At 42.8% G+C, this 107075-nt stretch overlaps 2 protein-coding genes across 4 annotated transcripts; one reads left to right on the forward strand and one right to left on the reverse strand.

The window, feature by feature from the left end:
• Positions 1 to 5589: 5589 nt before the first annotated feature.
• LOC122404742 lies at positions 5590 to 27099 on the forward strand. Its single transcript, XM_043408963.1, has 11 exons — positions 5590 to 5692; positions 7088 to 7159; positions 7217 to 7288; positions 7346 to 7417; positions 7475 to 7546; positions 7604 to 7658; positions 19413 to 19515; positions 20141 to 20371; positions 22092 to 22361; positions 24736 to 24829; positions 25766 to 27099. The coding sequence occupies exons 1-11, from the start codon at positions 5590 to 5592 to the stop codon at positions 27097 to 27099; spliced, it is 2478 nt and encodes an 825-aa protein (XP_043264898.1).
• A 1063-nt stretch (positions 27100 to 28162) lies between these two features.
• Positions 28163 to 95330, reverse strand: LOC122404704 (RB1-inducible coiled-coil protein 1). Of its 3 annotated transcripts, none has more exons than XM_043408902.1 (10): positions 94605 to 95330; positions 81373 to 81581; positions 59627 to 59650; positions 41667 to 41955; positions 39846 to 40788; positions 39553 to 39770; positions 38389 to 38506; positions 35972 to 36712; positions 34803 to 35819; positions 28163 to 34580 (listed from the first exon to the last, which is right to left on the reverse strand). In XM_043408902.1, the coding sequence occupies exons 1-10, from the start codon at positions 94670 to 94672 to the stop codon at positions 34467 to 34469; spliced, it is 3741 nt and encodes a 1246-aa protein (XP_043264837.1). In that variant the 5' UTR covers positions 94673 to 95330; the 3' UTR covers positions 28163 to 34466. The 3 variants fall into 3 exon arrangements, with proteins under 3 accessions (XP_043264837.1, XP_043264835.1, XP_043264836.1); XM_043408900.1 differs by having other exon boundaries at positions 37891 to 38506; XM_043408901.1 differs by lacking the exon at positions 59627 to 59650 and having other exon boundaries at positions 37891 to 38506.
• Between the last annotated feature and the right edge of the window lie 11745 nt (positions 95331 to 107075).

Below are 107075 nucleotides of genomic sequence, written 5' to 3' on the forward strand. Positions count from 1 at the left end.
AATTTTTAGGGGGTTGTTCTTCTTGAAGAAATAATTTCCCGCTGGAAAAGCGTGTCGCGTGAATTAAGAAGTCATTTTCGAATCGATTCTCAACGGTCATAAGCGCATCAGAAGGATCCCCCGTGCTGAAAGGATTACAGGGTTGATTATTGACACAGGGGGTAGGTCTTGGGGACCCTCTCGCGTCTGGTGACACCCTATATGTTTGAACACATTTGTTGATAACCCCTTTACCCGGTGTATCGAGTTACGGGGATTCATGGAGCACAAACAGAAGATGCGTCGAAACGTTTAGGACTTAACATTGATTCCCATACCGCGAGTTCGGGCAATTTTCAGGGGAAAAAATCATAGGCCACCCCATCGAAAGAAGATCCGTGCTCGAATGGATCTAATGGCAGAAATTTACATTTTACAAATGAATTTTTATACTCCTGAGGACTTCCAAATGTTCATTTCTTGAAGATCCGTCATTTGATCCAAAATCTAAGTGGAAGATTTCACACATAGCCGATTCGAAACGTTTTAATTTAAAAAAAGAAAGACAACTGAGAGAGTGGAGATCGATAACGATGTTATAAAGAGTGTCAATAAAGAGTGACCATCATTTTCACTCAATATTTACTTATTTATTTATTAGTAACCGTATCGATGCGTCCGAAATAAAGTTAATGGACCAAAGTATGATATATTTATTAATTCCTACCATCGTACGTGCTCGAATCCGAACGATGCACGCGAATGGCTCCGTTTGGACAGTTCCAGGACGTTGGGGGTGAGTTTTTAAAAATCGCAAAATTTATATCGTCCACGCGTGCCAGGCGTAAACGTCGGAGGATCTTCTCGACGGGACGCCGGCCATTTCGAACGAAATGTGCAGCCGCGTACGCGTTTTAATTTATGCAGGAACCGTCCTAAACGGCCAGCAACCCCTTCGCACGGCCAAAAAACTGGTCGCGTGTGCGCGAACAATCAACGGAAGCAAGGAGACTTTAACGAAGAGAAATATAAATGGCACATAAATAACAACAGTGGTTTTCTTTGGTGAAACTTAAATTCAAATTTAAATATTTTGATATGTAGTTGCTAAAATTATAAATATTCATCTCGATATCTCGAAATGTTTTTCTTGTTAAATAGTCCATTAACTGGGAAGTTCTACGTTAGAGAATCGAAAGAATTTGAGAAGCTGTCGGTGGATGCAGCAAAGGGATTAATCAAGAGGTCGTAAATTGTTGTTAATCTCGAAACGGGCGCGACGAAATTAATTTAAAAATACGATATAAAGATATTTTAAATTTTGTCTATCCCTATCAAACCCAAATTGAAACAAATTGATTCCGTGTCACGAGCAACGCGGCGATCAGGATAGAAAACCTCGAACATCAGCTTCCAGGAATTCGTTCGAAGAATACAAATTCCAGCTCCTCGACAATCACTTCCTCCTATGGTGTGGCTAATAAGTCAACAAGAAACCGTTCGATCACGTGGCAACGACGTGAAACGTGGAAAAAAGCGGGAATAAAGGAGGATGCATAAGAAAAAAAAACGTATGAAAAGGATTCGACTGGAAATGTGGTCGATCTCGGGACGCGATAAGTCCGTAAATGGACGTATAGGTGCAACAACTTGTGCACGCCTATGTTGTGAATTCGCTGGTTAGAGCATACGGGTGCCCTAATGGGGTACCACCGAAATTCATCGAAAAAATTTATAATGGTGACCCGTGAGGATGAAAACGAAGTCAGGTAAGGAGCGTATAAATGCTCCCGTATCGTGGAAAGATTCCAAACGGCGATAGGAGAAACACTTTTTTCCTTCTGGCTTCCGTCTCCCTCTTTTTTCTTCGACCGAGTCCGCGACCGGGCCAATTTAAATCAATTTAACCGCCGCCCCCCCGCTTAAACGAGCCTCAATTGGCGCACAATGAGAGTTTCGGGGGCTCCCGAGGGGGGACCAAGGAGGACGTGGAGCTGTTAAATCTTGCGGCGACGCGCAAGGATCGTTTTTAAGGGACCCTCCAGTGCTAGGATATCGGTTTGGATTTTTATATTGGTCTCTCAGGTTCAAATTCGTGACGATATTAGAAAATTATTAGCGACCCCCTTTCGAGTAGAAACGATTATAATTTAAGGGAAAATATAAGTTCACTCACGATAAATAAAATAAATTCCTACGTCACAAGATTCACAATCGTGAAGGTACTCGACATCAAGTAATTTGTTTGTGGCCAAGAAATTTAAAAAAAATGAGATAGTGTACATGTGAAAAATTATTTGGAATTAAGGGGTTGAAAGCAGATTGCAACGAATATTTTCATAATTAAATATTTACCATTTGAACGAGTATTGTGTTCGGATCTGGATGGAATCCCTCGTGAAAATGATTCGACACGCGATCAAGGGAGGCGATGTTAATCGACCGTCATCGATTGCTCCCCGGTTTCCTTGATGGGATGCGAGAGTCATGTTGCTATCGATAAGAGATAAGATCCTGGGTGCGATTTAATGAATGTGAGAGAATAGGGAAGAATCGCAGGTACAAACCGTGTGAACCAAGAGAAATCGTAATTACTTGATTGAAACGTGCAATCGACAGTCCGGGCAATTTCGATAGGAAGCCTTCAGAGAGGCTCGTATGATAAATTATGTTCTACAAGTGATCACAATTTTCACGAATTTGTGAATACTTAATCTCGTAAAACAGGGTTAGGTTACTATTAAAATCACTATTAGAATCAGAATTCCCCCCTCCCACAAAAATAATTCATATTCAAAGAGGTTAAAATACTAAAATACAACTATCGAAACAATGGAAATACGATTGTAAATATGAATGAAAGTATATTCGGTATTCAGTGTCTCAAATTTTTTTCAAAGGGGTTGCTTTCTCCATCGTACGATAACATAATCGTTCCCCCGATTCTTTCGTTATACACGACCAGTCGCGATGAAAGGCGGTGGCTCTCCACTCAGAAAATCCCATCGTTATAAGCTGCGCCGAAGCATATGTCACAACACCCCAGGGACGCGTCTCGAAGGGTGGTTTTTTTTCTGCGAACAAACCCTTGATTTGGAGGGCGTGTTTTCCGGGGTAAATTCGGTTAAACGCAACGCACAATGGCCCCCGAGACGCACGAAAACAACCTGACCCGACACAAACACAGAAAGAATTACGAAACGATTAGCCCGATAAATAAAAAATATATTTCGATCTGTTATTTTTATCGACGCGTTCGAACGGAGCGTTGCACGAAGTTCGCGACGCGCTATTTTTGTTTGGAAACGGTTTTCGAATTCTGTAGATGGTGGCTTCGATAGGGAACAGTAATCCTTTGTACGCGATAATCTGTAAAGACGACGCGACTCTCGTTGAGTGAATTACAAAGTTCACGTCAGATCGGATCTCCGGGGGCTCAGAAGGCAAGCTCCTCTTTGAAAAACCGGAAGCAGCCGGCACGAGCCGAGAGATGCGAGTGGGTTACCAATGGTAGGAGCTCTTTTGCCTCATCTGCCTTCTGTCCAGGTAAGGGTCCTCGAAACAGAATACACTGCATTCACGTAACAAACATCGTTCGCCAGTTCTGAGCTCTATAGCACTCTGCACTGTTGCTCGCAGGCTTTTCAACTCTTCGTTCCACGAGAATTTCACGATAATTAGTGGGTAAATCCAATTGTTCGCGCACAGTGATCTTGTGACTATCAGTATCTTTCAATGGGAATTATTATCTGTGCATATAAAAATTTACTTTTCAGTTTTTGTAAACGCTACCTTACAAGACCCTAATGGCCTCAAAGGAATCTGTCAACCATGAGGTATTAACTGTGCTGGAACAACGTGCTAGGCACGTGATGGTTTCTACGTGTCGAATCTGGAAACAACGTGCCCTGCACACGGGGCCCACCATTTTGGGTTCGTTAACATATTCGGAGCAATTTTCTACTGGGTTTGGATCACCTTTTTATTTTCATTGCAACGATATGACTGTACAATTGTAAAATAAAATGTTATTGGTATCTATATTTTTTTATCTTTTAATATCTTTGTATAAATGGCGATCGTTTAGATTTCTACACATATTTAACAATTTCAAGAAATAATTACCATTTGAAATTTAGATGTAGCTACGAAATGTGTCTGTAAATGTAAATTTAGAAAACTGTAACATCTATGAAATAATCTGAGTTTTGTGATATACAATAGGCCTAAAGAGTCGTTGAAATCGAGTGCATCGTAGGGTAATGCGTTTGCCGTGGTAGAACTATGAAACGACAGCCACGAGGATCGGAAAGATCATTATTCAGAGCTGAATGAACACTTGGAGCAGGGCGTCTTCGTCGGTTTCGAGGAAGCTCCGCACGTGGGTGACAGGTGATGGAATATTTAAGTGTCATGAACCACCTCCTACGTGCGACTGTTAAAGGCACGCGACGTGCATTCTATGCAAATGGCGGGCAGATGCACGGATAACGCCCGAAAATTTCCTCCCGAACGATACACTTTTCCGATTAGCGAAAAATTCCGAGAAATTGTGTTCCATACAAGTAAAACTTGCGAATATATGATACCAATTAAATTTGTACATTAAGGAAACATAAAGAGGACTCACAATAATGTAAAAACCACCAAGTCAGAAAAATAAAAAATTGAAAGAAAGTAATGAAACGTTTAAATAATTTTCCACCCCTAATAACATCGAATAACTATCGCGACTTTTTTCTTCTTAAGGAAATATGAGGACTAACAATAATGCAAAAACTACGAAGTCAGAAAATAAAGAATTACAAGAAAGTAATGAAACCAAATAATTTTCCACCCCTAATAACATCGAACAAATATCGAGGCTGTTTTCTTCTTAAAGAAATATAAAGAGGACTAACAATAATGTAAAAACCACCAAGTCAGAAAAATAAAAAATTGCAAGAAAATAATGAAACGTTTAAATAATTTTCCACCCCTAATAACATCGAAAAAATATCGAAGCTGTTTTATTCTTAAGGAAATATGAGGACTAACAATAATGTAAAAACCACCAAGTCAGAAAAATAAAAAATTGCAAGAAAATAATGAAACGTTTAAATAATTTTCCACCCCTAATAACATCGAACAAATATCGAGGCTGTTTTCTTCTTAAGGAACCATAAAGAGGACTCACAATAATGTAAACACCACCCAGTGAGAAAAATAAAGAATTACAAGAAAGTAACAAACATTCGAATAATTTTCCACCCCGAACTGCCTCGAATATCGAAGCTGTTTTCTTGGAAAACAGATCGACCCCTTCCACGAAGCCAGTGGAACAGAGATAAGTCCCCGTGTCAATTAATCGAACGCGTGGTGTAAAAACCAGCATGGCGTTCCACACCGTGGAATCCGGAAAGAATCGCAATCGGGGACCGTTCGCACGGAAATCATAAAAATCCATCGACGACAAAGTATCCGCGTCGGGGACAATAGAGGGCCGGAAAAAAAACAAGCAAAGGGAGGGTTGGAAATATGGCGGAACCGTGGATATCGCAATTTTTTCGCGCAGAGCTCCGCAATAATTGTCGTTTTCCGCGGTATCGAGGGCCGCCCCTCGGGAACGGAATGGCGGCCGGCAAAGAGATAGTGTCACGTACAGAAGCGTTAGTTCCAGCAATGTCCTCGGTACCTGTGTGCAAGTACCAAGCCTGTACCGACACGGGGACAAGTACAATAGGCCAGTTTCGGGGACAATAGCCGCGGCCAACAATCAAATCAGAGCGCTATCAGCCGGCCACCCACCCCATCCGCGTTTATCCTTTGATCCGCTCGCTCGCTCGCTCGCTCGTGGCCCAGCAAACACTCCTGATTGCACACCCTCTGTGTTTAAACAGACCCCGAACTCTGCCTTCTCCACCCCTTCGAGCATCCCTCCTTCTCTTGCTCCCGCTGTCTCTCTACGTTCTCCTTCGGCTTCTCTTTTTGTCGCTTCCGTACCCTTGCTCCGACTGTTTCTCGTTTTTCTTCTCGCTGTTTTCCAGGCGACGGCCATTTCCCGGCGCCAAATTAACTCGAATTTCGGATAGAATCGATACTCGTTCCGCGAATATTCTATTTCGTCCTTCGGTTATTTAGATCGTCGAATTCGAACAGTTTCAAACACTCAAACGTTTAAGACTAAGTTTACGGACACTCTTTGCTCATATTTTCACTAGTTACATTAAAATGCAGTCTCTGTTTTAATTAGGGTATATATTCGTACCGTTGTATCAATTAAATTCAATGTAAATTGCTAACAAATAATATTTATGAGTTCTGTAACGTTAGGTTTAGAATCTGAATGCTCCAATTGATTGAAATATTATTTAAGCAAACAACTTGAACGAACGTTTGAAAGTTTCGATTCCACGATAAACCAAGCTTTCTTCGTGAAATTGAATAATAATTTCGAGAAAGTTACACACGGCAGAAGAGAAAATATATAATAATAAACGTTTCAATTCCGTCTGCATCGAATTTTCTGATCCCCGTCGATTGAACGTAACTCTCATCGCAGGGTAGTCTCATTGCCTGTTTCCAAGTGCGCGACCCCTCTCCGGTTCAACCCCTTGACGCCATCGACGCCTCCCCTGCGGCGGAATTTAAAGGACTCTGGGAGAAGAGTAGGGGTGAGAGAGACATCAGCCGGTGTGTCTGGTCTTTGAGGAGTATTTCCTCCGGCTTTTTCCTTTCCCCGACACAATTTCCCGGCTCGAGTACATCGATTTCCAGCCCGAGGAAGTCGCTCCAAGAGCGTCCAGTGCCTAATTAACGGTGTGTCGCACACCTGCGGACACGTGGTAGGAAGTGACGGTAGAGTTATCGGTCGCACACGTGCCGGCCACGGAAAAATCGCACGTGCGGTTAACCTGCGGAAACGCGTCGTTGCGTGGAGGCGTCGCTGCGATAAGAATGCGCCCCGAATCGAGGAACAAGCTCCTCCGTAGATCTTATCGCCACCAACGGACTCCTCCAACTCGAAATTTCTACTTAAACACGATGTTCGGGTAAACTTGTCCTGAAGAGGGTACGTTATGTTGATGGGTTTCAAAAAAAATTCTCTGCACTTTATCAATATTTCTAGGTGCACCAAATAGGTTTACTAAAACCTCTGACATCAACAGCAGCCATATTAGAACGCACTGTCCTAAAGAGGGTACGCTATGTTGATGGGTTTCAAAAAAAATTCTCTGCACTTTATCAATATTTCTAGGTGCACCTAATATGTTTACTAAAACCTCTGACATCAACAGCAGCCATATTAGAGCGCACTGTCCTGAAGAGGGTACGCTATGTTGCTGGGTTTCAAAAAAAATTCTCTGCACTTTATCAATATTTCTAGGTGCACCTAATATGTTTACTAAAACCTCTGACATCAACAGCAGCCATATTAGAACGCACTGTCCTAAAGAGGGTACGCTATGTTGATGGGTTTCAAAAAAAATTCTCTGCACTTTATCAATATTTCTAGGTGCACCTAATATGTTTACTAAAACCTCTGACATCAACAGCAGCCATATTAGAGCGCACTGTCCTGAAGAGGGTACGCTATGTTGCTGGGTTTCAAAAACAATTCTCTGTACTTTATCAATATTTCTAGGGGCACCTAATATGTTTACTAAAACCTCTGACATCAACAGCAGCCATATTAGAACGTACTGGATTATAATCATGAAACTATCAACATACGTATCTATTGTCCAGTATAATCTGTTACTCAGGGCATCAATTGTGTCCTGTTCTAACTAGAATCGTGAAGCAAAGTTGTACGCGTCTTCCTCAATTTAGGTGGAAATCAGAGGAGCTCCTCAATTTCGAAGGGCGCACTCACCTCGGCAGATATGTTTGCGACGTGGGTTCAGGTTCGATCGAAGCGTAACGGGCCGTTGTCTTGGATGCGGGTACCTGGGATCGGCGGCAAAGGGATGGAGAACGTAGAAAGTAGGAGGATCCTACGAGGGACACCCCCTTACAGCGGTACCAGCTGATTGCGAGTTTCAGACCATCGTACGATACTCCGCAATCCTCTTTCTCGGATTGATAACTCTCGTTCTCTCCCTTTCGCCTCCATCGAAAAGGAAACTGTCGCGTTAAGAACCCATAACCAACCTCTGTCTGGGGTATTCCAGAGTCTTTGGACTTCCATTTCGAGGAATAAACACCCTCCCTAACACCTAATTTTTGAGCAACTCAAAATCGCGATACTTAAATTAATTTCTAAGAGGTCTATAAATGGAGGACCCAAAAATTTCATCTACCTCGCCCACACTGTGTACGCATTTACAATGGCTACCAAAGTCTAGAGTCCTCGATAAAATATCTTCACCGTCTCCTTCGCTTCGATAGAGCCCAAACCAGCGACAGCAACGTACACCCGTTTCATCTCTTTGGCGATCACGTAAAGGTCCGTTAGCCGTCCACGCAACGCCGAGTCCGTTGGAAGGACATCAATAACCGGAAATCGAGAACCAATAGGGCTCCCAATACCGTAACGACGAGCAACAAACCCCCGTTGTCGCGTAGAAGTGGTGGAGGCCCGGTGATCGATCCTTCGGTAGGTCGAGAGGGGTTGCTGCCGACAATTAGGCACCCTCCGGCCTCACGGAGTCGCGGGACCCGATTGGTCGGGAATGGCCACTCCTCTAGGCGTTCCCTGACGCAGCCCAGGACTAACCACGACGGCCACACAATCCGGCAGCCGCAACGTGCTGGCTCCAGCTAGTACGCGTCAGAGTGGAGGCGCCTCAGTTCACGCAGCGACTCCGTGTCGCACGCATCGACACACTGTATATCACGGGGACCTCAAAAAAACGAACGACACTGCGAGTACGGACTTCTGCGGACGCGATCCTCGTCACGGCCGCGAGGTGTGGCCGTAGGGGGCCACAGTGAACGAATTCGACCGCGAAGTGCACGCGATTCCGACGATGAGGGGACGAAGTTAAGTTACGGAAATATCGGTACGGGGGTACTTCTGGTTGGCCGGTCAGTGAAGTGTCGATCTCTCGAGCTACCCGAGTGTTTGGGCGACTGTGATCCGTTGGCTGCCGTGACGTTCGAGAAGCTGCGACTATGGTGGTACTGTAAGTATCTCGCGCGGTACTTGTTTACCAAACATTGCGTTTCACGGAGTTACGTTCGTCGACTCGTTATCTTTTAACGCCAGAATTTTTCGCCGTGTATTTGAATTTCACGTCGAACTCGATGGCGCCAAGGTTCTCGGGGGGCGGCGACAAGCCTCGAATTAAAATTCGAAAACTCCGGAGCAGGTGGCGACCATTTCGGCATCGATTTCTCTTCCTGGACGCGCGGCGAGATTTCCCTAGTTCTAATCAGTGGGCGTTCTGCGGGTTTCTTATTGGTGTGTGGGCGTTATCACGAGGCCCGATTGGTCGATGGATGTTCTAGAGCTCTGTTGCGCACACATGCGCGCCACGGACCGCTGTAAACCGCCTGAGTGCGTGAGAATCTAACGGTCGCGACTCGCGAATTTTACGTCCGACTCTGTCGCGCGGTTTCGATATTCTTTGATCGTTTGCTCGGAAGAGACTTCGATGGAACGATTGCAAGCAAAACACATACGTGGATCTTAGGTAGACAAACTGACTTGGATACGTTGTTTCGATGTTTGTAACACTCGTTAAATTTCTCTTTTCTAAGTCGGAGACGAGGGTAAAGGGTGATTATTATTTCCTGTACAATCTATTCTCCAGTTAATATATAAATGTTAAATTTACCAAATTTCAAGAGCAACGAAACGATCTTACTGAGTCAGACACTTGATATAACAAACTTACTCCGAATTCAGTCGAGGGTAAAGGGTGTTTATTATTTTCTGCACAATCTATTCCCCGGTTAAGGGAAGTATACTATCGCCATTTTAAACTGATTAACCGAGTACGATGGTTTTTAAGCCCAAACTCCCATTTTATCGCTTTTTGCGTACGATGGATCGTTAAGGGTGGTTCGATCGCGAAGGTCACGCGTCGCGATTTTCTTTTGGCGCCCGAGAGAAAAATGAACGTTCCGAGGACGAAGAATGGGAACGGATGCATCAATCGTCCCCCGAAACCCTCTGGCCCGTGTCCGTAAAGGATAATCGAGCGGCGAGACGCCGAAAAGATCGTCGTCGCCTATTCGTGAAAACCCGATTACGGATGTACCCGTGCCTCGCCATTGATCACGACCCAACACCTCGAAGACAGATTAAACGAATGTCCGCGGGTAAAACGATCTCCCTTTATCTCGAATCTCGAGAACGTTCTCTCCCTGTCCGCGGCGGTGAGGAACTCTTTGAACCCTGTCCTCTCTGCTCTCCTCTCGACTCTGCCACGATCCTTTTATACAGGGGCGAACGAATGGAAGCTGACAGTTTACCGGGTATTAATAATGTCCGGGATTAGAGGGCGACACTCTTCTTTTCGCGGCCCCCCGAGTCCCCGTGGGGTTCGCTTCTCCGTTGGTTCGTGTTTGTTTAGGCTTTATAAACGGTGTTCGAAGTTAGGTAACTTTAGCCTCTATCCGAAGACTCGATTATTAAATTGAGAGATTCAAGACTACAAAGAACTTTGAATTTACAGAAGATTCACTTAACGAGAAGTTTGGAGTCGCTGATTGCGAGAATAATTGGAATTGTATTTTTGTAGAGAAAGGGATTATTATTAATTTCTACGGGATGAGCTTTGCGTGTCTTCGTATAGATTATACCTGCCTTGTTTACGCTATTTTGGAGCTGAGATTCAGAACAAGATTGATTAATCTCGAGTCTATCAATTTTTTGGTTGATAGACTCTCGATTTATAAATTTAGCTACATTTTCCCTCGTTTCCCCCCATTTTTGTCGACACCGATCGACGAGGCAAAGAATGAAATAGCTGTCGACAATGAGAGATAAAAAAAACCGTTCGATAAAACGCGATGAACCTCAATGAAACGCGATAGAATCAAACAAAACCGGTCCAGCTGGATTTTTGTAAATCAGGTTTTTCGCCGATTCCCCGCGACCTCTTCGGGAGTAAATCGAGAGGCAGAAGATGAAATAAGAGAGGAACGAATGAACGGAGACGTATGAGGACGGAAGAGGAGGGAAAATCCGAAAGGTGTCGTTTAAACGCTCCAAATTTAGCGAGAGCACGTGGGTTCGATTTTATGACCGAGAAAATTTACACGTCGGCGTTTATCGTCGCATAATTAATCCTTTCCTATTGATCGACGAGCTCGTCGACTCGGGAATTCCTTCGAGACGTTCCATAAAATTCGCATTCGTTTCAAATCCTGAATTATACGGGACTCTGTACAGATAAAATATAATTAGTACGAGAGTGTGTGGAGCAGAGTGGTCCAGATGAAAATACCGTTACGAAACCTAACCGACGATTTAGTACTATCGCGTTCTTGTTCCAATATTATTCTCCTCCGATCAGAGTCCTATAATAAACAACTGGAAATACCAATCGTTTTTCTTAATATACCAAGGGTGCCATATCTATCGAAGGAACAGTTATCACCGACTAGAAAACACAGTACGCGTCTCGCGTCGCAATTTGCTGGATTAAAGAAACTATCGTTCGCCGGCGATTCGCAAGGACGTAAAATTTATGAAAATATTAATGTCAGATACGTCACGCGATTAAGAAAATAAAAATGTTCCCGTTACCGGGGTATAACGGAATTCTTCTTACAAGCGTAATAATCCAAGAAAATATTCCGCGCTCCACCCACGCGACGTCTTCATGAGCGTAATCACAGGGCATGACCAAAGATTGAGGATCTTTATGTAGCTGGGTCAACATTTATCGTGGAAACTAAATAAGGAATCGTCAAGGAATCGCGTGAAGAGAGATATAGGTTTCTAGTTTTAGAAAATCTTGTCTACCTAGCATAAATATTCACGATTTAGCGATGAGTAGACAGGGGATGTTTGTGCATTCATGGGAAATTTTAATTCTCTTCAGAAGACTATAAAACGTACTTAATACGTACAAATATAAGGGATATTTCAAGTTAGATTATTTAGGGGTTGAGACAACCCTTAACTGGGGGGGGGTTGGCGACGAATTGTAAGAAAGACAATGCTTTTTTTTTATTGTTCACTCTCATTCATAGTTCTTTTCATCGTCGACTACGGCCGTCGGCAAAAGATAAAGGCGACTACGGGGCTCAACGATATCGCTGTGCATCGTTATTATGATTGTATAATACAATTTAACAATGTTCTTTTTTACAAACTTGCACAGCTAGAACAGACACGTAAATAACAAATCAATCGATCGTAAGACTTGTTGCAGACCTCTTTCGAGGGTGGCTGGCGATATATTAAAAAGATCTATTTCATCCAAACGTGTAAAACAATTTACAGGCTCGTATAATCTCGATGTATATGTGGAAAGTCTACTTTTTAACTTTCTGGATTTACAGATACGAATAATGGTGAACAATCTGTGCAATTCGGTTTTTAATTTCTCCAGCAAGGGTACACAATTATGATTATCGTATCGTCTGTATAAATATCTATCAACATCAAATTTCGCCTCTGCTCCAGGAAAGATGAACACGCCAACCCCGATTGACGTTCATTTCACCCCCTCGACGTACGATTTAATTGCAAATAATTTTTCAAACGTATGATATTTAATTTTGTTTAAGTTGGTATCGAAAAAGAGTAGATTCATTTCACGAATATCTTGTCGATTTTAATATTACATAGGTCGTCCCATGAGTTCATATCATTCGATATTGTGGGGATAAAATGTGTAATTTAATAAAAGACAATTCAGGAGATTTCCGAAATTTTAAGCAGACTAACACCAGCAATTCATAGAAATTTGAAACAAATATAATAGATGTGTCAAAGTTCATTGCACGAATATTTTTGTTAGCATATAATGAAACTGAGCCTTATAAGAAATAGAGATTTTAGAGGGCAAAATAAGACGAAAATCAAGAATACCAATTTGATGATCGAGGCTTCGTTAAAAAGTTATTAACGTTTAAAGTAATAATGTGCACACTATCGCGCGTACGCAGCTGTTTGCAGATTGCCGTTCTAGAGACAGCAACTTAAAACATTAATAACTTTTTAACGAAGCCTCAGCCAAGAAAGTAATATTCTTGATTTTCGTCTTATATTGACCTCTAGAATCTCCCATTAAAATTTCCCCCCGAGGTGGTCAAATACTCTGCACAAGACTCGACGACAAGTAGCCCTACGATAGTGAAACTCGTGACTCGTGACCGTACAGCTAAGGGGTTAATAATCGGTACTCCGGGGTCCCTCGATCGGTCGAGAGGGTCGTCAGTCAGCGAGGTGCCCGAGCGAGGGAAACTCGAATCGAAGGCCAGCCGCGAGAATTAACTCGTTTAGACTTAATCTCGATGGAGGATCCTGAGCAGGGGGCCGCGCGCCTAGGCGCGGGCCATCGAGTCGTCGCGAGGGGGAGGACACGGGGCTCGAGGGGGGGTTAAAGTCGAGAAATCCTCGGCGGGTCTCGTGATATTTTAGTGAGCTCGCGGTATCAGCCTTAATATCTGAAATTCTGAAGGCACCCATACCGACCGGAACGAGGATATAGTCCCTCTCTACCGTTTTTTCTTCCCTGGCCGTTGGCGAGCCGGGGCCCACACGCTGGTGTGCGGAGTCCGTTCGCTCGGCGTCTGCCTCGAACCGCGTGGACAATCTCCGCGCAGCATCGTCCGCCGATGTATCATCTTACGCCGGTGCTAAAGGCGATGACTTTATCACCGATCCGGGCAATCATTCACCTAGGCCGACTCTTTTTCTCTCCCTCGCGGCTCTCGCCTCCCTTTTCCCTTTCCGCTTTCTACCCGCCGCGGATCGGCGCGTTCCCTACCGAGGTGTCGACGTAACAACGTATAAGCAAACGCTTTGCGTGCCAGCCTCTCTCCCGGCGGACCTCTCTTTTCTCTTTTCCCTTCAGCATAACGGATCGGACCGATGCCAGCCGTGTGGAATTATCGCCTCGAACTCACGGCCGACCGGGACCAGCCAGAGGTAGCCGCGGAATCCCTCGCGGATATCGAATCGTCCCTGCTCCCCGACAGATTCTTTCCAACCGCCTCGATCGCTGATCGATACGTGACTTCACGGTTCGACGCGTGTCCCCCACCGACCTACGTGACTGTTTTTGTTTCACGACGATCGGACGACTTTGTAGCCATCGAGGGGGTGAAAAACAGGCAACGGTTGCCACTGCGCGACGTGCAACAGCATCTCCTGACGGAAGAGAATCCTGCAACGCGTTTGAAGGGGTTTGATGGATGTTACCCATTACGAAGTTGCTGAGATCGACACTGTACCCGTTTGAAACGAGTTGCTGCAATTCGATTCGATCTATCCTAACGGGAAGAGAATCTTGCAACGCGTTTAACAGGGTTTGATGGATGTTAGTTATTAGGAAGTTGCTGAGATGGACCCTGTACCCGTTTGAAACGAGTTGTTGCAGTCTGATTCGTTCTACCTCGTCCGGAAGAGAATGTTGATACCCGTTTGATGGGATCTGAAGGATGTTAATTATTACAAAGTTGCTGCTATTGACACTGTAGCCGTTCGAAACAAGTTGTTGAAGTTCGATTCGTTCTACCTCGCCCGGAAGAGAATATTACCACTCGTTTCACGAGGTTTGAAGGATGTTAGTTACTGCAATCACCATGAAACACTCAAAATCGACACTTCGAAACAAGTTCGAGCAGCTTTATTGGGACGTTCTACCTCATCCTCAATAGTACTGTTTGTCTGTATCATTACTCGTTTCCTTCGTCCATTTATACAAAGATAATTTACCACAACCGGTACACTTAAATCAATCACATAATTTGACGATGATTGACCACGAGTTTATCTCAAACAGCTGACATAAACTCGACCAGACTAGGCTCTGTACAGGTACAAGTTAATTACTCGTCCCAAATGCTGACGATCAACGTTTCCAAGTGCCAATTAACCCTCCCAGGCTCGTGTTACTTAATTCTCAAAATCTTCTGTAACCGTATTACCAATTTCTGGAGACAACCCGGGTAGAAGGCTAAATTTTAGGATTCTCGTTGCGTTGTTTTAAATAATTGCGTACGACGTGTTAATTCGGGACGTCGAGTTACCAGGGGCAGGATAAAATCGACGATTCCTGACGGCCGCAACACGACCAACCGCGCGCAACCGTTTGAAAGTGTATCTGGCCGCGGCGCTGTATCTTTACTGCCATCTAAAATCGACGCCCGATCGAAATCCATCGAGCTTTCACGATGCGGCGCGTTGAAGTCGAGACCTACGCGAGACGATGAGGTTTGCTCGAGTAGGTGTTCGAGGATCGTAAACGTCCGCGGCCGACTCGATAAAACCCACGGAAACGACGTGTGCACGCACCTAACGCGTAACCTGTACAAACACTCTTGGAAGGTGTGCGAGAGAACCTCCTCGAGACGCTTCTTGTACCCGATTACACTTTTAGATTCCGAAGCACCGCGCGAACGAACGGATCCACCGAGTCCTGGAGGACATTTTCGTTGGTCGCGCGACTCATTCGCGAGTGGGTAATCGCTGGCAATTAACATCGATAACAGTTTATTGCATCGACACGATAGAGAACGCGAAAATAAATTTATAAGAATTGCAAATAGTTTATAATTTGGTTGGTGAATCTTTTCTTTTATAAGTGGTTATTGGAATTTGCATTCAGCGACTTAATAATAAGCATCTTGGAATATTAGATGCGTTCTGATCGATTTGAAGCTAATTTATAAATAAAAAAACAGTGGTTGATACTGTAATAATTTTAGAAATAACTTGTGGTTGCTAACTATTTGTTTGGTTTTCGAGATTTTGTTCACGCTCGAGCACAAAGTGTTACAACAGTTTCGAATCGTCGAATATCGCGAATAAAGCTTGGAGATCGTTTCTAGATTTTGAATTTGTCGATTTTCCATCCGAGTAAAGTAGAATCTAGCCTCGAGCGTTTCATCGGGTCCCGATAGAGCATTTTATATTCTTCATCCACGGTTCCATTTGTAACTTTAGATAGCAGGTTGACTCGAAGGGACGTAGGCGAGCCGAACCGTCTTCCACGATTCTCTTCATGGTCAATGACACCTGGTCGCTGTTATTTATAACGTTCTTCTACGACCGACGCTTATTTTGCATCAAATCCAAATTTCGATAATTTACATCCGAGCGTTTTCAAATAAATTGATCGCGTCCAACGAACATTACCTAGGCAACCTTGCATCATCGACACCGTACAAATGGAACAATGAAGGAACGTGTTGCTTTTAGGACGTTGTTACATCCTCCAAAGAAACGATAAAAAAAATTCTCGAATACTTATCAAATTTCTTATCACCATCGTCACGTTTATATTCAGGATGTTCGTGTTTGAATATTTCTAGAACCGTTTCACTGTGTGACTTTAATTGACACTGGAACTATCGACAATTATGGTGCATTTATTAGAAATAAAGTGAATTTTCGAAAATCCCAATCGAGCAAATTTTTCACAATTTTTGCTAGAAATTAGAAAATTTTGACCACCTCTAGTGTCAATTTCCTTCTCTCTTATGTTGATAAATTTTTCATCGACTTTATATAAGGACTCTTGGTCGCAATGTGTATTAACTGGAATAGTTTGTGCTTGTTTTGGAAACTGTGTTCTATTTCGTGGAAGAAAAATCGGTTCTGCTCGGAAACTGAATACGCTGATCGTTTTCAGGGCGCCTCGACGCAGCCGCAGATCATAACCGCGGATTTTAATGTCGACGAGAGAAAGGCAGTAGCTTCTGCATGACCTGACAGGAGCAGACACTTACTTTGGAATTTATGTGAAATCGTTAACCGCGAAATCTCAAAACTAGCGACCATTGGAAAAATCCTATTCGATTGGAAGTCGCTGGTTTTAAATCTTCTTTGAAAAGTGATTGCATACTAACTAAAAAGTGTCTTGATTTTAAATTCTACCAATATCTGTTACTCGAAAACAGATATTCGAAACGATCGGAGACAGTATATATAATAATTAACTATTACGCGTGGAGAAAGTGTGTTGAAATTTTCTGCCATGAGTTTCTTGTGATTTTCACCAATGTTTTCCCGAGACTAAGATAAATAATAACGATAGAACGGTAGGTATTGTAACTCAAACCTATTTTTGAAGTTATTTTACTTGTTTAAAAAATGTCACGTGTTTTTCTGCCACACAGACGAAGAAAATGGGACACCGGGACAGTCGACGGAAACTGAATGGCCTAAGAGGCTACATTCGACGTAGACAATGTCGTAATTGGGCCTACAACTTGGGAAGACAACGAGATTCCTCAAGAATACAAGTTTTAGATCTCTGTATTAGAAATAAGAACGAAAATAAAAAGAATAATTCACGTTGAACACTCTGACCACAGCCTATTTAATTTTCCCTATTTTATATAAATGGTACCTCTGTATAAATATTTTACAGAACGATCTTCTTCGTTAAAAGATAGTCAAGCAGAAATTATTTCTGTATACTTAAAAATTTATGGTACGAAAATGTTTAATTTGAATTCGTTTCTGTAAAATGTAATATTAAATAGACTCACTGCTTCTAAATATTACAACAACGTTGTAAGATCGTTGCGTCGATCGCGAAAAATCGAGGAATGGCCCGGAAACACAGCGAATGACGAATTTCATCGTCCCCGATCAGCGGGCATCGATCTTTTTCGCCGCGATCGGGAATCGTTCGCGGCGAATATAAGGATTCCGGAAAGTCGCTGAACGTGCCCCTTGTCAGGCCACCCACGGGCTCCCATAAGTATGGCGCGAGGTACGGCCAGGTACGCACCATAAATCGGGATTTTATCTCGAAGCTGCCGGCCCCTTGGCACGCCGGCGATTGCGTAATCCTAAATTGGTCCCCGGTTTCGATGCAGCGAGATTCGGATTTCAGGACCCCAAGGTCGAAGACACACGACTCAAAACTACCATAAAACGTCGATTCTTCCAACTAATAGAGACAAATACATTCCATGATCGTCGACTTTAAAGTTATTCGCAAAAAGAAACAACGCAAAACGATGTAGAAAACGATCTAGAAAATAAAAAGTAACCAAGGCCCTTAAGTTAAAGGAAAACTATATGATAGGCAAAGTAATTAATTGTTCCAAGTAATAGAAACAAATATATTCCAGGATCGTCGACTTTAAAGTTATTCACAGAAAGAAACAACGCAAAACGATGTAGAAAACGATCTAGAAAATAAAAAGTAACCAAGGTCCTTGAGTTAAAATAAAACATTACATAATAGGCAAAATAATTAATTGTTTCAACTAATAGAAACAAATATATTCCATGCTCGTCGACTTTAAAGTTATTCACAGAAAGAAACAACGTAAAACGATGTATTTAAAAAATAAAAAGTAACCCTTAAAAAGGCCCTCAAGTTAAAGGAAAATATTACATGATAAGCAAAGTAATTAATTGATCCAACTAATAGAAACAAATATATTCCATACTCGTCGACTTTAAAGTTATTCACAGAAGGAAACAACGTAAAACGATGTATTTAAAAAATAAAAAGTAACCCTTAAAAAGACCCTCAAGTTAAAGGAAAATATTACATGATAAGCAAAGTAATTAATTGATCCAACTAATAGAAACAAATATATTCCATACTCGTCGACTTTAAAGTTATTCACAGAAGGAAACAACGTAAAACGATGTATTTAAAAAATAAAAAGTAACCCTTAAAAAGACCCTCAAGTTAAAGGAAAATATTACATGATAAGCAAAGTAATTAATTGATCCAACTAATAGAAACAAATATATTCCATGCTCGTCGACTTTTAAATTATTCACAGAAAGAAACAACGTAAAACGATGTATCTAAAAAATAAAAAGTAACCCTTAAAAAGGCCCTTAAGTTAAAGGAAAACATTACATAATAGGCAAAATAATTAATTGTTCCAACTAATAGAAACAAATATATTCCATGGCTCGTCGACTTTTAAATTATTCACAGAAAGAAACAACGTAAAACGATGTATCTAAAAAATAAAAAGTAACCCTTCAAAAGGCCCTTAAGTTAAAGGAAAACATTACATAATAGGCAAAATAATTAATTGTTCCAACTAATAGAAACAAATATATTCCATGGCTCGTCGACTTTAAAATTATTCACAGAAAGAAACAACGTAAAATGATGCATCCAAAAAATAAAAAAAAATCAAGACCCTTGAGTTAAAGGAATAGATTATACGTTAGGCAAAATAATTTTCTGAACTTGTCATCAAAGTTTTCTAAAGTGGAAACCGACAAATATTTGTATATTTCTATTTTTTTGCGATAATCGTTTCTACTCGATCGATAAAATAGGGTAGTTTTGTTATTTCGATAGTTGTTTAAATTCCGCCATTGTTTTCTGTTTCAGGAGTCGCGTTGGGTCGCCGACGATGTCAGCGACCGTTGCCGGTAACCAGCAACAGCAACACCCTCATCAAGAATGGGACATCAACGACTCGAACGTTCCAAGGGTAATTATTCTCGATAGCACCTTTCCGCCGTTTCACGAATGCAATTAAGCAGGGCTAGGGAACAGTATTGTTCGCCACGGTATTCCCACCGTTAGGGAATATCCAGACCCTTGGAAATTACCAGCTCCGACCACTTTTGATTTTCCCTAATTTCATTACGAACGCGCGGCCAGGTACACACGTCGTAAAGAAAGCGACGTGGTCGAAACGATTTGATTAAAAAATACGAATAACCACGGTATTTCAATTATTTGAGCAAGAGAGTACTTCCATAAACGTATCAATTAAAATACTTGGTCTAGAAAATTTTTAAAAAATTACGACCGAACAATGGATAGTGAAATAAGGGTAAGTTAAGTGCTATTTTCATTTTTTTTTTTTTTGATGCACGGATTGCTATCATTTTTTCAAAATGTAAAATCAGTAGATGTTGGAAGGTATGGTTTTTCATGAAAAATAATTTTATCGTCTGATATTGATGTTAATGTATTGGAAAATTAAAAACGACAATTCGCGGGGAAACGAAGAAAGCGTCGCGTTGATGTTATTTTCTAGCTACGTTCTGATGCATTTAAAAAATCATTCCTTATTGTGACATCAAAATTAGAGGGTTGTTTGTTTTCAGGTAGTGGAGTATGATCCCTGGTGCGAATGGGCGGATGGCCATGTAAGAAGGGTCTACGGGCCAGATTGCGAAGAGGCAAGGAGGCACGCCTCAGGTTGGGCGATGAGGAACACGAACAACCATAACGTTAGCATCCTGAAGAAGTCATGCCTCGGTGTTCTAGTCTGCTCTCAAGAGTGCGTGTTACCTGGAGGCGGAAGGGTTCATCTTCGACCGGCCATTTGCGACAAGGTAAACGCACCGAAACAATATACCACGTGGATAACTTCGTTTCAATCCATTCAAACAGAAACCCCTAAATATTTCGATTTATGGAAAAATGGACTTGTACCAGTTTCGAAAATAATTCACAAGAAACAAACTTTTTTCTATTTATAGTTACCATTATGGAAAAAATTTTAATGGGAGATTCCAGAGGCCAAAATAAGACGAAAATCAAGAATACCAATTTGTTGATTGACGCTTCGTTAAAAAGTTATTAACAAAAATGCTAACAAAATTTGTCCACCTAGATGAATTTTTTTTTCGAAAGTGCGTAGGATTTCGGGGGTATACCTATTCACCAAAAATGATTGTAATTGACTCCTACAATCAAAAATAATTTTTCCAGAATGATTTGAAACTATTCAATATCGCCGAAAAATTTCTCCACCTACTTGAATTTTTTTCTCCAAAATGGTTATGATTTCGGGGGTATACCTATTCACCATAAATGATTGTAATTGACTTCTACAATCAAAAATAATTTTTCCAGAATGATTTGAAACTATTCAATTTTATCGAAAAATTTCTCTACCTACTTGAATTTTTTTCTCGAAAATGGTTAGGATTACGGGGGTATGTCTAATCATCAAAAATGATTGTAATTGACCCCTGCAAACGAAAATAATTTTTCCAGAATGATTTGAAACTATTCAATTTCACCGAAAAATTTCCCCACCTACTTGAATTTTTTTCTCGAAAATGGTTAGAATTTCGGGGGTATACGTATTCACCATAAATGATTGTAATTGACCCCCGCAACGGAAAATAATTTTTCCAGAATGATTTGAAACTATTCAATTTCGCCGAAAAATTTCTCTACCTACTTGAATTTTTTTTTCGAAAATGGTTAGGATTTCGAGGGTATGTCTAATCACCAAAAATGATTGTAATTGGCCCCCACAATCAAAAATAATTTTTCCAGAATGATTTGAAACTATTCAATTTCGCCGAAAAATTTCTCTACCTACTTGAATTTTTTTCTCGAAAATGGTTAGGATTACGGGGGTATGTCTATTCACCGTAAATGATTGTAATTGACCCCTACAACTAGAAATAATTTTTTTAGAACGATTTAAAATTTTTTAATTTCGTCGAAAAATTTTCCGGTCAGTATGGAACTTTAAACATTAATAACTTTTTAACGAAGCCTCAATCGACAAATTGGTATTCTTGATTTTCGTCTTATTTTGGCCTCTAGAATCTTCCATTAAAATTTTTCCCGGAGTTATTCTAAATGTTGACCTTGAGAAAGTATTTTAAAGTCGCGCAAATCCAATAATTATCATCTCGTCTAACAAGGATCACAAAAGTAGTGTACAAAGCATTTAAAAGACAATTTCAAAATAGTAAACACGGCATTTCGAAATACTAATTTTCCAAAAAAATTGCTTTAAAATGTTGACCCTGAGAAAATATTTTAAAGTCCTGAAAGTCTGCCATTCCCATTAATTACCATTGTCTCATCAAACAAAAATCACAAGAATAGAGTTCGAAACGTTTAAAATAAATTTCAAATCAATGGACGGAGCATTTGGAAATACTAATATTCCCAAGAAGTTGGTTAAAACGTTGACCTTGAGAAAATATTTTAAAGCCGTGAAAATCTGCTATTTCCAACAATTAAAATAGTTAAAGTTTTCTAAATGATGAACCATCGAATCGTTAAAACGGTATGGTTGGTTTTCAGGCGAGAAAGAAGCAACAAGGAAAGCCGTGCCCGAACAGACAGTGCACGGGCCGTCTGGAAATACTTTCGTGCCGCGGCCATTGCGGTTACCCCGTGACGCATTTCTGGCGACACACAGAGCACGCGATATTCTTCCAAGCGAAAGGGCAACACGATCATCCGCGACCGGAAGCGAAGTCCACGTCCGAGGCGAGGAGGAGCGTGGGCGCCGGCAGAAGGGTACGAGGATTGGCGGTCCTTTTGGCCAGCGAGGCCGCTCTGGGATCGAAAGTACGTTTTTACATCAAATATCGCCAAAGAACCACGCACAGATCTTATCAAAAATGGTCCCGATTAAATTAGCTGAATTTTTTATGTAGTATGATGTTTGATGTAGTTCATAATGTCTTGATGAAAAGTTCCAATGGACCCAAAGCTCGTAAATTGAACAGTTTCCGAGATACGGGGGATCAAAAGTCAATAATAGTGTAAGAAGCACTGTTGTGACCCTTTAATGGAGGAGTTACGTTCAAGGGTTGCTTCGTTTAAAATTTCAAGTGTTGTTCAAAGCAATGTTTTCAAAAACTTGACGCTTACGTTTAGAAAGGAGCTAAATTAGCTGAATGATAAGTTCCAATGGGCCCAAAGCTCGTAAATTGAACAGTTTCCGAGATACTGGGGATCGAAAGTCAATAATGGTGGGCCTTATTATTCTAGACTACCACGTTTGAGAATATTTGAGTGCAAGAAGCACCGTTGTACACTGTCCATTTATTCGACCCCTGAAAACTCAGTAGTTGTACTGTGGGCCCTTAAATATTACCCCTTGACCCCCTGACCCTCTGACTCTTATTCAAGAATCAAAATAAAAAAACGCCAGAAAGGTAAAAAATGGTCCTCTTTTGCATTGTACAAACATGAAGCACCGTCGACATTAGCATTACCTAGTGTGCACCACGAGGAGGTTGTTCGATTGAATTTTGCACACCATGTGACCCTGAAGAGGGCCATTTTTATAGCCATAAGAATCTTAACATTCATACTGTCTTGATAGTCTCTGTTAGCGGCATCTCTGGTCGTATTTAGAAGATTGTCATCCGAATATTTGACAAATCCTAAAAACCTTAAAACACTTGCAATATGTGCGCATGTACCAAATGTTTTGGCACCGAATTGATAGATCCAGTAGTAACCATTTATTACTTCTTCTAGTTCCAGTTCATTTTTGGGAATGTGAGAAATAAGAACTAACAATCGTGAATAAATTTTTAGTCTTCTAAGGCTGTTATCTACCAACGAAGTATCAATCTGCGCTAATAGAGGGCATCGAGACAGTATGAATGTTGAGATTGTTATGGACAAATAGAGAGAACTATAAAAACGGCCCTCTTCAGGGCCACATATGGTGTGCAACATCCGATCGAGCAACCTCCATTTGCAACCTCCAATGCACACTAATGCTAATGTCGACGTTGCTTCATGTCTGTACAATGAAAAAAAGAGCCAGTTTTTACCTTTTTGGGCGTTTTTTTATTTTAACTCCCGAAGAGGAGTCAGAGGGTCAAGGGGTAATATTTAAGGTCCCACAGGGTCACAACAGTGCTTCTTACACTCAAATATGCCTAATCGTGGTAGTCTAGACTTAGTCTAGACTGGTAGTCTAGACTTTTGGTCCCCCGTATCTCGAAAACTGTTCAATTCATGAGCTCGGTCCCATTGGAACTTTTCATCAAGACATCATGAACTACATCACATCAAAAGTTCAGCTAATTTAACCAGCCGCCATTTTCCATAATATCTATGCGGGGTTCTTTATCTATTCGCGTACAGGATCGTGAAATAACAATTAAGTACGAGCAACGCCTACGTATCGGAATATTTTCGCTAATAATAACTAAAAAACGCCAATTTTATCGCGCTTTATTATTTATACCCGATGCTGATATATTAGAGTGGATCGATGACTCGTACCCGTACGCCAGAACCTTTGGAAAAGTCTGATTTTATCGCGTAAACCTTTTGCGTTTCAAAATGACAAGAACGCACGACATCTTGTACGCAATTATGTTCTACGTCTGAATGTCGGTATCTGCGTCCGTTTCGAGAGTATTCAAATTGTTTCGAAACATCGAAGCGTATTCGGAATGCGCATATTTATCGATATAGATACACGACGCTATATACGATTATAGCTTTTCCACAACTTTCCATGGAATCTAATCTCTCATCGTATCTCTCACGGATGGAAAAGAATATTTCCCTCTCGAAAACGAGGAATGAATTTGTGTGAGTAGAATTTGCAATTTACGTTGTTAAATATTAGTAATGTAAATTTCGCAGACACAAAAACAGATTTAATTGAACAATCATTAGAAAGTCTAAAACTATCCTTGCAACGTATTGTAAATTAATTTATTCTTGTTACGTTCACTAAGCGATAATGTTTTGACTATGTAAAATCCACATCTGTAGTTCCTTAGATATTACATCGTTGTACTAAAGGGTTTAATTACCCGTTAATAAATGAATAATAATAATATGGCGACTTACCCGGTGACGCGCCACCTCGATGCAGAACACGATCGACGATTTCGATCGATGCGGACGATGATCCTTCTCCTTCGAACGTTTCGACCCGTTTGACGAATTGTTTGTATTTTTACAGTTAATGTCACTGCGAGGAACGAAACGACCGAGTTCTGAGACGATCGAGCAACCACCGCGGACTACTCAACCACCACCACTGATTTCGGACAAAGGTTAATATGCTTCTTACTTTATCCACACACGTTACGCGGTATACACTAAAGAGTACATCGACGCGATTAGAGACAAATGACAGCACGTTTTCAGAGAAAATCTGCTTTTTATCCGGATTTTCTCGCACCGTGTCGAACGCTTGCCGCGACAGATTACCCGCTAATGATACTTTTCTTGGCCGCTTGGCGGCGCCACCTCCCGCGACTGTTGCCGCGCAGCCACGCGACGCGCGAATTTCAACAAAACTCTGTAGACATCGATGCAGAATCTCTTAAATTAAAAAAGATCCATCGATCTCTTCGCGAAGCTGAAGTCTCCTACTTTGTCGAAGATAATACAAAAACTGTGAACTTAACCTTCCGTTGGCATAACAGGTTGTTCAAGCCCTGGCGAAAATTTCTACGTTTATTTTCTCCGAAACGAGTCCGTAAAAACTTAAAAGTAAAAAACTTAAATATGATTTGTGTATCGGAATAGAAACTCTAATAAGTGTCTTGGAATTTTTGTAGATTTTTGTAATGCCTAAAACGATAAAAAAACAGACCTGGATTTAAAGAACTCGTTATATCGCCCGCGCTAATGAAAATAGTTATGCCAACAGTTATAGTTATTTAAAGATTGTTTACTAACTGAAAGTGATCGATGCAATGGAAACTGCCGCGGTAGGTGGCGCCGCCCAACGGCCGAGAAAAATAACACCAATACGAAAACGGTCGCGGCAAGTAGGTGTTTGAAAATTGATTCGATTTCATTCTTTCCTCGATTATGTGTATAAAAATTACTAATTCTACATCGTTGCTTGCAATCTATTTTAAACACGATCTATTTACAATTCTAAATCCCCGATTAATATATTATTAAATTTGTACTTTTTCATATACTAGTTTACCTCCAGAAATACTTTCGATTAAAATTCTACTTTTTCCAAATTCCAGGATATTCATGCTCCTGCCCACCGTTCGAGTGCATGTGTGCTCTGCAAACCAACGTTCCGCCTTACCAGCAGTCCCACCACCACCAAACCACAATGTACCCCCAACAAACGCCTTCGAACGACACATCCTATTGGCTACAAGACACCGTGCAACCTCAAGAGAACCCCCTGGGCTACAGCCTACCGAATCAAGTTCCCCAGGAAGCCTCGTATCCGGACTTCCCTCCGTTCACCGGTGAACTGTTCCAACCGGAGGAGATCTTCCAGTTGGATCAGCCCCTGCGACCGGACTTCCCCATGAACTCCCAGGACGTGGCCAGGTCGCCCCCGACGTTGCTCGACCTGGGCAGCGGCACCATCAAGTACGAAATGAAGCAACACCAAGATCAGGCCTACTGGAACCAATTCCTCAGCGAAGACTCCAGCAGCAGCCATCTGAGCATGCCCCAGGACGAGAGGCTTCAGTTCCCCGGTTTCGAGACGGACAAAGACTCGAACGGATTCTGCGCGAAAAGACCCGTGAACCATTTCGTTCCCGACAAGGAAGCCAATCAGACTCATCCCCTGAACAACGCGCTCAACTTCCAGGACTACCAACGGAACCCCAACCACAAGAACTTTGTTGACGGAACGATGAAGAACGATCAACAGTCCAACTACTGGGCCCAGAATCACCAGGACGACCGTTTGAACTTCCCCGGTTTCGATCCTCAAAAGGACGACCTGTTGGCTTCCAGGAGGGACGTGAACTGTTTCCCCAAAGAGAACTGTCAGCCGGGTCTGATGGAGTCCGGAAACTACAACGTCTACCCGAAAAAGGAAAACGGAATGCACGAACCGGTCCGTTCTAGTCGCAGCCCCGTGCAGAACAAATACGCTTACGACGGCTACAGCCCGATGTTCGACCATTCGGACTCCAAGAGCCACATGGCCAATCGATCGCACCAGAACTCCAACCGAATGGTCCTGGACGAGAGACTCCAGAACAATTACGGGAACCACGAGGCTCCCGACACCACCGAGAGGCTGTTCCCCGAGTCGAACGGCATGGACGCGTCCATGCAGTCGCAGAACAGCTCGGAACCGTTCTTCTACCCCAGCAACGACCGCTGCCATTACACCTGCGAGGTGCTGGACACTCGACTGCCTCAAATGATGAACCCTGGAACCGGCCAGACAGGGATCAGCAACTACGGAGACGTCAGCGAACTCGATCTGCCACCTTTCGTCGATTACACCCTCGTAGGGATGCTGTGCAGCTCCGCGGAGGAGGACACGTCGAATCTGTTACCTGGTTGCCCTCAGAACGCGCAGACCTACGTTCCTCATCATTAGACTACCATTTTTGTATTATAAATGTCGAATGCACGACGGGACGCGTCGTGGAGATTCGTTTCATCCTTGGGGTCCTGTGGGTGTTGCGTGGTAGAGGAAAGAATCGACTTGGGAGACAGAGGGTAGTTACCCATGTGAATTTTGTTTCGTTCGATAGCTCGACAAAGAGTGATTTTTTAATTTCCCCAATTATCTGTCAACCAAATCTGTCCCCCAAATCGATTTTCTCTTCGAATTAACGTGGTTGCTGTTTGACCACAAGAGAGACTGAAACAAACAGCTTCAAAGAAGTATTATAATTTTGTGAGTGAAACGAACGATCTCCGTTTCGACTTACCATCGTGGGAATTTCGTCGGTGCGAAGGACGACAGAGTCGAATTAAATATTCGTTCGCCATTTTGACATGTTTCGGGTCAAAGAGAATGAAACTGCTTTATGTTATCTAAAACAGAAATAAATGTCCTGTACGAGAGGCGTTCTTAGACATCAAAGAACAGGGAATGATTGTTCTTCTCTTCCTATTTTAAACTAATATCTTTCTCTTCGTTTCTCCATTGAAATCTCGACGTCTAGACTGACGTTAATTAGGGCTAGGACTGTCCGAATGCTACGAGCAAACTTTATAAAATAGAGTTTTTTAAGCACAATGAAATTAAAGAACATGATTTCTATTTCACATTCGAATTGTATTCAAACACAGAAAAATATAATTATCCTCCTCCAGTCCTAGCGTTGACTATAATTTTGATCTTTGTAAAAGCTCGGCGAGTCGAATCATGTAAATAACAAAATTTTTTCAAACGCTGTCAAGATCCTTACGAATTAAATGAGAAATCGAAGAGCCCGCGACGCAGTTGTAAGACGAGACCGGAAACCGTGTCTTACATGCGCGTCCGGTGAAGATCCTTTTTTGTTGAAATCGAACTCCGGATTGTTACTAGAATTAAGTAAATAAACGATCTTTTGTTAAACGAACCGTCGTACGTTCATTGAGTTGCTGCGAAGAGGGGTTGGAGTCAAAAGTACTCGAGTCGAAAGTTAGCTTGGAAAAAAGTCACGTGGTTTATTCGTAATTTATTTATTCGTAACAGATACACTCACGATCACAATTGTATGTACGTTAATGTAATATTATCATACACCTATTTGCGTTACACTTTCTCGGGTTACATGCGCGATATTCTTTTTCTTCATTTTTTCATTAGTTTTTTTTTTTTTTATTTATTAGGTATTTCATTTCGTTTTTTTGCGATTCTGCCATCGAGTCTTGGTTTCCCTCGAGCGGCGGACTCGAAGGTAGACGAGAAACGAAAACGGTTGCGAATCCGCTCGCGCGCGATCGCTGGACGATCAAACGAGTCGTGCACGCGCCTATAAAACGCTTTCGTACCGTTCGCGTGAACAGCTGCCAAGAAAAAAGAGAGCGCGGGAGCAACTTCTACGAGTGCCCTTCGAAGGGGTTACTATTGGGCCAGCTAGTCGAATTCGATGAGCAACGTCTAATCGGATGGCTCGTTGAACCGTCCCGTGCAGCGAATCCCGCGTTCGCGGATCACGTTTGCCAGCGAATTCCTGCGTTCGTGCGAACCTGCCACACAACTCGGAGCTACAAGCGACTCGCTGCATGTGCATTTTGCATTTTGTTCCCCAGGAGAATTGTTTATCCATCGAACGAATTTCTAACACCGTCGCGAGATTCAATTGTCCTAAGGTAGAGGGTTATGTCGGATCGATCGTATAACAGTAATCGTTATCCAACGAAACGGCTGTGTAATGTTCCTCGTGCGAGTGAAAAAATAAACGGTACGCCGTTGCGGGCCCGTCTCGAGAAGCCTAAAAGTAAACGACATCCGAAAGACTCTCTTTCCGCGCGCAAACAACGATTTACGGTAGAAACCTTCCTAAGCGTATTAATTTTGGTCGATAAAAAAAAAAAAGAAGAGTATTCTACTACAATCGAATTACACTTCTCCTATACGAGTCACGCTTAAAACAAATCACTATCGTCGCTACGTTACAATTTCATACGTTTTTTTTTTCTCGTTTTAGGCGTCTAGGTAAAAAAGGGGGACATCAAATCGCGGTTCGATCGACGTCGCGAGAATCGCTAGGAATATAAAAACGCGGCTCCTATCCTCTTCCGGTTCTCTTTCTTCAGCGTTCGCGTCGTCGGTGTTCCTCTGTCCGTTCGAATCCGACTGCTCGTTTCGCGAATGTCCGCTCTTCGTTTTCTGAGGTGGCGGCTCCGACGCGCTCCGTCGCGGCCATCTTGCAACGCGGCGGGGTATGGTACGTCCACGGGAATCGTTTTCGTTTCGTTTCGCGCGCCGTTCCGTTCGTCGAACGCTCCGCGAGATCCCTGAAACGGGCGTTACGCGGATCGATGTGATCTCTCGATCGGACGCGCGACTCGTTGTTTCTCGGCCTACGGAAGCCATTCTCGATAAGTAACGCAGCTATTACGTTGCAGGCACGTTGCTTTGATATTCGGATTCGTAAGTGTACATCACCCAAAACCGGACGAACGGGGGAAACTAGGAATTCGTTTACCGGGCCGACGGATCGAACGGAATTCACGATCGCGTTTCATCCGTAAGCAGTCCGTCGGTTTTGATTCTACTTGCCAACCAACCAGGCGCACAAGCTCCTCGGCCACGACGAGAGCGTGGATCCCGAGTACTCTTGGAGTGAAGATGGGAAAAGAAACGCTGTCGCTCGCTGCGGGGATTCCAAGGGGAACCGGAAGGACATCGATATACATCGTGTCCATCGCGTTTGTTCTTTCGACGCTCGTGTTTCGCGCATCACGCAGCCTCACCGAGTGCAAAATGTTGGAGACGATAAGTATAAACAAACCATTGGATAACCAAGTACCAGCAATAAACGTTCTTACTCGTTAAATACTTATTATATTTTTTTAAAACTCTTACTATAATTATTCAAGATCAAAATTGTACTCCAAGTTCGGAAAGTGTTCGTTTAAATCGTGTCGTGAGCTTAAAATGGTCGAAGACTGGTGGTTTAACCTCTTCAGGGAGGAATTATCTAAAATAAAATAAAATAAGTAATCTTGTTTTTATATTGAAAATAAACTGAAAACTAAATGTGTACTTTTCCAGTGTCTTAGAAAAAATTAAACTTAGATCGTCTAGTATTTTAGCTGCTCGAGACTATCTTTTTTTTTCTGTTTCGTCGCTATCGGTATGAATTCTTCATTTTTGTTGCCGGTAGATCAATTCAGAAGTTCCTTCAACGCGATAACGCAAGATTTGTTATGCATCTCATTGTTAATACGTTTTCAAAAATCATTGGGCTATAACGATACGAGCCTCGAATAACCTTTGCACTCGTTATATTCTAAAAAGACACTATTGAAACTATTGGTATTCATTCAGAACCTTACACGTTCGTCGATGTAAATTTTCGTACTTGATGTTATTCGAGGATCGTTTCGTTGTAGCTCGTTGATTTCGTCATAATGCCCGGTAAATGATATGCAAACAGGGTTCTATACACAAAATGCAGCTAATGTTATCACCTTGGTGAACATTCCGAGTCATGATGTTCACGATACGTTTTCATCGATTCGCCAACAACAAAAATGATAGTGTCTACTATGTCTTCTCTTTTAATCTTTACTTCGTTAATCGACTATTAATTTTTTCTTCCATTAATTTGATATCTCAGTATTTAAAAATTCTTAACTGCATTCGTAGTTAGAGATAATAGTGCTCTGTTCTTTCTTTTCCCTCTCTAATTTAAATACAATTTTCCATTCATGGATCCCAAAGTGAACGTAGATAGTTTCTCATCGCGTTTACGTGGTACAATTAGTAGAACTCGAGAATGTAAAAGATAACCGAGTATAAGCATGTGCTTTGTCACTTATCGTTTTCAATATTTTGCACACACACCGTACAAAAATCATTCATTCTCATCGTCGACTCTCCTTACGGGAGAAAAATGACGCGATCGTTCGTCGTATTTGCTCGATGCCTCGAGAAGACTCGACCCCAAGGATGAAATTGCTTCGAGACCAAGATTTCTATAGAGATTAGTATAAAAACTATAGCTTGTATAAAATCCGCCTTCCAATGGAATGTAAGTCAACTTTACAACCATCAAATGGATAGCAAAAATTAAGAAAAGATCATGGTTGCAAAGTCTTTTATAAACATTGAATAGCAAAGTTTAAATCGTAATGGTCCACAGAGTCCCAATCATCCGTCGATGCTCTTCACCATTTTTCTTCTTTTTTTTCCTCATCACGTTCGGACACATTAGCGATACATCGAAACATCAACAGATAATGCTCGTTATTGATCAAATAATCGGTTTTACAATGCTCTACTGTTAGAGTGTTCTGTACATTTTGATCTGATCCCTCAAACTTACGAACCTCGATATTTAAAGTTTACTAAAAGTACGTACATTACTCCTTCTTACAGCGATATATCACATCTCTTAGGAAAAAGATCGCTCCAACATCCTCGTTACTAATTAAACATCCGACGATAATCACACGTCGAAGCGTTCGGTATATTATATACTGTTTCTATACTCTTACGAGTATCGACGTTTACAATTCACGAAGTACACGCGTCATCATCTTAATCGCGATACATCGGTAAACGTCTATCGACCGATCGCTCCAACGTTCACGTTATACCGATTACACAATTATCAGACCATTGGAGTGCTCTTTAAATATTTCACCACCGTTTACATCTCCGATTATCCCCGTTTAGAATTTACACAATATATATATAACTATATATATATATATATACTGTAAGTACTTGTATAGTAATATATTAAATCATTACTTTTCTTCGTAATGCTAACGCTCGTTCCAACAGATCACTCCAACACTCTCAGAAACATATTAAATAAACATTTCTAACAGACGGATACGATCACCAGCCTTGTCTGCGAACTTCCAAACGATCTCGGTAAACAATTTCATCCCCAAAGTGTCTCTCGTCGCTCGATACCGCGCTCGCGTCGTTTCCCTAGCTGTAAGAGAACCTCGAGGCACCGTGCTCGAGCATAAGCTGCTGCGTCGAGTGACCGTCTAACGACGTTGCAGTTAAATGCTCGTTCGACGTGCCTCGAGGGTCCAAGTACCGATCGCGAAACAACCCCTGAAACGCGGAAACGTGGACGGTGGTTTCTTCGTCCATCGAACGTCGGCTTCGGGACCCTTGGAACCGCCAAGAAAAATTTTACTAATAGGAACCGTGGGTCGCGTGCGTGTGAATTCGTGCTAAATCCGTGCGCGAGTGCGTGTGTACGCGGGTGCCATCGTTCGAACTGTAGAAGAAAGAGGAATCGTTAAAACGAGCTACTTTTGCGCTATGTCAGAAGCGGGTGCGTCGTTTTCTCGACAAGCTCGAGCTACAATCTACCAAAACGATATTTGCTTCGTCTTTATCTTACTTATCAGCATCTTTCGGCGAGAACCGCCTTGAACGACGGCGGTTTCGCTCGAACTCGAAATCGGGTCCGACGTAACCGATACTCGCGATCCGCTCGACGATCGTCTCGTCTCTGACCCTTCTCTGGTCGTAAACGAAACGATGCACGGGGGATTCGTTTCGAGCGGACCTCGAGCAGCCGGCTCGCCACACCCAGGAATTAAGATTAACTAACGACTACGTAGAAGTGAAAACGTCGAGCCTAACGATCACAGCTATTGTACGATACTATGAGTGCTTAACTGTCGCGCAGAAACGAATAATTCAGTGATGTGTACGTAAACGGTACAGAATCGATTATCAAAAAGACCTTACGAGCAAATTTGTCGCGAGGAAGCTAATCGGTGCGTGTCTCTCGGTTACGCTCATCTCGCTGAACGCGATTATTTTTTTCGACACAGATGGAAAATAATGTGTTAGGTGATGTGTGTGTGATGTATGTGTGTACGCATATACTTATAAAATTCATCCTACGAAGATTCTGCCTCGCACCGGTTCGTCGACGGGGCTCGAAAGATCGCGAAATCTTTCGTCGGTAAGCTTTCTCGTCGCGCTTCGAGGCGAACACGTCTAACGAGCGGCCACGCGATCCTGCGATTCGCGTCCGCCATCTTGGAGCGAAGTTTCAGCGCGCAGGACAACGGGGGTTCGAGGACGATCTGCGTCGACTACGAGGCCCCCGAAACGAAATCGTCAGAAAAGAAATAAATGGTCGACCGAGAGACGGGGCTCTCGTTTCTTTTTTTTTTAAATAAAAAGACTCCCCCTAACGTGTTCGAAGATATGTGTCTCGAGGATTGCACAACACGGTTACGAGATACTTCGTTTTACAAAATCTTAGCTGCACCTTAGGACCTATGTATGATATCCTTTTTGTTTCGTACGTGAATATTGAACGCCTTTCGTACAACGGTATACACGCGTATATGTATATAATTATATATATTATATATCACATATATAATATATACTCTGCATACACAAAGCATCCGTGGTTCTTGTTACCGCCATTACTTTTACTTTTTCTATATATGTTTGCTGGTTTCTTTTGTAAAACTTACTCTACTATATGATTTTTTTCATCTTCTTCGTTATCTTTTTTTCACACAGTGCAAATATAATAATAATAATAATATTTAATAATAATTAATAATTAATAATCGATAGCTTCGAATCACGGAACATGGAAGTTCCGCTCCCGTGTCCGAAATTAAAGTGAAAAAACACCTGTCTCCCTCTCTTTGTCGTTCATGTACGCGGTCTGTCGAATTAACACGAAGAAATAGTCATCCGACGATGTTGTTAATAATTATATTCGGGGATCGCGCGTTTCTCTTTCGCTGCCGCTCTTTCTCTCTTTACCTTTCTCTCTCTCACTTTCTCTCACTTCTCGCACTCTCGCATGCTCTCGCGTGGACCAAAAAAAAAAGAAAAAAAAAATATATATATATATATATGAAGAAGGAATACAAATGTCGTTACACGTCACAGCTAACCACAGCATTCGGCAATTATGTTTCACTCGTTATTTTTTTTCCTTTTTCTTTTGTTAAAAATTATTTATATCACAATGAAACGCCAGCGCATCCTTCTGATCGTCTGATCGCTTGTTTTGTGTCGCCCGAAACCGAGCGCGCCATTACCTTGGACCTTCGTTCTCCTGCTCGCCGACATTAAGGATGCGTCTACAGGCTCCGGCAGGTTTTGGCCTTGATCCGAGGGTTTCCGGATGGTCGCGACGACGTCGTTAATAAGCTGGGGATCCGCATCGCTCGAACGAGCCGCGCACCGCAAAGGCAGAGCGCGGCTCGTCCTTTGGACGCGGATCCCTGGATTTACAGGGCTTCTAATCAGGCAAGAATCAAAGGGTTCTCCTTCTGACCGCAGGATTACTGTTGCTGCTGCTGCTGACTGCTCGCAAACAGATCCGCGCTATTGCTCACCGCCTTCACGCGCACCTGATAGAACTTGGTGCCGCGTGGCACGTTGTACCGGTTCTCCGACTGAAAAGATAAACGATCGATCACAAATATGTCGCTATGAATATGAGGAACCTCCATTTGTAGACTGTATCCTTTTGGAAAACACTCGATTGCATCATCGATCGGCTGATCGGTTAGAGATACTCTGGAATATCTTTGGTAATTATTATATTTAAAAAAAGGACACAGTCTGCGTGGAGAAGCTTTCGACAACATGGACTCGAAACCTGACGCGAATCTTACCCTCCTAGCATGACAGAACTCCTTGTCGACAACCTTCGCGATGGTCTGAATACTTTTCGGTGTCCCGTCGGGATTCAAGCCCAGGTCCAGTTCAGCAAAGCAGTCCGAGGTGAGGAAATAGAAGGTCGACGACTCCTGATACAGCGTGTAGTTGCCGTGTATCGGATCCCAGAACACGAACACGATGTCGCCCGGGTTGCAGCTGACCGCCGTGATGCGACCCTCCGCCGCCAGCTTCGACGCTAGTTTCTTCATCTTCTTTTGGCCGCGCGAGAAGAAGCAAGTCTTGCAGCTACAGGGCCGATTGGGCTCCGGGCTGAGCGACTCGTCCCTCCACGGGACCACGGCGACGGAAGCGTTCATTTCTTTCTCGCGACTGACCGAGGAGATCAACGACTTGGGAGCAGCGAAATTCTTCCTGGGCCTTTCCGTGAACAGCTCGATCTCCGAACGGAGTTTCTCCGATTTCAGAGCCTCCACCTTCGCCTCCGACGACTCCTTGCTCTCACGAAGCAACTGCAACTCTGCGTTCAACCTCTTGTTGTCATTCTCGAGGATCTCGAGCTTCTTGAACAGGCTACTAGCATCGTTGCTCTTCTCCAGCCGAACTTTCTTCGACTCCGACACCTCGATCTCCTCCTTCTTAGGCTCCAGATTCTTCAACCCTTCGTCCTGGCTGCTCTGACTGATTTCTAATCCCTCGTCGCTGGACTCCTGGTACAATCCAGGCTCGGTCGAGATGTTCTTCATGTTCTCGAATCCGGTCAACCGCCTCACCATGTTCTTGTAACGTTTGCATTCTTCGGCGAGCGCGACCTCTCTCATTTTGTACATCTCCACCTCGCGGTCCTTCTCGACGACCACCTGTCTGGCCAACTGCAACTCGAGATCCAGCTTCACGACGCAATCTGATCTTTCTTTGTCCATGGTCGAATGCATCGCGACGGGATGCTCCAGTTTGAGGTCCTCGTTCGTCTGGGACAGCAACTGGCTGGCCAGCTCGATGGCATTCTGTCTCTGAAAAACAGGAACAACGTCAGTCTGAGCCTGTCCCTCTTTTTCAAAAGGATGAAACAACACAATTTTTTCATCATCGAATTTAACAATTTTCATTCCATCCTTCGGAAAAAGAAGACTGACGCCCCCCCAGTATAAACTAATATGCTTACTTCGATCTTCTCGAGTCTGGAGTCGGTGGAGCTGGTCTCCATGGTGGACGCAGCCATCGGCTTCAACCGGTTCTTGAGGGTCTCCAGCTCAGCCTTGTATTCCATCTCCAGCTTGTTGGTGACCTCCTTGACGATTCTGTCCTGGTCGCTGCGAGCCGTGTCCAAACTCTCCTCGAGCTCTTCGATCCGTTTCTGGCACTGAATGACGGACTTGTTCAGAGACACGATCTCCACGAAATTCTCGTCGTTCGCCTTGTCGACCGCGGCCTGTTTCTCGCCACGCGCCTCTTCCAGCACGTCCTCCAGCTGACGATGCAAACGCGTCTGGAAGTTCCTCATCTCTGCTTGCTCCGCCTCCAGTTTCTGACGCATGGTGGCGATCAGACGCTCGTGGTCAGCCAGCTCTGTCTCCTTCTCCAGCAGGCTACGCTTCAACGTGCAGATCTCCTCCTCCCGGCCCTGTATCAGTTTCTTCATGTCGGACATCTCGAGCTCGTGGTCCACCGTGAGCTCCTGTTCGCGTTCACGAAGACGACGATCGCACTCGCGCGAGTACAACGACAAGGCCTCGTGTACGCGTTGGGTCATCTCCGACAGATCGTTCTTGTCCTCGCCGGATCGATCTCTCAGAACAGCGAGTTCCTGGCGGATCGAGGTCAGCGCCTCGCAGACGACAGCTTTCATCGTCTTCAGAATGGAACGGAGCCTCTCGACTTCCTCGCAAGTGTTGTCAAGATTCTCCTGAAACGCCGATCGTCACAGAGATCGTGATAAGTACTGGTGAACGAAACCACCCCCCCCCTCATCTGAGCTATATGTCTACTATTTATGATCGGTGATAAGTTGTTTCGGGTCTGACGAGAAAGAATCTGATATTAGGAGCGTGGGAGAAATCTGATCAAGGTACCCAAAAAAATGTCCAATGTTAATGATATAATGTCGTGTTTGTGGTTTGCATCGACACGTGAACAGTCAAGTCCGGGTGGTGAACAATCTCATTCGATAGTCGGTATATATATATATATATATTCTGAAAAAGCGTACACGTCAACGAGTGTCACGAGAGATATACTTTGTCGGGTTCGAGGGGAATTCAGGAAACGAGTGCGACGGCAGCTATCCTGTAAACAAAAATTAAAACGGACGCACTCACAGACGGCGTACGAGCGGGTAAAATGCGGCTACAAATAAACAGACACCCAAGCACTATTTGAAAAAACACAGCAGGCACAACGGGACAACGACCGTAGACGGCAGGCAAGAGATACATACCGGGCGTCTCGGGATTTACTTGCATTGTGTCAGCGCTAATAGCTTTTGGGTAGCGAATGTAAAGACAATGACAACGAAAGTACCTAGAAATCACAGAGAAGGGAGAGATAAACGGAGATAAATCGCGGCAAGCGACGCGTAAACGTTGGGCAACCGTAGAGGGACGACTCGATGGCTAGCTATAAGGGTAGGTCTAGCGTAGGTCTAATTAGGACCAGAGAACTCTTGTGTTCGTAGCAGTCAGGCTATTTAATACTGTGCGTCCGCGAGAAGATGGAAAGTGAAACGAATGTTGGATCCCCCACTCTAGCTACCGAATCACTCCCCTTGTCCCCTGTACCACCCCGTTAGCCAACTTCTCGCGGTTGCATAGTAGTATTCTACTCTGTTTCAGTTTTGTTGGTGTCCTTTGGAATCGAGTCGAGCCATCGAGTCGTCTCTCCGTGGTACGAGGGATGCAGGAGAATGAAAGTGTGATACCGCAGGTAACCGATAGGCGATAGAATACGAATCAACGTAGGGGTGGGGGGAAGTAGATCGAGAAGGTAAGCAAACAGTGTGTAGACCATCGAGAGGACATCAACGGTAGTGGAACGTTTACGGCTACGACTACGAGGTCTGTTAGCGAGCTGTAAGTCGTCCAGTACCTGGAGAAGGGAAACGATAGCCTGATGTTGGCCGTCGACGGGATGCTCGCTGAGACTGCTCGGCAGAGACTCGTCCATGTAATACTCAGTACCCATGAAGTCGGTAGCGCCTACTCCGACGGAGGGGCTGCTACCGCCACTGCTGGACTGGTGGCGTTGTTGCTGCTGGCCGTCGCACATCACAGGTCGTGTCAAGGAGGAAGGATTCGGACTTAGGGATATCGGTTCCTCGGGCATCGAGGTGGATGGCAGGTCGCAATATTTGGGAAGACCGTTCGTGCCGCGGTGAAGCAAACAGCTCGACTCGCCGTTCTCGGCGCACTCGGTGAGCGGACTCAGCTGAGCCGGACGCTCGCTGATGGACAAACTGGGGAAATGGAAGGATCCGGGCTCGCTAGAGGAGGATGACCGGTTCGTCAGGTCCGCGACTTTCGAATTTAGCGAGGACACGTTAGTTGAGGTCGAGGAAGCAGGGGACACGCTTCGCGAGGCACCAACCTCCATTTGCTTCTGGCGCATTTCTTTCGTGCCGTCGAACGACTCTGGTTTCGAGTCCGTGGCGGCCTGGCCGATCTTCTCGAACTCTTCCGTGTCCGTCTCCGACTCGAAACCACCCCTAAAGTCACAGAGCACGCGTTTAATCGCCGAGACAACTATTCGCGTATTGGCTCAAAAGGAATATAATAAGATGCTCTCGTGGCAAGCCCTTGGAAGAATTAATTTTTAATGCATAATCAAATTTTAAAATAAAAGCCTCCCCTTTGGTGACGACAAGCTACTGATATAATGATTCATCGCCTTTCCAAATTCGCGACATAGTTAATAGTAATGGCTAGACTAGGGATCTTTATGCAAATACAATAGAATTAATGAAATGGGAGCTTTGTATTAGGTTCACTCAACCCCTAAATATAATAATTCGTATCTTATTTATTTCTTATATTTTCACATATTAAATGCATTTTCTAGCTCCCTGAGAATTAAAATTTCCCATAAATGTTAATGGCAAATCAATGACATGACTTTACTAGCATGCCAAAAATGTCACGTTGCTTAAGACAATTTCAAAGATTGTGTTTATAATACGAACGACTCTATTTCTAAAGAACACCTGCTGAGAATATTTTGGCAACACGCGATCGATTTAGAAACAGATTCAGACCCTAGAAGTTGTTTCACTGTCACGTAACTCCTACGTTTCTGTTCGTCACGTGCAAATGTTACAGTCTTGCTGCCATTTACCCCCAACAGATGTTCTGAACGGAGTTAAAATTACCTCGCCAAGGCAAGAGATCAAATTTGTATTGAGAATGATTGGGGTGCTTCTAAACCGTCCTAATAAACCTTGGGGTGCTTCTAAAACTTACCACTCTTAACACGTTGATTGTTAGACCAAACCCCTTAAATTGACCACGAAAACGAAACTTTGTCTTTGGAGACTTGGAAACTACCCACAATATGTCATAGATCTTTTTTTTAACATCTAATCTTGAGAATGAATTTCTTTAACGAGAAGAAAAGTTCTGAATCTATGCTTTAATGAGTAACGAGCTATTCCACTCAAAGAGTATCGCAGTATATTCCTTCCACGCATTACACCAGATAAAAACATAGAAACGTCTCGTAGAAGCGAGACTACGTTTCCACTAAGCTTGATAGTACCTGTCGGACGACATTGGACCTCTTGTTCGTCCCTGTTCCTTGGCAGCTGCGTCAACGCGCATGGAAGTACTATCTTTCTCCTTGTTTCCATCTGTGCTGGCCTCGGTGAGGCTCTTGGACAAAAAGAACTGCGTGATGCTGTTCAAATCCGGAGACGAGACGGTGAGCGCCAAATCGGGCAGCTGGGATTTCAGGGACTCCATGTCGTCCGTCGTCAACTGGAACAGAGAAACACAAATCGCGTGAACGGGTTTCCCGAGGGACTCTCTGTTCTCCGACAGAACCGAGCGTACCTTTGGCAATCCACCGTCGAAAACGGACGGTGCTTGGGTCGCGAAAGGTGGCGGCGTGTCCTCGAGGCCGGGGAACAGCGAGTTCAAGAAGTGTCCGTCGAATTTGCTCTGGAACTCCCTTCGACGGGCGAGCTCCTCGCTGTGAACGGTGAGCAGTTGGCAGGCCAGGTTGCTCGCCCAAACGAGGAAAGCCTGGGAGAAGGTGCGCCTTCGCACGACCTCCGCCACCGCGTTCATGTACATCTGCGGCGCGAGATGGATCTGCTGGAGCACCTCGAGGTGCCTTCTCAGACGCTTCAGACTTTCGTGGTACATGACGAGCTTCCCGTTTATCTCCATCATCTTGTTCTCCACGTACATTATCCACTTCAGCCGATGGTAGATGTTCACGGATAGCTCCTCCTTCGCCTTGGTGCACCTGCGACGTATGTCGCGCAGCTGATTGTGATTCTGCAGCATCACGATCAGCTGGTGTCTGTGGGACGTGCAGAGATCGGGCAGCACGCTCGCGTCCCCCAAGTTGTTCGCTCGACTTTGATTCTTGTGGAAACTCTGGGCCAACTCCCCCTGCTCGTGAACGAGCTTCTTGGTCTGCACCATCAGTTGCTCCAGCGCGAACAACCGTTCACCGAGGCCCTTGATCTCCTTCATGTCCTGCTTGTTCGCGTGATCTATCGTCGCGTTCACCTCGACCTTCAGTGCCTCCATCATCTTCTCGTCGAACTGCTCCAGACCCCGTGAACACTGCTCCGCCACCTGCTCCAGGCTGCTCTGATTGTCCTTCGCCGAGATCCATCGAAGCAAGCTCAGAACCTCCTCCCTGCCCTCCGAATCCTTCTCGGATTGACTCGGTTGGTCGTCCGGGCTCAAGAGGCCCTCCGCTTGAGCGCGTAACGCTGGCAGGATCGGAATCTTCGCGAGCATGCCCAGATCAGCGTTGAAACTTGAACGAAAGGACACGCGAATGTTAAAATGGCACAGTTTCACGAGGATAATCAAACTATTTTGTGGGGTCCTGTTAGACGCTGAGATATTGGGAGTTGGTCGATCGTCCCTCTGGTGGCAAGTACCGGAGGCGATGGGACCCCACAATTCTAAGTTAATCGCTAGGTTACTGTGTTATTACATACAATTTGTAAAAGCTTTGTTCCACTATTACCATAATTGTACTGGCTTCCTTAGAAATTATATTCAACGTCGAGTTATACGTATGATCTATAGAATTCATTGGAAAAGCGACAATGTACGGAATGAGTAATCGACCGAAACGCTATTTAATTGCATTCTTTATTCGAACGTTAAACAGATCGTACTTTGTATAAAGTACCGCCGAGGCTGAACCTCGATACCAACCAGCAATTATGCAAATAGTACGATATCGTTAACTCTAATTAGACCTGGCGACTAATTTTACTTTCAATTGTACTTCGACGGATAGTAAATTTTCGCCTTCGTTACGAATTCGAATCTATTTACTATAATAAATTTGCAACAAAAATATATGTAAATCCAAAATCGCGACTAGGCTTATTTATTATCGCGAATTTTGTGTAGAAGAAACCGATGTAAATAAAATTCTACGAACGACGAGGCGTTGAACTGGTAAATTAAATTTTGTTTAATCGTAAGAGCGCCAGTCGACGACCACGTAAAATGGCGCCTGAAGGCACGCGACCCTCCTTGCCTCTGTTGTCTTCGCGCGGCGTCGGTGGGCGGAATTGCCCCCAACCGACTCCATAAAATATTCCGTCGTCTGGGAAAGCGGGAGTGGATCGAAGAGACCGACGATCAGGGAAGATTGATGGGAACTCGAGTACGTACTTCTCGAGCAGCTCCAGGTGCTGCTGTCTCTCCGAAAGGTAGGCGGCGAAGCTCTGTTGGAGAAGATCGGCCCGCGACTGGAACATCTGCGTGATGTCCTCCAGATTCGCCACCACGGCGGCCCAGCCCTGTTGCTGGAGGTGTTGATCGTGCACCAGCCTCTCGCAGATCCTGGTTTGCTCCCGTGCCAACGCGCAACACTGCTGGGCCAATTGAGCTCGGGCAACGAGGGTCTGGTAAGTGGCTGGCATCGCCAGCGACGCATCGATTTGACTCTGCAGATCGACGTCTGTCGAGCAAAATTTCAACAGTAATACTAACGGTGATAAGGCCAACCATATCCATTATATCCTATTACGCTGATCATTACTTTGATCAAGTTGGATGATTCAACCGGATTATCGATAATACTAATATTAATAGGACATTTGCATATTTCGAATTCTTTGAAACAATGTTTTTATGTCCCCCCCAAAGTGACCGCGAGTGGCGAACCTCGACCTCGTTGGGTTGGCGAACCTATGAATCTTCGTTTCTGCTCTCGATCCGAATAGAAAAATCTATGCGACTCCATCATCGATCGAATGGTCTCGGCAGTTCGCGACAGGTACGTATATAATTGATCGACGAGAGGTTCGCCAACGTAATCTTGGCACGCGATGAAAAGCCAAGGTCGCGTCGTGGCTCGCGCGCCGTTTCAGTGCCCTTACGTCAGAGTCTGGATCCGAGGATCGTCCGCGGTGCGCGTTACGCCGTCCAGGCTTCCTGGTTGGGCGACAATTGCCTCCGGCGAATGAAACCAGCGCGAAACGCGTTCTTCGCGAAACGCGACCGGTGCTCGGTGTCGCTTTAAGCCGCGTTCTCGCGCGTGCGGCACGCAATTATCAACCGTTTCGACAAATTGGAGCAGACACGTTGCAGGGAAACGAACTTTCAGAAGAAACTTCAATATTTTCGATTCGATACAGTTATTTCTAGGAGGAGGAATCTCGAGAAGTTGGAGCAGGGGTTGTCGAAACAAAATGGCGGAACCACTCGATCCCTTGAATTTTGTATTCCTTGACAAACGTAGAATTGCAACTTAATATCTTCTGTTTTAAATAATTTCTAAGAGGAGGATGGGATTCTCAAGTACTCGAAGTCTTGAGAAATTGGAGCAGGGGTTGTCGAAACAAAACAACAGGACGACACGATTCCTTGACTTTTGTATTCTTTGACAAACGTAGAATTGCAACTTTAATATCTTCTCTTCTAAATAATTTCTAAGGAGAGGGTGGGATTCTGAAATACTCGAAGTCTTGAGAAATTGGAGCAGGGGTTGTCGAAACAAAATGGCGGAACCACTCGATCCCTTAAATGTTGTATTCTTTGATAAACGTAGAATTGTAACTTTAATATCTTCTGTTTTAAATAATTTCTAAGGGGAAGGGTGGGATTCTCAAATACTCGAAATCTTGAATAATTGGAGCAGGGGTTGTCGAAACAAAATGGGGACCGACTCAACGTCTTAAATTGTGTACACTTTGACAAATTTTGAGTCGCAGCTTTAATATTTTTTCTAAACGTAGTAATAGTTAAATTCTATTTTGGAGTAATTCGTAAAAGAAGATGGAGGATAGACAAAGTGTACGAAAATGCAGCAGTGGATAATTCAAAAGGTCAGGCTGGAAACCTCAAAAGATTGCAAGTCTATGCCCCCATCCCTGGGCTAGGATTATTGACTTTGCTCGGATACCTGAAGAACGAAAATTTCATGGGTAGGGTAGCCGAGATAGCCGAGTACACGATATCCCTGATATATGATACGAGCCTAGTAGACCGGCTAATGCTCAGCTCTTTTTCCCTGTTCGCTCGAGGCTGGGCTTAACTCCCACGCTTTGCTTCAACATTTAAAAATGTTATTCAAATTTTATAAACGATAATATCTACTGTGGGATCGGGAAGATAATGACTCCGCTCTGTTCCGTTCCGCACAATTTTATTGTTGCTGTCGTACAACGACGTGACTCGTGGTGCGGGTTACGCTCGACTCTCTGGTACGATCATCGCCACCGTACCAAGAGGCCTTCAAAAACAAAAGACGGTCAGAGACGACGACAACGGCTTTTCGGCTCACGCGGCTCTGGTCGTCTCGTGTGCAACCATCGTCTCGTGTGCAACCATACATTGTAGCGGCTTCGAACGGCTAAGGCGTATGTGGTGCCTTGGCCGCCACACTACCCCCCTGCCAGTAATTGGCACAATTACGAAAAATTGACCGACTACATTACCACTACCATTTACTCTATTATATAAAATACGTTATCCTAACTAAGATTTACATTACAGTATTTGAACAGAGTTGAAAAAAAAAGGAATTTACATGGAGTTTAATATATAATACGTAATGCCTAAAAATACATGAAAGTACATAAAAGTGATGGATACAAATAAATGGTATATGATACTTATTATAATAATGCGCAAGCCTTAAGTACTACCGCGTAATTTGATATCGCTCGGGAAAACGTACGCGTCTACCTGAACGCGTAACACGTTGCTGTATAACCGGCGCATTGTCAGGTACGTTTGTTTGTGTGACCGGCTGATTTTCTATGCTCACGGGATCCGGTCTGTTTTCTGCTAGCATATAAGCAGGCTTTAGCCTTTCAATTGATATATTTATTTCCTTACCTCTAATGTTTATTGTAAATGTTTTTTCGCCTCGGCGCACTACGGCGTATGGACCTTCATAAGCGGGTTGTAAAATAGTTTTGGCTGAATCTGTTCGGATGAAAACATGTGTTGAACTGCTAAGATCTTTGAAAACGAATGTACGATTAACGGAATGGCGTGATGCATTAGAGGGACTCAATTTAGAAAAATGGTTGCGTAGTCTATTAGTAAAATCGGAAGCATTTTCTGTGCCTTCCGCTGAATGCGAAGACAAGAACTCTCCCGGTAATCTTAATGGCTCGCCATAAACTAATTCCGCTGAGGTAGCGCCGAGGTCTTCTTTCCAGGCGGAACGAATACCGAGTAGAACCGTCGGAAGTATTTCTGTCCACCTGTCGGATCCGTGGCACCTTATAGCCGACTTGAGCTGTCGGTGAAAACGCTCTACCATCCCATTGGCCGCTGGGTGATACGCCGTTGTGCGAAGGCGTGTGGATCCAATTAAATTGTTCAGCGCAAAAAATAATTTGGATTCGAACTGCCTACCCTGGTCGGTGGTAATCCGTACGGGAGCACCAAACCGCGCTACCCAACCGTCATAAAAGGTTCGAGCTACGGTTTGGGCCTCCTGATCGACCATGGGGAAGGCTTCCGGCCACCGCGTATATCTGTCTACACAGGTCAGACAATACCTGAAACCTTCGGACACCGGTAAAATTACTATGTCTAAATGAATGTGTTCGAATCGCGCAGAAGGTTTAACAAATGTAGCCAATGGTGCAGTCACATGACGGGAAATTTTTGATCTTTGGCACGGTATACAGCAACGTGTCCACGTGCGAACATCTCTTTTAATCGACGGCCAAACATAACGTTGCGTTATGAGCTTGATCGTCGCGTTAATACCTGGATGTGATAATACATGTAACATATTAAAAACTGCACGTCGGAAAGGAGGGGTGACATAAGGTCTTACATTCTTAGTCGAAATATCGCAAAAAATTTCGGAAGACGTGCCAGGCAACGAGACTTTGCGTAATTGCAGGCTAGATTCGCTATTCAACAACCGCTGCAACTCCTCATCCTGGGCTTGCGATTTTGCCAATTCTTCGAAATTAATCGAGTGGTTAACCGTTTCCACTCTGGACAGTGCATCGGCAACGACGTTGTCTTTACCGGAAATATGTTGAATATCTGTAGAGAATTGCGCAATGTAATCTAGGTATCGGAATTGTCGAGGAGAGCATTTATCTAATTTCTGTTTGAAAGCGAAAGTTATGGGTTTATGGTCTGTAAAAATCGTGAAATGTCTGCCTTCGAGCATATGTTTGAAATGTTTTATTGCTAAATAGATAGAAAGTAGTTCCCGGTCGTAAGCTGAATACTTCTTTTCGGCAGATCCTAATTTCTTAGAAAAGAATGCTAATGGTTGTCGTTCGTTGCCGACGCACTGATGTAAAACAGCTCCTACGGTGTAATCAGAAGCATCGCAGGTAACCGACAATGGAGCGTTGACCGCAGGATGAGAAAGCAGGGTTGCGTTTGCTAAACTATTTTTGGTATTTTCAAAAGCCTGACGCGCTTCCGAAGTCCAGGCTATCGAGGTCTTGCCCTTTAAATTGCCGGCTAGAAGGTCGTTCAAGGGTGCTTGAAAGCGAGCGGCATCTGGGATAAAACGGCGGTAAAAATTAAGCATTCCCAAGTACTGCCTCAAATCCTTCGCGTTTTTCGGAAGGGGAAATGACTTTATGGCTTGTACCTTGCCGGGCAAAGGTTGAGTGCCGCTTTCATTTACCCGATAGCCTAGAAATTTAACTTCTTCCTGTCCGAACGTGCATTTATTCGGATTAACAACAATGCCATAATCTTTTAATCGTTTAAATAATAATTCTAAATGGCGCAGGTGATCGGCTTGGGATTCTGAGGCGACCAAAATGTCGTCTATATACGCGTAACAAAAATCGAAACCGCGTAAAATTTCGTCGATAAAGCGCTGAAATGTTTGCGCGGCATTTCGTAACCCGAACGACATGTACGGGAATTCAAAAAGCCCGAACGGCGTTGTAATGGCCGTTTTTCCGACGTCTTCCGACGCAACCGGAATCTGATTATAAGCTCGGACGAGATCTATTGTGGAAAATACCTTTTTGCCACTCAGTTGTTGCGCAAAATCCTCAATGTGACGCACGGGGTATCGGTCGGGAATTGTCCGTGCGTTTAACGCTCTATAGTCACCGCAAGGCCTCCAAGCTTCTTCGCCCTTCTTCGGAACCATATGAAGGGGTGCTGACCACGCGCTCTTCGAAGGACAAGCGATGCCCATCTTCACCATCGCGTCGAACTCCTTCTGGGCAGCCCTGAGCCGGTCCGGTGCAAGCCGCCGCGGCTTGCTGGAAACGGGTGGTCCAGGGGTTGTCTCGATGTAATGCACCGTTTGGTGCGTAGTCCTCATCGGGGTGCCGCTAGGCCGTGTAAGTTCCGGCATCTGCATCAGGAGCTGGTGGTAAACGGTAGTCCCTGCTACTGTCTTCACCGACGGCGTCTCATCCTCGGCTCGTGTTCCGCGGACCGTTAACGACGTTGTCCGATCGACGAGGCGACGATTGCGGATGTCCACCATAAGATCGAAGTGATCGAGAAAGTCTACCCCGATTATGGGTTTTGTAACATCCGCAACCACGAATCGCCACACGAAATCCCGTCGTAGGCCGAGGTGCAGGTTTAACGACACTGTCCCGTAGGTGTTAATTACACTCCCATTCGCCGCCGCCAGCTGGTACTCCGATCTTTCTCGCAATCCGCCTAGCAGGCGGCGCGGAAAAACGCACAAATCGGCCCCGGTATCCACTAAAAATTCCGTCTTCGAGCTGTTGTCTAAGATGAAGAGGCGGCGTGATGCTGGATTTGTGTCGCTGGCCGCCATCAACGACTCCCCAGGTCGTTTCCCTGATCCGTGGCGTTCCAATTGCACGGTGCAACGCACCTCTGCGCGGCCGGACCGAACCGCCAATGGTACCAGCATTTCCCTTGATGGTCCATTTGTCCTCCCGCGGGCCGCTCTCGCGATCGCGATAGAGATCGTCTGCGGTAGCGCGAGTTTGGATGATTTCGGTGGGTCCACCTGCGACGGGAAGATTGCCCCTGGTCCACCAAGGATTCACGGATGGCAGAAATTTCCTGCCTCAAGGAAAGAGCCAATTGTGACATCTTAATGTTTAACATGGCCTCGATGCTCGGGCCTGGCGGGGGTATTTGGCAGGATGCAGACACGCCCGTAATCGCGGCCTCCGTGACGTGTACCCGCGGTGTCATCGTATCCGCAACAGCGTCTGCCAACTCTGCCACCTTATCCAGCGGGGTGTCCCGCTGCGTGGCTAAAATCACCTGCATATTAGCAGGTAGTCGGCCCATCCAAAGCGTCCGCAATACACCGTCCGAAAAAGCCGTACCGGCCAATCCGCGCAGGTGACGAAGAAATTGAGACGGTTTTCTGTCCCCGATTTCCTCGTGTTCCAATAACCGCCGCGTTTTCTGTTCCTGCGACGCACTAAGCCGGCGAATGAACTCATTTTTTAGCGTCGTGTACGGATCCGCGGCCGGGGGATTCATGATAATGTCTCTTACTTCCGCGGCGTGTCGCGCACTTAACGCGCCGAGAATGTACCCGAATTTCGTGGTCTCCGACGTTACATTGGATACCTCAAAACTTCTCTCTACCATTGAAAACCACATCTCCGGGTCTCCCGGACAAAACTCGGGTATCCGTACAGCGACGCGATCAACTGCCAACGGCACACCCGCGGATGTCCCTGCGTTAACGTTAGGGTCAGTCATTTTACCAGTCTTAGTCACAAAAAAAAAATAGTTTCACCGCACACACACACCGCGCTTACTATTTGTCAGACCGTGTCCTTTTCTTATGTCCTTAACACTATACACTTATTTCTCTACACTAACTAATATTGTCCGTATACAAAAAATGTCCAAATTTTCTTAAAAAAAACTTTACTTGCGCGGCGAGATCACGTCGGGGTCACCAATGTGGGATCGGGAAGATAATGACTCCGCTCTGTTCCGTTCCGCACAATTTTATTGTTGCTGTCGTACAACGACGTGACTCGTGGTGCGGGTTACGCTCGACTCTCTGGTACGATCATCGCCACCGTACCAAGAGGCCTTCAAAAACAAAAGACGGTCAGAGACGACGACAACGGCTTTTCGGCTCACGCGGCTCTGGTCGTCTCGTGTGCAACCATCGTCTCGTGTGCAACCATACATTGTAGCGGCTTCGAACGGCTAAGGCGTATGTGGTGCCTTGGCCGCCACACTACTAAAAGTTTTGTCTTCCCGTTGATAAATGAATAATAATGATACGGTGATTGCTTTCTCGATGAAAAATCTATGTACATATACGAAAAGTGTGTTTTTCTCGATTTACTTAACACGAGATTCACGGAAGTCGTCAATTTGACGGATGTCTGATTCCAGAACGCGTAAATATTATTTTTTAACAACTTACGTTGAATTTGATTGATGCAATGGCAAGAATACATATTCCAATTAAAAGAAAAATCGTATTTTAAGGTAATTGTCAACATGAAACGTATCAATAAATATACGTGTGACCAATACCCGTAAATCTAGCGTTAAAATATAACTGTAATCGAGCGAATGTGAACCGACTAACTGGAAAAGGTCCACTTCTCACCGTGTCTCGCGATATTTAATAAATTTAATCTGTCAATTTATTAGTGCTGTCACGTAGAAACGAAAACGTCGAAACCGGATGATATACATTCGTGATACATCAGAATATATTAACATTCTTTAATAGATAAGCTAGATACTCCGAAAATAAACCACAACTTTTTCTCCTTCTTTTTTTTAATAGCATTTAAAGTCACATCGAGTGCAAGGTTATTAGTGACTATGCGATAAAATAAGAAACAGTACGCGACAAATTACAGTATTTAACATCGTTTTCATGTACCGTTAACCGTTCCGGAAGCTTTCACAAGCTGATGTAATCAGTTTACCAATATTATCTTTGATATTGTCTACTTTTTGGGAACCACGGTACAACCTCGATTATTGCAGATACATTTAGCCCCGATTTCATGCAACGTAGCCCGACGCAATTTATATCACCACATCCAGCTTCTTGCTTAACGCATAGATAAATCATAAACTAATTACAGTAAATTCATTTACTCATAAATTTCATTATGAGAAAATCGACTAAATTTCTATTAATCGAAACCAGAGGTGAAAATTTTATTCACGGTGAAATATGCATTTCATAATTCAAAGAGTAACGGATAAACGAGTGTTTATTTTTAATTAGTCAGGCGAAATTGTTATTTAAGAATCATGAAATATATGTGTAAGCGGCCTAAATAGTTAAAAACGACTATAATACGAGTATCAAGGAGTTAATAAAAAATATCATAGACGATTTAATTCATCTTCCTGGACTGACGAGTTAAGTGTATTCCACGACTCTCGTTGCACGCGTGGGGACGTGGCTTTACGAGTAGAACGAAGTAGTATCGTGTTCGACGGATAACTACATCATCGCGACGCTCTGCGTCTCTTGGTGTCGCCTTACTTGGGGCTTGCTGATGCGCATCATTACGATCCGAGAAGATTGCTGGTTTCAAAATGGTCTCGTGGAAAATATCTTTGCACCACCGTGGTCTAAAACTAAAAATATTTGTGCTTTTCCAAATTAAGATCACCGTTTGCAGTGGAAATAATAGTTAACACGTTTTCTGAACACTGTATATTCGTAATATCCCCTAATATAATGTGGTAGCAAACATATAAAATTATAAAATATAGGTAATAAAAATATGGTAGCAGTGGGACTTTGTTGCATAGAATTACTCATGGAATCAAACGGGGGTAGTTTCTGCAATAATCGAGGTTCTATTGTACGTTATTAAACAAAGATTGAATCGAGTCTTTAAATTCCAATGAATTCAAAGAAAGCAAAAACTACTATCTGGGTAGGGTAAAAGGAATATTTTTAAAATTACATTAAACTAATTCATCGTTCCGGTTCGAAGATAAGAAATGGTAATATGCTGGTTTCTGAGCCTCCAAAAAATAGTCGATGATACTTTTCTAAGTTGTGATTACGATTTCTGAATATTTAATGCCACGATGAGGGATGTATTTGGAGAAATCGGTGACTATGCTCGGAATAGAATCGATTATCCGTTCAAGGACACCTTTACCCACTCTGAATCGTACTGGATATGACTCTCACTTTTACGCCATGCCAGTTTTCCCTCTCCATTTCAAAGTCTATTGGCTCTCGCTGGGCCGAGAGACGAGGCGAAGGGAGGAAATTAGTCAAACATAAGGGGGATGATGGCCTCCGGTGGCCTTGAACGCTCAATTAATTTTGTCTCGAAGAGTGTTATAATTGCTAGGGATCGATGAAATTTCTTTTTACGAAAAATACTTAAACATTTATTTAAATTGTCTAAATAATAAAAATAATTTTTAATGAAATATTGACTCCACGACGTCCACCATTGCCGAATATTTAAAGTTGGAAAGGATCCGCGTATGTCCCGGATAGAGTTGTTCGACAAACGCAAGATCGAACGATCCGATTTACAGAGATTGAGTCTTCGAATTCAACGAATTCAAAGTGCCATTCGCGATCGAGTCCCCGGCTGAATCGCATTACCGGCGAGGAATAAGATTACCCTAAAACGGGAAAAATTAATGAAAGATTCAGGCGCTCGTTCGAGAGGGCCAATCGTCGTTCGCGTTTCGAGCCCCGGACTCGACCGAAATTCGACGGAGAAAAGTACCCCGAACGGTGAACGAAAAGGGTGGCGAAAGACAACGGATGGAAAGGGTAAATCGAGGCTAAAGTGTAGGTTGCACAACTGTTGGACGATGTATCGATTTTGTGCGACGCTGGTCCGAACGATGTTTCCTTTTTCTCGCGCGGAAGTCGTTCGTTCCGGCATTCGTCGCGTCGGAAAACGGCGAAAGAAAATCCATTCGCGCGCTAACGAGGGAAAGACCCGACTTGCTCGATTTTAATCTACTTTCGCAGCCAGATTGGGTGCCATAACTCGATAATTTTTATTGCAGGGACAGAGCTACCCGTAAATAAAACTGCGACTTTCTGGTCGATTTACAGGCACTCGACTCAGAATCTATGTATTCGTAATCAAGTAACTATTTACTAAAACATTCATACGATTTTAAAATTAGTACAGAAATCGTGGACGAAGAGAATCGCAAGAAATTTTAATTACGTGGCGGTGATAGTTCCCGCGCTCGCCATCAGAGGGACGCTCAAGCTTTATTTCTCTCACAAGTGCTCGACACACCACTCCTTTCTTCCTTACAACAACTACATATACTTCTTAATTTGGAGTAAATAAACCTCTCATACGGCAAAAAATGAATTAAAGCGAAGGTCTCCTTTCGTAAAAGACTTGTAATAGAAAAGCAAAGAGGGGGGAGAAAGAAGCATTCTGAAAAATTTTTTAACCCAAAAACTGTAATCTCGGAACCTCGAAATAAAAAGAAAGACCAGGGAGAAAAGGAGCATGGTAAAATTTCGCGTTCGCCGGGGCTACGGTCGCGATACGAATCAGTCCCGTTAATTTGCATTATTGCGATGCATCGGATGATCAACCGATTATTAATCGACCTAGAAACCGCTCGATTACCATTCGTCGACAACAGGGGCGCGACAGAAACGACGAAGAAGAATAAGAAACGAAGCCAAGAAGGAGGAAGTTTTAAAACCTGTCGGTGATTTATTCGCTGAGAACGCAGCTGCGCTTCGATATTATGCATATTCATTCGATCCGCGTGCATTATGCATATTCGGAACCGACGGCAAATAGACACAGCGGGTCTCGAACTCTCGATCGCGGCCGTGCGAACCCGAACGACTATTTGCAAATACGAGAATGAACGGATCCCGGACGATCGTCCACGACGAATAGACGCGGGAAAATAAATCCTATTTGAGCGGAAAAGAAAATGAGTTGCGACAACGTGGACGCGTACGAGCGATCGCTCGAACTGCGACGCAAAAGATACGATCACGGTATTTGCATCGTGTGTGTACGTTCTGTGTGATTCGAGATCTGCACACGTTTCTCGGTTTTCTTGAGATTTCCAACTGCGAATTCGCGTGCAAAATCGCTACTAGGGTCGCACTCGAGGACATTAAGGGAAATTGAGTCCCAGATTTGTTGCTTCTCTGATCTTTCGAAGCATTAATTTCCCTCCCCGAAGTTCCTCTAAGATTTCTCTTTGAAATTGAGGTTAAATTACCTACGTAGCTCTGTGTTCGTGTGCTATCGGACGTAAGAAAAGGGGGCAGAGGTTACAAAGGAGTCGAAAAGAAAATCATTTATCTTGACTTTGATTCAAAACGGAATTACGATGCTGCAAGTATTGCGAAAAAGTGAAACGCAATATGTTCTCGGTCTTCGAAACAGATCCGATACGCAATTATTGCTATTTCCGGTATCACAATGTTTGCTCGACTGCGAAACGAGTTCATTAGAAATACAATTAGGTGAAAGAGTTCATGGATTAGCTCGTGAAATTATTTTGAAATGCAAATACTGCGAAGGAAGTGGTTGACAAAGTATGAAGACATCTGAAACTCGTATTGAGTTGTTCTATTATAAATCTTCCAAAGGGGTTGCAGAGGGGGTTGAAACGCGAAGGAAAAGATCTTTCTTTGCCCTCGTCTGGCTACTGTTGTTTTCACCTATTTTTTCTTTAAAGTTTACTCGTTGTTTTTTTTCTGTATTCCAATTTATAATATCTTTCTGTTGGTAATTATGTAAGAAGAAACGCCTAGAAGAGTCTCGAGTAGGTGGCTTCAATCTGCCCGCCTATTTATGCCGCGCAACACAACAATGCAGAGGCGCAGGTAGAGCGTAAAGATGATGAAAATTCGCTCGTGTGTCGCGTACTACATATAGCGACGGTGACCTCTTTTAATCACGTAATTGCATAAGCTTCCGGCGCAGGGTGAACCTGGCAAACAGGGGCCAAGAATTTCGCGGCACGACACTGAATTCCCAGAATATCTTAACTTGGACTAATGCTCCCCTTTTCTAATTATACATTCTATCGCATTGCAAACACTCGCCTACGTGTTCGGAAATTGTGGGTGGACTCGTCGAACAAACGAATGTTCCATTCGCTAAAAAAAAAATTTTAAATCGAATAACTTTTCCTCCTCTCAAATCTCTCGGAACTTAAAATTGAAATTTCCATATAAAGAATAGACAAAATATTACGAGGGTTGTAAATGTTCATTTTATACTTGAAATAATTTTAACACGGGTGCCGTTCGTGTCTAAAAATATCCATATTGCACGGGACATCCTATATAGTCACGATATCACTCAAAAAACCGATAGCTCATATTGTGTACACTTGACGCACGTCCATTCGAATAATCAATAACGAGAAAATTATACGAGCAATGATTCGATAAAAAATAAATGAAGATAAATCACTTCGATCGAATGGAAATATAGTTTTCATGAGTAAATCTGTACAAATAGAGCGCGCGTCGATGGAAACGATCAGAACCGACGAAACTTGTTGCATATCTACAGCGCGAGTGAGGGATGGATGCATAAAATGTACGGTATCTCGCCTACAGTTGCTTTTACGTCGAAAGTATATACGACCAAAGTTGCTACAAATTGAATTTGTAAACTTTTCTGTCGTATACAAATTTTCGAATAAGTCCACGGTAACCGAGATACCGAATCACCAAACGAGAATCATCGTGCTCTACGAGGGTGAATAGCAAACAGAGTTCATTGGTGCTCCAAAAAATAAAATGGACAATAAATTACAACTTTTCTTGGTGCAAATAATAACCCCATCCGTCTAATGCAAATCTCGTTTCGTGGGTAAAAATATGTTTTCCAACAAATTGCAAACGAGCTTTCTCGTGGCTCTTAGTTAGCGACGGTGAACACATAAATATCTTGCATTTTAAATATTTACGTTTCCGTACAATACGCTGCACGCTCGTTCCAACTTCTGCTACAATTTGACCGACACCAGTGGCACGATTCAAAGCCTTTCTCAAACTCCGTACGTTCTCGGCGACGCGTTGCCAATTTTTGCACGATCCTCTGCATTTCTTAAGACACCGATTTCGCAATTTTCCTTCCTCGAATTCGAAATCGTCGCTAGCTCACGATCTTTTTCCACGACCGAATCGTTAATATTAAAATATATTTCTGTACTCGAGTTCGTTAAATTTTTTTTATCGACAAAAATTCGCAGAAAATTTGCTCAAAATTAAATATCATCCGTGACTGTCTAATTTATGAAAATTAACAAGTGTGCTTTCGCGATAGAATTTATTTCGAACAGAGCAATTAGTTTCTGAAGAGGTTGAGCTCCGTGACCGATCCCAGCCTCGTTCTCGCATCCGTATAATCGGATATTCGACGCTGTAGCGAATATTTATGTCCCATCGCAACTTATTAAAGGGTTAATGGGTCTCGGGCCACGGTCCGCGAAACATCGTGTGCCAGACGATTGCGAATGTTCTTTCATTCGAATAGACAGCCCCTCGCGGCTCCGAGACTGCGGTCGACGTCGGCACGCATGAAAGCCGCTGGCAAACGTCTCGATGGAACCGCGTGGACGCATGAATGAAGAATCATAGTGGCTCGATGGGCCGCGAACCCATCAACGGCGAAATGTCTGCTTTGATATCGTGGACGGAACAGAGAGAAAGAGAGAGAGAGGAAGGAAATCGCGACGCGTTCGCTACCTTATCGCCCAACGTGCTCCAAACCACAAGCGGAACATCCAAGACCCGAGGGTCACCGATTTCAACCGAAACTTTGCACCCTGCTAGATTTCGCCCTCCTGTTTACGAACATCGAAAGATCAATTATTTTTTAGATATTTATAATTAATTTTTCGATTAAAATTCGATTCAATCGCAACGTTCAATGAGTTTCATTTTGGTGCAACGTATAAAGCATTGACGTTCCGCGCTGGGGAACTCGAGTTCGATTCCCCCGATTGACATTTTTATTTTTTTATAAAAAATAATTTTATTTATTATGTAAAAATTTGTTGATAAAATTGATCTCTGATTAAAATTTACCCATCTGACACGATATAATGGCTGGTTACCGACGATCTATGAACAAGTTGGAAAGACGCCAGCGATCGATCGGAGTAATCATATTTTCTCATATCATCAACGAGCATCCATTTGTCTTAGTTTAAAATTGACGTTGTTTACTTGTTCTCGAAGATCAACCGCAGTTCCTTCGATATTAGAATTTAATTCCAAAATGGCTGACGCACTTTTAAGCGTGTTAGCCCAATTAAAAGAGACTCGACGGTTTACTCGATCGCTGTTTCGTTCAAATTGAAGTTTCGCCGGATACACATCCGACGAATACGATGTTGAGCAGACAAGTTGGATCCCCCGCGCAACAGTTGAACGATAAACAGAGAAACGGAACGGTTACGTTCGCTTTTACGAAAGTCGAGCGAGCTTCTGTGCAAATACAAAACACGCGCGTCGAGAAGAAAGGCGTACGAAATGGCTGATGTTTCGCAGGAATCAGCCATAAATTGCGGTACACTAAAAGCGTACGTTTTCATGCAAATTCATCGAAGACATTACGTCTTTAATATTCCACTAAAACGCTTTTAAATCGCGAACGGGTCTCGGCGTGTTTTTCCGCAACTCCTTCCACCTTAATACGAACGAATAAGAAGAAATTTAACGACTGGGATATCGCGAGTAACGCGTGTACACTGTTTTGCTGGGCGAAAGAGTTCGCTCTCGGTGAAAGTTACTGTTAGGCGTGTTTTGCCATTAAAACGGTCATGCGTTTTCTCAATTAGAACGAATTCCTGGCACAATTGCGCCGACATCGGCGCGAACACGTCGTAACTCTCGCGGTTGTTTTCTTAAAAATAAACCGCCAGGCGTTTCCACGCGAATCGTGCGTTTTCCCGCTCTGTAAATCAACCTTGAGCTTTTTACGCGGAAGAAACAAGCAACATAATTCGTTACCCGTGGCTAGACTGTGTTTACATTGCTTCTGGTTTCGGCGACGGAGGAAATCGATTCGTTTCTTTTTATGTTCTGTCCAAGACACGTTTTCCCGCTACAAATATCGTCGCTGTTTTTAAATTACAAATCGAGTTGTTAATCTGACTTTAAAAGCAGTAAGAAAACGAAAATAATAAAGTTGCACTGCGAGCGAGAGAAATAAAATAAGCAATGTAAAACGAAGGTCAGAGACGACAGCTAAAAAATAAGGAAAAACAGTTATGACACGTTATCTTAAGTTAACAACGTGTTAATAGATAATTTTTATCTTCGACATTAAAATAATAGTTAAGGAGCTGACGATTATGAAAGTGGCCTGAGTCAATAATTTTTTAACATTTCTTTCACTATTGGAAGAATGTAGGTTACCGAATGGGCGATAAATTTAATTTTGTCGGATGTTTGAGTTATGCCACTTTCATAAATTACTCGACGCGATGTTACATCAATTTTAAACGCGGATAATAATTTATTCCGATCGTTCCACGCAAAATAAAACTATAATTAATTTCGAATATTTTGATTGTCGGTCTCAACTCGAAGGTAAAATTATATTTCCCAGTGGTTGTACGTATATTTGAATTAAAGCGTGAAAAATAAAAACATTCGATGATCGAAATACCTGTTATTTTCGATGGTCTATGGCTGCTGGCGCGCCAACGCGAAAGGCAAAACCAATAATATACAAGGTTTCAACGGGGTAGCCGGTGAAATAGTTGGAACTCGAGCTCCCCGCGAAGAAAAAAGGAAACACGAGATTGCAGAAACCACAGAGAGCCGTGCGCGAGACAAGTCGGAGCCGGAGAAAAGACACGGAGGACAGAGAACCAGCAACCCTCGTGCAGGGCCTCCATTTTCTGAATGCTCGACTATCAGAACGCGACTGTTATTCGAACGTTCTATTATTTGAACGGAGCACTTACTCCCGGAGTGCCCCTTTTCTTACCGAAACCACTCTCGTATCCGTTTTCTGCCTCGAACCGCTCCTACCAAAGCCAGAATTCATTCTGGTTAAACAAATTCATATGCAAGTTTAGAAGTTCTCCTTCGACCTAGAAATGGAAACGAGTCGTGGACCGAAACTGAGAAAAGCTTACGTCGTCGAAGCTGAAACTAACATTTTGGATCGAATAGTTTTGCTTTTATTTGCGATCAACGTGGATTCGGTTGTTTGAAAAAAAGAGTAAGATTACGAAGAACGATCGCTATCGTTGGATATGACTTTGTCGGGAAATTTGATATAATCATAATGAATGAAGCTCCTGGCATCGCCAGAAAAATGTACCGCGATCGAGAAGCACGAGATCCGCGAAGGAAACCCTCGCGTTACTAGAATAAACCCTCAAGGCTGGGATCTCGTCCAAGTATCTGATATATTGCAGCTATACGTCACGCTAGAGCACTACGTATCTACTGAATCTACGATCTCCTGTCAATAAATGTTCATAATTTACGATGCAGCCGCTCTGGTGCAGTGGGTTACGCCCGTATATACAAATACCAACCTGAAACGAATCCAATAACTACCCCTTTACACGATACTATCTAGGCGAACGTAATTGCATCGTGACGAACGAGACATTCTTTGACACTTGAACAAAATCCTTAACACAAAGTTACATTATTCTAAAAAAAAAACAATGAAATAACGAAAGAATTTTTCAAGGTTATGGATATTTTTTTGTAAAATAACCTTGTAATCTACGAACTTGCAGACAATATAAATTTCGACCAATTGAAAGTGCAATTTAAAATTAAATTTTAATCGTACACGTCCCATTTAAATCCACAGGAATATCTTCGAAACGATAGCTGAGATCGAAGAACGTTTCTAAACTAATATCTTTTGGAAATGAAAAAAAATAGCTTCGATTTATTAATAATAAATGGGACACCTTGTACGTGGGTTGGTTTATCTCGCGAGCGTCGCGAGACAGAAGAAAAGCGTATCGTCAGCGATAAATTCGCGTGCAGTTAATTGGCCCGATGAGACGAGCTCTTCCCCGTCGAATCTTGACCCGATCGAAGATAACCCTAACGCCGACTTTCGCTTCGATGTTTTTTTTTTTTTTTTTCGAAACGAACGAACGACGAGAGAGAGACGGTTCTGGACAAAAGCGGAAAACATATTTTTCTGCTCGTTTCTAATCGGCTCCGCAAAGGTGCCCGTTTCAGCGTCGCTCGGGGTGGACGCCGGAAGAAGGGGTGCGATAATCGCCATCGACTGGTCTTCACCGTAACAATGAGCATGGCTGTGTGGGCGAACGCGAAGAGAAATAGTATCGAGGGTCTAAATAACACCCGACCGATTGGTTATCGACAGCTAAATAAAGAATATCGGTCCGCCTCGATGCCGAGTGCCAACATCGATGCTTTATTGCGAGCTCCTAGCTGGCTTCCGTCGAGTCTTTAACACCTAGTCGCTCGATGGCCGCTGATTTGCATTAATTTTCGGGTCAGTTGGGCATCGATCGAACGATCCAGACGATGCACTTTGATCCGGTGCAGAATTAGTGTCGTTCGTTTGCTTATTCCTTATCTTTCGCGTACCGTGATCGAAACAAATTCTTCGGAGAAATTAGAAAATAAATATTTCGTTCAAAAAATTCGTGGGAATTTTGTATGGATATGTGGAAAACTACAGAAGCTGTAATTTTGTTCAATGACTTCTCACAAACTGAGTAATTTCAAATTGTATTAAAATTGTAATAATATCAACAATATTTCTAAGAAAAATTAGTTCAAATAAAATTCTTTTTCTTCTTCAGACACAATGAATTACTGAGGTAGGGACGATACACACATGTATGTTTACTGATCAGAAATGGTTTTATTTTAATTCCGACGATTACCACGAACGTAATCGTATCAGCGAAGCAGGTATTTTTGGAAGTTTTCGCACATTAATACGCCTATCTCGGTAAATATTTGTCACTGTTTAACGTAACGCCGTGAAAACGATAGTAAAGTATTAATAAATCAACGTACAAAACAAGAAAACCATTAATAATTTACTTGTCTCTGGTTCTGAATAACAGCGCTCACCATTTTATTAGTAAATCATGCAACAAGACAATTAGTGAAACACGTCTTAGGGAAATTATCATCGAAAACAAGCGCTGATGTGAATTGCCAAAGTTTAAAACGTTCAAATTCAATCTGGCTAATATTAAATACTTTTACTAAATACCCTTCTGATGATCTCCTGTTTTTTCTGTAACAATAAACGTTGAGTACTAAGTTACATAACCACTTGATAAATAGAATTGCAAAATAATTTAATGAAGGGTGTCTTTAAGAAATTTTCTATACTTAAAAACAGTACATTTTTGTTTACCCACTATGTATAATACTAAAATTAAATTACGATTCAATTGAACGATTTCATACCTCTATAATTGAACCCATTTATCTGAACGCGAACTTTGGTCATTTGAATTTGAGAATTAGTAAATTTCTATTACATATACGAACGATTCAATTGTACAAATTGTTTGAGTTCTACTTCACTGTATTGAATAAATCAGGACACCCGGTCGATTCAGTTGACTTTTCCAAAGTATCGAAACAGTGTATTTTCATTGGAAAATTCACGAGCCTAGATCGTCTCAGACGATCAGACTCTGACTCAGGGCTCTTTAAAATCTACAAAGATGGTGGTCAATGTGGCGAGTCAGAGACCCTTGATCATCCGAGTAATTTATGGCGCAGAGTTCGTTCTCCTAACATTTGCGTCTTTGAAACAACCCGACGACGACCACAAGAAACTTGTGCTTTGAACTAATGAGCAACGAAGGGTCTTGCAACAACTTTTTTAGTGGATCGTTTAAAAATTTCCAATCGCTAAGTCCGCGCAATTTCAATACTTTTCGAAATTGGTCGCGATTGGCGCCGGAGCGTTTTCGATTTCCCAGGCTATCGAACCACGATACTCTCGATCTCTCGCAGTCGGCGCGTACAGCCGCGGTGAAACGCTCTCTCGGAATTAATATTCTTTCCTCGCAGCCGCGACGGCACACCTCCTCTCATCGACCGCGCATTTTATCGAGCATATCAGTGCCGTGAAAGTCCGCCTTTAAAGTGGATCAGGGAGTTCCAGGGGTCGCGGAAAATCCAACCGTTCCGCGCGCCAACCATCTCGAGAGAGTTAACGCGAGAACGAACGCCGTCGACGCCGTTTCGAGCAGCAAAAACGAACAAAATGCTCGAGAAACGATCCGTAAGGAAGGAAAAAATCAATTTCAATAGTTGGGGAAAATTTCAGAAAAAAAATTAAAATTAAAATAACTATACTTGTCGTAATATATTCGCGAAAATATTACCAACAGATTGGCGAGGTCCTGCCGAGTAAAACGAGTCCAAACACGACCTAGTTCGGACAACTTTTAGTTATACCTAATTTAAAATTTTTTAATACCGATTCGAGTAACGTATAATTTAAAGTGGTCGGAACTAGGTCGTGTTTGGACTCGTTTTACTCGGCATGACCTCGGCAATTCACCGATACTACTCTTACGAAAATATAGCGAAAAGTATAAAAATTAAAATTTTGGTCGTCTCGAGTACGCGTCTTATTACTCTTGACTCGTTTCACAAGTAAAAAAAAAAGGTTCATTCGCGTTTACTTTATTGGGTTTGTTTCAATTACGCGAGCCAAACTTCGCCCAACGCAATTTGTATGAATTTTTATCTACCGAATCGCTCCGCGGTGCATCGCTGGCGATTTTTGAGACCTTGGACAAAGTCTGGGCGTCGTTTTTCGCGGCCTCGAGGGACCGAATCGATAACAGAATATGAAAATTCTGTCCTGGCGCCAATTTGGTTTCTCGACGCACCTTGGCATCCGGAGCTCGGTGTCTCTGTGAAAGACACAGCACGAGAAACGAGGCGAGATGACTGAAAAACATAGAAAAACAAGAGTCACGAAGTCTGGCGTCTTCGTTCCTTTATTCCCCCAATTCCCGGTTCCCACTTAATCGCGCGAAAAGGTTAAGTAACAAACGGTAACGCTACCGCGCATTCCCACACACTCCACACTTTCCTTTCTGTTTTCTCAACATCCTGACGGGCGTTACATAAAAGGACCTAACGGGGCCGATGGATTCAATACACCGTATCGATTCCACTTGGCGGGGCTGTCGAGACGAACGTCGACGGATCACGGCCAGAATGGATATCGCTCGCGTTTTCATCGCCGAGCGAAATACCGCGCGAGCGTTTTCACTGCAATTTTCATGCACCGCAGCTTTTTTTATCGAACGCCAGAACCGACTGAGTCGAATCGGTGGCGTCTCGGGGCACTGGCAATCGCGGTCGAACAATCGCGATCCCAGGTGAACGGAGTCAACCAAATTTTTCACGGAAATAACCAATAGAAATTTTGTATCCAACTTCGACGAAATTAGCCCTTCGTCGACGGAGACATTTGTTACATTTATACAAGGAATAACTTAGAAGAATATATATTATATCAGAAGTCTGAGTCCGGGACAAACATTAAAGTAAATACTGACTCATTTACGCGAATCCAGAATATAGCTTTCTTATCCTAGACTCCTAACGTCTTTCGATCACTGTTATTAGAACATTAGGCAATTAGAGAAGGAAAAACGTCTGCAGGTAGAAAGTTCTTAGCAATAGTTATCTCGGAGCTCAGTTTCACCTGCGTATCCGTCTCGAAGGTGAAGTTCAAAACTTGGTGCACAGAAACGAAAAGGCTAAAAGAAACACAGCGATACAGTCAACGATTCCTAGTCCTCTTCGCACAAAATATCAACTATACAACGTTTCAAAACACACTTTTAACGATCGTATGATTCCTACGTTATGAATTTCATTCCATGTTTGGACAAGCAAAGATCACGTAGTGTAAACAATTTTTTCACCAACTATATAAATTTTTCATCCACGGAATTGCGTACTTCGGCAATACTTACGTCCAACAGTGTGCTTAGCATATATTCTGCATATTCCTGCATAAACGTCCGCGGTCTATTATTATTCCAAGAAATACGATTCTCGAATCCGCCAACGTTGTTACGATTTCCCGTCGACTCGAGCCCCTTTTCGCCCGAAGAGGCCCGCGACGCGTATCGAGAGTGCTAATTCGCATTCACGGAGCAACCTTGCCCAGTAAACGGTACCAATTTTTCCCCCGCGGTGCAAAACGGCGTCGAATAAAGGAAACGACGCTCGCTTCGGGCATATTCCGGAACTCTTTGGCGCCCGTAGGATCCCGAAGGGTCGCAACGAACGCGCGAAACAAAGCCGCGGACGCGATTCCGACCTCGTTCGCACGGCTGCCGTATAATCGCGCACAGTGGGAGAGCGATACACGGAAAATCGCGGCGCGTTTCCAAGCAGGATGGAAGAAAAAGGAAAAAAGAATCCTCCGGGCTCCGGACGAAGAACAATATCGTCGGCGTACGCTCGCACTTACATCACCCTCTCTCGGCCGAGAGGCAATTACACCGTACGCGAGCGTAAACACACGCGCGTGGAAATATACAGAATATCGTTTCAGTGTTTGTTGGAACCTGTCGTTCGGGGCTTACGAACGTTTCCGCCGAACGTTGCCGATCCGATCGTTTCGATCGCAACAAAGGCGAGCGGAGGTGGAATTCTGCGACCTACTTCTACCCGAGATTTCTGCGAATTGCCTAATTAAAACCCCGCAATACGCAACGATGCACATTTCCATCGACTCCGTCGGGAAGCAATAATTTTATGTTAGAAATGGCATTAGGTGTCTCTAATATCCCCCTTTTTAATTTGTTCCTTTGACTCGCTTTTAGTTACTCTTCTTCCCCATTTATGTCTACCTAACGTTGTTTATTACAACTGTGTTTGCTTCTATTTATGAAGTGGTTCCTGATTATAAACTCGATAGAGAAGTGTTAATGATATAAAGAGAAATTCTACAGTAATATGTGTTTTTTGACCCCCCAAGAGGTAACTTGATGCTGGTGACTAGACTCGAACCAGTGTATCCAACGCGACACGATCGTCGATTAACTTTATTTTTAATGTTAACCCTTAAATACCTCACTGTGTGAAAAATTGACTCATCGAATAATTCTGCCAACATTATAATTAGGTATTTTAAATATAAATGACCTTTCTATGAACCTATAAACACGAGTCACGATGTACCTGCGTGTCGAATAATAAAAAATTAATTTTTTATAACAGAAATTCGAAACGACCGAAAGTTTCTGCGCACCAAAATTTCCTAAGAAACCATAAGAGCTCGATAGCCGTAATTATATTCGATAACCTTTAAGTGACAGCGTAATCATCGCCCCATTTGATACTTAGATGACTGACAAGTACTACGCGATAAGTGGTGCAACACAGCATTCAACGCGGTGGCTAGTATAAATATTTCATTTCGAGCTAGATAAAGTCACCCCATTTATTACATCTGCTCCACATAATCCTCGTTACGTAACTCGACCGATCGGGACCCCTCAATGGCACAATTCCTATCATTTTGGAGAACGAAAATATATAGCAAAAAATATGAAGAAACGCGATTAAACGTCTTCCAAAGTTTCGATGACACCTACCAAGGAATCGGATAACCACGATTTTTATTTTCTTTTGTCCTCGTTTAGATCAGACCCGAACTATTGCTATAATTACAATACGTACGTCAAGTGCAACGAGCAGAGTTCGTCGGTAATTTATCGTCGCGACAGCTTTCGAATCGACGCCTTCCTCTGCTTTCGTTTCTCGGCGTTTTCTCGGATCTCGATCGCGCGAGAATGGAAGATAGATTTAGAGAAAAAGAGGGAGGGGGTAAAGAAGAGACATAAACACGATTACCTTAATCGCGAGTTGGAACAATTTTCTACGGTACGCGGCAAAAAGCAGCGCGATTCAGCCACGAGGGAAGCGTGTCTGGTAAATTGCAGCCACTTCGAACGATTGCGTCGTGTGCATACGTGCGCGCTCGCAAAGATCGCGAAACGAGCTTCGACGTTGCTAAGAAAATCGCATGGCCGCCTGGCCACGTTCTGTTGAAATAGTTAGAAAATAAAACCAGCCCGGGAAAGGGAATAATATAGACACGTGCACGCGTCGTACAAACCAACCACCGCGTAACGGTGATAAATAATGAACGCGTTTGCTTGCTCGTTGCAGAAACGCTCAATTTTACTTCCATTTTCCCTCTCGAATTCCACAAGTACCATTTTCACCTTTTCTCCGCTGAAAAAGCCCCCGTGTGACGAATTACTTCCACTATTTACGATTGAATTAAATTTCTTTTCCCCTCCCTGGGTATGATCCGATGATGGCGGGTCGATTCTGACCCGTATTCTGTTTTTCTCGTTGGCTGATTCCGCAGCTCGTATTAGGAGTTGGAAACTCGGACTGGTTATTTATTGCTTCTTCTCGGTCATTTCGCGTGTTCATTGACTCCATTTGTCGCACAGTAAACGATAAGAAAGTGGCCTCTTTAGGCTACGAGGATTACGATAAACTGTGACACAGTCAGTTTTGGTTCTAACGTCGAGCGTTCAATCTTCGAGAATGATAGATTTCAGTCTGATGAATCTCGTTTCGAGTCATCGTCGAGAACAATTTTTGTATAATATGAATTAAAAAAGTAAGAAGGTATAAAATTGAGTCAAAACATATAGTCGTTGAATTAAATTAAGACTGATAAAGCGTTACTAAATATATTTTCTTCGATATTCAGGAAAATTTTAACTTCTACGAAACACAAATGCGCACGCGACTGACGCATGTATTGCAATTCGTTTTGATCTAGTGTGTACTTTAGACCTTTATAATGAATGCGCCATTGTCCGCTTGCACCAAACAAGGAATGTATTCTGCAATTTAATTTTTGCACTCGGAGAAAGTAAAACTGGCGAAAATTATTCATCGAATGCAGCAACAACGCGGTACCGAATCGTTTGTTGCGCAGTAAAACCTTTAAGAACGTATTGCAAGAACGATATAAATTGTCTGGAACTGGGCGTGGCTAATCACTCTTTGTTTTCATAAATGTGAAACAAACGTTCGTGAATGAAAATTCCAATGAAATTGTTTTCGAGAATGAAAACGAAAGTCGAATAACGATCGAATCTTGAAACTGACGAGAATTAAGGTACATCGATAAGGTTCGAAGTTGGATGGGCGTTGGAAACTTCGAATACGTCCAAGTTAATATCGAGTCTGGGGAAGCGGAGTCCCGAGGGATCGAGAATCGAATAAAAATTTAAAGATCCAACGGTACACGCGATCGGAAGTTGAAATCGAAAATCTAAAATTGAAATTTCAAACAAAGATCCTGTGTGATCGACGAGTGAAATTACGAGCATGATTGCGATATATTGGCGGTACTTGGAAGCCAGGGAATTCTGTTCGAAGAATTGCTCTTTCGTCGGCCAATTATCCCCAAACAACGAAATCACGGGCACAGATAACGTCGACCTCGCCGAGAGGTGAGTTGTTCAATTCTATCGGCGTCCAGGTGTCACTCGCAGATAACTCTCGCGCTGGTAATAATAGTGATTATATCGATGAATTATTAACACGAAGAATCATAGACGATTCACTTATCTGCGGGCCCGATCGTTTCGAACGATCGCACAATCGACGCAATTAACGTTCCCCGGAATCGCGACACGCGAATAAATAAAAATACCATTGGAATTTACCAGGAAACATTTTAATTTCAAACTTCATTAGAAGATTCGATTCGTCCTCAACCATAAATTTTATCTTTTTTAAAACACATTGATAGGTGAAAAACTGTTATAAACGGATTGTTAAATCAACAATATGAAATTAGACTTTGAAAACATACCGTGGATCACGAAATTATTGACACAGGAATGTATTTAAAAAAAGAAAGTGTCGAATCGATCACAAATGCTCCATTGTCCCGTGTTTCACTCTATGCTCCCAGATATTAACCTCTAACTATTTAGTTTGCGTAAGTTATTAACGCGTCTGGTTGTACCACAGAAGCGTCGAAATATACATACTTCTTATAAACTGCAGTTTTTAAATATAGGTACGCAAACTTCGCTTCAAAATCGTCGTCGATGTTTCGTAAATACATTTTGGAGATCACAAATTTCAAGAAAATCGATTTCGTTTGTCCGAAATCTGGACAGGTTTCCGAACATTTGGAGCGAATCGTTTGCGTAACACTCGCCCGCGATTGACACGGAGCGAAGAGATTCGCGTTACACGCGATAAAAAGAGATTCATGATGCAGATGAAATAAACGCATCACGCGACCACGATACCCGAAATCTCGTTTCGCCACTCGAGATTTCGGATCGTTTTAATTTTTACGGCCGACGGAAATAACCGCGAAACGCACGAATCGCGCGCTAGTGGATGCGAAACCAGCGTCCGTGAGGCACGTGCATCCGATAGAACAGTGTTTCTCATCTTTCATCTACTTACCAACAACCTCGAGGAGACGTTCTCAATTCAAACACGATCAAAACAAATTGTTTTTTACCTTTTAACAATTTTTCATTCACATGAAATTATTTTTCCCTATAAATTCAGTAAAAATATGTGTGGTTAAAAATCTACGTTTCTTTTCAATGTTTTGAGATATTTGTAAAATATAGATTTGAGTATTTTGAGTTGGGCAGTGTGTGTGTGTCGGTTTGAGAAATTCAGTACAAATCTATGTTTTTTTATTAATGTTTTAGGGTATAAAATATTTGTAAAATATAGACTTCCGTTTGTTTTACAGTGGTCAGTTGTTGGACGGTGTTTGAGAAACGCTGCGAGAAGCACACACGAGCCGACTCGCACGCGGTGCCAGGTTGTCTGCTTTAAATTAAAGTCGCGTCATTCCGCGTCACGCGTCAAACCGCGTACGTATTCCGCGCGCGAAAGATAGAAGGAAAAACCAGCGGACGGTCGTGCATTCCATTATTCCAGTGGAAACTCACGTAGACAATGCACGCCCGCTCTAACACCGAGGAGCAACGAGTCGGTCAAAGTTCACGGTCGATTTTCAGAAAACTGTTCCTGTCGTTTCACCGGCCAGATCTGCATTTTCGCGTTTCCTTCTGCGGCACCTTTGCAAACACGGACCAGGGAACGTGATTGATAACACACCCTCGCGAGATAACAGTGATCCGTATTTTATCAACGATCGCAATTTGGAAAAAGTTGGAATAGATTCGATAGGAGCAAGTAGCGTACAACGAGATACGGTCGTGAGAAAATTATTTCGTTACACGATGGATAATTACACAAAATAAAATATTCGGTTAGGTCGATTTCGTAAATAAACAGACATTGGTGTTTCTTAGATACAGGAAACAGAAAATGGCACGCAGGAAATAGCAGATAGTATTTCACAAACGGTTGACTCATTTCACTGAATAGACGTTTGAATGGTTACCAAGTGTTACATAAAATAAACAATTCTTACGGTTCCGTAAGTTGTATATTATTGGATTCAGGGTCCTTTAAAACGAGACATCGCCTCATTAAATTCGCTGATAGTCTCGTTTCGAACACCGTTTTCACAAACATTGATAAAATGTTTCGAACTCGTGTTTATGCAATTCGCTAGCAAAGCGTCCATTTCGAACAATATTTACGTAATGTGTTACCGAAGTATATCAAACACCGTCTCAAATTTCCCATTTCTACTTTCGCGAAGCAACGGTATTTTTCTCCGTTCGAATTTCAAGTCACCTCGATGCTCCTAGTCATTAACAAATATTCGTTACGCGGATGTTCTTAAATATTTGTCCAGGTGTGCGGCATCTTCGAGTAGCGTTATCTTTGACGTCATAAAAAATTTCTTTCATTGACGTTTTCAATCTTAATGGACGTTTCCAGATGCAATAAAGTTACAAAACATCCAGAGGGGGGTGTACAATTTTTTAAATCAGAAAAGAGGATCACGAGGCTACGTGTTAGAAATTATTGGAAAGAGACGTGATTGATACTCTCAGCGATCCAAGGAGCACAATTAAACGCCAGAATTAACGTCTGAGTAATAGCAGCGTTTCGTTTCCCGTTTCCTTCCTTGAGCTTAAGGATAACTGCATTAATAAAAGACTCGGCACGATGATTAGGTCATCGATCATTCGCCGGCTAGAAAAGTCAGGTGACTCGGCTCTACTGCCTATCCACGCTTCCTCGAGCAGTCACTTTCACCGTGCTCGATGCTATTCCGTGTATCAGAAAGTTCCCGGCGTTCCGTGCCACCGCGATAACGTAAGGAGATTCGCGGAACGGAGGGACCTCGGCGAGTTCAAGGGCAGAAAACCTCGAAGGTCCATGCAGAACCGCGCTGACTCGGTGCAGATGGTATTCGAGTCGACGACCATGGCAAACAGCGTATCAAATTAACGAAACGTTAATACTCGTTCGAACGTTACGTGTTTAAATAAAAAATAACGCCGTCGATTCTTTATTGCATAAATATATTTGCTAGATCTATCAAATACTACCAATTTGCAATCCACAGCTTGTGTACATCGTCAGAAAGTATCATATTTTACACTTCTCGTAGTCGCCACTAGATGACCACCAACTTGACTTTCTCACAAGCGCTCGAGCGATCACCTATTTGTACACAGGAATTCTTTTCTCAAAAGTGCGTAGGATTTCGGGGGTATGTCTATCGACCAAAAATAGTTGTAATTGACCCTCGCAACGGAAAATAATTTTTTTAGAACGATTTGAAATTTTTTTATTTTGTCGATAACGAGGACCATATTCCCTCTATTCGTCAATAACACGCAACGAACTTCCGCGCAATAATCGAGGCACTACTATGATATACACGTGCCAATTTCTCTTCGTCTGAAAATAGCGTCGCAAACGTTTCCATTCCGAATTAACCAGGCTATCTGCGATTCTCGTCGATCTGTTCGAACACGAAACTGATAATTATCAGCAAGTTGCCTACACGAATGGAGGAATGGAAGACAGAGCCGAGTTTCCTTCCCCCAATCGCAAGGCACACGCGAGTAGTCGCTAAAAATACTAGGGTGAGGAGAGCAGGGGGTTACGCAAATAATTCCGTATCACGGAATAACATTGATGCGGATTGGACGCGTCGACGGTGAACAATTGCGTGCAAAATGTCCACGAAAGACGATAAATAGGGCTGACGAGAGACGCAATAGTTGCAACTGCGCTTTGCTTTGTCTCAGGGGCTGGAAAGTGGGGAAGAAAAAGGCCTGCCGTGGATCCAAACGCGTAAGCAATCTCGCGTTATTCCGTTCGAGATACGCGAATATATTTGCGGCGGCAATTGCGACGTAAAAAGAAAAAAAAGAAAAAAGAGAGGGAGAAAAAAAATGACGAGTGTAAAAGATTACTCGATGAGTCCACGTTTTCTTTTTAATGGGCTCTCGTTACGCTGAATCTTCGATCCGTCGTTTACGGTATGATGCAGCGTTTCGGGTTGCAAATCTTTCCGTTGCGGATTCTGATGTAATTTGTACTTGTGCAACACGACCAATGTCTTTTAGAGCGCGTTATTTCTTCTTCGTTCCTGCGCGCGTTTCTCGCGATACGTGCATCATCGTTTCTGCCGAATAAATGTTTTTATTGAGAAATTCGCGTGAAATGTTTCGAAAACGGTTTCAGAGGCGCTGGGAAATTGTTGGGACGCGTTCGTCTCCATCAAGAAACAAGCTGCTGCATTTTCTGCGGCCAACTCTGACATCACCGAGTACATACTTTTACAATGCATCAATATTCTTATCGTAACGGACGTTTTTAACGCATTAGAGCCCGCGAGAACATACTCGTGCGTTTTATCTAACTCGTTGCTAAGTCATCGCGCGTATAGCTGTGCATTTCATTTGACTCGTAGCAAAGTCCGTGTACAGGTGTCTCCGATACAAATGTATTAAATTTGAATGGTCTGGGTTAAAAATAATCCTGACTCTCGAGAAACCCGTCGAGATAAAAAATCTGAGAAACGAACGATCTCCCAAGTTTCGACGTCAAACTTGCCGACAAGATGCACCTTTTCAAATATACGTTTCTTTGTGTATTTGGGGATCTCGAACAGCCTTGGTTAGCAGGTCTGCGAACTCGTTTAAAAGGTGATCATTGAAAAAGTTTAAAAAAAAAAATATTTTGAAATATCTTTAAATAACTGCCTCGAAATTGAATGAGAAAAATAATTAGAAAATAAAATAGCTTTAAAACGCCGTAAGAAGTACCGACGGACGTCACGAGCCTCGTAAATTTTTTGTAGAAACGGAGGATCGCAAATAAAAATAATTCGAGCAAGATATGCAGAACTTAAAAAGAACTTCTGCACATCTATATCGCTGCTTCAATAAACAAGAAACTTATCGAGCTACTGAAAGCGACAAACACACTATCGAAGCCCCCCCTCCGCGAAAGCCAGTCACGCGTACGAAAAGAATGTTTACACGGTTATCATTAGCTGTCAGATATCTGTTCGGCACCGCGATCAATCCCCCGGTGTTCGATAATACACGGCTCGAAACGCGCGAAACATCCGCGCAAACAGAAACGGACAGGTCCTTCGAATCGCGCGCGATAGTCTCTGACGCGCGTGCAACCGCATAAATCGCCGGACACAGCTTTCGCTGGGAGAAACACGAATTCTGATAGCAAGATAAAAGTCGTTGAACCGCGGGATTTATTAAAACGCCGCGCGAGGAGAACGTTTTCGCGGCGACTTTTACGAGCAGATACCAATGGCCGTATCGCAAACTCGTTCTGCAATAACAATATAGAGAACATAACGCTTTAAGTGGCCAACAGCAAAAAGGGGGATTAACATTCGGAGAAATCGACTTTTTGGCGTTTCGATCCGCGACGTGGCTCGTCGTTCGACGTTGTTTCCAAGAACAACAAGATTGGTTTTATTTGTAGAATTTGAATTGAATTTTGATAACAAAAGAAAAAGGAAAGATCAAGCGTTTTAAAGTGCATGGAGAGAAAGGTGATCCTTTGTACTGGCGGTAAAATAAATATCCGGTTCTGGGTTTTGCAAGAACTTTTATTTTTACTTATTATCAAGTTTGTTCGATCTAGAACCTGAGAACAAAATTAGCGTAAGCGAGTCGAGGGGAGTCTCTGTTCACAACGACATCGTGAAATAACGCATTGTGCCAAGTAGTGTGGTCTAAAATAAAATCATATCGAGGGATCTAGTCTCTTGAAATAATCGCTCACGGTCAAGGCGGAATTGTTTGGGAATTGCTCGCAATAAAAACGAGTTAAAAGAGACTTCTAAATTTTTTAAATTGCATCTTAAAAAACGTTTAGTAAATTTTTAAAAATTCAAACCGTAGCGGGAGATGATAGTAATGGTTTAATATTTGCATATTTTAAAAAGTTGGCGAGGAAGAAACCTAGGGTCCCCCTTCTTTGTCGGATCTGCGTCGAATTTTAGGTCAAAGACCGACCGTGATGGCCTACTCCGAGAAATGTCCGAACCGAATCGCGCGGCATAAATTAATTCAAGGCCAACCGGCAGAAGAAACCAGGGTCCGTAAAAAGACGCAAAAATGGGCGCAGAGTATTTTCTCGCGAACGTTCAGGTAGGAACCGGATCGGTTATATCCTCGACTTCTCCGACCAACGACACGAAATCCAATTTCGCACGCACCTTGCACCAACAGCGAGAATCAGCTGACCGACACGGACCCAATTGAATTCGATGGTCGAGCAAAGATATCGACGATGGGGAAGAAGCCCCGTCCTATCTGAACCGGGAAACCGGAATCCTTCTAATGCTTCTCTACCATTGAACGAGAAATCGGATCCCCTTTGCACCGAATCCCCCTTGAAAAATCAGCGAATCTCGAGTCGAACTCGCCCTTTCTGCTTGCAACGGAATCCCGGTTCGATTGATTAAACGCTACGATCGGAGATAAACCGAAGACGAATTTCACGCTTTTATCGCGCTTACTGCAACCTTGTGCTTGCGTGCGCTAGATCGAAACTTTCAAGCTTTTCGATCGGTGCAGTCCGTGCGGAGAACGCCTCTGAGGCGGTCTGACAACGAGGTTTACAAATGCGACCAGTGCACTTCCGCACACGATGCGTGTCACGAATTCAAACGGCGTTCGTAGAAAGTCACCATCAGTGGCAATTTAGATATTCTGAAATTTCAATCGAAGTACCTATCGAAGGAAATTATGCAGAAGTTTTGAGTGGTTTCTAGATAAATTTTTATTATAGAATCGACTTGGTGATCAACGTGCGGAGAACGCCTATGGGGCGGTCTGACAACGAGGTTTACAAATGCGACCAGTGCACTTCCGCACACGATGCGTGTCACGAATTCAAACGGTGTTCGTAGAAAGTCACCATCAGTGGCAATTTAGATGTTCTGAAATTTCAATCGAAGTACCTATCGAAAGAAATTATGCAGAAGTTTTGACTGGTTTCCAGACAAATTTTCATTATAGAATCGACTTGGTAATCAACGTGTTATGGATATAGATCGGAAGTTCGAAAAATGATTAATGCAAGAAAATTCCCACAGAAAGTTCACGGCGCGAACGTTGCTCGGTCATCAGCTTTAAATTCTACCGCTTCTGTCCACTGGGTCGCTATAAATAGTGTATTCTGCATCGGTAGAAACTCTTTAGAAATTGCAGATATGCAGAGACAGTGCATGCAATACAATTAGAAATCAATCGATGGAGTTGGAACGTGCGCGACAGCCGGTACATACAATACGAACTACCGTCGCGTGTGTGGCCAATGCGGTTCGAAACATCGAGCACCTGATCTGAGGTAATGTAATAAATTAAAGAGGAACTTCCATCCGAAATAGTTGCAAAACATACACGACTCGTAAATTCTATCTGATTTAATTATTCTGTATCGCATCGTGATCATGATGTAACTGTGAAATATCTGTTACACGATACGATAATCTGATATCTCCCTTTTCAATTAAAGTATACGACTGAGAATAAAAATAGAATCAGTTTTTTATCTGACGAAATTAAAAACTCTAATAAGGTAACCAATTTTCCAAGTTTGTTTTAAAACTGACATTATCGTCGGTGATAACATAATCTTCCGACTAATTCTGACCACGCACGATTGCGTTTGTTTTAGGCTCGTCACGCATCTGGTAAAAATCTGGCTATCGACGCATCTGTCGCAATGTCCAATCGAATAATCGCGGAATTCGGATTAGGACAGCCGTCGAGTTCGAAGTTCGCCGCGAAGGATTAAAGGCAAACGTTTCGAAATGCTCGAGTATCCTCACGGTCGATTGATCGACGCAATCGTCGCGCATCACGTAGCTTCGAAATCGCGTTTCCACGAGCGGAATCGTCGCTTCTGTCGGTCGACCGACGCGAGGCCTCGCGTGTCGTATCGTCAGCTGACGGTAAAACGTCGCGTAAGTGGCTTCGACTATCGATAGAGCGTGTGACAGACCCGGTCATCGAGCACTCGAACGTATGTAGATCGTGACAACTGGCTGGTCGCACGAGAGAATGCCTTCTTCGCCTTGACTTCGCTCGACAACGCGTCCTTTGCACGCTTATGATCGCCGCGCGTTACACGCGACGTTTCGTTACGATTTTGCATTTTTCCCCCAAACACCGGATATATAAATATTTCACATTGTGCACAACATATACTCATAACCTCGCGCGACGGGGAAATTTCACTTATCGACCGAACATCGTTATCTTATTGGGTGATGTAAATTTTCTCTAGAGTCGAAGAAATTGTATCGACCGAAAAATATTTTGAAAAACTTTGCACACGATTAAACGTACCGAAATAATATCGATGCTCAAGATTTCGACCTTCAAATTGTTTACCCAATGCATGTTTTGTAACGTTCATTCGTGTTGCGCAATAATTGTGATTAAAGGCATACGATAAGCAGCCATTATCTTCGAGAAAAGTAATATTGCAATGGGGGGGAAAAAAACGAAACTGACCTTGGTCAGTGAGTTTTTTGTTACCGGAGAAAAGGTTCGGAGAAAGCGCCTAGCATGGATGTGTTTGCTTCTAAAGTTGTCACGCGCGTTTCGCGAACGACCGTTCCATTAGTTCGTTCCGTACGCCATTCTTTTTAAACGGGAACCCGTCATGCAACGGAACAAATTCTGACGACATATCTGAGCGTTACCGGAATCGTTCGCGTGACTTTGGAACGTTTTCTGCGTATCTATATTGGTCCTATGCAGACACGTATTCTTCTCTGTCCTACAACTGCCATACACCCACGAGCGTTCGCCCAACCGCGGAAGAAATCTCCGTCGCTTTAATAAATCGAGCACAATGCACGATAGAGTCTATATAATACGGACGAAAATTTATTTTCAACGATAACAACGTCCAACGATTATATTAGACTCGTGAAATATATATTTTTATTTCCCTTCTGACTACTAATTCTCAAAATAATATTGTGTCTATGAATATTTTATTTTTTTTTTCCCTTATAGTTCGTTATTTAACGATTGGATCACGTAAATTTTCTAATTGTGTAGGTGGAGATATTTAAACGACATTGTGGTAAAACAAATTGTAAATTCGATTGTAAAGAAATACCCTAAAAAGACTAACGTTGTGGCGACAGTTCTAACACTGGCCATTAGAGGGCTACGCTCTTAGCTCTCTCACAAGTGCTCGACCGACTACGGGTTATCTAACGAAAAACCTTACGAGACTTAATTTGAAAACGAAGAACGAAGAATTTGTTGTTTAAATAGAAACATCAGCCCTAAAAAGAACATGGAAATCTGGGATACCTCCCCGTTTCTGCAGCTTCTATACCGATCCTGATTCCAGACAACCCAATAGCTACAATGCATCTGCATTGATTAACCAATTATGCCTACACAACGACGTACAAAGTTGACCCAGTTTTGGGTCCAAACAGACGGCTCTTGGAACAAGTTGAAAATCTGAGATGGCTCCGATTCCAGTTTGCCCTAGCTTCGACCGGCACCTATTTCACAAGACCCTATGGTAGCATCGTGGCACGCGCGTCTCCTCGATTAACCAATTTTGCTTAGAAAACGGCGCAGCGAGTGACCCAGTTTCCGCCTCGAAATTGACGGAGCCGCCAATCCAAGGCATCGGCGTCGTCCGAGCAAACTGGACGCAAGGCTCCCGATGAGAGGCAGATCGTTATCCGTCGGATAAAAGAATCAGGTCGAAGTTGATCACGAGGCTCATTCACGCGGGTCAAAGTCTTGTTGCGTCTACGATCAGTCCGTAGACGACTACATCGTCGACGATCGTCCCTCGAAATGGAGCAAGAAAGGCACGATAAGAATGGGACGGACGATTAACGAGACGCTCGTCTGCCTCTTCTTTCGCGACCCGCTAAATTGTCGAGAGAGGAAAAGGCCTGCTGCGCGCCGCTATCGTGCTTTTACGACGGAAACGATAAAAACGATCTAAACGAGCCGCGAAGATGAAAAAATTACAAGTGTCGCGTTGTCGTCGCCGTATCGCGACGAGATTGTTTAGTAATTTTTTGCGACGCGGCCGTGTCAAGGGTTTCGCCGCGCACTATCGTTACGTAAATATTAACAACACCGTAATCGGCAAATTAATTTATATCCGCGCGGCTGGTCGCGACCGGATGCTGGTGACACGAAATTTTTCGTTCTCGCGGTCCTTGAGAAAATACTCGTAACCGTTACGCGCGATGCATGCAATATTATTTATCTTTAGGTTCGATTTCTGTTGCAATTAAATATTAAACTCCAACTGTGTTTTGTCGAAGAGTGTATATGTACGAATAGGTGGGTCGGTCAAGCACTTGCGAGAGAGGAAGGTCGACGGTAGCCCTCTGTTGGCGAGTACTGAAAGTGTCGCAACAACGTTAGTCTTTTTAGGGTTATTTTGTTAAAATACTTGTAACGGTTACACGCAATGCACGCGAGAGAATATTATTTATCTTTAGATTTTGTTAAAATTTGTTTCAGCACAGTCTCGATTGAATATCTCCGTTTAAATAATTAAAAAATGTATTTTAAGTAATGGACTATGCGAAAGAAGTGCAATAAAATATGGAAAACTATCGAGATCGTACGCAGCGAACGGAGAAGAATCCAGAGGCTGCGTCGAATACGGAAATAACAATGCCGTCGGTCGGAAGCGTCAGAAAGCCAGTCAACAAACGAAGGACGTGGAATTTTAAACGATTGTCGCGCGGAGATGTCTGCAAAAATGACTGGTGAAAAATGCCGTTGCATACACGAAGACGATAAAATGTACGTTTCGAGAAAACCGAGCGTTCCCGATCGGTCGGCGACGCGCTCGCGGCGAGCACGTTTCGCGAGGAAAATCGAAAGTGCTGGCGGATAAGAGGGAACTTGATCGTTACTTCATCGGGAGCTGGTGGAAACGGTCAATGCGAGGTGCATCGCAACGGGTACGTGTGGTCTGCGGTCGCATTACCGGTACGCGTCGAGGAACGTGAATTACCGCATGAAACTCGAGGCGAAGAGGACGAACCGAGCGGATAGAAAGGGACGAAAACGATGAAAAGAATCGATTGAGTCGCGTGGTCGAGGTGTCATCCTTTCAGGTTTTCGTTGGTGCTCGTTTCTACGCCCCTGGTCCGGTTTCAACCCTTTCGATCGTTCGACTCAACAATTTTTTAAATGCCATGCAAAGACTCGGAATTCACTCTGGGAGACTATAACGAGGAAATTCCATTTAAAGGATTCAAGTTCACCTTGATATCGATGATCCAAGCCACGAGAAAAAAGTGTATATTTCGTATAAAACCATTTTTTACCAAAGCTAATTTATGTACAATATGTATCCTTAGGAATTCGTTATTTCTAGACAACGTTTCGGAAATTTTTTACTCTCTGTTACACCAACTCGAATATTCGTTTCTGATTTGCTCTCCGAGATTTATGTATTTTCGAAACCCGGAACAATTTGTTGCTCTTTTCTAAATCGAGACACAACAGATTCACAGAGAAAAAAAGTTTAATCCTCCTGTCAAGGACTACTTGTTTTGCATAAATCGATTCTTTTCGACGACCCGGATATAAAAATATCGAGATACGACTATCGGAAACGTTAAACTTCGTGAGATATTTCATACTTTATATTTGTATTAAATAGCTCGATCTTCGTGTTGAAATTGTATTAGTCATTCTGGATCACGTAACACCGATGACCGTGGTTACGGGTGTCGGGTAAATAAAGCGATTAATAAACACATTTCATTCAGTTCGCGACAGGTTTACGCGTCTCGAGTGCTTTTCCCATCCGGATTTTGCTTATTAATCGTGGCAGATTGAATTCGTTTCTAACATATTGATCCATCCTCGATGGACACAACAAGAACGTGTAACAGTATAATTGTATTTCGCGTCGTCAGGATGGAAAATGTGTCTCCGGTATTAGCAAGATTTTCGAGACGATTTACAACCATTTTGACGAACTCCTCGTTTGAATAATGAAAGACATGAATATTTGCATTAATGCAACGAGCTAAAGGAGGCGAACGCTCAAAAGTCAGACGAGTTACTTCACGTACATTTCACTTCGGATACGAAGCGATTAATCATCCGGCTCTTCGCGTACAGATATGGCGCAAGTAGATGAGAAATAGAGTGGCAGCTGGCCAACCAACATGGCGGGGATAATTCCAGCGACCTTGGGCGGTCAGTTAACCCTGCGGTAATCCAATTATTAAAAAGTTTCATTTATCCGAAGATCGAAGGTGCACGAAACTTTCGAACCGAATACTCTAAAATCAGATTATTAATTTCATGAGTTTTATTTATTATTAAATCTCGCCCGCGTGGATGGTATTTCCTCGAGCAAAGTTGTTAGTTCAACGTTAACGTGGACGAAACTTTCGCGAAAGTATTCTCAAGATCCGTTTCCTACGACTGAAACTATTTTATGAGAATCGGTCCAGACGTTTCAAAGCTTTTTATTTAAGAAAATAAATACCTAAAAATTAACACGTCGCAACAAAGATTTCATTGATATAATAATATTCAAAGTGCACAAGTTAATAATAACAGTAAATGTATGGACTTTTGGGAAATTATTTCATGGATATTTTGATAATCCTCGCGGTTGAATAATAGAAGACACGAATAGGTCAATTAACGCGGTCCTGCCACTGGCCTTGAGTAACTAGTTTAATTCCGCGGCGACCTAGTCCTCGATGGATTAAGAAAACGGAGAATCCAGACAAAGGGGGCCCTGAAACACAAAGGGAGCACAGAGGATCGAAGCAGCCAGAGGGTAGTGCCGACGATTCCAGTTCCGAATCCCCGGTTTCCAGAAAATGTCTCCGGATACACGGCTCGTAACGCGTCGGATTTGCAGCGTGAAACTCGCGTTTACAACGAGGATTATGCGCATAGTGAAATCGTAGCTCAGTACCGTAATCGACGTAACACACGATCGAAAGGCATAATAACGAACCGAATGTACGGGCTGCATTTAACGGCGTAACGGTATGGAAATTGCACGGTTAGTACATCGGCTCAGCCTCGAAGCCATCGAGCCTCCCAATGGCGCGTCCGAACGCGTCGAGACGCGCGTCGTCGCGTTCAAGATGTCGGGGAAAAACGTCGCTGACACTCTTCCATCGACACCACACACGACCATGGTTCGAATAAACGTTATTTCTTGGCTGGCACTCAATTTCTCAACATTGATATTGAAAACAAAATTTTTGTCTTCTTTAATTCACCGATTTTATAAAAAATATTCTTTAATCTTCAATTTCTTCGAGTTGTTCGTGTATCGCTGTACACCGTAAGAATAGGAAACTATTTCTGTTATAGTCTGTTCGATGACTATCGACAGTGGTTTTGGTCACATTTTCAACACGATTTCAAGATACGAACGAACGAAAATATCATTAGTGTTCGAGTATTTAAAAACAGTCGAAGGGAATGTGGTAGACAGCGAGTATTTAATTATACCTCGCGAAGGCCGACCATAACGTCTGACCCAGTACGACTCCATCCACTGGAAAGCCTCACCCCCGTACTGAAGTTCAAACTCGCGGATAGAAATTTTTAATAAAGGTCATTTCGTTATTGAACGAGATTTCGTATCGCGTAAACTAACGATTAATAGCGCCGCTATCAGGAAATGCATTTTACGAGCGATAAGACTATTTCTGTCCCCGTCGCGGACGTGCAGTAATTAACCCAGATATTATTATCGTCCTTTTGAACGAACAGCGTTAAATTCTCTCGCGATGTAACGTTACAACACGATCTGTACGTAGACATTTTCTTCTTTTCGAATAATGGCCATTCTCGAGTATCGGTTTCACCCCTGGCTGACGATTTGACAGCATCGGAGGACTCGTCGCGATGTTCGCGAGAGGACAAGCGGACTTTGGTGACGCGACACGACCGTTACACGCTGACGAAATATAGACGAACGAGAAGAGGCCTGCCATTGTGGCTGTTTACGGTACTGCGAGCCACACACTCGCCTCGCACAAAGGCCACCTTCGAAGGTAGCCTCCCTGTCGCACGAGTATCGCTATCATCGCACTGATATCATCTGACTCCTTTTTTCTCTGTGTGCCCGCGACCGCTCACCGATTAGGATCGTTATTAGCTGCCGTCCTTCCGGCACGATTCTCGGTTAACGAAGCCAGCCGCTGTCACCGAGAACGGGTCCTCTATTGTTAACGACACCAACGTCCACAGATATTCTTTCGGTCGTGCACGCAACGGTACGCTCCAACGAATATGCGAATATCGTCGCGGGGAATGGTCATTTCGAATTTATCGAGCCGTAACGAAGCAAATGTCCCCCAACCGTTTAGCGACCTTGTCCCATCCATCATCTTTTTTATTCGTTATCGCGAGTGTATTTTTAGTCCACGAACATATAGGACTCTCGACTAATTATACGAAATATTTCAAGTCTACGAATACGCTTCCTATTCAGGACCGAAGTTCCGGGAGTTCGTATTTCCAGTTAGAGTTTTTGCTCGAGAGAGTCCCTGGTATCAATTCGTGGCAACGAAAGCCAGTAATTATTGACCTCCTTCTAAATCACTCTATATACACTATCGGAAATGCATCTCCAAAGTGGATCGCAGAGGAAACTTACCCCGGATTTATGAATATTTTGATGAATTTCTAGGTTGTATAATGGAATACATGAATATCTAAATTAATGTAAGTGATCAAAGGAAACCGAACGCGCAAAAGTCAAACGCGACTTTCTTTTTATGTGTACCACAGTTAATCTCCACTCGTTATTCGTTCACTGAATGTTACTTCTCTAGTTGCAAAGTTTTTTATTATTAACGGACTAGTAATGATCAATTCTAAAACCGATATAGAGGTATAATGATATTAAATGGTGTGCAAGTTAATAATATGTGGATTTTTTTCTCCAAACGGTAACCCATCCTGTACTGTCCAGCGTGTCACAACTACTGACAAGTTTTATATATAATTTAAACCTTTAAATATCTCAGTACCAACGACTCGATTCGTAAGAAACAAGTTTCTTGCCATTTACCACGAATCACATACAATTCTTCGTCACTCTAAATTCTACTGAATTTCAGTGACAAACCGATGAATCTGTTTCTACGTTTAGAAACAAAAACAGAAGATTGAAACGGTTGAGAAGGCAACGGTTGCCACGAACGGACAACAATGAGTAAATATTCTCCTTGATTCCCGTACAAAGAATACGCGGCGCCTCGATCCTGCAAGAACACGTGGCAAGAACCATAATCATCTCGACTCTCCGCCATTCAACGCCATTTTCGGCGTGTTCGACTCTATTTCGAGCCGCAGATGACGCTGCGAGATCGATTTTCACGCGGGTGGAGCATGTTCGTTCCGCGGTAAAATAAAACAGGTGAATTTAGTTATCGTCTTAACGAATTCAGATCCGGCAGGAAACGGGAGGAAAGCCAGCGGACCGCGATGGATTGTGGAGAATTCACAGGTGAAGAAGCTCGTTACTCACCGGAACCATAATCTATGCTCGGCGCGGGTGGTTGGTGACTCTCAATGGCGGCCTTGTTGAACAAATAGATCGGATTCGTGTCGGTTCCGGCCGAGTAGGAGCACACACGCGTGTTCAGTTCCAGGCTTTCGCCTCCGCTCATCAGGAGCACCTGGTGCGCCGAGTGCACGCCGCATTCTCGCTCGATCGCCTCATTCAGCTGGGAGACACTGCGCAAAAACACAAACAAATTAGTACAAAACAATCGTAATAACAATGATAATATATTAGACCCTCGATTATAATTGGCAGATTCATTCGTAAATTAGAATCTATAATGTGGCGATAGTTCCTGCGCTCGCCGGGAGAGAGCTACGCTCAACCTGACTTTCTCACAAGCGCTCGACCAATCACCTATTCTTATACATACACTATTGTATTGTCTTGTGTCCCAGCGATTAAGACCCAGGACGAAACGCTAACTTAATGTTTCAAACTGATATAAAGCTAGTTTTAAAACTGCTGTTAACAACTATACAATAGCAAAGACACCATAGAGTGCTACACAAATCCAAATAAATACTTAATGATCCGAATCTATTATTCACCATTTAGTGTTACTGTATCGTGCAGATTCTCTCGGTGTTTCGAACGTGGCACAGTTGAATTTTTAACGTTGTTCGATCGCGGAACGCTTCGCGATCAAACGGAATACAGATCGCGCGGAGGATTAACACAGCAATATTTCCGAGAACAAACGGTTAGACAACAAACGGCTAAGTCCTCGACAGGATTTCTACGCTCGAGCGAGCCATTTAAAGCTCCCCGGTGTCCTAGTACATAATAAATTGTGCAACAAACCCGGCCAGTTGTACAGCTTCAGCGTCGTCGATGCCGCGATTAAGGTCAAGATTATCTCTACCTGTATCAGACATCCCCGGTATTCTTGGCGAGCCAAGAAAAGTTGTAGTAATTGGGGAAACTTGGAAGACTTCTGCGTGGCCGGATCGTAGAGAATCTAGCGCGGGATCCGCTCTTTCAGAGAACGCTGGAAACGTTGTTTAGGAAAAGCGGGCGCGGCAGCCGGCGTCGTTTCTGCGCGACGACCTGGTTTTCGTCGAGGCGCTCGCAGCGCTAAGATAATTGCCGGATGATGCGTTTCCGTAATTCGCGCGGAAAGGAACACGACGGGGGAGGGGGCGAAAAAACGATGAAAAACGAGCGACGTCGGGCAGAGTGGATCGCGAGCCTACTTTCGATCTCAAAAATTACTCTCTATTCCTCTCTATTTACTTCCAAGCGACTCGACTGCGACGACGCGAACCGTGACAAACGATCGCGATAGAACCGCCATACAGTCCGCGACAAAAACGAGACACGCCCCCGTAATTTTGCTACAAATTACACGCCGCGATAGAGTAATCCAGTTGTCAGCCACGACCGACACATATTTTTCACCGAGAAGCTAAAAAAGAAATTGATTTTCAGGATTGGACGTCGAAGAAAATAAACCTATATAGGCTCTGTGTATTTTAAGTGTAAAAATTCTGTGACAAATCGCGGGCATGTTTTCGAAGGGTTTGACGGTCAACGCGTTAATCGTAAAATCTGTGTCAATGCTCGTCGAAAACAGATGTTCGTAACTTAGCAAGATTTACGACGGAGCTAATCAAGCAAGTCATGGGAGAAATTGTGGGGATGGCAATTTAGGTGCAAAAACTAGTACCACATCGGTGGAATTAACGGAAAATCGCACGACGGAAATCAGTGCTTCTGAGCCAGCATTGAACGCCGTAAATAATTTTCTCTTCCTTATGATCGACTCGCTAACGGCTTCTTCCTCGTTAATAACTTCGAGCAACAAAACAGCTTCGTGTAACGCGTGAACGAAAGTGTACGCTTTTACGAAAGTGTGCTATTGCACAATGTTGCGACTCGCTTCTAACGTGATTATTACGATCACGAAATTTATAGAAATAATTAGTGAAAAAAGTAGAAATAAACACCCAAATTTAAAGTACACAAAAATTTTCCTTTGCTTTTTCGATCTTGAGTACAAAATCATCTTCAGACGAGTGTATACGTTTGAATATATTAAAATTTTAATTGATCGACCTATATTGAGTCGTGGTTAAAAGCAACGTTTGAACATGAATTTTGACAAAGTTGCATTGATTTTCCTTGGTCCTCAGGTTATATATAATTTAATCCCAAAGTCGAAGGCTTAATAAAATAAGTATTCTTGTACAGAGTGCTCGTATAGTTGCATCTATCGAGGTTCCACTGTAATTTCGAGCGCGTGATACGAGAAGCTGAGCATAATTTGACTAGATTAAAGAGAATAACGTTGCAAGGTGAAACGTGGTAATTAGAGTATCACCTGAGAAGTTATCGCCGTCGCTCTATCTCTACTCGTGCCATGATAATTTCCATCTCGCTAACGGGAGATAACCGGCGATCAAATTTGGCCTGCCTGGGCTGAAAAGTTGTCGCAGCTCGGTCCAGAGACTCTGACCAACGGGACGATATCTTACTCCGCGTAGATATCCATCGAGACGGCCAACAAAATATTCGCAACAAGCTCGCGAAGCGTGAAGCGTAACAAAGAGGGAACGAAATTTATGAACACGCCAGTGTGCATAATACGCAGCGAAGCCATAAATAAAGCACCGTGGGTTCCCGGCTAAATAATTCTATTAATACAAAATTCGATAAAATTATCAAATCTCTATTTTAGTTTCGATCAAGTTAAACACAACTATAAATGCGATCTTAAATGCAATTTCGTGTATCACCTTTGCATATTTCATTTCGAATCTGAAGTTTGACGCAGTAAACCTGTGCATAATTTATTATCTAAAATTCACCCCGGCTCGAGAAGCAAAGACGAGTGGATTTTAATTTAATAAACGACGCGATCAATTTAATCGTTGACATTCAGTGGGAAACTTACTAACAATATACACAGTTGCTTGCACAAATAGATCTGCCGTGCGTCGCGGTGTCCAACTTTAATGTCGTTTCGAGAGAAACTACTTTTCCCTGGCCTCCATAAAAGCCCAGGGCGCCAATGTAGCAATCTTCGCGAAGTTTTATCTTAATGGCCGCTGTCGCAACCGAATGTTTCTTTTCTCTGGCGTCGTTTCGATAATATTAGATATTTTTCTTTCGTCTCTTTAAACGTGCAGACACTACTATTCGTAAAACGCGTATCGTAAGAATTTTTCGAAGATCTTTCACTGAAGAAGTTTCGTTTTCTCGAGATACGTATAGGTGAGGGAAGTATCGACTATTATAAATTCTCGAACAAATAGCAGTTTCTAGTGTACCGGAGTAGAAGACCCCGTAATACGCGATGCATCTCACGTCGTCCTCGACTCGGACAAAGAGTTCTCCTTATCCGTTATTTAACCTTGCCGAGGGTGTTGATGACTACTCGCGCGCACCGTTCCAATTCCTTTTACGCGCAATTTATGGTCACCGTGTTCCGAGCGAGACGAGAATTAAGAACGTTTCAAGAGGTCGCCAATAAAATTCATGCCGACCACGGTGACCTGTATGCGCTATGAACATACTATTCTTTCGCGAACGAGTGAAAATAAAATTCCAACAACTACGAGCTTCACGAGCCAGCGACAAATGGTGACGCGGGGACGATTATTAAATATAAAAATCTTTATGGAGGATTTTTTCCAAGCTTAGAACCTCGAAGCAATTTACAGTAATTAATTGCTCCGTTCAAAATGACTCGGTTACGTAAATTTCATTTTATCAACAAAAGTTATGATTTATATTTCAGTTTCGTGTATCGCGTACACGACGGGGCTGAGCTAGTGAGTTCGTCAGACGCGACTACAGTTTGACCGACTTTAACTTTGGTGATTTTTTATTCATTCGTTGGGAGCGACGGTTGCTAACGATTCAATACTGAGTAATGAACCGTCGATATTCTATTCATTTTTTTACAACATTACGGAACAGAGTTCGAACGACGTGTATGCAAGGAGTTTGCAAAATATTCGAATTTGCAAAATACGGATAACAGTAAACGTAAACGTAAACGCGACCGTTGGGCACGATGTTCAGAGGCTGAAATCGCCAGGGAGGGGGAGAAAAAACCGAGAACAAATCGCGATTGCTCCGCGGCGTATTTACTCTTCCGCGATTTAGCGGTTAATTTGTAATTATGCGCGGGCGCGAAAATAAAAGCAACGAAGCGAGGGCGCCACGTTGAATCGACACGCATCGTTAATTGCCGGCGACGAACGGGGTCGCTGACCGCCGCGACGCCGGTATCTTAATGCACAAATATTGTCGCGATATTCGCGAGACGGGCGTCTTTTTCGCGCGTGGGATCGCCGGACCCGTTGGTTCCACTCGTGCGTAATGCGCATTAGGAGGAGCTTCGAAGTTGTTTTGCGGAACGTGCATGACATAACACGACGCGAGGCACATTTGACCGTACAGGACGAGCTAAAAGAGGCTACCGCAACGTCCATTTCCCTATCGCGCCCGCCATCTTGGATCCATTCGGTCGAAGGAACGATCTTCAAAATTTTATTCCAATGGTTGTTAATTGATAAGACCAACGTATAGTAATTTATTCTTAATTTTAAAACACGGAAAATTTCTATATTAGAATCTTCACCCTTTATTCTCGTCACATTTTGAAATTGCTATTTCAGATTACAAAGCAAGAAATTTATTCTCTATTTCGTATTGGTAACTGATAAGACCAACGTATAGTAATTTATTCTTAATTTTAAATCACGGAAAATTTCTATATTAGAATCCTCATCCTTTATTTTCGTCACATTTTGAAATTCCTATTTCAGATTACAAAGCAAGAAATTTATTCTCTATTTCGTAATTATAAGGCTGTAAAGATTGAATATATCTTTTATCGTTACTTGTTTAAGGACATCGTGGGTCTGATGAAAGTAGTTTTGCAATGGGGGAGAGCGAACTATAAAAATGTTACTTTTTTGCTTTGGTAACTCATTACGTAGTAATCTATAAAACTGTCGCGTGTCGAAGATAATGACGAGACTTCGAACCATCAATTCCAGGAAGTACATAGTAAGAATAACTTTATGACACTTTCGGAATGAAAAATCGTGATAGCGTGACAGAAATTACTGCAATCTTTTACGATACTGGCGGTCATATCGATTTCAACGAGTTTGAAGCATCGATCGAACTTTCATTATGCAAACTAATAGCTGAACCTTCGGTTTAGAAAATTTTCAAACAATGGCGACCAGATGATAAGAAAGAATAAGTTAGGTTATGTTCGAAATATTATTATATTATCTTCGTAATTAAAAGTGTGTCGCTTTAAAATGCCAAATCTTTCCTCTTCAACGTACCATGAGGTAAGTGGAATCAGTGAGGTCGTTAATATTGTAAATAATTACCTAAAACAGGATTCGAGATTCTCAGATGAGACGTAACAGTTAAAAAGTAGATAATAATTACTGGTTGAACCTCGAGAGAAACTCGACAACCTTGATGCAGAGTACAGTTGGATCAAAAGCAAATGGTCTCTCGAAGACATCGCGGCCATTGTTGGGGCCCAAAACTATCGAATCGCATCAAATTTTATTCGAAACGAAAAAAATTACAAAAGTTTTGGAAATTTTGAACTTTTTAAAGTTTCAATCGCTCGTTGGATCTCTACATAGCGTTATGCTTATTTGAATATCGTGACTTGACAAATGACATCGCTGTAACAAAAATATTAGTGTCAATCATATATGCATGACGCGATAATTAACGCGTAAAATAATTTACAGTGAATACTTTTAAATATTTGTACGAATCAATCAACAACAGTTTAACTGCTAAATGAAATTGCAAATGTTTCTCGAGCTGTGTAAATACACTATTGAGAAACTTTATTTTGGGCAGATTATGGTACGCGGTAGAGTTTCGAAATTATCGAGGTTTTACTGTTCGAATTACAGCATAAAAATGCAAACTTATAAACTGTAACAACAGAGGTTACGTTTTAAATTTGACCAAATATTAGACGATATTCGCGTGGGAAACCGAGTTGAAAATTGAAACTAGAAAACGTTTCAGTTAACTAAATACTATGGGTTCTTTTATAGTTACAAATATGAACAAAGGTGTACTGTTAAGGTAGGGATTGGAATCAACCTCGACAGAGACACAATTCACCTTAATTGAGCTAATTGTGTACAGTTAGTCTTGGATAATATTAAGTTGTTGCGTAAGCTTTGTCCGTTGATTTCTTGTTAGATACAAAGTAATAAATGCGGGATGAAAATCTAGCCGTTTCAACGAAGACACTGTCGTAAATGTTTACAAAGTATAAAGAAAGCAGTGGGAACAACAGAAACAGCGCATAAATAGAAAATACTTTTATTTAAGGATTTCCCACGATATTACCGTAATTGATTCTAATTTAATAGAGCGTTTACGACAACCTAACAAAATGTTTAAGCAAGAATCTCAAAGCAGAGCGAACAGCAGAAGGTCCAATTATAGGTACACGCCGATTTGCAATAATAGCAGCTACAAAAATAGACCGTGTCTCGTTTAATTACTATAGACGTTCGAATCAACTTTGACATTAATATTGTTCGCCGGTAATTTTAAACGAAACGTAGGATTCAAAGTGAATCGAAAGACGGAGAGGGGGGAGCTAATAAATTGCTTTCGATGCAGTAATCAGAAAATAGAAAAGTGTACAGTAAACATTGGTTCTCGGATAAACCTCAACAAAGACGCAAACAAGTTGCATTGCTAGCAAGAAATAATTGCGTGCATTCATCGATATTTAAATGAAACGTTCGATGGGGCGGTATTCGGATTTTTTGACGTTGAATTTAAACGCACAACGGAGCAAGATGGAGCAAGGAGGTTCGGGTCGAGTGGAGTCTCGTTGAGATTTAAAGCCCTCTGTACTTTCTTTTCATCGGGATCCATAAAATGGTTGGTTTACTCATTCGAACGTACGCCGAGCGTAACACACTTTGGCTCGAATAATGACTGGAATGAACGAACACACCGACTCTGTGCCGCTGCAAAATCGTTTTCTTCATTGGCGATAGTTGCACGCCTACCGGTTTTATTTTCCTAATTCACGTTAACCTCATTCCGCCCCGACTTTTCCTCGCTCCGTACCGTTAACACCGCTCCCGTTTACGGAAAATACGTTATGTTATATCAGGTCGGAACGAAAGTTCTGCTTGTTTCTTTCTCGACGTCAACAGAAACCAGTTTTCGTAAATGAAAAGCAGGTAACCGACGACGTAATTTCGCTGCGCGCACGCGATCATTCTACGACTTTTCACTAATTATTCGGGCCCCGTTCCTCTCTCTGTTTTTCGTTTTTTTAAGCCCGCGGATGCTTAAACGCTGCTCTAAAACCGAAAGCGGCGAGGTTCCGCGGAAAATCTCGTATTCCGTTTTCTGAATCGCTCGTCGGTCGAAACTCCAATTAACGTATCCATTAAAAATACGAACAGAGCGCGACGGTAGAGCTCGAAGGAGTTTTGATAGACGTTAATTGCACTATGCTAACTTTATTACTAATAACGTAACACTGTATTTACTAAGTTATCGCCTGGTATACCTTGCGTTGCCAGGCCTGACGTTACGAACGTGTTTTTTTTTTTTTTCACGTCGGCCTCGTGACGGGTATTTAAATGCTCTTTCCGCTCGCGAATGTTCTCTGCCTTCGCGTCTTCGGAAACAAAACAAACACTCGCGAACAACCGAGGCGAGACGAAACTAGTCAAGCGCTGTAAATTGTAAATTCGTTAAACGACGATATAATACAATGGAAATAAAATTCAATATTTGTTTAGCGAACGATACCCGTTACGAGACACCTCGATCAATCAATTATGAGAAGACGTAATATTACGTCGGTAGCGCCAAATGCGTCAACCAGTGATTTCGGATATAAAAATTATTTACTCGCACTGCAATGTCACCGACCTCTAGCTTTAAACGTAAAACGACGTAATATTACGCCAGAGGTCCACGACTTCAGCCACGAAAGAACGTTATACTACGTCGTCGAAGGTAAATGCATCGACTATAAATTTTAATAATACGTTGAGTAAGGATTTTGAATTATAAATCATGGAACAGTTAACCGAAAAGACGTAATGCTACGTCAGAAACCACGAACATTTTCAAACTGCTATAAATCTGTGGTTTCAAGTTGATAAATGAATAGAAGCGATATTATCTGATATATTGCAACTAATGCTTCGACCGAATTTTACTCATTTCCTCCTTTATGAAATCACTATCATCACTGATAATGGTGACCTTCCTCCGGAAATTCGTGCCCTTCCAACCTACTTTGCTCTTGATCCGTAGACCGTGAATTTTCTCGGCCATAAACGCCCATATCCGCGAAGTGAAAAGTGAATAAAAACGATTCGATGCATCTCGACGCACGTCGAATACGACTGTAGCATAATTTATACCGATACAGGACAAGAAGTTAGGATGTGCCAACAGTTCGTACAACTCTTACTAAATAAACGTAAGAACATTGTTGGGTCAAGAATGACGCGAAAGAACGCGGCGTAATCGAATGCTTTCTTATCGAAAAAGGCGAGGTTCGAACCGCTTTACAGCCTCACCCAACTACTCAACGTTTATCGATAATCCTTTGCGTCTCCGAGTAAATATTTACGCGACTGTGAACCCGTAATGAAATGTAGGAACGATGAAACGCGTTCGCTGTAACCTAGCAAACGAGCAATCGAAGCAACGCTCGCTAACCCCTTACGCTCGAATAAGATATCTGAAAAGCTTTCACGGCCCCTGTTCTTAACGCTGATACTGTTTGAGGCTTCTAATACGTATCAGTGCGTCATCGGGGGATGAAGCTAATTGGAACGCTGGCGAAATGTCGGAACAGACGTCGAAAAGGATATTCGAGCACACAAGGCTGTACCGTTACGTTTGTATTATGTATTCCCAGGTAACCCGACTGTTTCCACAAAGCAATGGCCTAACAGAAGTATACGTACGAACGTTAAGAGAGTAAAATCATCGGTAATTTCAGAAGTAGTAGAAAGGGTGAAGTAGGCTACGGTAATCTGCAGCACGGGAGACAAAAGGTACTATAATAGATAGAATACGACCTGTAATAGATCTCCAGCTTCTATGGACGCTCAGATTATATGTTACCAACGTTGCTCGGTTCTTCGACAAACAAAACATTGTCTGGAGTATATTAGAAAACTTTGCCAATACGAACTACATATCTGTATCGGATACACCCTCCAGAAATTTCGTCGAAAAATGCTCCCCCGTTTCGTTGTACGGACTAGTCTTTTCTCGACTTCGTCAGCCGTTATTGCAACGGACTCTGCCATCGATCTATTTGTCCTGGTCACGTGTTTCAACGCAAAATGTATTTGTACAATGGGGGCCTCAGAACTGTTGTCAGTTACACACAAAATATAGACGAATCGAACCAAACGTTGGCTCTATTAAATAATAATAAATATACTATACAGTGGAAGACTAGAATTCGAATGCAAAGCAAAACTGCGATCGATTCGAGGTGCGAAGAACAACGGGCTAAAATTCTAGACAGAGTTTCGTAAGCGTGAACGTCGCGGAAAAGTGGACCGGAGCGATCGGTTTCGAGCCGCGTAGAGTTTTCAGCGACTCAGCGTTTGCATCACGTATTAAGGACTTGGCCGAGTTTGCCCGCGGGGTCAGACTCGTGTGTGACACAAGCCAATGGCCGCCCACGTTCGACGCGCCGATTTCATTACTATTTTCGTTGTCACCTGCTCCGCAGTGTACGAACAACGGTCCACCTCTGTCGTTTCTACAGCGAGCCAGGCCTGTGCTTGGCTACTCTGCCGCCCCGAGCAATGCTCTTTGTGGTTCGATAATATCCAACGCGTGTAACGATAGAACAGATTTTTTTCGATTTTTTTAAATTTCAAATATTCTTTAACACAAGGTTTTATGTGAGGTTCACACGCTCTCGTTTGCTGAAGAGGACTCAAATATCACGAACCCTTGTATGCTTTGGCCCTTCTGCCCCCTCCCTTGTCACGTGCCTGCAGCAACGGAGAGAAAAGCCACAAGAAGCATGGCGTGTGCCCACGTTCGTCCGCGATAGATAAATATGCAGATGGTTTTGCAATTTGTTCACCTTCGGGGGATCCTTGGCACTTCCACGCCGTGTCGTTGTTCGCGATATGTGAGAGTTGCTAAATGACAAACGGCGACCAATCACGCGGACGATCATCGACGGTCGGTCAAGAGAATAATTGCACCGTCTATCTCAAGAGGGAAAAATCGCGTTGGAACTGAAACCGAGCGAGGCAAGCGACCACGTAATATTAAAAATAAATTAACGAATAGGTCGACGCGCCACTTCAACGCTCGTTTAATCAATGTTTACATAAACGGAGCAATAAAATTATTAATTGGAACATTTATGGTGTACGGTGAAATTGAATTCCCTGAGTTAAAGATACATGTTGAAATTTCTACGAACGAATATATCAAATGGGAATAAACTCAATTTTGAAATGATAATAATCCAGTATCCAATGGGTTGCACTACCCACGTCGATTCGTGGTTTCGATTGCTTTGTAATTGCAGCGTGTACGTTGTACGCGCGTCTCTACTATTCTTCAAGAGTCTGTGACAGGAGAAGGTCAGACGAGCTTGTTGATACAGTTTCTTGGCATTCGTTCTAACACGCATTTCCACGTCAAAATTCTCAAGTATAGCACTAGCTGTAACGTGGACAATAAAAAAATAAAAAGTTCGTGGACCTATTTTGTTTACAAGTACTTTCTGTTCAATTTCGGGACGCAGATTACGATTGTTTAATCCGTCTATAATTATCTCACTCGCTCTCGGTGTCCTCCACTTCCGTTCCCAATCGCTCAAAAGCGTGACAATTTTTATCTCGAGCTAAAACCTTCAATACTCTGGTAAAAGAAATTAGAGGAAAGTGGATTTCGTTAGACGTCATAAATCTCTGGACAAACGAATGTATTTGCAATTCTTACGCGAGAAAAAATAAATTTTCATGTGGAGAACCGATCGACCAAGTCTGATAACCATCGGCGGAGTTTAACGAGGGAGTCTAATCTGGGAATAATATCGAACGCGCCTATACGATATCATAAATAATACCAACGACCACGGGGAACAGAGAGAAAAAAAAAACTAGGAAGCGCGTGAGCGATGCCAACTCGTGCAAAAGGAAAGATAGAAAGATTTTCTTCCGTGAAGATCGCGGGCTGAGCCAGATACGAGAAAAGTTCTTATCTAGATAAGAATTTCAAGCAACGAATAAAAGACAAACAAACGTTTATCCGTTGCAAGTTAAATAACCATACAAATTTAAGTATCAATGTAAAAGTCGTGGCTGAGTTGTTGGTTGAGTTAAATATCCGTTGGTTACAGTTTAATAGAAAATTAGTTTGTACAAATTTTGATTACATGCTTATTTATTGCAATTATACGCACTGAGCGCACCACCGTGCCGCAAAGGGTTAACAGAACAGCTGATTAAATCTGTGTGCAACGCGGCGTGCGTATGCTTGTCCTACATTCGACGAAACACGAAAAGGAAGCTCTTTGAAAATTTACGAGCTCGAATACGACGTTGCGTCGTTTCTGTTCGGGCGAACAAACGATGGGTAAAAGTTGTCGCTATTCTTCGATGAGGAATGAATATTCAAAAGCATCGCGGCCAGCCAATTATTCGATAGTCTGCGTTTGCTTCGCGTGGTTAAAGGAAATGAATGGAAGAGGTCTAACGTATGTTGCAGGATGTAGAAGAGGAATGGACTTGAAAATAGTGGAACAGTTATCACGATGTACCGCGCGAAGCAAACAGAGCTAACGGAAAATAATGTACAGGGATTTGCAAATATAATGGAAAAAAGGGTGAACTTTTCTTGCAAAAGCTTTGATCGAATAAAAAGATAAGTACAAATAAACACTTAAATATCTATATAAGAATTTTCGCCTCCATTAGCTTTTGTTTACGAGGAAGTTTTTAATATACATGGGGTACCTATTCACTTCATAACTCTCAAATAGTTACTGGTTATATATAACTCAGTTTTTAGGTTGTTTACTTCGTTAATCAGGGAACTGTAAAAAAACAGAGGGCGCAGGAACGTAGATTGGCGGTAGCTTGAATTTAATTTTGAACTTTTTTTAACGCTTCGATAACTTTTTCCGGTAAGCAAAAATGCCCCTCCGTAATTTTGTTAAAAACATTTTTAATTACGAATTACCGATTCTCTGCTTTATACGCAACTGTGGGATATCGATAAATAAGTATTCATCGACATCTACAATAATAAATATTTAAATAATCCGGCTACTGCTAGTACCACATATTTTGGAACGCGCTGTACACAATAAGCCACAACAAGTTGCTCTCCCGAGAACTAGTAAGAATTGAGACAATAAATCGAAACCAGGTTAGGTCATAGAAAGAGCATTTGGAAATCCACAATTTATTCGTATGCCTCTGACAGAAATACGGAATTGAAACATCAAGAAAGAAAAATAAAGTGTTACGCATTTTCAAGAATACGTGATTTACAAGAATACATATTCTGCAATTTACTTTTGTTTATTCCGAAGCGTAAAAAATAATAAGTAAATTCGAGTAATTGTATTTTCCAACTTCTATAGTAGCTCGAATAAATATGAAACTAAAACAAAAAACGAATTTCATCCCTGACCCTACCAACGCTTGAAAAAACAATCTGCAACAATTCGTCTACCTTATTCCGGAACATTTCAAAGCACGGGTTCGCTCATCGCGCTGTACATATTGATAACATAAATATTTACAAATCAATCGCTGAATCAAGAGTAAATAGTAAACAGAGAGAAAATCATAAATGTAAATAATGGAACTGGAGAGACCGACGCTCGACTATGCCACGCTCTGAAAATTCACGCAAAGACCAAACAAACAAACATAAAATTAAATTCTTCATTAGTCTGAATAACCGTGCTTTTATTGCAGTTCTCGACCACAGCAGTTTGTTCCTTTCAGTAATTAATATAAATATAATTTAAGATAACATGAAAAAATATATTTTGGTTATGCGTTAAATTATATAATTATTAAAAGCTTTCTTTTCGCGAAAAATATGGCGTGCAGTATAGTTTTATTAATTATTTGCTAACATTCGAGAGTCAAGGCTTGAATACATGAGAAAATTTTAAAGAAATATAAATAAAAACTTACGTCTGCAGAGCCAACTTGATGTCGAAGGTGATGGTGGTGCCCGTGTCCACGTGGAAAATGTACAGCATTTTCGAGCCGGTCAAGCTCCTTCCAGTCCAACAACAAGGATGAAACGGCCTGCCCGCCTAAAGGACTCCACTGGCATTCGGCGATGCTTATCCTGCTCTTCACGTCCGAAGAAGACCTCTGTCACCTCAGGTCGACTCCTGCAGTCAGCTCGATCGGGGCCGTACCCCACGTTTCCCACCGCTCGCGAGTACGGCCCCCTCGGGTTTATGCCACATCGATCACGGCCACGAATCCGTTCGTCGTTGTCGATTCACCGGGACTCTCGCCGGGTTCAAGACCTTCTGTGGGACCGTGCTGGTGTGGCCCTTTTTCGGAAACTATCGCACGGATCGGGTGATCGCGCGCGAACCGAAAGAAAACAAGCGAAACGCGGACAGAGAAGATCTCTCGAGAAACGACGCGCGTCTGTATATCCGCGTACACCGTGTACACGAATAAAGCAACGATGGATTTTAATTCCAGTTGTCCGCGAACGAAACGGAGATTCGTTGAGATTGAAGTGAAGAAAATAAAAGAGGAAGTAGGTATATATCACGAGATCATCGGTAACGGAGAAAAGTTCCACAGTCTTCGATAGGGAAGCTGTTGTACAGTCTTTTTAAAGAGCTCGAGTCAGCCGGGTTGATAAACTATAGGTCGAGCGAGGTACGATCCGCGCGATCGTTATTTACAGGACGGTACTGAAGAATTTTTGGTCCGGCCGGAAGTCGGTGACGAGAACGAACGGGGAACGTAGATTCCCTTGGAAACGAAAACATTCACTGACACGCTCCGAAGATGTCTCTGTACGTTTAACAAACTACCGACTATGGCTCGTATATCACGGAGTAACAATTCTTGACAACGTCGTTGGTCCGTCTGTCATCGAGGAAGGTTCACGGTATAGGTTGCACTGTTGCTCCCGAAAGCATCGATCGATTGCGTCCGCGGTTTTCCGTGATGTAACGGAGTCTCGCTTGCCACGGCTCGGTGATCCCTTTAAACACAGTTTACGAGACAGCACCGACGAACAACGTCGTGTACGCGACCGTACGCGGAACACGATTAAACTGTTTCGAAACGAATCACCGTTGCAGCGATGGAGAACTCGTCGACGCGATAAACGAGTTAGTCCCGGATCAGCTGCTCGTCAAAACAAAGCACTCGCGCGTACACGAAAGGCCAGCGATCCTTTCTCCGAGCTGATTGGTACGTTGCTTGGGCTCGAGACGCAGCACAACACGGCCGTCGATGTATTCCGTGCACAAAATGGTACGACGCGAGATCATCCAGGACGCCAGGATCTTCGTTTTATATCGCGACGAGTCGTGTGTACGCCGAGAGTGACGTACCGACCACAACAAACAACGCTGCGCCACACGTACGGAAACCTATGCGCAAAGAACGTTGCACGAAACAAAGAAACTCCACTTTCGCCGCGGGTTTTCTCGTCTGCTTCTTTATTTCCCGTGTCCCGGGCTTCGATACTGTTACTGACACTTGTGTGCTTCGCGTCGCTGCCGAATTTTCACCGCGAGTGCGCCAAACGCTTGCCCGTGAACGTCCACTGTTTCGAAGCTCTTGCACCGTGCCAGAGAGAAGAAGGTAGGGGGGCAACTAGCTTGGCGCAGTCCCGTTCGACATTTTGCTCTGACGCATCGCGTCGCCAGCTGTTTACTGCCGAGTGCAGGTCCGGTCGGGCACGGAGAACAGAACTGCTTGCCGAGCACTCTGCTCGCGCAGATATTCCACTCGCAACTCAGCTGTTCGCCCTCGAGCGTCGCGCCATCTGCGCAGTTCAAAGATGGCGGATGGGACGCGTGCGATCGTTTGAACAAAGAATCATATGCATTCTAATATCTTCGAATTCGATCTTGCGTTCGATCTTTGATCGAGTTTAGTAGTTCTCCGTAAATTTTCATAGAAATTTCGATTATTTGGTGCACGATTACAAGAAACTTGGAACCTGCTGTGCGTTGGATGTCCATGCTGTGCGAACCGACTGCTTTCTTGTGTGCTTGAGTACGAATGGAAAAGGAATGACTGTTACTCGTTCGTGTATGCTGTAATCTACACCCTTTGATTATTCGTGAGACAGTTATGTGAGCAACAATTTAATTTCTTGCATATTTCGAACAAAATATTTGAACATTTTGGTTATGAGAATAATGAACTTTGTGAATGAACTATCTTTTAAACAAACATAGGTTGCAGAATTTGTCATCTAGATACGAAATCTCAGATAAGAAATAAAGAATAATACTTTGATACGTTATTTGTTTGATAAATAAACATTATTTCACGCGGTATGAATGTTAGATTGAATGAATCATTGTACAAAGTTCCTATTCGTCATCTATTATTCGTGTGAGTGTCTGCCTATGATAAAAGTAACATCTATGGTTAACATCGACGATTCCTTCCCTCAAAAAATTTACCCATGCATACGATGCAATAGTACGACCGTGTAAATCGTACTTTCAAAAGAACCTGCAGAGGCAATGGTGCTGCCATCGACCGAGGGTGTCGGTGCGCATGCGCGGAGCTATAAACGACCCAGCGCCATTATATCGCTTCCGTGTGGAGGCTCTTTACGCTAAGTCGACTGTGAAAGGGGAGAAGGATGCAAATTTCGAGCCGTGTAACGTGGGGCCGTAGCTACACGCGCTGTGTTTGTTTATATCCCGTAACGCTATCGCGGGCGGAGAGTTGTTAGAAGTCGACGGCGAAGCTACGCTGCACCGATCGCGCGAGCGCATAAACGCTTCATGAATACGAGCCTTCATTCCGGGCAAATAGTAAACTAGCTCGAATGTACATAACGTTGCTCCCGAAAATAACCATTGCGTAGTTCGATAATAGATCCACGTGTACGTCTAATGCGCTGTTTATTCAGCAAATTAATATCCGTTTCTCCCTAGAAAATAGCATCATCGCGTATGACCCAGCGTGTCGCTTTACATCGTAGTAAATATTGTACGGACAACTGCACGCCATTCAGCCGCGGTGTTCATCATCGAACGATACCTTCGCGAGAAAATAGCATAACAATATACATACTATATGTACCTCGATGCGTACCGTTCACCTTTCGTTCGAGGCCTCGAGAGCCGTAACAAGCAACGTTCCCATTTATTGCAATCATTGTTCGTCGCGCGTGATACGAAATCAATATACGACGAAATCGCGACGCACAGACACAATCGAGAGTGTGGCTCGCGCGCGGCTCGATGAATTTTAATTCCGTCGCGATTTACTCGTCGCGTGGTGACAATGTATTGCCAGGAACTTACTACGTCGTGACTTCGACATTAACTCGCCCCGGGACCGACGCAGTAGAGACATTCCTGACTCGCGCATGTATCTGTGCACTACGCGATAGTAAATAGGTGTGTCGACACGTGACGCACGATAAAGTACAATACCGTTTGGTATCACGAATTAAAGGACTTGTGACAAAGAGTAGGAAGTCGAGGGGCACGAGACGTCGTTGTGTACAGCGTGATAAATGAGTTTTAATCTGTTTGCTGCTGCGCTATTGCCGCGCGCTCTCGCGCACGTGCTACTTGTAGCGTACGATTTTGCGCAAGGGTGGACATTTCTTCCCGCGCGCGGCTATTGTTATTGGCAAATACAATCGTTCGTATTTCGATACCGAGTGATAATGGATTTCACCGATTAGTCATATATTAAGCATTTCCTTGCAAATCGTATCTATGGATGCAACATCGTAAAACGCGTTGCACATAGTGGAAATGCGTCATCGGTTTGTTGCGACAATTTATTGGGTCATTGAACCAGTCATCCTGTATTTCGTCGCGCGAACTATCGATAACCCGCCTCTGATACCGAAAGGACATCGATAAGTTAATCCCGAGAAGGGACTGAATTTCTTTTTTTATCGTTGGATGTGGAGATTTTCAGACCATAAATGGTAGCATATGGTTTTATAAAAATGGCTCAGTTGTTTCTACACCTTTCCTAATCGGTCGAAGTATCGTTATTGGTTTAAATTTCATCTACCCAACATGTTTGTATTTATACCGTTCGTGTTTGTTTGTGTTCGGAGGAACGAGATCAGGAAGTACCGAAATTCAAATAGGTAGATGAAGAGATTGGTTCCCCAGGGCCGTACCGTTTTAACCAATTCACTTTACCGGTAGTCCTGCCTGGTCGGGTATCGTTAACGATCGTTTCCCCCTCGTGAAAACGGCGAACCTTGAAGCGAAGCCTCGCGGTAAGCGGCCCGCCGATGCCTGATTTCTCGATTGCGAAATGTTGCGCGAGCATAATGTAATCCATTCGATAGGGTAGGTCGGAAAGCCGAAGTGAAACGTAGAACAAGGCACCCGGGGGCCGGTTTGTTTAACTCCATCGTAACTTGCGTGGCGGCGATCAATTATCCACGAATGGTATAGAAATATCTAGCGGCGCGCTCGGAGAGCGGGTTTTTGTTCCCCCGATTAGCATATGCATATCGGATAAAATGTAACGAGACGCCCGGTAATTGCGCGCTTTAAGGAAAACCGGCAGCTGCGATCGAATCGGAATCGCGATAACGCAACAAAGAAGGTGAAACGCGAACTTTGCTCGGCCGGTCATAGACTGCGAATTTTCTGGGGAAACGCTGCAGAAAACGTTCCTTGCGATGAATATTTTAAAGACTTTTGTATCTCGATCGAACGCGATCAATGGAAACTTTTTTGCTTTAATTCTTGCGGAGTGAGGGAACCTTTGTCGGTGATACTGTTATAGTTGGAATGACCAACAGTTTCAGTTAAGGTCAACGACCTCGTGTTCAGATATCCTGCTTTACTCTATATTAGAGGATTTTTCTCAGTCGTTCCATTTAACCCTTCATCGTGCTTTCAACCACTTATGAATATTTTTACGCGCAAGTTGACGAGTGGGGGCAGATACGTAGACAGTAAGCAGCCGGGTATTCTCAAAAGAGATTGATTCTATTGGCTAAGATAAACAAAAGCTGAGGTTCTCGAGTTACTCATCGGAATTTCCAATACCCTGACACATGTAAATATTAGATCGCGACACGTGGAGCGTTATTTAAATAATTTCCATTCTAGAATTGGTTATCATCGCGGTGGATTACATATTCACGCGTCGGTGAAAGAAATCCATTTTCTATTAACCTCTTCGAGAATACCGAAGCGCACGTGTACGTTTAATTTTTAAATTACTTCGGATCCTTGATAAATATTCATAATTATATTTTTCAATGACGCGGCGAGGCAACAACGTCGCAAGATTGATAGATGTCACGGGTCATTGTCGGCTTTAATTTCAGCCAACATCGTGCTACCTCGTGGGTTAAATTCTGTACAGCTATTTCATCAGAAATTGTAATCGTCTATTGGTATCGAGACTTAATGTTCGTCGCAAAACCGACGCGCGAATATCGTAAACACTTCCTCGAACCGTTTTCATCAGCCTCGTGTCGCGCTATTGCGAAGCAAAAAGAAATGAGAAATCGCTGGCAATAGTTATTTTCGGAACGTTCGAGTCAGGAAGAAGGGATACGTAGTACAGTTCGCCTAACATAACAGTCCGGGCCCGACAATTCGATCGATTTTCTCCTTTTTCACTCTACAAACTAACCACAACATTCTGCATTCCGGCAACGGTTTTCGTCAACGATAAAAAAAATAGGACAATTTTTAAACGTGACAAAAGATATGCTAGAGAGATCGATCTTGAAAGATTATTTTCTCCAAATGTTTCTAAATATATCCACAGATCTGTGATAGAGCCCGTAAAATTTGAAATAATTATTGGAAATAGTTCTCGTAGTTTCGTAGGAAAACAGAGGAGACCACCGTGAAAAATATCCGTAGCCACGGAACGTGAATCATTCGGAGCCGTCGAACGATCGATCGTATCGAACGAGAGAAAGGACGATCGAGAGTAAGATGACGTTTCTAGCGTTGCTCGTAGCGGGGGAAGGTAACGTTTCCACGACTGTTGGCGAGGAGAAACGAGTCGCGCGACGAGCGAATCCTTGCGTGCGCGTGACACACGCGCGGTTTTCACGTCCCCTCTCTCTCTCTCTCTCTCTCTGTCGCGAAGGTCTCTCGTTAGGCTTCGTAGCACGCGAATCGCTGGAGAGCCATGCGGGAGGTGCGTGGCCAGAGCGAGGTCAGCTCACGCACGTGCACGTCGTGCGTGCCTCGTATTATATGTTACATGTTATGGACGTCCCGTTCTAGCAAAGGCGTAACCGCTGAAAAGGGCACAGCGTGAATCTAGTTATTAGGCGGTTACATAATGAATATCGAACCTTTTTCCCTTTTATCCTACGTATCTCCGAGGCGCGGTAAAACCTAACGAGCACGCTCTCCAGGCTTAACTTAACCCCAGAACGACGAGCAAGGGGAGCTGGTCCTACCCGCGGTGCAAACCTAACGAACAACGGATAACACCAACGCTTTAACACGTAATAATTTACTGGTAGTCGGTTTGAGAAACGCTGTCGAACGACAAATGTTAATGAGCCAGGCTAGAATTTGTGACACGAGTTCTTCGTACATTACAAATGGATAATGAACATCGTTAGAGGCCGTTTATAAGATATCTCTCGAACGAGATAACGCGAAACTATTTGACACAAAATGTGGCCGGCTATTGGGCACGGTTAACAAAATAAAAATTTTACTGGGCGTCGATGTCTCGTTGCACAATTTCATAGTGTCACAATACGTAGATATTAATTTTTTTTTTAAGGAAAAAATTGTATATTTATTTTATTCACTTTAAATTTTACTATTTAAAGCAGTGTTTTATCGCTATAAGTAGTTGGAGTGGGTCTTATAATTCAGAGGGCAAATAATTTTTGATATAGAAACATGTGGATAACCTAATCGTTTTTTTTTAAGAGTTTAACGACTGTTGTAGGAATACTTGTCAGTGAACGTCAAACTGATATATGTATGTAGGTGTTTCTTTAAGTTTAGCAGTATCTGCAATATGTACGTTCGTAACGTTAAAAGATTCCGTTCGGTGCTTTAAATTTTAAAAACACGCCTTAAAAAGCGGCGTATCCACTCCCCTTACGTTGTAAAACTCTATCTTAAGAGTATTTCCCTCCAGGAAAAAGTTCCGACACTACCTTGATCGATGGTAATTGCGCCCATTTGCTTTAACGCGTCGACCATATATGTAGTGGCGAATATTGGAAATTTAATGCTCTGGACAAATGGTATTAATTCTGCCTCGGTTTATTGTATTAGCGTTGTGTGCAATATCGATTCAGAGATTGAAAAAAATATGATACAAAATGTCAAGAAGTAATTGTAGATTTGTTTGCTTTTCGATATCGGTAGATAGTAGTCGAGAGGAATGTTCTTTATTTTCCTGGCAAATATGAACAAAGACATATGTTTACCGCTTCAACGTTTCGATCGCGTGAGTTCGATCTCTTCGGGATTACGGTATTCTTAAAATAAAATTACACAAATCCATATAATACAGTAAGACTTAATTATACACGATGTATGAAAAAAATACCCGTAAGCAGCACGTAATACGTTGAAAATATTTATAAAATACACTTAGATAGACGGGGAACGTATAGATTAAGAGTATTAACGTAAAACAAAATTTACTGCGTTAAGAGTTCCATGTGGTTTCAGATAATAACACACGATACGTAATATGTAGATTAAGAGTATTAACATTAAAAAACAAAACTGAATGCATCGAGAATTGCTTGTGATTTTCGATAATAAAATATGATACGGTAATGTAGAAGTATATATTTATAGCGCAATGGTATTTGTTGTTACGATTTCAACCGATCTAAAGCGATGTTAAGGAAAACATGTAATTTGAAAAGTAAAAGGAACGAGGCGGAAGGAAAGTTTTAAATTATAGTTTAAAACGCTTCGATTGTAGTTTAAAACACAGGTTTAAAACGAACCTTAAATATTTTTTTCCTCATAGTAGTTTTCTAGAAATTTATTTACTTCTGAAGATACTTATTTATCGATATGTCGTAATAGACGATCAAACTATCTCTAAAGTTGCTTCGTTGAGTATTTACAAACACGCTGTTGAAATTCAAACTTTAAATTCATTATCAGTCCGGTTCATTATCCATCAGGGAAGCTGATAATTAAAATTCGTACACAGTCGTCTTGGAAATATGAAAAAATGAAAAATCAATTCGATAAGATAGATCCATCATGTTGAGATTTTTTATAAAGAAATAAACTTTCGTGGTTGATTATAAAAATTATCACGGAGAGACAGTTTTGAGAAGCGAAATAATTTCAACGTTCGTTAACGCGGACGAGAATTTCGCGTTCGACAATGAAAGATCGCGCGATGATGTTGGTTCTGCAGCGTTGACAAATACGTGTAATCAAAAGACAGTATGCGGTAGGTTCGCGTTATCGCTCGTAGACGATTATATAAGGTCAGATTACGCGAGAAATTAATATTCAGTGACGATAGGTAGCCGTGTAATTTTTGTTGCCGATGTTAAAACCGATCTTGCGAGATAACGATACGTTCGCGAAAATAGATCGGACGACGAGCCAGAATTTTCCCGCGTGGTCACAGATTACTCTGTAATAAATTATACCAGCGAGAATAGAAGCTACGAGGATACGTCTTCCCTCGAAAATCAATTTCAACTTTGTCTATGAACTCCACCATTTTGAGGGGTCGTCTTCTTTCGTCTAGGGATGATAATCGTAGTCTACGTGTCAAAGAAACTTCCACCTTCCTACGCCGCTGCGTGGAAGAATCGACGTCCTATGCCCCGACTTGGGTTATCGGCCGTTCTTTCTCCGGAGTCGACGACACGCGGATATTTCCACGGTAGCAAACATAATGAGGAAAGCGGAGATAAGAGATAAGAAACGTGTCAAAGCCGATGCGATGCGAAAAGCCAGCTGGCGAGTGCGCGTCCGTGTATCTGCGTCCAGTAAATTAGAACGTGCGACCTGTACTGCTTAACGACATCGAGGAAGAAAGAACCAGTAAAAGTCGAGGATAAAACTTGGCGTACAAGTCTGATCGAACCTATGTTTATTCAACGACTGGTACAGAATATTTTCCCTGCGATTTCAATGTTATTCAAATGTAACTTTGTACTCGTTAAAAACCTTCTAATTTCTATTCCTTATATCGTGTTAATTATTCTAGTAACAGGCTGCATACTATAAACAAAAATAGTTAAAAATTACATTGAAATTATTATTATAAATTTATTCAAAAACTAAAGAAAAATTAAATTCTTATCGTTTAAAGTTAGTAGAATAATTAACGAAATTACTGATAAAATCGAAAAGAGAATGTTCCCAGCTGTTGGCTGAATAAAATGGACGGCAGTACGCCAAGTCGTATACGAGAAATCGCACGAAGAGCCAACGGGCGCGTTGTGACTTTCGTATCGAGTGGAATCGGACGATTTCCTCGCGTACGTGAATTGGTAACGTTCTAGTACCTTTAGTGTCGGTTATCGCGCTAGAAATCGTATCGCGTAGTGGGGATCAAAATATTTACTTTCTCGAAATCCGCGTGTCTGGTAAACGGCCACGTGACTCGGATAACGAACGCCACGCTCGTGCAATAATCTTTGCGCAATAGCTTTATCTAGCTGGTCGGAAAAGCCAGCGACAGTGTCGTTCTATATCCGGACATACGGAATATTTTTTGGCCCCCGCGCGACTCGACCGCAGAGAGCGAAACGTGTGCACACCGCTCGACGCGAAACAAACCGCGCAAAAGCTTTATGCACCGACGCGGTCACGTACGAGGAAATGCACCGTAAAGGAAAGTTATCGCGACGTACGATCCCGGGGTCGGTGCATCGCTTAATTCGTCACAGTCATTGCACCAATGACGAATCAACCACCTGTCCGGGTCGCGGAATTATTCATCGGTTAAAATTAGAATTTTTTTTGTCGCGACTCGTGCCAGCTTATCGAGCGTGTAATTCGCTGGCAATCGGCGATCTCGATAAACTATGGTTACTCCTATGGTTATTTTTCTACGTCTGGAATAGCCGAGCGAAACATGACTCGATGCTTTGGTCGCTCGAGGCCACCGACGCGCTTCCGCCATTGTGTTTCGCTACCCCTCGATACTTGTGTCCCAAACAATGAAAGAAAGCTTATTAAATCTCAATTGACTGGTCACTAAAAATTACTTTCCATGCATTTCATTGTATACTTTATATGAAACTTCTCTGGACGATGTTTATTCTTCGACAAATTCTCATTTGCGAATATTAATAACGCTATAATCTTTGGCTACCCTTAAATAACTCTTTCGATGCTTCGGGGATACGTGTGCCCCAAACAGTGAAAGAAAGCTGTTAGAAAAATAGAGTCTTCGTTATAGATCGAATCTGCCTCATTACTAAAAATTGGTTCCCATGCATTTGAATGTATACTTTACATCAAACTTCCTAACTAGTAACCTTACTAGAATGCCTGTCGTACACAAACCTTCCAAAAATCATTTGCAGCAGCCTCTGTCTATTTCTGCACTCCCTATCAATAGACATAGTTTCGCCTTCGTCTTAGACGCCCATTATGCAAAAGTTATTTACTTTGCACAGCTGTAAATAAAATAACAGACGAGTGGTATAACTCCATACAACCAGGTCCGCGAATGAATGGAAAATATACAATAAAATTTTGTTTGCACGATAAATATACCAGATACAGAAGTTTCTTAACAAAACCAATTGAGAGGTCGACATAGTGGGCGGGGTCAGACTTTGCAGCACTTCCTCCTCATATATCAGACATGTCAAATTCATTTTGGCCCACGAGCCAATTTGAACTTTGCTACCATGTTGCGAACCGTGGATGCACTATTTTAGACGCTAAGAAATATTTTAAAGGCCATCCTTTGTATCGAAAGAGTCGACGAGTCGAATTTTTGGGAGTTGTGTCTCTTGATCAGATTCATTAATATTTCAAGCTGCAACCGAGATATTATTATTGGATTTAAACTCATGCATAATGCAAACACGAATTTGTCGACGACCCATTGTCGTGGAATAGCGATCAGGATCACTGTTATCGTGAGACAAGTCGCATTTTTTGGAGACGAGCATCGCCAGCGGAATATTTCACGCTGTAGCGGATCGATCAAGTTAAAATATGTATAGATACGAGTCGCGTAGATACGAGTTTCCCATCCTGTAGCAATTGTAATAGGTCGTAAAAACGAGACTACGGAAGCAGCGATTTCGACAGTCTCATCGCGGTCGTAAAAGACCACCAAGGCGGGAAAAACTCCAAAGTTGCCAAGCGTATTGCGTCTAGTTTCGCGTGAAAAGCTGGCATCCCTGCACCCTCGCCACAGGATTTCTGCGTGGAGGGAGCACCGACGAGAGGGTAGGGGGTCTTCCGGGTAGAAGGTTTCCTTATCGAAGCAGCGGAAGGTTTGTCGTGTTTTTCTGCCATGCGCACTAGAAAACAGTAGCGTACATGGTCAGAGTAACCCTTGACGTTTCTAGATATTACGAGCTTCATAATATGCAAATATAGACTCGAATTAGAATGGAAAAAGAAACCAAAAGAAAATGTTCTTGCAATAGTACTAGGTGTCATTTCAATATCTTTCCTCGATAATACGAAATGTTGAGAGGGTTAATAATGATGGATCCAAAATAGCCCAGGCTGGGTTTTAACAGTTATTTCACCGTTTAAAAAATTGTTTGGTCAATATTTTGATTTTTAACTAAACAATGAATAATTTGAGGAGCCGTCATTATCATCTATGAATATTTAGATATTCATGAAAGAGGAAGATGGTAGAACGAGATACGTCACGCAACCCTTAGAAAAATCCATAAAATTGAGTTTACCCAAGAAACGACGCGGAATTGACTGAAATAAGACAGATTTTATAAAACATTATGATTTTTCACGGCTGAACGAACTTTAAAATCGCTCTACCATGAAATCAAAGAAATCTGACATATCAGGTTCTGCCATCTGGCCAGTCCGATAGAAAGTTACCCGATAATTATTGTTCGACCAGAAGCGAGCAACGAAAACGAACGATAGGACGATTAGGCGAATTTTATCGAGTAATGTCACGCGTCTCAGTGGCGTGGAATTTATTTGACGGCGAGCGCGATCCACGGTTGATGTAATTGCGACTTAATTATCGGCGAGTTTCGCGGTACTTTGCGGCCGGAAAGCGATCACGAGCGCGAGGCCAGAAAAACCGGCGTAAACGAGGCAAGGGACCATGAAACGACGTTTCTTACGTCGCGTTACAATTAATGCTATCAACCTTTGTCATCCGAGGCACGAAAGTTGTTGGCCTCGTTCGATGTCGTCGCTTTTCACTCGTTCTTTTTTCCATTCTTCCATTTCTTGTTGCGACGACGATGCGACGATCTTCGTCGAGAACAGTTTTAAACAACACTAATCCCAA

The sequence above is a fragment of the Colletes gigas genome, unplaced genomic scaffold (assembly GCF_013123115.1).
Source record: "Colletes gigas isolate AHSC1104 unplaced genomic scaffold, ASM1312311v1 Colletes_gigas_Sc00003, whole genome shotgun sequence".
NCBI classification, from domain to species: domain Eukaryota; kingdom Metazoa; phylum Arthropoda; class Insecta; order Hymenoptera; family Colletidae; genus Colletes; species Colletes gigas.

Coding starts and splice junctions, on each gene's coding strand:
- LOC122404704 (XM_043408900.1), bottom strand. CDS start 94,672: ATGCTGTACATTTTCCACGTGGACACGGGCACCACCATCACCTTCGAC. Junction 38,507..39,552: donor GGTCCAATGTCGTCCGACAG/GTACTATCAAGC, acceptor CTGTGACTTTAG/GGGTGGTTTCGAGTCGGAGA. Junction 34,581..34,802: donor AGTTCTGTCATGCTAGGAGG/GTAAGATTCGCG, acceptor TTATCTTTTCAG/TCGGAGAACCGGTACAACGT.
- LOC122404742 (XM_043408963.1), top strand. CDS start 5,590: ATGGCGGCCGGCAAAGAGATAGTGTCACGTACAGAAGCGTTAGTTCCA. Junction 5,693..7,087: donor CTGTACCGACACGGGGACAA/GTACAATAGGCC, acceptor CAATATTTCTAG/GTGCACCAAATAGGTTTACT. Junction 24,830..25,765: donor ACCACTGATTTCGGACAAAG/GTTAATATGCTT, acceptor TCCAAATTCCAG/GATATTCATGCTCCTGCCCA.